The sequence below is a fragment of the Hydractinia symbiolongicarpus genome, chromosome 2, assembly GCF_029227915.1.
Source record: "Hydractinia symbiolongicarpus strain clone_291-10 chromosome 2, HSymV2.1, whole genome shotgun sequence".
NCBI lineage: Eukaryota > Metazoa > Cnidaria > Hydrozoa > Anthoathecata > Hydractiniidae > Hydractinia > Hydractinia symbiolongicarpus.
The window spans coordinates 20,821,599-20,946,114 of NC_079876.1; the positions used below are offsets into that span (position 1 = coordinate 20,821,599).

General features: G+C 34.5%; 4 protein-coding genes and 2 long non-coding RNA genes across 7 annotated transcripts; 1 reads left to right on the forward strand and 5 right to left on the reverse strand.

Moving 5' to 3' along the window:
* Positions 1-8,744: 8,744 nt before the first annotated feature.
* Positions 8,745-11,798, reverse strand: LOC130629931 (uncharacterized). The gene is made up of 2 exons (XM_057443309.1): positions 9,383-11,798; positions 8,745-9,340 (listed from the first exon to the last, which is right to left on the reverse strand). Exons 1-2 carry the CDS (start codon positions 11,796-11,798, stop codon positions 8,745-8,747), a joined length of 3,012 nt encoding a protein of 1,003 aa, XP_057299292.1.
* A 7,566-nt stretch (positions 11,799-19,364) lies between these two features.
* LOC130630121 (uncharacterized) lies at positions 19,365-26,846 on the reverse strand. The gene is made up of 4 exons (XM_057443518.1): positions 20,986-26,846; positions 20,424-20,595; positions 20,093-20,308; positions 19,365-19,945 (listed from the first exon to the last, which is right to left on the reverse strand). Exons 1-4 carry the CDS (start codon positions 21,578-21,580, stop codon positions 19,861-19,863), a joined length of 1,068 nt encoding a protein of 355 aa, XP_057299501.1. The 5' UTR covers positions 21,581-26,846; the 3' UTR covers positions 19,365-19,860.
* Positions 26,847-42,135: 15,289 nt separating this feature from the next.
* On the reverse strand, positions 42,136-48,949 carry LOC130630125 (uncharacterized). Its single transcript, XR_008982039.1, has 2 exons — positions 47,431-48,949; positions 42,136-43,399 (listed from the first exon to the last, which is right to left on the reverse strand). It is a non-coding gene; the product is annotated as an uncharacterized LOC130630125 (long non-coding RNA).
* A 4,894-nt stretch (positions 48,950-53,843) lies between these two features.
* LOC130630127 (lipoamide acyltransferase component of branched-chain alpha-keto acid dehydrogenase complex, mitochondrial-like) lies at positions 53,844-117,243 on the reverse strand. Of its 2 annotated transcripts, XM_057443521.1 has the most exons (13): positions 117,117-117,243; positions 115,080-115,139; positions 92,314-92,386; positions 92,064-92,139; positions 91,515-91,578; positions 88,267-88,387; positions 87,941-88,143; positions 87,616-87,712; positions 87,367-87,520; positions 87,067-87,217; positions 56,000-56,191; positions 55,662-55,733; positions 53,844-54,647 (listed from the first exon to the last, which is right to left on the reverse strand). In XM_057443521.1, the coding sequence occupies exons 1-13, from the start codon at positions 117,192-117,194 to the stop codon at positions 54,480-54,482; spliced, it is 1,509 nt and encodes a 502-aa protein (XP_057299504.1). In that variant the 5' UTR covers positions 117,195-117,243; the 3' UTR covers positions 53,844-54,479. The 2 variants fall into 2 exon arrangements, with proteins under 2 accessions (XP_057299504.1, XP_057299505.1); XM_057443522.1 differs by lacking the exon at positions 115,080-115,139 and having other exon boundaries at positions 117,117-117,210.
* LOC130630128 (uncharacterized) lies at positions 60,282-62,459 on the forward strand. The gene is made up of 2 exons (XM_057443523.1): positions 60,282-60,880; positions 62,109-62,459. Exon 1 carries the CDS (start codon positions 60,336-60,338, stop codon positions 60,813-60,815), a length of 480 nt encoding a protein of 159 aa, XP_057299506.1. The 5' UTR covers positions 60,282-60,335; the 3' UTR covers positions 60,816-60,880; positions 62,109-62,459.
* On the reverse strand, positions 62,294-81,284 carry LOC130630129 (uncharacterized). Its single transcript, XR_008982040.1, has 2 exons — positions 74,576-81,284; positions 62,294-74,381 (listed from the first exon to the last, which is right to left on the reverse strand). It is a non-coding gene; the product is annotated as an uncharacterized LOC130630129 (long non-coding RNA).
* Positions 117,244-124,516: the final 7,273 nt, after the last annotated feature.

Sequence of the window (124,516 nt, forward strand, 5' to 3'; positions counted from 1 at the left end):
ACTACCCTCGTCATCTAAAATAACAACAGCAAGTGATGTAGAATTAGAAGCTATATCTGAGGATGTGGTAAACAGTACGGAAGATTTAATTTTATTGGTAAAACAATCTGTAGACCATGAAGCAACCCAGACCGGTGATCTATTTGAAGATCCTATGCGTGAATTGCTAGGATTGGATAGATCATTGAGAAACATACGAGGAAGTCTTCAGGATGAAGTTGCAAAAAAGGTTCAGCTCGAACAGCATATTGACAGAAAAAAAAACAAGTTGGAAGAGATGGAAAACACACCAAGTATGACCGAGGAACAACAAAATGAAGCGAAAGAAAGGTTGAAAGGTTTGCAAAATGAGTTGAAAGGTCGGCAAGAGATTATCGATATTCTCAAAGGTAAACTTAACAGTCAAATAACAAGCATCAAGGAGACGATTACTAAACTCCTTGACAAAGATACCACACTGTCTGAAAAGATACGAACACTATTCCATGAGCAGGGTATCACTGTTGTCAGCGTACTAACGGCATTTGGTATGGTTATCGGCCTTCTCGTAGAAGCTTTGTCACCTGGGGGTGGGGGGTCATCCACCGGTAACGCACAAAATCATGAAAAGGGCGGTGCAAAGGACCTCCGGTCCTGGATAAAAAACAAGTTGAATGCGTTGGGATCTCTTTTAGGAAGGTTGGCTGGGACGGCCGCTGCAGCTCTACCGGGTATATTAGGATCCATAGTATCATGGATACTCAATCGAGCGAAAGAAGCCGTTGGTTGGTTGAGTCAAAACTTGTGGGCTTTGATAGTTGGAATCGGAGGTCTGATATACACCTATCTCGTGACAAAGCGTTAGATCCTTGTATAGATTATATGTTACACGCATCATGTAACATAGAGTAACGGTAGTACCGGTAGTACTGGGAGTACTATCTTTCGAAATACCACACAGCACCACCGACACCGATCATACTTAGCGCGATAAAGGCCAATTCCCTTTCATGTTGATCCTGACTCGGTGTATAAAAGTCGCTCAATACAGGTTCCCGCGGTAAAGGTCCAAGTTTATCTCCAAACACTTTTTTATATTCACGCATTGCATCGTTTAGCTCTATGAATTTTCCTTCAGCCTTCTTTTCAAGTCTGAGCTGCTTATTGATTAAGTCTACTTTCTCTTGTCTTTTACGTTGCCACAAAACCTGGGCTTTTTGTAATTGTTCTATGGCCAAATCATGACGCTTTCTTTCCTTATCAATTCTGTCTTTTGATAAGCTTGAAAAGAGATAGCTTAAGCCTGTAAAAGCCAAAGCATTGGCTAAGGCCCCTCCCAACATCATTGCAATTGAAGCCATGTTTAGATATTTATAGTTTCAGGTATAATCTTTTGCTTAATTAAGTATTCCCTTGACATTTCACTAGCGGCGACGATGGCGACTAGCTTTCCGGTATCTTCCAAGTCAAACTTTTGAATTGAGGGTGGTGACATTTTTAAAACCTTTTTTCCTAGCATCGAATAGCCGACAGCGAAAACGCAGACGACCGATGCGTGATGTAAATCGTTGACGATACTTTTCTTGTCCATGTTATTTCTATACTGTGAGATTATTATATCGCGATATTATTCCTTTATTCCATTTCAAGTTTACTTATTCTCACAGGTGTTTTGGATTTTTGTGGTGGGGTACCCTTCGGCCCAGTTATAGCAAATAGTACATTGTCTTTCTGTTTATACACAAAATAAGCACCAACCAAACCGATGGCTATTATTCCCCCTATAGCGTAGTTCATAGGCTTTTCATTTGGGACGATGGTAGGTTCTGCCTCTCCGGCATTGTCTTCTTGAGATGGCTGTGTCTGAGGCGTCGGCTGTGTCTGAGGCGTCTGCTGTGTCTGAGACGTCTGCTGTGCCATGACCGCTTTATATTCTTCCCTCTGTTTACGGTTGTATTCCGCCAACCTTTTACCCGCTTCAACCTTTTTAGGGTTCTTCGTTGTCACCTGAATGGGAGTCTGTTCCTCTGACATCTTTAATATTATCTGTTGTACTACTACTACTAGCAGTATTATTATTTGCGTTTATATTTCTTCCGGCGATATAATGCCTACCCGTAATGAGACCAACACTGAGTGGTGCTAACAATGAGCTGAATTTATAATATAATTTACATGTGAACCTTTGAAGGGCAGAGTTTAAAAAGGGGTCATTTTCCAGGTCATTGCTCAATGCATTTTGAGAATTTATTCCCAAGACTGTACAGGCCCCCATGGAATACATGTGAATGATTGATTGCCCTAAGGACTTCACCATTTGACCTGATAGTTTAGCTTCATATATACTAAATAGTTTCTTCACCTCATCATCTTTGAGCTTTTGAATTTGATCGTCCGTATACATTTTACCCAGGTATAGCTTGATATTTCCGGTTAACACACACTCCAGCAATTTTTGCCTCTTACCATCCTCGGATGGAGGACCTGGAAGAGCAATTAAGTTATCAATTGCCGTTTCAGCCATTTTCAATAGCGATAGGTATTTTTTAACACAAAAATAGCAAAAACTAAGTACTACTAGTAGTACTACTAGTATTATGAAATTGATATATTCTATCATTTTGTTGTGGTCCTATAGGAGTCTTATAGGAGTCTTATAGGAGAGTCTTATAGGAGAGTCTTATAGTAGTCTTATAGGAGATTTCAAGAAATCTATAGGAGTCTTATAGTAGTCTTATACTTTTGTTACAAGAGTCTTGTAACAAAAAAACGTCCAATCTAGCAAATCACGTAAGTTCTTGGATGTTCCATTCTCATGACTAAATGTGTGTATTTACCATCTTTTAGCCTTTCCTTAACCGTCTGGATCTCTGATCGTGATTCAATGACATCATTCTCTTCATGAATAGTTGCGAGATCTTGTCTGTCTTTTGGATACCACACATATAACATTTTAGCTTGCCTTCGTAAATTTTTTAGTATAGCGGTGTATGATTGTGTGAGTAGCCACATAGTGTGGTTTCGATGTCGTCCGCTAATGGCCAACTCTAGCAATGGCTGTCTCTTTTTGTCTAGTTTTTTATCTGCGATGATATCGTCGATCAGGAATAAGGTTTTGTATCCGGCACAGAAATCCGTCATCCTTCGAATATATTCATATAACATACCTCCGGGCTCAATTAGAATCACATATCTGTCGTTCCAAAACCATTTTCGGTCCCTATATGTCTTATTCCATTTTAATGTTGGACATAAAATCACGATGAAATCGAGGTGATCAAAGTATTCATTCTCTAATAATTTTACAACATGTTTGGATTTTCCGCAGCCTGTGGGGCCAACGAATAATGCTGTGTGGGGCTCTTTCATGTAACGTGTGTTTTTCGCCATTCTATCTTAATAAAGTACATCTATAATTTCACCGTTTTGAATGTTTAGTTGAGCGTCCATGATTAGATATATATAAGCGTTTAAGGATCCTGCGGTTTCTGCTGTCTTTTCAATTTGTAGGGTGATCCCCTCACTTGCATTTTCAATCCGTCGGCCGGTCCCATGCAGGGAGTTTTCATCTATGGTTCTGAAATCTAACCATAGAGCATATTTGTTAGTTAAGTAATCGGAGACTTTTACATCATGTAATTGCAGATGTTTTTTGATTTCGCTGGCATTGCCATCCTTTGGTTAACCCTCGGCAAAATACTTACAAATTTCATTGTAATGTTCAAACGGCTGCATACCTTGAGCGAAAAGTTGGTTGGGCTTACCCTCAACTATAGCGGATACCTTTTTAATTTTCGGATTGTAGAACTTACCGGTATCTTGTTTGTAGGCTTGTTCGTCTTCAAACAAAACCAATATACCCTTCAAAGATTTACAAGGTGTATTAAATGACCAATTCCACGTTGTGTCCGACTTATCCACTTTAATTTGTCTATGTCTCAAAAACCTGTCGTATAGTAAAGCCATGTTTTCATATTCATTTGAAATGAATCTGGCTAAGGTTAGTTGTGTCACAATCTCATATTCGAGAGATGTTAGGTATTTTGTATTTAGCATCCGGTGCTGGTGCCGTGGCAGAACCCGAAGGTTTGGCTGGAGTTGATAATACAACCCTGTCGTAATTATTGAATGTGATCTCATAACATAACCTATTCCCTAATCCGGCTTGATAATATGGAATCGTGCTATCTTACATTTCAAAATCTAGTGGTATGGTGAAGTTGTTTTTGTATGCATCGGCAATGGCTTTGTCTGATACATCGGATGCGTCTTTATCCGAAGCGCTTACCCTCAATTTCATACAGTTTTCCGTACACCCATCATTGGATATGATGCCTTGTCTGATTGCATTTCTCTTTTCATACTTGGTTAGCCATAAATCTCTGTAGCATGCTAAAAGATCAAAGTCATCAATGCTCAAAATCTCGGTACCCTCAAACTTGATGGCCAACTTTTTAACAATAGCTCTTTTAATATTAGAGACCAATGTTCTTTTCGTGTCGGCTTTTGACTCGAGTTCAACGTCGAAACTTAGTTTTGAAGTCCCTGGAACAATAACATCATCGCTACCTAAATTAGGAAACCTAATCAAAAGTAACTGGTTTTGATCAATCTCACTTGGATTATGTGTCACAATTACTTTTTGGTGTGAGCCTTTTACACCATGAGCAGTTCTAAGAGAACGTTCAAGATTTAACCTTTTTCCGTATTTCATGTTTGTTATTACTTTTATTTTATTTTTACTTTTATCTCAGTTAGCGTATACTTCATTAGACCTATGGCCTTTTATTCAAACCTATTGTCTGCCGTCTCTTATGTGAAGGACAACTGTTGTTCCCGGACTATCTTTTACCAGATCTCCATTTTGATCAGTTATTTTCAAAGTAAGTGATTGAAGGTAACCACCCTTTAGTTTCTTATATTGTGGGTTTTTTGGCTCAATATGTGTAACATCACCATACTCAGATATATGATATGTTAGCAGGTTAGCGCTATATTTTCCATTTTTAAGATTTAATGTATTATCCAATTCATTCAGATTGAAATGTAATTCTGTTATGTTGGTTAGCTTATTTGTTTTGATTACCCGAGGGTCTTTGATTAATGGTGTGGATGTGACATCACCCGCTAAAGATGCGTTCAGCTCCCTGCCGGTGTATTTTCCTTTCGGTAGCAACTTTTCGTCTTTTCCAATGGTCACTTTTAGTGGAGCTGTGATTTCATATGTAACATTGTCCGAAAACGTCTCTATGATCGCAACTTCTTTTTTGCCAGTCTCGTTGTATATGGTGTGATACAAATAGATTGTCTTTTCACTATTTACGTCATTTATTGTGATATACATTCTTATATTAGAGAGTGGAATTATTTAAATCAAAAAGAATGGATAGCATTTTCAAATACAACCCAAATGCGGCCTATAAGCCAAATGGAGGACGGGACCTTCAGATATTGGATGGGAAGGATCTATACAAACAGACCATTATTGTCTCCGAAAATGGCTCTTTTCCTGCTGTCTTTCCTAATATTTTTACCAATTACGAACTGAATCAAAACGAACAACGTATGAAAATTTGGAATGAACAACCGTTTAAATTATGGCAAACCCAACTCAATTTTGCCACTTGGTGTGCTTCAAGTGCTTGTGGGGTCAGTTCCGAACACCTGAAAGAAGGTAGATCTATGATCAGATCGGTATATTGTTTTCATGTCTATTATCACATTAGACGAATCATTAAGCGCTTGCAGACACCTCTACCTTTTGAAGATAGTTTTAATCAATATGACAATCCTTATTGAAACGAAGAATTTCTAAAAATATGTGGTGAATATGACGTCGATTCTAATCCTATGAAATACAGAGGTCAATACTTTTTCAGCTCATATCAAAAAAGACGTAAAAACTATCCAACTCCGGGTTTGAGTTATTTCACAGACGACTCCATGACACGATGGATTGTGGAAAAATCTAATGGCTTTACAAAAACAGGCCTTGTAAAGATTTCAAGCAGTGTTAGGGCGTATGCTTATCTTGTTCTTAGTTCGCAAGCCTCAGCCCGTTCTTCTATCTTGGGTAATGATTCAAACGCTTTGACGGCTCAAAGAGTTTTTATGAACAACCTTGAAGACATTGTTAACCGTAGAGTTGATATTCAAGAGGACATTAAACGTTATCAGGATACATTAAACTACGCTTCCAGTAAGGTTGATTATTCGGTTGGACAAGGCATTTATATGTTGCCTAGTGACATGAATCTCAAAATTAAAACAGGGGTGGTAGGTTACAACAACAAGATTTTGATATCGGGTGAAGATCTGACGATTGGGATTAATCGAAAGGTTAATGTTATTGAAAAAACAGCTGAATCACATAAAAAGATTCCTGATAGGACATCCGGTCCTATTACTGATAAAAAGACCCTCGATAGACATATTCCTATCCATAGTACTATTACTACTAGTACTACTGATAAACACATTACTGATAAACATATTACCGATAAACACATTACTGCACCTTACCACAAAGATACTCCTACACACGAAGATGAGAAGATCGCTCTTGTGATAGCTATGACAACAGGTTATTTCATATGGTATTTGTTTAGATAAAGAATGACGTCAATTAAATGTCAATCAAACCAGAATAACAATAGAGAACAATGCATTCCTTACATACCAAATATCCTTAGCAACGGCTACTTTCGTTTTGACTTTTTCTTATGTAAACAACTTTCTGGTATGTAAAATCCTATTGTTATAAGCGTTTGATTGACAGATAGTTTTACAAGAGTCTTGTAACAAAAACTGCTTGCGTGTTGTTATTTATTTTTTATTATCATTGATGGTATTACTACGTACGCTAGAGGCCTTTATCGACACAGTTGAATCCTATCACTGTAATGGGGGGGACACGGCAGGGTTGGGGGGTGGGGAACTCTTCTATCGTTGATTTAACGGATATGATCTATTCTTCTGACGTAAAATGGTAAAGTGCTAAGGGATTTTGTCCTAACATCCGCATTTTCCTATCTCTGCAACTCCTGTGGTTGAGACACATCAGGGGTCAAAAACGTATATACTACCCCCATTTTACCATTACAACACCCAACGAAATGCATCAGTTCGATCTGCTCTATATGCCACATGACAAACTATATGGCAACACGTACAAATATATTCTCACAGGCATTGACGTGGCCTCGCGTTACAAAGTAGCGAGACCCTTGTGCACAAAGAAAGCCGGTAAAGTCGCTGACATGCTCAAAGATATTTACAAAGCGGGACCTTTACGATACCCCAAGATTTTTCAGTGTGACAATGGTTCCGAGTTTAAATCGGATGTAACTAAGCTACTAGAAGGCAAGGGTGTTGAAATTAAGTGGGCCACCGCTAAGTACCACCATACATTCACAGCCTTTGTAGAGTCGTACAACAAGGTACTCGCTGAAAGGCTATTCAAACCACAAGATGCGCAGGAGTTGGTCTCTAGGGAGCCTAGTACCATTTGAGTCAAGCACCTGTATACCATAGTCAAAAGCCTTAATAATACCAAGACTGCCATGATCGGCATGAAGCCTAACAAGGCCATCGAGTTCGAAGATGTCCCACTTACCCAAAGTCAGCAATATCCCGAAGAGAACCCCCTACCCGAGGATGGGCTGTACTTGTAGCTCCTACAACCAGGAGAGAAGCATAGTGACTCTAAAAGACGCGCAACCGACACCTTTTAAAGCAAATATACTTACAGGTTGGATCGTATTGTGATGGGTAGTCGTCTTTTATACTACCTAAAGGACGGTCCTGATCGCAGCTTTGTTTCGGAAGAGTTGATGCTTATTCCGGAAGATGTTCAGATGCCTACGGAGGGTGGAAGGATTGGTAAAGAGTATTTTCAGAAGTACGTCCAAGGGTTCATCCTCCAACTCCCTACCCGGATCTCTTATATACAGCAAAGGAAGTAGGGTATAGAATGGGTATCCATAAACAATACCTTTGATGACATCAGGGTCAATATCCAAATCAATATCAAATAGACATCTATCCGGTATAGTAAAATTGAGTATTCTGCTTATTGTTTCTATATCAGCCAAATCCGATAACTTCAACGCCCTGTCCTTAATAACCTCGTAACAGAGTGCCCCATACTTATTCTCCTTGGGACAATAACCAGTTACTGATCCTGCCTTTATGCAGCAATGCAGCACAGGTACCCGAGTATCATAATCCCTTACTTGCTTTTTTTGTACTTAGGCTTCAATCTTTTGATATTTCACTACTTTTTAACATACAGCTGAAAGGGTCAAAAATGATAATTTTAATACCGCAAGGGTATTAAAATTAGCATCTGTCTAGTCGTCTAGTGCCGGAACACCCAAATCATATAGGTCATCCGGAGTAAGAATGATAAGCCTGAAATGGTTTCTGAAACGTTCCACATGTCCCCCCTCTCCAAATCGATTAAAGGCTTGTATACCATTGGGGTTGTGGATGACGACAATCTCCTCCGCGCCCGGGTAATTGTCACTGAACCACAATCTCTTCCTGCTAATATCACGCCTCTGAACACGCGTGCAGTAATAGGGAAGATGATGGTATTCGTCGTCATCCTGTGCGCTGTAATATCACGTAAAAAGGAACTCATGAAAACGTGTCTTATATCAACAAAAAATTTTCTGTACTGCCGAAGCATCTAAAAAGTATACATCTACATCACATTCGTCACACGTGGCTTTAAGAGTCACGTGTTAAAAATACATAAATAATTAACACTCCCCACCAAAAACGATGATGTCATCTTCGTTTATAAAGTCAATTTTAATTTCGTCGTTATCTTCCTTGTCATTCTCGTAGTCGCGATCAGACTGTTCAACAGGATAAAGTTTGTTCAAAGCGCGTGTAATTATCGTTTTACGATTGTTGTTAGTTGCGACTAATACCTTTGCTGCACGTATACGAGCGTCCTTGCTTTTCAACAATTCCGTTACTCGACCTATCTTCCATTTTGCTCTAGTTTTACCATCATCGTGTATAAGAACAACATCGTTTACTTCAATTTCGTAAGAGGACTGTAGCTTTTTCTTCTTCTGTTTGTGAAATTCGCGTAAATCGACAACGTATTCATTTAACCAACGTTTCCAAAAATGATCGAGCACAGTTTTTATGTACTTCGCGCGAACTGTCAACTCGTCACTTTTTTCGCCATCGTATTCTTCATAATCGATACTAACGTTTTTTCCGTATATTAATTGATTCGGAGTTAATGGACTTTCGTTAACATCGTCGTAAATAAACGTCAAAGGACGGTTATTAAGTATGCGTTCAATTGCTGACAAAATAGTCAACATCTCTTCATAATCAACTAATCATAATCAAGTTTTAAAAAGTACTTTTTTCAAACAACGTTTAAGAGACTGAATTAGCCTTTCGAAATATCCACCCTGCCAGGGGGCAGCTTCAATATTAAAACACCACTTAATGCCATGTGATGATGCAAAATGTTGAACTTCTTTACTAATAAAGTTAGAACCATTGTCTAAGTTGATAACTTTCGGAGTTCCATTTTTATTTACAAAACGTTTTAAAACATTAACACAAGCTGAAGCAGACAAATCAGTACTAATATCCAAATAAACAGCTCTACTGCTAGCACAAGTAATCAAACAAATCCACGCTTTATGTACATCAGAACGTGAATAAATATCTCGTATATACAACGGACCTGCATAATCGATTCCAATATTTGTGAAGGCAAAGTTCAACGACAAACGAAAATCAGGTAACGCAGAAGTACTTGGGTAAGTAAACGCTTTACTTTCAAATCTTTTACACAATGTACAGTTACGTAATAAATTTCTAACAACTTGTCTGAGACGCGGTATCCAAAATTGTTTACGCACGTGACAAAGAGTGTCACGTGGTCCATTATGACCAACAGCACGATGTGAATCCGAAACAATAAAAGGCAAAAGCTCACATTGTGTAGGTAAAAACACTGGATGCCAAGTGTCGTATGGTAAAAGTGAATTTTGTACACGACCTTTACATCGCAGAACTCCATCGTCATCCTTAAAAAGACCAAGTTTCACTTTTTCTACTTCAAAATTCTTGCTATTCTGGACCTTCCACTGAAACAGTTTTAACCACTTGAATTTCGCAAACTTAATCTCTTCCACCGACAAATCTTCGGGCCACTCCCTTGTTGTTAGTAATAATGTGTTAGTAGTCTTCTGTTCATTTCTCTTCTTTTCTTCTTTACATCTTTGTATAAATCGTAATACATACGCCGTAACGCGCACCAATTTTTTAAAACTATTATAATTATCAACTTTAATGATCGTAGATAAACAAGGATCATTAACTACATCAGAGTCACTTTTTAAACACGTGAACTCTGTATTAACATTCAATGAAAGTTTCTCTTCACAGGAAGACTCCGGCAGGAACTTGTCTCCAACTTGCAGACGCGGCCACTCGTTTTCTGGTAAAGTTAGAAAACCTGGACCCTCAAACCAGAGACTCCTAGTGGAGAGCTTTAATGGCGAAGAACCTCTGGAACTAATATCGGCAGGATTATCATTAGTGCCAACTAATTTCAAGCATTTTACATCAAATAATCTTCTTATCTCAGTCAATCTATTTTGTACGAAAGGTTTATAAATTTTATCACTGTTTTTAATCCAAGAATACACAACACTAGAATCAATCCACGCAAATATACGTTCGATTGGATAAACATTGTTTAAAGCACGGGAGACTGTATCCAACAGTCTTGCTAACATTAAAGCTCCCAATAATTCTAAGCGAGGTATGGTTTGTGACTTAATTGGAGCAACACGCGATTTACTCGATACCAAAGCAGTTTTAATCTTACCGGATTCTGTTTCAAATCGAATATAAACACAACATCCGTATGCTGCTTTAGACGCGTCACTAAAACCATGTAATTGGACAGACTTATACGGATCGTTCTCATCATTATAACAATAATTTCTATCAATTTGAATAGAGGGGACTTCGTGTAACTCTTGCACAATACCTGACCATGTCTCTAAGTGTTCTTCCGATAAAGGAGAATCCCACTTTACATTCTTAATACATAAATCTTGAAAAAAGGTTTTCATTTTAACTATAATAGGATTTATCAAGCCAAGTGGATCAAAAACTGACGCTATTGCTTGTAATACGTTGCGTTTCGTTGTATCGGGCTTCGCATGAAATTTCTGCTTTATCTCCTCAAAATTAAACCCAATTTTATCACTATCTTTAAGCCACTGTAATCCCAAAACTTTTGTTGTGTTGCCTTCATGGTTTACCTCAAGAGGCCCTTTGTAACGTTCGTTAACGAGAGCTTCAAGTTTTGGAGCATTGGACTGAAATTTACGCATATTAAAACTTGCTTCTGTTAAACGATCTTTAACTTTACAATAAAACGTAAACCCTTCGTCAACATTTTTAGAGCCGCCATTTAAATCATCGACATGTAAAGAATTTAAAAATCGTTCGGTAAATTTAGGATCAATGTCATCATAATTTTTAATATGTTTCGAAAGCGTTGCGTTCAGCAAAAATGGCGAGGCTGTTAAACCAAATAAAACTCTACAAATTCGCCATTCCTCTAAAACGTTATTATCAAAATTGTCAAAATCTATAGTATCAATGTTCTTAAACCACAAAAATCTTACATAGTCTCGATGGCCTGGAAACAAGGATATTTGTAGAAAAGCTTTTTCTATATCAGCAATAAAAGCTATGTTGTTGGCTCGAAATCTAGCTAAAACATCGAACAAAGGCGTGGCTATGGAGGGGCCAGGTTCCATACAATCGTTTAAAGAAGGACCATTTTTTTTGCACTCCCATCAAAAACCATGCGCACCTTCGTAGTTGTTTTTTCTTCCCGTATCACTGGCTTATGCGGCAAAAAATGGGTGTGTCCTACAACGTGTTCATCTGGTGCCTTTTCAATTATTTGACAACTTTCTTGTTCTCGAATAATGTTATCGTATTGTTTCAACAATTCGCTTTTGTTTTTGAAAATTTTAATCATGTTTTTTAATCTTTGTTTTGAAAGATCATAGTTATCTTCAAGCAGATCGTGATCTTTTATGGGTAGCTTGACCTCATAACGATCTTTTTTAAATGTCACATCTGCTTCAATACCATGATCCGAAATCTCGTTTTCTTCTGATTTTTTAATTCCCATAGTCTGGATGTTCCAAAATCCCTGAACCAAGTCTTCAAGTGTTTTATTTTCACTCAACTCATTTTGCACTTTTAAAACATGAGTATTAACAATGTTCACTGAAGTATCCAATTTAGTACCCATGACTCCGCCACTTAAAATATATCCCAGTTTTGATGAAATTGCTGTGGGCCCACCTTTGGTGCTACGTTTCATGTCGTTTTTCATAAAGGACCAATAATAATCCCCGCCAATCAAAATATCCACACTTAATGGTTGATTTTTTGGATTACTGTCTGCTAAATCGAGACGACACAGAAAAGGGTAGTTAGATTTTGCACCCTCGATGTTTGGGTTTGTCAAAGGATAGCATATTTCGGATACGAACGCGTTTACCGTAATATTTTCTTCGTCATTTTTCGTTTTAACGGTAAATCTAACCATGTCCAAAGTTTTTTTTTGTTTAGCTCCTCCAAACGTTTTAAGACACATTTGTTTTTTGCGGAGGAAGCGGAGGGCGCGTCAGCGCCCGGAGCGTAGCGGAGCCCATTTCCTCATTGCGGAGCGTAGCGGAGCCCATTTCCTCATTAAATAAGCCAAATATAAATGAAAATTAAGCACGGTGGAGAGTATATAGGATTTCTATACGATTTCCGCGCCCCGTCCCCCTATACATCAAAAATATCAAAAATCCGTCGTTTTGGGGCCCAGTCTCCCAGCGATTTCGTATGGTCATTCTTAAGTACATTTTTCTAGTGAGCGAGACAACATGTTTTTAGCACGGCGATGGAGTTTTTGTTGTTTTTTAAATATGGTACCAAGCGTAAATGGTGCCGTTTCCAGTTTAGGTTAAATCTGCCTACACTTTTTAGCCACGTGATACATAAATCACTTTTACTAACATCACATGACATTTTCTCGGACACATAGCGCCTCAAACTCAATCTAAGCCATATCGCAACTGACGGAAGGGCTTGTTATGTTCAAGAACGCGAAGAAAGAAAGGGTATGCAATGAACCCTTTCTTATTCTCACTCACACCTAAGGCTAGCTAGCATAAAACTACTGACTGAGCTGGAATAATAATAGAACTTAAATAGCTAGCTAGAGCTACTTGAATTGAAGAGCTAGCTAGCTAATAGCATAAAAAAGATCAAGCAATATCATAATGGCTAGTATAAAACTAGCTAGCTACAAAGAAATAGATTTTCTGGCTATAGCTAGCTATAGCTCTACATATACTACACAGTGAGTGAGATAATACACTCAATCATAGTGCCGTGTTTAATTTTTAATCTTTAACAGAAACTTTTTCCATTAAATATTGCGGGGGTTTTTTGCTTAGAGAAGGTAAAAACAGGTTATAAACTGTATTTTTATTTTTAAATGTTACAAAATTTTCCACAAAGTATATAAAATTGTTTTAGCTGCGTAGGATAAGAACAGGTTGTTAACTGTCTGTTTGTTTGAACTGAAGTTAGGATAGTTTTTTAGAAATGGGTATTGTGCTGAAACGTATGTGCGAAACAGTATAGCTACCTGTACAAATCACTCAGCCCTGTGTTAACAACAAGCTGTTACCTGTGTTTCTATTTAACAGAAGTTTAAACTAATCTGGTTTAGTCACAAGTAACTATAACACCTGGCGCGATTTATACGTTTTGTAAACTGTGCCACATTGAATGTTGATTATGTCTGGTTTGAAATGGTATTAAACCTATATGGATGTGCAACATACCTATTTTATTATTTAATTTTTCAACATCTGCATTTGTTATTACCCAGGCGTTTTAAATTCTAACTTTAACATCAACGTCTACGTTTTCTGTTAAGAGGCTTTTTAAATTCTGACAAGCTGTTCTCGTGCAATCATCAACATGTATTGAAACATGTATTTCTTATTTAATTTCTCAATAGTCTAATTAATTGCTATTATTTTAAAGTTTCTGCTCAGTTGGAAATAAGAATTTTTTATTGTCATGCAGGGTAACTGAAGTTGCAGTAAAGTTTTTTGGAAAAATGTATTACGGCTATCCGATTTTACGATTAATGTTTGATCTTGCACAAGAACTTTTCCCATAAACTATTGCAGGATTCTTTTTGCTTTAGGAGTGTAATAACAGGTTTTAAACTATGTTTTTATTTTTAAATGTTACAAAAACTTTTCCGCAAAATAAAATTGCTGAATGACTGTTTTAGCTGTGTAGGATAACAACAGGGTGTTTACTGTCTGTTTATTTGAACCAAAGTTAGGATATTTTTCGGAAAGGGATATTATGTCGAAACGTATATGTGCGCCACAGTATATCTGTACTAATCACTCAGCCTAGTGTTAACGACAAGCTATTACCTGTGTTTCTATTTAACAGAAGTTGTGCTAAAGTTTTTTTGAAAGGGTTTTTTTACCTATACTAATGGCGCACCACAGATTAAAGTACATATATTTTAAGTTTTACCGGGAACATTTTGTGAAAAATAAAAAAGGTTTGCTGACTGTTTTCGCTATGACATGGCACAATATGTAAATTGTGTTTTTATTCAAGCTAAAGGATAAATATAATTACACCCGAAACACCTTAAATGTTGTGTGTTTCACTCGATTTACGATATACTGCACATTTGTACTAAGGCGCTCCACCTGAATGTGTGGTACAGTTTTCAATTTGTATTAACTGTTCCACCAAGCGTTTTACGCCAGGTAACACAGTTACTTGTGGCTTAACCAGCATTTCTCAAAAGGTTAATTAACTAGGCTGTGTGCTGTAAGTTCCTAAGTGTATATAATGTTCAACTGTAAAGTTTTGTATATATATATATTTATGCCCTGCTGGTCTAATGGCTGTGACACTCATGCAAATGAGAAATCCAGGTTCGAATCCTGGACAGGGCTAGGAAAAACATAATTATCTTGCACCTACAACAACCAGGCTTTCATATAATAGGTAATCTTTGAGTTGTAGAGGGGGGGGGGAGTTGCATACATTTATCACTTTCATTTATAGAGCCCAAAAGTGCTTTGTTTTTTGTAATAGATCTATCACTTTATAGTAAAAAGTTTTGTGTTGACATACCTGGTAGGCACAAGAAACTAAAAAAGGCGTTTTTTAATTTTTTTTTGCCTTTCTCGTGGACTTCTCTGATTATTTCCATATCTTGACTTTTTAATGTTGTTGTCATTGGAATCAAGTTAATCTCAGATTTATCAAAAAATCATATGGCGTTATGACCGATTGTTTAAATACTTGTAATGGCACATAATTCTGCTAACATGATTCACTGTATATTGACCTGAGATAAATTTGAGACTTTTTTTTGAGATATTGAATTTGAAATATTTGCACCTCAATACTTTCTATACTCCTGGACTAATATGATACTTATCTTAGATATATTGAGTATACACAATCTTTGAGTTGTAAGGTGGATATTTTCTATTAAAGTCATGCACCCCTGCCTTGCCGTTCCATTTCCTTGCCAGCACTGACCGTGCCTTTCTTTGCCTACCCTTCCTATGCCTTTTCTGGTGCCTGCCTACTATGTCCTTGCCTGTGCCTCCCATGCCTGTGCCTACCTTGCCTTACCCACCCCTGCCTTCCTGATTCCTCTTCCTGTTTCCTTGCCTGCCTTTGCCCTTTCCTTGCCGTGCTTAATGCCTTTGCCTTGGCAACCTCTCCGCAACTCTTTCTATATTGATTAAATAAGCCAAATATAAAGGAAAATGAAAGTACGGTGGAGAGTATATAGGATTTCTATACGATTTCCGCGCCTCGTCCCCCTATACATCAAAAATATCCAAAATTCGGCCGTTTTTGAGTCAGTTTCCCAGCGATTTAATATGGTCATTCTTAATTATATTTTTTAGTAAGCGAGACAATATGATTTTAGCACGGCGATGGAGTTTTTGTTGTTTTTTAACCAAGCGTAAATGGTGCTGTTTCCAGTTGAGATTAAGTTTGCCTACAATTTTTAGGCACGTGATACACATATTAATTTCACTAATATCACATGACTTTTTTCTCGGACACATAGCGCCTCAAACTCAAACTTTCGTTAATCTAAGCTATATCGCAACTGACGGAAGGGCTTGTTCAAGAAAACGAAGAAAGGGTATGTTTTTAGCTAGCTAGTATATCACTATTCCTTTACATGTAATGAACTCTTTCTTATTCTCACTCACACTTAAGGCTAGCTAGCTTAAAACTGCAGATTTAGATAGAATAATAATAGAACTTAGATAGCATTTAGCTACCTAGCTACTGTAAGAGTTAGCTAGCATAAAAACAAACAAACAATGCAATATAGCTAGCATAAAACTAGCTACAAAGCTTGCAGAAAATTAACTACTTAGCTGGGATAGAACTACCCATGTAGCTAGCAATAAATTGCTATTTTTGCTGGCATAAAATCAGCAACATAGCTAGCATAGAAAAATTGTTTGAGACTGATTTTCTACCTATCCTCTATCTAGCTAGCTATTATACATATATACTACACAGTGAGTGAGATAATTCTACTCTGTAGGAATGTCCCATCATACAGCTTGTTCTAGCTACAATCGTCCACAAAATGGCCAAACATAGCCAGCTAGATATTTTGCAGATAGTAAATGTTTATATACAGGTATGTCACGTGTAATTGTTTACGTTGCTTAGCCACAAATGGGCAGTTCTTAACATTAAGGGGGAATAGAGAGCTATATTTTCGTGGACCGTTGTAGCTAGCTATATATATTGTACACACGTCAGGAAATAAACTTTTTTAACCCTGCCGCTGAGCATACATCAGTGCGTCTTAAGTTGCAGAAGCGAAAATTATTTCAATATATATATATATATATAGATAGATAGATGTAGATGTAGATAGATATCTCGTTCAATCGTCAACATGTATTGAAAATCTTCAAGTGTATTCATTATTTTTTACCGGAGCGGTTTTAGAATTTCCCCTTTACAGCAGAAGACAGCAATACAAATAACCAACGACCAACTATCATATTATTTAAAATTATCTATCTAAGTATTTGTTATCATCCAACGACCAACGACGACAATCAAGAAAAAGTATTTGTTATCATCCAATGGCCAACGACCAACGACCAACAATGACAATCAGGAAAAAGTATTTGTTATCATCCAACGGCCAACGACCAACGATGACAATTAGGAAAAAGTATTTGTTATGGTCCAACGACCAACTACCAACGAAACGGTTACGAGCAACAAATGGTTACGAGCCAACGGCCAACGACCAACGATAATTATATAAATCTATAAATCCTAGTAGGTGGATAAAACATTTTAAAATTTTAAAATTTCATATTTACTGCAAATTAAATACACAAAAATAATAGCCTGGTGATAAATTGTTTAAAAGGATTCCCGCATAGAATTTATAGTTAATATTTTTTGTTCTTGTCAAATTCAAGATTAAAATATATCTGCAAGGACAGTCGAATTGATTTCAAATATCAGTTTGTACAGAACGAAAAATTTCAATTCTTCTATCCGTCTGTTCTTGAGTGGAAATGTATCTAAACTCAAATGGAAATCTTTAAAGTTAAATAATAAGAACGAAGAAAAAGGCTTTTTTTAAAATTGCAACAAAATTTTTGAAAAACTTTTTATCTTGTAATTGAAATTAGGAATCCATTGAAAAAATCCGAAAATAAATTATGAAAATGCGAAAATTTCATCCGACAAATACACAGAAGATAAGTCGCAAATGAAATTCGAAAATAAATCTTGATCCTTGTTAGCATATCTCCACATAAATTCCGCCATGTAAGATGAAAAGTGGGATTTTTTTACTCCAAATGATGGTAATGTTGATTTAACTTGCCTCCAGTGTCCTTCAATTTTATTTGTATGATCTCCGTTACAGTTAACAAATTCAACTGAGTGGTTAACTTTTAAATGTTCAAAATCTAATTCACTTAAAATATCATATGGTTTCCAAAAATCTGAAACTATAGTTGTACCAGGCAGGATCCAATTTTTTATTATAGGTATCAGTGTCTCTCTGTCTCTCTATTCTACCGCTACAAGAAAGTTCTTTCGCGATTATTCTTCTATACCACCAAAAACCCACTGTCCATCTACACGATGGCCCCTGTGGTATTTACGCTTTCCAAACTTACTCTCGTCAATTTGAACTCGTACACCTTTACCGCCAATCTTTGATGAATTTTGGAAGAGTAATACTTCACACGTTTCTCGGCAAAACATATCCCAGTCAACAGCAGTAGAACTTGATATGCACATTTGTTTGGCTATTTGATTTTGATCGATACCAGTGGTCCACCAATACGTCATTTCAATCACCTCTTCTATCGTCAAATTAGACTTTTCAAACCAGCTACCTTTGCGAATTGACGTTTCAATAAAATGACCATTCTTTTGGCAACGCCATCTAATTCCATCTGAACTTTTGCACTTAGACAAGATCATGTCATTGTTACATTTATCGCATTTTCTTTGTTTGATTAACAAATTGTTATCAAAACACCACGATAAGGCATTCTCTTTGGTATTCGTGATGTTTGTGATTAAGTATTTGTGTGTTGTAAATGCTGTTTTATCGGATGAGCGGATAAAACTATCATAACTGTTATGAGAAGGTCCAAATTGCGTAGACTTGTCATGACTAACACTATTGACACCACATTGTGTTCCCCGGCTTTTTAATCTTTTTAACGGTGGGTAATCCATGCTATGATTTAATCAGAAATTAATCAACTTCTTTGCAAGTTATTGAAATTATTGTATCAAAGAATATTTGTAGATTTGAAAAACGAATAATGAATCGTTAAATTGTAATATAATTATAAAATAATAGAAAATGTACTTACTATGGTCCCTTACTGTAATTTCTCAGGCAGAGTATTTGTCATTCGTGATACACAGAAAAGCTTATATCAGATAACGGGACGTTAATGAATTCCCTACATTGCATAATTTTAGCTACTCTTGCAGTGTTAAAAGATTCATCAAAAACACATGACTTGTCTTCAGAAACTTTTTTTACAATTACTCATATTAATCATACAGAAAATAAGAAAACGTGACTAAATTTAAGCAATACAAATAATAGTAAAAACATGCTGAACACAACTCAAATGTTACGCAACTTTCCGAACAGTGTTTATACTTTTTCATGTACAAGCAATTTTTTATAAGAAACTTTTTCGAGCATTTTTTGCCTCGGCATATCTGTATACAATTTGTCAATCTAGTAAAATAAGTTTTATTAAAATTTACAATTTTAAACCCGATTAACTTTGTTATAGCTAACCTATATATTTTGGTGTTGATAAATTTGTAAACTTTTTTATAAGTAAGAACGACTTATTCTATGGATATAGAAAAAGGATTATTTGAAAAATTTTTGCTAATGAATTTCAAGATTAATAGACTCGATAATCCTATCCGTAATACAAACAGGATGTTTGGCGAGCCTTTTTGTTTCATATTCACTTTCTTGTAACCAATTTTTTATTTCGGATGGCAAGTCCCTAAATTCTTTTTTAACGAATACTTTTGATGATTTTGACGACCCAACTGCTCTTACACTAACCAAACGACCAATGTCTTAGTTAACAAAGTTTTCTATAAACTTAACAAATTCTTGGGATAGTAAACCGCGAAATCTTTTTGATGTACTTTGTTTGAAGGATCTGTATGTGACGAAGGCACCCGGTGTCATTAAAACAGCTTTTTTATATTCATCAGAAGTTGGGGCACGTTTAACTGATGGTGTTTTGCTGGTACTAACCAATTCTGTGATATACTAAAACGAAAAATATTGTCATAAATGAGATGAATAAATGTCTATGAAAAGATAATAAATGCAAATTTGCTGTAACTTAATTATAAAATATTTAAAAGACTAAGTGTGTAAAATAATTCTTTCTGTTCATCAATTGATTCAACATACATTATGGCACGTTCCAATGTTTGCAAGGAAATAGCTTCTGGTAGACATGTAAATTCAACTTCATTAAAAAGGGCATTATAAAAGTATTCCACTGTGTGTAGAGCGACAGCAACTTTTGGAATTAACTCTGGTTTTTTAGACTTGCTGGTTGGTCTGCCGTGCAAAAGATCGTTGTTTAGATCGGTCAAAAACTGTGTCTCCATGTTGTCGTACAATCTATACAAATTGGTAAAAAAAAAAAAAAAGAGGGGGAAATAGAATTGAAGAAAAGGAAGAAGAGATTATTTATCATGTCATGTATAAAGTTTAAAATTATTAAAAATCTTCTTACTTTAACGCATTTTCGTCAAAATAGAATATTGTATTATCTATGTGTACATAGTTGGCATAAATATCCTTGATATCGATGGTTGTTGAGGATTGTTGGGCGATTTGTTGTTCCTTGGGCATCGGACGGTATGAACGAGGTGTTATAATTAAAAATCGGTCCAAAAATCCATTACCTTTATCCATTAAAGACAAAATAAAAGCCATGCTTTTTATTTGTGTAGCAACTTAAAAAATAAAGAATTTAATACGTGTGCATATTTTTAAAAACCTTTTTGTAATCACAAGAATTGATTTTGTTTAAACGTATATTCATCAGCCTTTATGGTGTATATTTTTGCTTCACTTTTTGGAAGGAGCTAAAAAGTTAGATTACGAACCAACTAACCGCATCTGCGTATACCGTAAATAACGGATTAAGGTTCCGGGGCGCTTACTTACAAATATTTCCCTAACCCCGGGACACTTTTTCGACAGGGGGCGTATTGAGCACGGGGCGCTTAATCCGTCATTTACGGTATGCGTTGCATAAGGAGAAAGAAAAAGAATAAATAAAAAATAATTACCTAATATGCACAATGCGCAATTTTCAGGTATATATCTGTTATTTTCAGTACTGAATTGAATAGACACATTTTCTCCACTAAAAATCTTCGATAGAATCTCCATATCCCCAGTGTAATTCTCATCGTTTTTTTTCAATATTTTGTACAAGTACTCCTGTATTTCGGCATTAACAATGTATGTACATTTTCTTGAACAGAGGCACTTTGTCAAGCCAGATGTGGTGGTGTTAGATATAATGTCTGTATCTTCTTGAATAGCCTTTAATGGTTGATTAACTGCCATCTTAATAGCGGGCGACTTTCCTGTAGACGGCTGTCCAACAAACAAGAAAAATGTGTTAAGGTTAATGCTATAACCATTTCTTATTTCAATCGAACCGTGATTTTTAGAGGTCAAGTAATTAGCTGTAGTTATTACGGAAGCAAGAACATATCCAATGTTTGTACCTGCAGCTGTTGCTTTATTGTTAAGATATGTAAACAATTGTTCGGATAGAACGTTTTCATACTTGACGTCATGATTAATAAATCTTGAGTTTAATTCGGCCCAAACTTCTTCAGGTTGTGAATTAATAATTGATTTTGAAGAATACATTATAAAAGATATGGGCGATAGATACGCGAAGCCGTTTGTTACAAGAATGACTGTTTTAATAAACGGTCGTTATTTTTAACGTCGGATACGATGTCGTGACATTGCGCGAAGCAACGAATTAAAAGACGCGTAGGCGCTAACGTGATAGTGTTGAAGACGTTGCATATAGCGTTATTTTGGTTAATGATTTTACAAAAGTTGGTCGTTGGTTGTATTAAATTTAATTTACTATTTGAAGGGGATATTCTAAAGTTTAGCCTTTTTACCTAATTTCACGATATGTATACAAATAATGTCGCAATAATTTCTGTTTTTGTAACTTGACCCGATCCTTACACATGTGGCTCTAATGATGTTTTTGTTCAGTCTGGAATAAGAGATTTTTATCCTACTGTCATAAAAACTTGTTTGCAAACAAAACATATACTGCTATTTGATTTTTAGCTGCACAGGCTAATAACAGGCTGTTTCCGCTGTGTTTTTTTAAACCGAAGTTGCAGTAAAGGTTTTTTTAAAAATGTATTACGGCTGTCCGATTTTATGATTAATTTTTTATCTAGCACAAACTTTTCCCATAAAATATTGCAGGATTCTTTAGGAGCATAAAAACAGGTTTTGAGCAGTGTTTTTATTTTTAAATGTTACAAAAACTTTTCCGCAAAATAAAAGTGCTGCATGATTGTTTTAGCTGTGTAGGATAACAACAGGGTGTTTACTGTCTGTTTATTTGAACCAAAGTTTTTCAGATGTGCGCCACAGTATATTTGTACTAATCACTCAGCCTAGTGTTAACAACAAGCTATTACCTGTGTTTCTATTTAACAGAAGTTGTGCTAAAGTTTTTTTGAAAGGGTTTGTTTACCTATACTAATGGCGCACCACAGATTAAAGTACATATATATTTTAAGTTTTTATGGGAACATTTTGTGAAACAGTTTTCGCTATGACATGGCACAATATGTAAATTGTGTTTCTATTCAAGCTAAAGTTGAAGGAAATATATATGTTGTGAATCTGAAAAATATAATTACACACCCGACACACCTTAAATGTTGTGTGTTTCACTCGATTTATGATTGTGTGGTACAGTTTAAAATTTGTATTAATTGTTCCATCAAGCGTTTAACGCCAGGTAACACAGTTACTTGTGGCTTAACCAGCGTAAATTCCTAAGTGTATATAATACTCACCTGTAAAGTTTTGTATATATATTTATGTTTATGCCCTGCTGGTCTAATGGCTATGACACTCATGCAAATGAGAGATCCAGGTTCAAATCCTGGACAGGGCTAGGAAAAACATAATTATCTTGCACCTACAACAACCAGGTTTTCATATAATAGGTTATCTTTAAGTAAGACTTCTCTGATTATTTCTATATCTTGACTTTTTAATGTTGTTGTCATTGGAACCAAGGTAATCTCAGATTTATCAAAAAATGATATGTCGTTATGACCGATTGTTTAAATACTTGTAATGGCTATGATTCACTGTATATTGACCTGAGATAAATTTGATAATATTGAGTATACGCAATCTTTGAGTTGTAAGGTGGAGATTTTCTATTAAAGTCATGCACCCCTGCCTTGCCGTTCCATTGCCTTGCCAGCACTGACCGTGACTTTCTTTGCCTACCCTTCATATGCCTTTTCTGGTGCCTGCCTACTATGTCCTTGCCTGTGGCTCCCATGCCTTGCCTACCCCTGCCTTCCTGATTCCTCTTCCTATTTCCTTGCCTGCCTTTGCCCTTTCCTTGCCGTGCTTAATGCCTTTGCCTTGGCAACCTCTCCGCAACACTTTCTATATTGATTTCTTTTGCGGGAATTAAGTTTGGTGAAAAGTTATTAAACTTGCGAATCCCAAAATTTAGTATTTGCCGCGAAATTTCGTTTCATTTGAGAGCAACAACAACTTTGCCACCAGGGCTATTCGCTTTCAGAAGTGATGACGAATGATATAAAAGCGGTCGGCCCCGATTATATTTGTTCTATAAGTCTGGAATAATATTTGACTGTCATACATAAGCCGGCCTTCCCCGATTATGTTCGTTCTATAATAAATCAGAAATAATATTACACTGTCGTATATAAACTGGCCTGCCCTGATTATATGTCCCTTTTATAAGTGCCAAATAATATTTTTTGAGTAATAAGCCGGCCTGTCCTGATTATGTTGCCCTGATTATGTATTTTCTGCCCTGTTCTTAACCAGTGCAAGCTGCCGTACTTAATCAGGCCAATGTTCATTATCCGGGCAGAACAATGCTGCCTTGAAATCTATGTTAGCTAGCTAAAATCTTGAAATTGGTTTGTTCGAATAGAAATTTTACAAAACCATGCTATCCGTATCATCTCTTTTAGTACTTTCAATGCTTCTCCTACCCCACTATACGGGAACCTTAACTTAATTAAATTCTCTGACATGATCTGTATACATAATATAATTTTCCTACTGAACCTTTATTATAAAACTCTTCCTATTAGCCTCATCAATACTTTCGCAATCGACTTCGCCCATTCCCACCACACCCGTGCTGCTGACAAAGGCTTTTTGAATCTACCTCTTGTTCATTCAACTGCGTTTGGTAAAAAGTCTGTTAAGTTCTTTGCAATAAACTCATGGAACCGTCTTCAAAATTCCTTACCCTTTAAAATCTTGAGTAAAAATACCTCTGAGCTAAAAATTTTTTTACATAGTCACTTTATTAACACATATAAAATCTAATTACAATTTTATTTTATTTCACCCAGTCCAAATTCCTTTTTCCTGCTTGAAGGTTTGTTTTAAGCAGCTTCCAGACATTTCATGCTATTTTTGACTTTGACTCTGTGATATCCTCGTCTGAATGTTCGTCTTGTCCCTGTGTTGTCCTGTGGCTTCGTCCTACCTGTTGTTCTCCCAGGTAGCTAGCACGTTATTTAAGCACATAAAGTGCTTTGTGCTAGTTATCCTTTTATTAGGTAAATGTTCAATATATTTTTCATATTATATATTTTCATTGTAAACTCCTAATAAAAAAATAAATCTCTCTCTCTTTGTTTCAGATTTACACATGGCTAGAAAACGTGATATTTTCATCTTAATAGGCGAAAACATAGACACAATGAAGAGAATATCTTAAACGTTGATAGAACTGAAATTTAGAAAGTTAAGTAAGTATACCAACCCAACGATTCGCAGCTTGGTAAACAAGCCGACCATAACAAATATGGCGTCCTTGAACTCGGCCCCTCGAAAGAAACGACTCGTACCTTAACCCCTAGAGCTCGTTTTAGTTGAACAAAATCCGCTTCGTTAAAAACAAGGAGTATCTAGCATAGCTTATCAAATAATATTAAAATAACAGTCTATAACGATATTTTTGATCAAATGCATAACACAGTCTTTATTCTTTTTGCCAATTTAAGGAATATCAAAATACGCCATAGTCAGATGACTATGGATACGCACACAGCTGTAGCGCTGGGTTGCGGGGTCAGGTGGGACTTAAAAACTTGGATTTGCGCAAAAACATGATGGAAAGCAATGCAGGCGTGGAAAAACATGCAAAAATGTCGACACGACCATTGCTTGCTATACCAAACAACTCGCGTATACGCGATTTGAATAATGTATATGGCTGTGTAAAGGTCTTTTAACACGAGCGTCAATTGTCTGGTATTGAACAAAATAAAAAAGGCAAAATCGTCTATCGATTAGCTCAATAAACATACAGCACTAAAATATTGCAAGTTTTTATATAAACTTGGATAACCAGCTAAATCATGAATTTCTCTAAGTTTGGCAATAATTGCAGTGCCATCAGGTCTAGATAATCCTTGGTTATCTCGACTATGGGAATCGACCAGAAAAAACAAAACATCATTTAAAAAAAAATAGAAATTGTAAATCCTTTGACTATGAATAGAACGTCATCATTGTTGTGCTGACACAAGTAAAGTTTTGCAACCAAGTTTGGTTTACAATCAGAGCCGCTGTCCAAAAATCCAAAATCGTTTAAAAGAAATGTTATGGTGATGTTTTGTGACTCTACTTGTATTGACAAAGGAAGCTCAGAGCACGATAAAATGATGTACCATTCTCACTATTGTACAATAAATCACCTTTCTTAAAAACATATTTTGATCATCTTATTTCCAACTAACGGTTTTGAAAACCAAAAACATACATTAAAAAAAAATATGCAAGAACATTAAATACCCCTTGTTGGACCAAATTGAAGGTCTCTTTGGTCATTCTCGTCCCCAGAGCTCTTTGAGATTAAAACCGCGAAAGTAGCTCTGGACCTGTCTGGTCACGCGATGAAAATATGTCACATATAGTGGCATATTTTCATCACTTAGCTTAGATGCTAGTTCTAGCTATATAAAGCTAGCTAGCTAATGAAAGTCTAACTATACGTACAAGTTAGCTAATTAAGTGTGCTAAATGCACAAAATTAGCTAACTATTTGTCCAGTATATTGCAGTGTTCAATTATGAGCTTATATTTTTAATCATAAGTTTAACCAGGGTGGCTTCACTTACTGAAAGACTCCCAAAAAGTAGATATAAATATGTCAGTATTCTCTGTATTAAGTGATTTCATTGTAACAAAAGACAAAAAAAAGGAAACCTTGGATTTAATTTAGTAAACCATTAGTAAAGTAAATACTCATGGACCATTTTACATTTATTTTTCTGGTTTGTTTACACCTGTGATCTGCTATTTCTTGGCGGCGTTTCAGTATGGGCGAGTGAATGTTAATATAGCCCCAGATTAGCCCAAGCCATGTGAGGGAAATTGTGGAGATGGCACAATGTGTGCGCCATTGGATGTTGCAGGAAGTTGTGTGGTAGAGAGCGGACCGTAATTGGGTCTGTGTAGCTCAAAATGAGCATTAAATACTTTAGGACTCCCCATCTAAGCCATTGCCCCTCCTCGAAATAATAGACAGGGTATATCCCTCGGTATTTGTGAGGGTAGCCATGTATAATATGCACATCTACCTATCTTCAAGAAATAGGTACATATTCTTAACTCAAGAACAGATGTCATGGTTTTACTCTTCCCATAAAATATAATTTTTTTTAAAACGGGTTGCCTGCCAACTGAGCTAACCTGCCTCATATAATCAGGGTTTTAGTACTCATTCAAAAAGGTCATAAAAATTCTGGATTTTGATTTTTTTGTTTGTGATACACAATAAGCAAAATGTGAGAATATCTGATGTGAGAAATTTTTGCAAAACTTATTTCTAGAAATAAGAGGAACGAACAAAATTTTTTTATGAAACATTTTTGCGATTGGCATACAATTAAAAAAATAATGTTTGCAATCAAACGGCATTTTTATAAAAAAAAAATCATTTTGAATATTTTTCAAAAGAAAAATGTTTTAATTTTTATTTATTTTTCACAGTATATATAAAGTCTATATCAGACAAACAAGTCTTGGGGGAAAATACATTCTCATCATCTTGATTTGTACAATTTAACCTTTAGAATTATGCATATTAGGTATGTTAATTATTTATGTATTTTTAACACGTGACTCTTAAAGCCACGTGTGATGTAGATGAGTGATGTAGATGTATACTTTTTAGATGCTTCGGCAGTACAAAAAATATTTTGTTGATATAAGACACGTTTTCATGAGTTCCTTTTTACGAGATATTACATGGTCAAACCGAGCCGGATAGTTTTGATATCATTTATGCGTTATTTATTAAATTATTTATTATATTAAAAAAGGAAAGAAGACGTGGTTGTGTGTGTTAGAAGAAACAGAGTATTATTTATTTTGAACGTATTATAAACAAACATGTTGCCTTTGGAAAAGAAGTTAAGAATAAGAAACACGTTAGTAAAAGTTATCGAAAACTACTTACGAGAAGAAATAAAACCTTGTTATGAACATTATCAAGAAGAAAAACTTACGTTATTGCAAACGTTGAACACTACCATAGAGAGCAAACTTGGAAAATTTTTAAGTATTACGGAAGAGATTTCCGAAATTATTGAAGAGGAAGATCAATTAATAAAAGATGCTCAAGAAAGTAGTGACTTTGAAGTACGGGTAAGAAATGAACTGCTAATACTTGATCGTTTCCTAAAATCAAAACAAGATAGAAGTGACACAGTCAGTACGAGGTCAGTTAGTGCTTCAAGCTCTATTAAACTGCCAAAAATTGAAATAAAAAAATTTGATGGCGATCCAACTAATTGGTTTTCATTTATTGATTCTTTTGAAGCAGCAGTTGACAAAAACGATCACTTGTCTAATGTTGAAAAAATGAATTACAGGTGCGGATCCAGGGTTAGTCAGATAAGTCGCGTGACTAAGTGTAAATTTGACGAAAAATGTTAGCCAAGCGAAGATGTCGACGATCCAGGCGTTGCAAACGGAGGGCGTTAAAAATTGTAATTTTTTTACGGCGAAAAGCCATGGTTCACAGCCCTCTCCAATTCGCCTATAGCGATGTTGACGTCAAAGTTGTGACGTCGCTACCATATAGACTGAGAGGGTTGCAAATTATAGCTTACAGATTTTGACTGATTCATTTTGACTAATCAGTCACTCAGTCAGTCAAAAATCAAATAGCTATGGCCCGCAACCCTCCCCATCTCACCTAAGGGGCCTGTGACGTCAAAATCGTGACGTAATTTTCACACTCTATGCGTAGTCCAACAATATGTGGCCCGCAGCCGGCGAAGGAAATTTAGGTTCCGTACTGCGTGGTTACTGATAACCTGTTAGGCTATAGTTTTAACTCCCATCCGTCAGGATTAGTCAAAGACTCACGCCTTTTGGCTTGGATTCTTTCCGTACTATTATTGATTATGGCTGCAGCAGATATGTTGGCGCAGGTGCTTACTGATTTAAAGTGTGATAATTTTGAATCTGTTCGTAAAATGCAAAAAGAACTTTTAGAAAGTGTTTATTCTCGAGCATTTTTGTTGTCTGGGGATATTTATCCCTTGGTTGGTAAAAGTCTTCATCGGAATTCAGGTCCAGATATATACCTTCCATCTGAGGTGAGGTGTGAGGATAAAGGAATTATTGTTTTAAGGTGAGAAGTATGTTTTTTACTCTCCAACACACCTTGCATTTATCTAAAGGTTTTCACTATATCTGCTACGAAAAGCTAGTTGGGGAGAGCTTTATACAACAGACTATTAAAACCAAATACAAAAAGATTTAATTAGCTAATAGCTAGGGCTAATACAGGTGAGTATTATATACACTTAGGAATTTACGCTGGTTAAGCCACAAGTAACTGTGTTACCTGGCGTTAAACGCTTGATGGAACAATTAATACAAATTTTAAACTGTACCACACAATCATAAATCGAGTGAAACACACAACATTTAAGGTGTGTCGGGTGTGTAATTATATTTTTCAGATTCACAACATATATATTTCCTTCAACTTTAGCTTGAATAGAAACACAATTTACATATTGTGCCATGTCATAGCGAAAACTGTTTCACAAAATGTTCCCATAAAAACTTAAAATATATATGTACTTTAATCTGTGGTGCGCCATTAGTATAGGTAAACAAACCCTTTCAAAAAAACTTTAGCACAACTTCTGTTAAATAGAAACACAGGTAATAGCTTGTTGTTAACACTAGGCTGAGTGATTAGTACAAATATACTGTGGCGCACATCTGAAAAACTTTGGTGCAAATAAACAGACAGTAAACACCCTGTTGTTATCCTACACAGCTAAAACAATCATGCAGCACTTTTATTTTGCGGAAAAGTTTTTGTAACATTTAAAAATAAAAACACTGCTCAAAACCTGTTTTTATGCTCCTAAAGAATCCTGCAATATTTTATGGGAAAAGTTTGTGCTAGATAAAAAATTAATCATAAAATCGGACAGCCGTAATACATTTTTAAAAAAACCTTTACTGCAACTTCGGTTTAAAAAAACACAGCGGAAACAGCCTGTTATTAGCCTGTGCAGCTAAAAATCAAATAGCAGTATATGTTTTGTTTGCAAACAAGTTTTTATGACAGTAGGATAAAAATCTCTTATTCCAGACTGAACAAAAACATCATTAGAGCCACATGTGTAAGGATCGGGTCAAGTTACAAAAACAGAAATTATTGCGACATTATTTGTATACATATCGTGAAATTAGGTAAAAAATAATGAATACACTTGAAGATTTTCAATACATGTTGACGATTGAACGAGATATCTATCTACATCTACATCTATCTATATATATATATATTGAAATAATTTTCGCTTCTGCAACTTAAGACGCACTGATGTATGCTCAGCGGCAGGGTTAAAAAAGTTTATTTCCTGACGTGTGTACAATATATATAGCTAGCTACAACGGTCCACGAAAATATAGCTCTCTATTCCCCCTTAATGTTAAGAACTGCCCATTTGTGGCTAAGCAACGTAAACAATTACACGTGACATACCTGTATATAAACATTTACTATCTGCAAAATATCTAGCTGGCTATGTTTGGCCATTTTGTGGACGATTGTAGCTAGAACAAGCTGTATGATGGGACATTCCTACAGAGTAGAATTATCTCACTCACTGTGTAGTATATATGTATAATAGCTAGCTAGATAGAGGATAGGTAGAAAATCAGTCTCAAACAATTTTTCTATGCTAGCTATGTTGCTGATTTTATGCCAGCAAAAATAGCAATTTATTGCTAGCTACATGGGTAGTTCTATCCCAGCTAAGTAGTTAATTTTCTGCAAGCTTTGTAGCTAGTTTTATGCTAGCTATATTGCATTGTTTGTTTGTTTTTATGCTAGCTAACTCTTACAGTAGCTAGGTAGCTAAATGCTATCTAAGTTCTATTATTATTCTATCTAAATCTGCAGTTTTAAGCTAGCTAGCCTTAAGTGTGAGTGAGAATAAGAAAGAGTTCATTACATGTAAAGGAATAGTGATATACTAGCTAGCTAAAAACATACCCTTTCTTCGTTTTCTTGAACAAGCCCTTCCGTCAGTTGCGATATAGCTTAGATTAACGAAAGTTTGAGTTTGAGGCGCTATGTGTCCGAGAAAAAAGTCATGTGATATTAGTGAAATTAATATGTGTATCACGTGCCTAAAAATTGTAGGCAAACTTAATCTCAACTGGAAACAGCACCATTTACGCTTGGTTAAAAAACAACAAAAACTCCATCGCCGTGCTAAAATCATATTGTCTCGCTTACTAAAAAATATAATTAAGAATGACCATATTAAATCGCTGGGAAACTGACTCAAAAACGGCCGAATTTTGGATATTTTTGATGTATAGGGGGACGAGGCGCGGAAATCGTATAGAAATCCTATATACTCTCCACCGTACTTTCTTTTTCCTTTATATTTGGCTTATTTAATGAGGAAATGGGCTCCGCTACGCTCCGGGCGCTGACGCGCCCTCCGCTTCTCTCCGCAATAATTTAGGTTCCGTGAAATTTAGTTACTTCAAAGTATATTATGCTGAAATGTATTTACTACAAGATTAGTTTTAAACTAAGAATTACGTCGAGACTTTTTTCTTCCGCCATCTCTAGTTTTTAGGGGTGTTCTATCTTCCAGAGAATGTTTAATTCACAAAAGATAGATAGATAGATAGACCAGTGCAAAAAAAACATAATCGGATCATGTGTACATAATCCGGCTGTCCCGGTTGTAAACAGGCCGTTTTCGCAATCTGGGCAGAACAGCATCCTCTCGAAGCCAGCTAGCTGGCTAGCCTTATTTATTCTTATTATTTTAAAGTTTGGTATATTATTATTTATTTTTATGTTGGGCTTGTGGCTCTCTTCTGGCTAGCTCTTTAGCTACTTCTGGGCTAAAAGTAGCCAAATGCAGTTTGGGCTAGCTACGACAAAATGTTTAATCAATATTCCTCTTGACGGCGATTCAACATGGGCGAGTGAATGTTACCATAGCCCCGGGTTAACCCAAGCCATGTGAGGGAAATTGGGAAGATGGCACACTGTGTGGGCCGTTGGATGTTGCCGGGAGTTGTCTAGTAGAGCGCGGGCTCTAATTGGGTCTGCGTAGCTCAAAATGAGCATTAAATACTCTAGGACTCTCCATCTACGCCATGGCCCCTCCTTGAAATAATAGACAGGGTATATCCCTCGATATTTGTGAGGCTAGCCATGTAAAATATGCACATCTATCTATCTATCTATTTGTTATGATAAATGCAGTTAAGTAGGTAGCAACACCTTTTATTAGTGTCATGAAAACTTACTCCACAAAATAAAATTTCTGAGTGACTTTTTTAGCTGGACAGGGTAACACAGGCTGTTTTTTCCCGCGTTCTTATTTAAACCGAAGTTGCAATAAAGTTTTTTTGAAAAGGGTATTTTACGCCTAAACGCATTGACAACACAGATTACCTGTACTAAGCGCTCAGTCCAATGTTAATAATGGCTGTTTCCTGAGTTTCTGTTTATCCGGAGTTACGGTAATGTTTTTTTTTTCACTTCGGAAGTAAAGAGTGAAGCTAGAGAGTAGTAAAGTAAAGTTAGAAGTAGAAAATGCATGCTAGAGTTTCAAGTGGATTGGAATTCAGAAAAAGTAAGAACTTTGATATACTTAGACGTTCCGTTTTTATGTCGTTGAAGCTGCATGTTACTTTTTTATGTAGTACACTTAAAATTGTCAAGCAAAATCACATTCTCAAAAAAAATCCATTAAAGCTGCAAATTCTTAAAGTTTTTACCGCGTTTTTTTAAAAATAAAAAAGCTAGCCATATTTGTTTACAATTTTTTGCATAATTAATGTGTCCCCTGGTGCGTAACTAATGTATTTGAACTAAAATTCAAAATGCTAGATAAAGCTGTTAGCTGGCTAACAAACTAATTTGCTGGACAAACAGAAAACTTTGTTTTGTTTTACATTACTCTTTATAATGTCTTTTACTAAGCATGAATAGCTAGCTATAGACCCAGTTAAGTCTCCCCAGTTTAAGTATATTTACCTGGGTGTCTTAGCTACTGTTATCTGATAGCTAATGTTAGCTATAAGGCTCCCATCCCAAGCTTAGCTAGCTCTAACCTATCTCTTCTTTTTTGAACACGAATTATGATGAAACAAGCTAGCTACAAAATCTTTCTTGAACTTTTAGGATGGTGTGACTCATTGTTATGCCCATAGAGTATAATTTTTTCACATTACCTGTGAACTTTACAAAGGGGACCATAATATGACAAGTGGAACAAATTTTATAGAATTTAAAGTGTGTGTGTTAAGTTATTCTTATTGTTTTGTTTCTGACATTCCGTTAAACTTTTGTCAGCCTACATGTAATATGCCAGGTTTTTTTACAGGGTTTTTTTACATTTGATTGGAAATTTATGTGCGTTTATGATGACTTTAGGTTAAAAAAAATTATGAGAGGATGGTATGATTAAGTCAGTTTATAATTGTTTGTGTTGCAAAATGCTGTTTTTTAAAATTTTGTGGAAATTTTTGTGGAAATAAACCACATGCAATACTGAAAGAACAAATTTTTGTAGAATCAGACTTCACTGTAAGCTGTTGTATAAGCTGATGTCTTTATATTTCGTAATATAAACTATTGTTAACTGTATGTAATGTCATTTTTGCTGGAAGAAAATTCCATGGTTTCACGTTTTTGTTTTTCTTGAAAATTTTACAAAATTTTGTAGGGATAAATGTTTGCTGATGATTACTTAATGTTCTGACTGCAACTGTTTTTGTTTTTTATATTTTGTAATCTAAACGGGTGGACTGTATGCACTGAAATCACTGATTTTTTTAAATTTTGATGTGGTTCATAACCTTTTTGTGAAAGATTAATGGGTAATGGCAATATACGACATGCAGAATGAACTTATTTTTGTTAATTTAGATGTGTTTCTCAAAAACCGATCTGTTTTACATTTTGTGTAAACTTTTGTTTATGAACCGTATATATACAATGTTTGTTGATTCAAGTTTATTCTTTGCTTATTGATTTTTTGACATTTAGGTTTAAAATTGTTGGTAAAGGGCAGTATGGATCATCATACTAAAAAAGAAATTTTTTGTGTTCTTAACTGGTTGATTTTTACATTTTGTGTAACTTTGCGGGAGAGGATGGTATGCAACCGAAGTGACTGATTTTTCTAGATTTAAATTTGATGTTTTCCAAACTATGGCTTTTTCATATTTTTGTATAAGCTTTTAAGGGAAAGACAATATTTATAATGTGTAAAGAACTTATTTTTGTTGATTTATGCTAACTCTTTGCAAGCCTCCTTTTTGACATTTCAGAATAAAATACTGAGGGTTTTCAACATAATCACTTATAAGATGTACATATTTGAGAAGCGTTATTTCTAACATTGTTATTATTCGTGTTGTGACTGTCGGTGTTGTAACTGTCGGTATTCTTAGTGTCGGTTTAGATGGTGTTGTGAGTGTTGATGTTGTGAGTGTCTATGTTGTAACCTTTTATCAACTAGATTTTGCACCTTGCATGCTGTTCTTTTTTATTTTGTGTAAGATTTGTGTGGAGGATTAAATGCTATTTGACATTTGATATTTGGTGTCAGATTTTAAGAACATTTTTGACGTCAGCAAAACATTTAAAGCAACTTATTTTTTCATTGGGCTTTTGCCTAAGTGGATTTTTCCACGGGCCTTATCGACTAGTACTATGCTAAAGCGCTTCATCTGAATGTGTTACACCTCTTTAATCGGTCTTCCAGTCGTTCAACGTCAGGTAACACAGTTACTTGTGGCTTAAAGGGGAACTCCAGTAAAAATCACTTTTTTCTTTTTTGTTTTATACGTACTCAGAAAAGCATAAGAAATAAAAAAAAAAACTTACTTTACTTGTTTTTCTTATTTAAAATTGTTGCGCAAGCCTTCGCATATTCAATTTTTTTCTCATAAAAAAACAGACAGGCGCGATTTCATTTAGGACTGGACACGATTATAAATAATGACATCACATCGTGCAGAAAGTTTAAGTGAGCGCAGAGAACGTTCATGTTAAGACCTATAGCTTACATTTAAATCGCTTTTGGTACGTAATTTACGTTTAAATCTTTAAAAAATGGTTAGTTGCTTTGCGTTTCGATGTTCCAATCGATTAGAGAAATGCAAAGAAGTAAGTTTTCACAGAATCCCGTCTGTTGTGAAAAAGAAAGAACTCAAAAATAGCTAAACAAAATACGTAGTGCAAGTGATCTACCAAGGGATCAAAGCTTTTATATTTGGTTAGCACACTTCACAGATAGTTCTTTAAAAGAGATCTCCAGGAAATAAACCTCCATATTAAAATATTGCCACTTTGTAAAAATGCCATTTTAGCTTGTGAACGCGATCAAAGTTTCTCATTTCTTCTCATTTCATTATTTGTACTTATATCAACAGAACACAACCAAATAACATTTTGTACATTTTTTATAATAAATAAAACAACATTTTACCAATTTCCAATACAAACACAGACAAAAAAGTTTTCTAGTTACACATGTATCTTTCGTAGCGCTCAAGTTTCTATTCTTTGTTTTTCAAAAAAGAAGCTTTTTTGATGGAAGAACATGCCGGGGGTAAATGTACCCACTTTCTTCAATCTTTGTAACTGTTTAAGGCTACATGTAATGCTGATAATGCAGTTTCTAAAACAGCTTTGTCAAAACAACTACTTATAAGTCAGTAGCATCTGCAACACATTTATGACCTATCATAATCATAAGAATGATTTTTATTTATACAATATTAATGCCCCCGTTTTACCAACTTATCACGACCCGAACATTATTCGATCTTTCGATCACGCATTTGAATGGTCCTCCATCATGGCGAATTTTCAACGTTACATAAAATTTGTTTGCATTTGTGAGCAAAAAAGCACGTGCGGAGGAAAAATATTGCTGAATTGTGAAATACAAATAAATTGGCTTGTGAAAGTTTTCTTACTGAAGCAAATGATAAAGTTTTTTGACGAAAAGAATGTTAAAAAAAGAGATTAAATATATTTTCTATTCCTTTAAAAATATTTTGCTAAGAACGTTACTTTGAGTCAGTAAAAGACACCTCGTCACTTTGCATCATTATTAATTTCTCCCTTGTGAGACACAAGAGGTTCGAAGTCGTGTGGCTGTAGCTTTGTAAAGTCTTTTTCATGAAGAGAATTATCCTATTCTATGTTTTCTAAGTTATAATCTTCGTCATTATTACAAGACGTCTTATCAACGAACAATGTAAACAGTAAGTAAACAAACTTTTAGAAGGTGTGCTGCTGAGCTTACGGACTTTCTGCACGATGTGACGTATGGTTATTTATTCGGACCTAGTCCTCTCGACTTTATTTTGCAAATTTTGCAAATTTATTTAAAATTGAAGATGTTCACAGACGCGATTAAGGTATAAATAAAGATTTTTAACGATTGTAAAAGGTTTATTCTGACATATTTATGTATTGTCTTCTTAAAATAACATTTTTTTCAAATATTTTTTTTCACTGGAGTGCCCCTTTAACCTGGCATTTTGACTCCGGGTTCCCTGACTAGTCTAAATAATAATACCACGGAATCGCATTTTGGATTTAGTCTCTATTGTTAATTCTAAACCAATGAACCTTTTTGTTTCTTTCTTCTTCTTCCATTTCTTTTTTGGTTTTTAAACTTGTAGGATCTAACTTTATGGTGAAATCTTAGATATCTTAAACTTGATAAAGATTTTAGTCATGTCACAGGTATAATAAAACATTTCCGAAATATCGCTACACCACAAGCAATAATATTTAATAAATTGATATGCTAAAACGTCTTTGTTTCTTTCTTATGAACGTTAATTGCAATGCGGCATTGTTAAAGTATTAATTTTCACTTTTTGTATATTTGTACTACATGAAACATTTTGCAAGTTCAAGATAATACCACGGGATAATACCTATTTATTTTAAATAACGGAACAACATTGTAGAAGTTCTGTACAAAGCAGGCTACTGGCGACCTAGGTATAGGGAACAAAATTACACACGAACAGGAATCCGAAATCTTTTAGCCTGCAAGGGCTTTTCATTATTTTTTAAGCCTATCAGGGCGCTTTTAGAAAACTATTTTATATAAACTGAAGAATTCATTGTTTGTCCTACGAGCAGCATCAACTGTAATACCCGTAGGCTTCTGTAAACCAACCTGTCAGTCATGCTTAACCCTATTTGGTATGGGGGGGGGGGCATAAAGTGCCCGCGGCATTTTCAAAGTCTCATAACTTTTTAAATACTGGATGAAATTCCTTAAAATTTTGTGACTTTTCCTAAATTTTAATGCACTTTCAGAAAATAAAAAAAACATATTTCCAAAAATTGTCCTGTCTATGTCACTTTGTCCTTTATTGACAAGTTGTCATATCAAATTTTGCTGTAGTGCTGTAGTGTAAAAATAAATGTTTTCCAAACTAACCAGTTGCATAAATAGTGTGATTATGTCTGTGATAGTGACAAAAAGTCATTATACAATATTGACATGCATACTGTGTAATTTGCAGACCGTAATGTTGGTAATTTACAGACCGGAATATTTCTATTTTCCTATTCTATATTTCCATATCTATGTCATATGATGATGTCATAGGTCATTTTAGCACATGTCAATCCAAATTGTCTTAATTAAATAGTTACTGACATAAGTACTAATAGATATACCAAGTTTTCATCCAATCTCAAAATCGAATTTTTAAAAAAATTTATTGAAGATTTGAATTCTGATCGATTTCCATTTTCTCCTTAGAGAAATCCTTTGTCTTCATAACACCTGTAAATGTTCCTAATAATATGTTACATTCTTATATTACTTTTTTAATGACTAGTACTGTAAATAGTTTTAAAAAGGATAAAATAACGAGAATTTTCAAGAAAGACATTTTCTTTGACCATTGTCTCATTATGACGCCATCACTTCTTGTCATGACATGTCAACCCAAATATTTTGTCACTAATTAAGTCACACCATATTGAAGCTTCCTTGTGCCAAGTTTCGTCACTTAAAACTAAACTGAACAAAAGTAACAGCCCGCGGGCACTTTCTGCCCCCCCCCCCCCCCCCATACTTACAAGGGTAAAAAAAGCCCATATCAAATAGGGTTAATGAACGATTACAAGTCTGCCCTATTGTAAATGTTTAAGCGTCCTTCCGTTATACCCACCTAGATAAAAACAAATTTAGTGTCTTTTCATGTGGAAAATGTTTCAGTGCCAAGTAGAGACACATGTCGGTGTTAGTTAAAGGGGAACTCCAGTAAAAATCACTTTTTTGATTTCCGCCAGCGCCACGCGGGGCGGGATTTTTAAAATCGCCGGATGGAAGATAGATATATCTATATAGATAGAGACAGCACAGAGTCTGAACGCTGCACAGCTGATTTCAGGTAGAAAAGCAACTAGAATTTGTTTGTCTAACTATTAACTTCTCTTTTTAAAGCTTACCTCCCACTTCAAAACAACTAAATATCACTCTTATACCATTAGCATTTTTTGTCAAGATCAGGTTAAATTTAAAATATTTTTAAGTGATTAACCATTTAAATATGGCAGGGGGAAATTGACGCAAGTGGAGAAAAATACAATCTTTAAGTTTACATTGCGTTTTTTACAATATGCCATTTTTTTTTGTTCAATACTAAGGCTGTCCTTACATGTTCGTTTGCCGTTTTCCCACTCGTAATTTTATTGCAGCTTTGAGGCATGCATAATGTAAACGTTGCACCGGCTGACATTAAAATATCAAAATAAACTTATATTTAGCTGGATGTTTTCATTATGTGTTAAAAAATTAACTCCAATTCGAGCACATGCTTATCGCAAATTAGCACCCGATGGAAACCAAGCTTTAGTGGCAAATATTTCTAGACCAATGAGAAAGCAATAAACTGGGGCGAGGGATAAGCTAGAGCTTAATATATTTAGTTATGGACTGATGCTATCATCAGAAGATGTTGTCAGTTAAATTGTTACTTTATCTTTTATAAAACTTTAACTGTTTTTAAAATAGACTAATGTTTTTGCAGCTGACCGCTACACAACAATCACACCAAACATTGGCACCATCTTTACTAAGTTGAAGCACGTGAGAATAAATACAATCAATTAATACCGATCATTATAAACAAATATGGCAGCTGCTTAAAGTGTGTTATTGCGGGGTGCTCTGTTGTTTTTGTTATTCATTTGTTGAAAGATTTGCTTGCAACATTTTTATTTATACTTCTAACTTTAGAGAAAATTATTTTGAGTAAGTACAGTTTAACTCTTTGGGTTATAAATCAGTGAAATACTGGAAATATAAACAGAATGTTGAAAAATATTGCATCAAAAATTTTGTAGTCTGCAAAAAAATTGTAGGTTTTTCAGAAAATGGTAAACGAATAAGTTTTTAGGGAAAACCTAATCTATATAACTAGTCGGTAGCCCGTGAATACATCCACGGGTTCGTCGTTGTTTATTAATGCATTTTGTGTGTCTCGCTACCGCTGTTACCATTTTGCGTGACAGACAGACACAGACGGGTATTATAATATAAATAATAGATAATACAAAAGTTGTGTCCGTCTGTGCCCAGCAAAGTAAATATTGTTTTTGAAACCCTTAAAAAACTGAACCGTGGTCCCTCAACCCATTTCGGAATGAAAACGTTGATGACGTCATCACAAGTCTATTCATTTTCTTGATCAGTGTTTTCAAATTTTTACGATGAAAGCAACGAGTATACAATTTTTTTTGTTCTTTGGAGAAGAACTTTGCTGACGTCAGCAAAATTTTAAAACCTGTATCTATATCTCATTAACCGTTTGTCAAAAGCGCGTGATCCGAGACATTTTCTTGAACAGAGCTTCACGCTATACATAGATGCAATAGGTTAACAAATTCTGGATAAAGTTTTGTGTACATTGGCTGTTTTTTACTGATGTCAGGAAAAGTTTTAAACCCTTGTATCTTCTTAAGAGTTTGCAGAAAGCACATGATCATATAGTTTCTAATTTTTTTTCCTATATGGACGGGCCATTCAGGCCTTTTACGTAGAGGCGTGCAATAGCACGCTACACCTCCACACACACAAAATGGGTTAGGCGTGCTATTGATAGCACCTGCAAAATGACAAATTTTATAAGAATTTAACCAGTGCACACACCCAAAAGCACACCTAAAATACTTGAGGGTTTTTTTTTGGCACACACTTTTGCTAACACGTATAGATACTTATACAACAGCCTAACCTGAAGACCAGAATATGTAGGACCGGCGAATTCGTAGATTTCAACAGGCTAACTAGTATTTTGTAAACGTTTTCGAAGGTATAACTTATTTGGGAGTGGGAGGTAAGCTTTAAGTGCAAGTTTCAACAAATTTCTTCTTTTTAACTCGATTTTTTCTTATGTTGTTTATATATTTTGCCTATGTGATGCGTGAGGATGGCAAAACTGAAAATCACAACATGTACATCACCCCACAACTCATCTCATGTCCGCCAGATTAGATAGAATACCGTGAGGACTTAATATTCTATCTAATCTGACAAACATGTGAATTTAAACATACCTTGCCAATGAAATAAAAATTACAATGAATTTAAATTTGTGTGTGCAGCGATTTTCAAGAATATAAAATCACCGCATAAATATTTAGCCGTGAAGAAATTATGCACGCAATGAATCAGTTTTTCTTATTTTTAGGTTCGACATTCACAACCAACACTCGACAGAGTACAAAAAAGAAGAAACCCGACAGAGTATAAAAGCTAGATATTTAGACACAGATATTCAGAAAATCAGATATTCAGATTTATTTGGTAAACCTATTGATGAACTTACTGGTGAACTTACTGAAATTATTAAGCCCGCTAAAACTATTTGTTTTTTTTAATAATATGACAGAGGTTTCTCTAGTTTTTAAAGGTTGTTTTTCTTGGTCACACGCCACCATTGCTATTGTGAAACCCGCGTATAGAAACTGTTGCCGTATGTTTCTTTTACTTTCCGGTAATGTTGAAACTAATCCTGGGCCTTACTCTGTTTTAAAGTCGGTACAGGGATCTTTTATTGGCACACAATATTTGTGTAATTCCCTGTTTGCGATCGTTTGGTTGGTTATTGAAAAGGTTTCTTTTTGGGACTCAGGTGATCTTGATCATATCCTCTGCGAAGGAACAAAGTTGTACACGAGCCTAGGTTACACAAACCAGTACTTAAGTGCAAGTGACCTCCCAAAAAGTTTGACTGTTGAAAACGAGGTCATACAAACACAAGTTTAGAAAATATTTCTCATATTATTTTAAATAATAGCACTACTTTACGTACATTTCATAATTCATCACATTCCGATAAAGGGCAAGGAATATTGACCATTATAAGCGGCGTTAGTTTTGCTATAATTTGGAGGCACCCACAAATTTAATTATTTGATCCTCATAGCTGAAATAGTTTTGGAAAAATAACAGAATGTGGTATCAGTCCTTTTAAATTTTGATTCATTACAAGAAGTTGAAAACTACATACGCGAAATATGCGTGTCCCCTGGTCAAGGAAGGTGTCTTGAAACTCAATATTTTAAAATACTGACAACTGAACAGATAACTGATAACATTATGCTTTCCGTTCGTAGAAAGAGAATACTAGATCAAAACAAAAAGTACCGTAAATCCGAAAGAGCTTTCACGCAGGACAGATCTATGCTGCATTAAGTCGAGTCACAAGGTTGAGGGTTTATACTTAACGGGGACATTTTCCAGATCAGCTATTAAATCAGACACACGAGCAACCGAGCAATACAATTGTATGCGAGAACACTCAAAATTGACATCAAAGGATACTGGCGTAATTAGTGAAATTTCTATCATAGTAACTTTGCTTAACACAAGATCCTACAACAAACATAAAATTGATATTAAGTCCGATCGCGTTCTCATGGAAAGTGATTTATTATGCCTAACAGAAACTCAGATACCATTGAACTCATACTGCGACACAAAACTAGATTACTTTACTTTAATTCCAAACAACAATGTGGATAGGTTTTCTAGTCTTTTGGTTGGTCATTATGAAACTATAAAGTTGTTTAATATTGTGAAAATTTCAGGTGCAATATTTTTTAAAATGACGAAGAAAACGTTTCATAAGAATGCTGTTAGTTTTCTACTTCTCTATCGTAAAAATTCATTTAATGGAGATGAGTCATTATACGTTATTTAAAATTTTTTGGGAAACGAAATCGTTGATGTTATAGTCGGAGATTTTAATTTAAATGCATTTAGTGAGAAAAACTATTTCCTTGATTTTCTCAACGAATATGAACAGGTTGTAACCTCCCCAACTCATATATCCGGTTCACTTATTGACCACATCTATATCCATAAGAATGTTCTAAACACCTTTGAAGTTGATACGCTCGTCAAAAATGTATATTTCAGTAATCATGACGTAGTCAGGCTTAAACTAGGCACTTTCGGGAGTTTTAAAGCTTTGTGTAGGAGTCTATAATGTTCTTGTTTTCAGAATGGCTGGGCCATTTGAAATTCAACGAGGGGTCAAACTTCCTTCTACGATAAATAGTTCAAAAGTTATGGCTATTTTAGTATGCGTAATTGGTAGCAAAAATTAGAAAAAATAAGTGCATTCCAAGTAGAACATTTTTGGCACCAAAACGACTGTTTTTAAACTCATTTTGAGACCTTTGCTACGTGTACAATAACTTTGGTATAACTAAACATTATAGAATGAAAATTTTAGGGTTGGTAAAATTTATGCTAAGAAAGACATTTGCAATTTTTTTTTTCATATCTGACGTCATTATGCCACCATTTTTACTTTTTCCATATATGGTAAAATATACATAACATTGGTAAAATAACGGTAAAAACTAACATGAAAATGAAAAGTAATCCTATCACGTAACTAGAAATAAGTAACTATAAACGTCACTAGAACTTAAAAGAAGAAAACCTATAAAATTATCACGTGATATGATGTGTATTTTACAGGCCAGACTGTTAACAGAGAAAGACGGGGGTAAAACTAAAAAGAAACCAGTAATAAATAAGCCATTGGCGAAGTTGCATTAAATTAATAAAAAAAAGAACTGTGATAAAACAGTATATAATTCAAATTACAAAAAATATCATGTGATAATATGTGTATTTTACAGACCAGACAGTTAAATAGAGAAAGACGGGGGTAAAACTAAACAGAAACCAGTTATAAATAAGGCATTGGCGAAGTTGCATTAAATTGCTGTGATAAAACAGTAATTAAAACTACAAAAAATATCACGTGATAAGGTGTGTATTTTACAGACCAGACAGTTAAATAGAGAAAGACGGGGGTAAAACTAAAAAGAAACCAGTTTTAAATAAGCCATTGTTGGCGAAGTTGCATTAAATTGAAAAAAACAGAACCATGGTAAAACAGTAATTAAAACTACAAAAAATATCATGTGATAAATATGTGTAATTTACAGACCAGACTGTTAAATTTAAAAAAGACGGGGGTAAGAACTAAAAAGGAAACCAGGTATATAAGCCATCTGCGAAGTTTGTATAGGTTAATTAACAGAATTGTGATAAAAACAGTAAATTAAACTATAAAAAATTATTGATGTTTTGCAGACCAGGCTGTTAAATACTGTAGAGAGATGGGCAAAAATCCAGAAAGAAACAAATATCAAAATCATAAAATTAAGCCAAATAAAAACTTTAATATAAAGTCATTGACATAATATAAGCATTTTATAGTCATGCCAGAAATACCATTTTTTTTACAAAGTATATAAACACGTTTAACTGTACAACCACTGCATTCAGATGTTTGGCCAAGATATCTTGAAGTCAAATTCTAGTTAGTAATAAAAAATAGGATAGGCAGAGCGGCATATTTCAAAGAACAAAACCTCAGAACAAAATCTCATACAGTCTACAAATGCCAATACAAAACTTGTATATACTAAAATTAAATGGACTAAAATAGACTGACTTTTTCCAATTAAAATATTATATATCAACAAAACTAATGTATACCATGTGAACATAAACTATTATTATATACCGCATTAACGACATAAGCAAGCTACAGCAATATCAAATCTCCCTTTTCAAAATCCAAAAGCAATGGAAATTTCCAAACATTATCGGGTTCAGAAGCGTACAGCACACAATACTCGGATCTTTTAACATTCTTAGCAATCTTACTTAAGCTCATAACTTTTCCCTGTTCCCAATTTACCTCATCACTTCCCTCCTCTCTAACTCGATGACGAATATCCTTTCCAACAAGTAGGTTTGGATCTGCTAGAAATTCTTTCAGAAAATTACGTTTTTGTTGCATAGTTATTTGCGACATTCTCGCTTCTCTAATTTTGAACATAAGTTCACTTTTCTGAACAGCAACAACATTGTCACGAACATCACGAGATTTTAGCTGAGACTTTTCCACTAAAGTAGCAGGAATTTTACTAGCTCCGATGACAACTTTCAAATTTTCCAACAACTCCTCCCACGTTAAATTAATACGTTTTCCATTTTCAACTTTTGTACGGTTGTAAAATTTACCTTTACAATTCACCCCCATGACATAGCGGAAAAAATCTAACTGTGCTAATAAAACATTTCTTCGTCACTTCTCCTCAACGCCAAAAATTCCACTTTCAGCTTGATCCACAGTAATCCATGCCTGGACATTCAAAACTAAAAGATTATTAAATGTCTCAGCTTTCTTTGATGCACTTTTTTCTTCAGCTTCTCTTTTTGCTTGTTGTTTTTTTTTTAACTTTTCATGCCTTAATGATAATAAAACTTTTTTACGGTTTTCGTACTTCGATTTCATCGCATTAACTTTCGTTCTTGCATTTTCCAATAAACTTGCACGCTCTTCAACAGATTTTTCAGAAAGCCAATCTAAGGTATGATTTCTGGACCACATTGTCAAAGCTTGGAGGGTTTGAATGGAAGCATTAGGTTTTGTTCTTATAAGTAGATCCAATATTGCAAAATCACTTTCTGATGCTTTATTGGTGGTTGGGACAATATTTGCTGACTTTTTTATACTATCTGATGGACACCAATACTTTCCACCAGGCAATTGATCCACACATTGGCGTTCCAGAATAAGAAGGATTGCATGGCAAATTACCTCAAGTGCTTGTTGTGTCAGCACATCAAACTCATCATCATCAGTTTCAGTGAACAATTCGTGAAAGACTGCATCATCGTGTAGGTCAACATTATCAAAAATTGGAGTAGCGTTCAACAATGAGGAACTGTCCTGACAAAGATCAGCAAGCTTTAACTTCAGTCGTAACAAGGAAGGATTAAGGTCTAAAATACTTCTGTTTTCTTCTATCAGACGCCACAATGGTCCAGTCAAAAGTTTATCGATTATACCTAAGGCACGGACCTCGGCTAAAAACACCTTGTTTGAAATGTCCTCTTGTACAGCTTTTAAGAGATTGTTGGGAGCTGGCCATGCACTAAGGAATGAGGCAACATGGTCCTTGTGATAATACAATGCTGCAGCATTATAAAAAAGAATGTTGAATCGATTACCAACAAATGGAGCAAACTCAGATTGAAGGTTTTGATTTTCAAGGAACGAATTGAAATATGATGCCACACCAGCTTCATCACTCCCACGAACATGTAAAGCTTTGCAGGCAGTACGCACTAGTCGAACAGCCCCACTCTCCTTAGTTTGAAATGCGAATACTGACTCGAAATTCTCCGACAAAAGTAGTTTCTCAAATGAATTCAAAACTTTATCAGTTTCAGAGGCAAAATTAGCCAGCAAGTGAAGTTTACAAAAAAAATTTGCCATTTCTGTCATATCAGATTTTTCAGTTTCTGCTAGGGTATCCCAGTTTTCTATAGCAGCTGGCAGTAACTGTTCTCTTAACGTTTTTAGTTGGGCATTAAATACAGGATTAATAGGACCAAGATCCGACATGGTTGTTTTAATAGAAGTCACCAACTTCGCAAAATTATCCTCTTTTTTTCCACTAATCATAATGTCACATAAATCATCGATGGTATCAGTAAATGATTTTAACACTGTTGCAGCATCCCCTCCTGCAATCTCAGATAACCCAAATGTCAGTGTTTTTCCACTTGCTGTTGTTACTTGAAAATTTTGATAATGACGATGGTATTTAGAAGTTCCATCGCCATGTAAGCAATTACCAACATCAATGTTATTGGAAAGCATAGCTTCAGCCACTTGAATTTGTGACACAATTAATGCCTCTTGCATTAAGCGCGATTTAACTGCATCAGAGGGTAACTTAGAAATATCCTTCTTCGCTAGTTTTGTAAGAACAACTTTTATAACATCGTTTACTTTATTCATGCTAACATTTAATGATAGCAGCTGCATGATAGTCTCCCGAATGTCATCAGAATAACGGCCACCTTCAAAGCTAACTATTTGTCCATCCTGCATCAAAGCAACTAACTTTTCTAACTCATCATTTTCTTTTTTTAAAATTTCTAATTGTTCGGTAGCTTCTCGAAGCTCACAATGATAACTTTCTATGTCTTTGACGTTAAACTGTCTAACATATGTATTTTTTGTGTCCACACATTTCCTGAGGTAACTTACTTTCTTCTGTAACTTGATTTTCTCGTCATTCATATCACTTACACAAAAATCTAGCTGCGAAACACGTTCTTCAAGTAACTTCATACTACACTGCAATTCTTTTACAACCGTAACATGTTTTTCCCTCTCTTTATAAACAATATCTTTTTTCTTTTCCAGTTGTTGATCTCTATACTTTACCTTTTTATTTAAATTTCTGATGACATGGGTCTGATCTTTTTTAACAAGAAGAGCAGCAAATTTCTTTTCAATATTAGCCAGGTCATTCTCTTTCGTTTCGTACATTTTCTTGGTTTTGGCTAAGTTTTCTTCAATACCACTTTTTTGTAATATGGCCGTTTTTAAATCAACACATGTCTCGTTCATTGCTTGGAGAAGAGTATGGTACTCATTTTCTAACTCCTCCAAGGATTCCAGTTTCCTTTTCATGGTTTTGTTCTCACTTTTTAACATTTTAACCGTCTCTTTTAGATCATTTTCTCTTCCTGATAAAGGGATACTGGGTGAAGGGATGTTAGTATGCAACGGTGGATCAAATTGTCTGTCAAACAACTCTCTTAATTTCTCATTATTTCTCTTTTTCCTCAATGTTTTAACATTAATGGCTAATCTTTTAATTTTTGTCAATAAACTACAGGAATCGCACTCTACTAGAACATTAAACTCTGTCTGGAAATCTTGAGAAAGCTGTAAATGATTGAGCCCTGATCCCACAGAAACATACCAGTTAAACACTTGTTCATTCTTCATTTTTAATAAAAAATTTTAATCTATAAAAAACACTAAACAAGCTGTGAAACTAGCTAGACATACCTTAGCATCCATACTAGAGGTAATTATAGTGATAAAATAACAAACACAAAGCTTAACTAGCTAGCTAGCTAGAATATAACCCCAAATACCACCTAGCTATATAGCTAGTCGCTTAAATCTTTGTTTTACTATCTATCACTATCTAGCTAAACTATAAACATATGTAACTATAAACATTGAACATCTCTTATTGTGAACAGTCTCTTATTAATATACAAAAGAGAACTAGTAGCTATAACCCCATAAACTTATTTTTGAGATTTAGTCCGCCATGTTTGTAGCTGTTGTTAGCTCTGTCTGCCAGGGGGGATCCAAAAGTGTCAACAAAAAAATGTGAAATCCGACAGCTTTTCCTTTTTCTAACTAACTATTAATTTGATAAGAAAAATTCTACATACTTTAAACTTTACTACTTGATATGATAGAAGTTTAAATAACACATACAATACAAAAATAATCGCAACCTTAAAATTCAAAATCCTGTAACTCTTCAACGTTAACAGCTACAAACTTCTATCATCAATCAAAACAAACCTCGGCCTATTCTGTGCAAAGAGGTGCCTATCGAAAAATGCCTAATAAGGAAAAACATAGTCGGAAAATAGCTTTGGATAGGCACATACGTATAAAATCTCGGGAAAATCTGTCTACGGTATGCGAGTTCGCTACGGCAAAAAAAATTCTACGGCTTTTGATCACGTGACTAAACAGCCTACTTAAACTTTCTCTAACATAATGTTTACGAAATCTTCTAGAAGGGCTACTTCAAATCAATTTCGTCCTCAGAACGACAGATATTTACGTTGGGTTTACTTTATGATTTTCTTTTTGTTTTAAACTTTGGTTGCATTGCAGATAACAGGCATGGCGTTTTTGTTCTCTGAGGAGTCTCGCACTATATACTTATTATCTATGCTGATGGCGGAAATCTTCAAGCCATCGGGCTTCTTTTTTTTTTGTTATATACGTACTCAGAAAAGCTTAAGAAATCAAAAAAAAACTTCCTTTACTTGTTTTTCTTATTTAAAATTGTTGTACAAGCCTTCGCATATTCAATTTTTCTCTCATAAAAAAAACACAGAGGCGCGATTTCATTTAGGACTGGGCCCGATTAAAAATAATGACATCACATCGTGCAGAAAGTTTAAGCGAGCGCAGAGAACGTTCATGTTAAGACCTATAGCTTACATTAAATCGCTTTTTGTATGTAATTTACGTTTAAATCTTTAAAAAATGGTTAGTTGCTTTGCGTTTCGATGTACCAATCGATCAGAGAAGTATAAAGAAGTAAGTTTTCACAGAATCCCGTCTGTGAAAAAGAAAGAACTCAAAAATGTGCAGGTGATCTACCAAGCGATCAAAGTTTTTATATTTGGTTAGCGCACTTCATAGATAGTTCTTTTAAAAGAGATCTCCAGAAAATAAACTTCCATATTAAAATATTGCCGCTTCGTAAAAATGCCATTTTAGCTTGTGAACGCGATCAAAGTTTCTCATTTCTTCTCATTTCATTATTTGTACTTATATCAACAGAACACAACCAAATAACATTTTGTACATTTTTATATTAAATAAAACAACATTATACCAATTTCCAAACACAGACAAAAAAGTTTTCTAGTTACACATGTATCTTTCGTAGCGCTCAAGTTTCTATTCTTTGTTTTTCAAAAAAGAAGCTTTTTTGATGGAAGAACATGCCGAATATTTCCAGGGGGTAAATGTACCCATTTTCTTTAATTTTTTGTAACTGTTTAAGGCTGCATGTAATGCTGATAATGCAGTTTCTTGTCAAAACAACTACTTATAAGTCAGTAGCATCTGCAACACATTTATGACCAATCATAATCATAAGAATGATTTTTATTTATACAATATTAATGCCCCCGTTTTACCAACTTATCACGACCCGAACATTATTCGATCTTTCGATCACGCATTTGAATGTCCTCCATCATGGCGATTTTCAACGTTACATAAAATTTGTTTGCATTTGTGAGCAAAAAAGCACATGCGGAGGAAAAACATTGCTGAATTGTGAAATAAAAATAAATTGGCTTATGAAAGTTTTTTTACTGAAGCTATGGAACGCCAAGGCTGCCTTATTCGATGATTTCATTCGGTCATAAAACACTATTTGTCGCTAATTGTATTCGATTTTGTTAAAATTCATTCGATTTTGTAAAAATTCATTCGATTATGCGCTAAATTCATTCGATTATGCGCTAAGTTCATTCGATTATGCGCTGAATTCATTCGATTATGCGATGAATTCATTCGATTATGCGATGAATTCATTCGATTATGCGATGAATTCATTCGATTATGCGCTGTTTGCATGTGATAAATTATTCGATGCGCTGAATTCATGCGCTAAATTATTCGATGCGCTGTTTGCATGCGCTAAATTATTCGATGCGCTGTTTGCATGCGCTAAATTATTCGATGCGCTGTTCGCATGCGCTAAATTATTCGATGCGCTGAATTCATGCGCTAAATTATTCGATGCGCTGTTTGCATGCGATAAATTATTCGATGCGCTGAATTCATGCGCTAAATTATTCGATGCGCTGTTTGCATGCGATAAATTATTCGATAGTTTTGGCGCCTCAATCAAAATTAAAATTAAAAAATGGTAACCTCTGAATTTCTTAGAAAATTAACAATTTCGCGGGAACACTTTACCATAGTGTTACGATTAAGCGTCAGTCTAATCTTGCAAAGTACATCGAAAATTTCTGAAGAAACTACGGAACATTTATTCTCCTATAATATAAGAAAATGAATACAAACGATAAGAGCTAAAATATAAAAAATATTCTCTCTGAATAAAACAAAAATTAAGTGTCCCTTTGGAAAGGGACACCGTAAACAAAACGAAGTTTACAAGTAAACAACTACCAATTATAAAATAAGTTTTGAATCAGTGAAAAGGTAACGAAAGAAAGCATAAATGTTTGCATTTAATCACAAGAGTTAAGTTCCTAATAGGCATAAATAATAAAACTGTCGACGACTTTTAAATTTGTCCAAAAAATCGACTAGAAAAGGCTAAGTCATATAAACCGAACAGAGCGTTTTCGTCTGGAAGGGAAATAGCATTACTTTCCATTGGTAATTGCAATTGATTAATGCAAGTGTTACTTGTCGTGCTACTTAACTCTTGTGATTAAATGCAAACATTTATGCTTTCTTTCGTTACCTTTTCACTGATTCAAAACTTATTTTATAATTGGTAGTTGTTTACTTGTAAACTTCGTTTTGTTTACGGTGTCCCTTTCCAAAGGGACACTTAATTTTTGTTTTATTCAGAGAGAATATTTTTTATATTTTAGCTCTTATCGTTTGTATTCATTTTCTTATATTATAGGAGAATAAATGTTCCGTAGTTTCTTCAGAAATTTTCGATGTACTTTGCAAGATTAGACTGACGCTTAATCGTAACACTATGGTAAAGTGTTCCCGCGAAATTGTTAATTTTCTAAGAAATTCAGAGGTTACCATTTTTTAATTTTAATTTTGATTGAGGCGCCAAAACTATCGAATAATTTATCGCATGCAAACAGCGCATCGAATAATTTAGCGCATGAATTCAGCGCATCGAATAATTTATCGCATGCAAACAGCGCATCGAATAATTTAGCGCATGAATTCAGCGCATCGAATAATTTAGCGCATGCAAACAGCGCATCGAATAATTTAGCGCATGCAAACAGCGCATCGAATAATTTAGCGCATGCAAACAGCGCATCGAATAATTTAGCGCATGAATTCAGCGCATCGAATAATTTATCACATGCAAACAGCGCATAATCGAATGAATTCATCGCATAATCGAATGAATTCATCGCATAATCGAATGAATTCAGCGCATAATCGAATGAACTTAGCGCATAATCGAATGAATTTAGCGCATAATCGAATGAATTTTTACAAAATCGAATGAATTTTAACAAAATCGAATACAATTAGCGACAAATAGTGTTTTATGACCGAATGAAATCATCGAATAAGGCAGCCTTGGCGTTCCATAGAAGCAAATGATAAAGTTTTTTGACGAAAAGAATGTTAAAAAAAGCGATTAAATTTTCTATTTCTTTAAAAAATATTTTGCTAAGAACGTTACTTTGAGTCAGTAAAAGACACCTCGTCACTTTGCATCATTATTAATTTCTCCCTTGTGAGCACAAGAGGTTTGAAGTAGTGTGGCTGTAGCTTTGTAAAGTCTTTTTCATGAAGTGAATTATCCTATTCTATGTTTTCTAAGTTATAATCTTCGTCATTATTACAAGACGTCTTATCAACGAACAATGTAAACAGTAAGTAAACAAATTTTAGAAGGTGTGCTGCGGAGCTTACGGACTTTCTGCACGATGTGACGTATACTTATTTATTCGGACTTAGTCCTCTCGACTTTATTTTGCAAATTTTGCAAATTTATTTAAAATTGAAGGTGTTCACAGACCCGATTAAGGTATAAACAAGACGTATGATATACGCAAACAACCTCGCGAATAAATTTAACAAAAAGCTGTCTATCAAATTGGGATTTTTGTTACGAAGTTAGACACGACATATTTTACTATTCAGATACGCAATAATATTTGTTACACACTTATTTTTCAAAATTGATTTGTGAGACCTTCCTGAACGGAAAATTCCTCGAACTTTTAATTTTCGATGGGTCCGTCTTGGCTGAACCGACTGACAGGAAGAAGAAAGACCACAAACCCACAAACCCCAAAATTTGCGAAATTCATTAATTCAGTTAATTCTGCCTACATTCACTTTTAAAAAGTTTGGTGGAAACACCTTTATTTACTAGTTAGTTAAACAAGTGTTTTGAACACTTGTCTTATCTTTTTAAAAAAGAAAAAAGAAAAAAAAAGTAAAAATAGTTACCAAGATGAGATTCGAACACACGACGACTCCCGTGTCGGTGCTCAGAGAGGCAAAAATTTCCATTCTTGTAGGACACATTTGCGTTTTAATACAAGCTCACGAGCTTGTAATAAAGATTTTTAACGATTGTAAAAGGTTTATTCTGACATATTTATGTATTGTCTTATTAAAATAACATTTTTTTCAAATATTTTTTTTTCACTGGAGTGCCCCTTAAATAATTCTAATCTATTATGATAGTCAAATGAAGTGTGTACATGGTGCCAGTGACTTTGAAAACAAATGTTAGGAAAAACGCTCCCTTATCCAATTGTCAGGAAAACTGAGTTTGATTATGTTTCTAAACCTGATAATTTCAATGGTTGTAGGAAACAGTAAATAATGTCCAGGAAATTCAAGGCCAAATTTTGCCTCGAAACTCTGACTTGATATGAACTAACAGAATGTGTTTGCGTTCATACCGCCATCAACGAGATCTCCATGGGCGGGAAAACCTTTATGAACTGAACAAAATTATAGTAACAGTTTCCCTTCCCTAGAAACCTTTCTGCCGAGTTACGTCACGGACAAATTGACGGCTTCCAGACAAGTCCACACTGGTACTAGTCCGAGATATAACGTCATACTTTTCTCTTTGCTAATTTTAGCATTCACGCAGCCGGTCAAAGAATACTGTCACGCGATTTGTTTATATGCGCAGCATTTCTTCTTTTATTTCCATTTCCATTTGTTCAAAATATAGTTTCGATTATGTTCAAGATATAGTATTTTCTTTTACATTTCTATCGAATAAACTTTTGCGGGAGATAGTTTATCAGCAATTCTTTAACTCGAAGATTTTATAAATTTTCCCATCGCGTTAAAAATAACTTATTAAACACCTGGAATATAACTAATAGAAAAATTTACTTCCAAATCCAAGTCGCTGCTCCGCGCTTTTGTTATTTCTCGATGTTTCTTTGGCTACGAGGTCGTAGCCTACCCATAAAACGTTTATCTGCGTTCTCATGGTCTATCAACTTTCGTAGCAAAGCGCAGTGCGGACTGAGCTTGATACAAGACACTAGTAACGAAAACAAACAGCATATTATTAACGAAGGATTGCTACTGCGCATGCTCCGCAGTTTTGAGATTTGTAAGATGTTCTTTTTAATGCTGATCAGTAGTACCCGAGTTCTAAAGCTACCCAGCTTTCTTGTTATTATTAAAAATGCTGCGTTAAATCTTGTAAGAATATTTTTTGCAGGATTTTCAGCAAATTTATCAAATATTTGCAAAAAAAAAAAAAACTTTCTTTATTTCTCGGTGAAATTTCTCCTGAAACAAAAAATCACCAAATGTCTGTTTGAAATCATATTCACAAGAAAAATACAATTTTTTGGGTATAGGGTTTTATTAATATTAATATCTTGCCCGTAAAATCAACCCGCCTGCAGCCTAAAAAATGTTGAAAATTGGCTAGTTCGAACTGAAATTTGGTGACATACTAGGGTGGACAGACAGGTTTCCGGTTCCATTCCTTGTAAATTTCGAATAAAAATAACCTTTTACTTCGGACATAGACTTTTGAGAGTAAGGTCGATATCCTTAAAGTCAGTAATTGTCGTGCAACAGCTATAGTGCAACATCTCTTGTTTAGCTTTGTTGCGTAACATAATACTGGCGGTTCTCTGTTGGTTTGTGGTTATTTCGAAATACTAGTGGTTACTGCTGGTTTCTATTTTTAGTATCTACGTTAATAAAATTAGCTTTCAAAAGAACTTCAACAAAGTGTGTCAAAGTGGTACACAACAATATAGACAAACTCTTTCATGATTTATATAAACGTTGGGTCTGTGATATGGTGGAAAAATGCACATGCGTATCCTTCGGACAAAATTAGCGAAAAAAATAGTTAAGTCTGGTCTACTAGGACTATATTTTTACAAACTGGTTTTTTATAGGAACCGTAATTCTTTAGGCATAAGAAACAATATAATATTTTTAAACATTATCTTTTATTGTTATATAAAAACTTTATTTTAGTCCAATGCTACAACACAAAAAAATCCAAAACTTTCTTTCGAAAGGCAAGCAGTAAATTCTTTTGATTCAGCGCATACTTTAAATAGTATTTTAATCTGTCCTCGTGTGACATTAATGCATATTTTACTGCGCCGCAATCGCCCTCATTTCACTGAATTTGCAATATGGTCCACTTTCTCTATGCAATAGAATATATCAGCGCACATGCCATTTTTAATTTTATGAAAACATTAAAATTTAAATATTTTTGTTGTACATAAAAAAGAAATCTAACGTTAGAAATAATATTGACTTGATAATTCAAAACTCTCCTGAGACAGTCTAAAATACGCTAGGTAATAAAGTAATGTCTAATTCGTACATTTGTTCGGCACAATTTTTTTTATTGATTTTTGATTGACTGTTGTTTCCTTTTTGATTGCCTATGCAAGAAGTATCAAGCTATAAAATTTTCAAACTTTACAAATGGGTGCAGGAATGAATGTGAATAAAAAGCGTATTGAAATGTCCATACAAAACGAGTACATCGTTCAAGCTATGATATATCTGTCTTACAGAATGACGCATTGAAACAGTGGACAACAAATTATCTCAAATCGAGCAGCATTATTAACGGGCATTCTAGGTAGGACTTCCACAGATTTGAAAATCGGGCCATTGTGGCGCCGTCTATGATTCGATGATCTGCCGACCAACTGATGTTAAACACACTAGCTTTAATCAACTTACTATTTTTGTCAAAACGAGGCAGAGTCTACAAAGAGAGTAAAAAACAACAGAATAATTACTAGTCAAACGTACTAAAAAGGCTGTTGCAAAATATCATTACAATTAGAATGCCGTTTTAAGGTGGCAGTAACCCTTTTTAAAATCGAATTATTTTTTTTAAATGATTAGTTACAAAAGATTATTTTTAGACTATATATCCATATTTTTTCTGTTATAACTCACTTGTCACGATTTTATAGCTAAAATACTATTATCTTTCACCAAAAATATTTAGCCTCAACAATTACTCTAAAATTCATGAATAATTGATTGGTTCTGCCAAATATAGTTTAAGTCTACGCGCTTGCGAAATTGTACATAAAAAATTGACGTAATTATTAAAGAGAAATGTTAATAACAACAAAAATGGCGCATTATGTGGAAATTTAAGACGATTTTCATTATGCTACACTGCACGAGCTTTAACTTTCGATAGCATTTTCGTTTTACTTTAAAATTTTCAGACAGGCTTTGTGAACCATGTAGCCATGATACGGTGTGCGGAAATCTTTTTATTCGGAATATTTTTCTTTTAACAGCGTTCGATGCAACAGAGGATGTTTACAAAGAATCTTTTGAAAAAAACAAAAGGCTATTGTTCAAAAAATATGAATGAACAAAAAAACTCCGCACACCGTTTTAACAGGGTTAACCCAAGGTTCATTTAAAAACAGAAGCTGATGAAAAATAACGAGATTGTAAAATGTTGGAGCTCGTAGAAGCCGAATTTTTTCTTGTTTATGAAAAATTTTTAAATAGAAATTTCTGCTGGCTCAGCAAATTTGGTGTTAAAGTAAAATAATGTCATTATGTAGTAGGGCCTATATTTTTCGGAAATAGTAAAAAAAAAATGGTATAAATAAAACACTGAGTAAATAATTCAGCTATTTGGACAGCTAAAAAAGGGTTACTGCCACCTTAAACACTTTTTTAATAACCTAAAATTAGAGGTATGGTTCACTAAGGCGTTTATTTGTTACCCAAGATGAGAAACCCGTACCTGTATTTTACCAAGAGCACCAATGGCGACAGTGGGTGGTGGGATGACAGGCTTAGCGTAAGTACCGCCGATCTAAAAGAAAGAGGTACAAACTGCTTGATATTTTCCTCTACATTGCGTTCTCCATCATATGCATGTTAAGTTAAGTCAATGGCTTTCTTTTGAGTAGGCTTTCTATTTCATTATTGTACTGCAAACAATAAATTCGAATTGTGAATATCATTATCGCAAAAAAAAACAAAAAAACAACAACATTTAGAAATGGAGAACTTTTGTTAGCCTTCCAAAATCATTATTTCCATGACCATTTATCATTCCAAATAACTAAGGATGCTTACCGTTCCGATATTCGATAACGTAAATGTTCCGTCACTTAAATCATCCATACCAAGTTTGCCCTGCATTCCTAGTTCCTGTAAGCGAATGAGATCTTCAGCCACCTCAAATACACTTTTTGATTGAATATTCTTTATGTTCGGCACAAGTAAGCCTTCTTTAGTATCCATCGCAACTCCAATGTTATGAGATGCCTACGGATAGAAAAGTTTGTCGATTAAATAAAAGGAAATCTCATAAAAGAGGAAATTTTATTTTAGCTTAATCTGTTTATGCCCTTACTTGATACTGTATAAGTTATAGTCAGAATAAAAAGTGGCATTTCGGTTGAAAAAACACACATATCTACAGTCAAACTATTACAAATACAGTTTAAAACAAACACTATAAGTACAAATATCTATAAGTTTCCTCTTCAATGCATTAGTTCAATTTTTTTGCTCAGTTTTGTAGACAATTTGTTGTAAGGCAAAATGATACATCGATGAGCATAAGTCAACCATTATATTTTTCTGTGTTTACACAAGTCATACAGCAATGGTTGAGCCATAACCATAATTATAGTACAATCTCCCCGATTAGCGATCGTTTCCAACCATTATCAAGCGAACTAAAATAGCAGGAGACTTAACTTTGACAACTTCCACTAGCAAATCTGGAAAACAGAAACCCCTGCTTCATAAACACAACCTCCCACCCCGCTTAGTAAACCATTATTGTCGCATTTTCACGGAGTGTATTTTTTTCGTAAAGTTGATTTTATATTCGCTCGCCATTAAATGGTTTGGAAATGTGCCCGAAAACGTAGATATTTCGTGCTTGAACCAGTTACAGAACGCAGATATTTCGTTCTCTGACATTGCTGTTACTTCCGCAGCTATTTTGGGCCACTAAGAGTGCACGTTTTTTATTTCTTTTTTAAGAATATCAAAGTCGTAAACGGACGTATAAGACGCATTTCTTTAAAAACAGATCTACAATTCAATATTTTAAAAAACGAAAATAGTTTTTTGAACCGTTTGAACCTACAGTTCTTCCTCAAATTTATGCCTTTTCGACATTCTTCAATGTTTTTTATGACATTTATAAACAAAATCAACTTATTAAAAGGGATGTCTATATTAACCTTACTGACACCTTTCGCAAGGTCACCCATCTGTTCGTGGAATGTTTTAGGGCATACTTAACAACATCAGTGAGATGAAACATACTCTTCTAATCAGTCATGTGACTTGTTCACAATTTGAAAAAGATATGTATGAGTAGCCCAAACTGGTCGACTTTAAAAAACAATGCAGAAACACCTCTTCGGAATGCATTGGTGGACTGATGAACAACAAAAACAAATTTTGCACGTTCTGTAAATTAACGTTAATTGAAAGATCACCTCCAAAAAACCATGTGAAACAGCATACATCCAAAAAACAGAACCAACTCTACTTTTAACTTAATATTTCGACATTTATGACATTTAAGCAACACTTATGGCATATGACAAAAATCCTAATTGGGCTATTTTTTCATGACATTTTATGATTTAATGACAAAGTGGGATACCTGTCTGCACTATGAAATAAATATAAAAATATAGAAAAAAATATGATACGCTTGACATTCAAACAAGTACACACAGGTAATTACTTTGAAATCCATTCTGATAAATAATTAGATCTTTCAGTGTCATTTAATGATGCGTTGACTTGCTATTCAAATAAAGGATGCTGACATCTTCTACTTTCAGTTAAAGGGAAACTCCAGTGAAAATCAATTTTTTTTTCTGTTTATACCTACTGAGAAAAGCATAAAAAACTAAACCAAATTATTTTACTTGTTTTTCTTATTAAAATTGTTGCACTAACCTCCGAAATTTCAGTTTTTTCTCATGAAAACACTGACAGGCGCGTTATTATCCAGGACTGAACCCAATATAAATATGGACGTCACATCGTGCAGAAACTTTGAGTTTATCTAACGTTAATGTTAAGACCTATATTTTACATTTTCATTGCTTATTGCTTTTTGTATATAATTTAAAATGGTTAGTTGTTCTGCGTTTGGATGTACCAACCGACCAGAGAAGTGTAAAGAAGTTAGTTTTCACAGAATCCCGTCTTTGAGCGGAGACAAAATGGCTCAACAAAATACGCCGTCCAGATGATCTACCAGGAGATCAAAGTTGTTTTATTTGTTTGTCGCACTTTACAGTTGTTTTAAAAGAGATATCGAGGTAATAAAGATCCATAAAATACTGGCACTTTGTGAAAAGACTTTACCTAGAGGAACATTATACCAATTTCTAATACAAACACCAATAAATAAAAATAAATGAAAAGCCCTTGCAGGCTAAAAGATTTCGGATTTTTGTTCGCGTGTAATTTTGTTCCCTATACCTTTCGAGCTCGCCAATAGTCTGTTTTGTACAGAACTTCTACAATGTTGTTCCGTCATTTCAAATAAATAAGTATTATCCTATGGTATTATCTTGAACTTGCAAAATGTTTCATGTAGTGCGTGAGATGCAGGCTAGAACAAACTAACGCGTTACTGTTAGCATGCAAAGCAAGGGTCATAAGTTTAAGTAGCCCAAAGCAGTAAAAAAACGCAAGCTGATCAGACTTTAGAATCAGATGCTCGTGGAAACATACCGTCTGGTCGCAGCGACCAGGCGAAAGAGTGGGATCCAATCCTATTCCCGCGCCGTTTGCCAGGCGCCAACCAAACAAATTGCTTGAACTTTTTGCGCTTTCAATTTTTGATTTATTTCGACCTGTTTTTAAAATTATTTTTATGTTATTAGTATATCTTTAAACATTTATATTTGTTTTATATTTTTTTAGAAATACTAGCTCGGTCCCGGCGTCGGACGCCGAATGTAGCCCTACAGAATAACGGCATTAGCACCTTTTTTGTTGGCCCACTTCTTCATGAAATATGTTTTCTCAACAATACATCACCGTAACGCAACTTAACGTGAATTTTTAAAGTTTTAAAATTATATTAAAATTAAGGTCTCCCCAGATGTACAAAAAGTAATCTATAAAAATTAATACTTTAACAATACTGCGCTACACTTAACATTGGTAAGAAAGAAACGAAGACGTTTTAGCATATCAATTTACTAAATATTATTGCTTGTGGTGTTATGAAATTTAATATATCTACGATTTGACCATAAAGTTGGATCCTACTAAGTTTAAAAACATAAGACAAAATAGAAGTAGGCGAAAGAAACAAAAAGGTAGCGCCTACGTTCATCGGTTTAGAATTAACCAAAGAGACTAAATCCAAAATGTGATTCCGTGGTATTAATATTTAGACTAGCCAGGGGATCGGCGTCGAAATGCTGTGTTAAAGCCACAAGTAACAGTTTTACTTGGCGTTGAACGACCGGAGGAGCGATTAATAAGAACCGTAAATGGGGCCACACATTTAGGTGGAGCGCTTTAGTACAGTATGTCGTAGTGTTTCAGGTGCAAAATATTTTTTAAAAAATAGGCGCACAACATTATGGTGTTTCCAGTGTAATATATTTTACAAAAAATAACTTTCCATAACTTTAGCTTAAATAAAAACACAGTTTAGAACTTCTTGCTACCCTGTCACAGCAAAAACAGTCGGCCAACCTTTTTTTATTTTTCGAAGAATGTTCCCGCTGAAAGTTCAAAAATAAATGTTACTCCGGGCTAAGTGCTTAGTACAGACAAACAATGCCGCACATCCATATAGGTATAATACCCTTTTTCGAAAAAAACTTTATCGCAACTTAAGTTAAAACAGAAACACAGGAAACAACCCGTCGTTAACATTGGGTTGAGCGCTTAGTACAGGTAAACCGTGTCACCAATGCGTTTAGGTGTAATACCCTTTTCAAAAAATCTGTGACGCAACTTCGGTTTACATAACAACACAGGATACACTCTGTTTTGTTGTAGCTAGCTATCCAAACTGCATTTGGCTACTTTTACTCTTCGCCACAATCCCAACTTAAAATAAATAATAATAAACAAAACTTTAAAAGAATAAGAATAAATAAGGCTAGGTACAGCTAGCTAGCTGGCTTCAGCAGGATGCTTCCATGAAATCTACGTTTGTAGCTAAAATCTTGAAATTGGTTTGTTTCAGATTTACACATGGCTAGAAAACGGGATGATATTTTCATCTTAACATGTGAAAAAATAGACACAATGAAGAGAATATCTTAAACGCAAGCTCGGCCCCAGCACCTTTTACCGTGGCGTCGAAAAGGCGCTGGCACAGGCTGGTCACGTGGGCATCAAATGAACCAGATTCTGGTTCATTTTTAATTTATGCAAATTCTGCATATTTACGATTTTGGCGATGGGCTGGGAAGATGTGGTACGTGTTTTCAAGCGGCTGAATAATGTTTTCGAAAAGTATGAAAAGTTGCCCTCGTTTATTTTGAAACCAAAACAAGTTCAATGTTTCGAGTATTTAGGAGAAGGACACCACGTTATAGCTGTTTTGCCTACTGGGTTTGGTAAATCGTTAATTTATCAACTTTTACCCGACTTTGTTCCAGAACGAAAGGCAGGCAATATTGTACTTGTTGTCTCTCCTTTAACATCAATTATTCAAGATCAGTTAGTAAATTTAAGTAAAGTAGGCATTGAATGTGGTTTCTTACAACTCGAAGACCAAGCTAATAGCCAGAGATACGAACCCTTGTTTGAGGAAGATTTGAATGATGCATCAAATTCTGTTTTTAAAATTTCAAAAAGCATTGTTGCAGGCAAATGTAAAATTTTATTTGCACATCCAGAGTCACTGTTATCAGATCAGGGAAGGAAGATATTATGATCAAAAATTAATGAGGAAAATGTTGTGGCTTGTGTGATAGACGAGGCGCATTGTGTGGAATTATGGTGAGTATAGCTAGCTAGCTAGTTTTCTTTGTATAACATAACATAACAAAAATCTACATACATAGTTATTATAAAAATAATATGCCTTAAATATAGCAACTAAATATATATAAACAAACTAATATATATTATATATCCATTTGAAAAAGTTTCACAAACAAAATATATGTATATGTATAGCTATAATAATTGAATAATATAAATTTATCACCATAATACAGTTAAGCTAAAAAATTGATGAATTACTGTATGTTATATCTAGGGGTGAAGAATTTCGTACAGAATTTCAAAACTTATCAGTTTTACAAGCATTCTTCCCTCACAGTATCATGTTAGCCTTGACTGCAACTGCTTTACCAACGAAATTACGTAATTTAAAAAAAGCTTTGAAAATAGAAAATTGCAAATCCAAATCGACTTTTTAATCAGTATCACTCACCACAAACAAAGTTGATGAAAACAACTATTTTAGAAGAAATAAAACGTGAAAACTCTAGAATAAGAATAATTTTTGTATTGTTTGTCACATTTTTTAACTGATTTTTAAGATTTGTACGACTTATGTTATTTAATCAATAAACATGTATTTTTTACCTGTTTGCTGCAGCCACCTTCAATAACAAGTACTGTATTTATTCTTTGCATTAAGGACAATTCATGCCATCTGTGCTGCATTAAAATTGAGTAAATAAAACACAATTTTATCTGTAGATCATGCTTTTCTTTTCTTGATCTTCAGTAATGAAGTCGTTTTGAGGTTGTTTTGTTTTGCCAAGTTCTTTAGGAAGTATTTTTGTGTTTGACTTTATGTCTGTTTCATTTGTTATGTTTAGTAAAGGCGTAAATTGTAGAGATTTTTTTGACTGGAAACAGTTTTTTTGGACAGGATAATTTTCATTTTTAATGTTGATTTTTTTTGGTTTTGACTGCTGGTTTGGTGAAAAAGCTGCACATCTTTTTACTGTTGTTTGCTGTTGTAAATGGATTTGTTGTTGTTGTACATTATTCTGGAAGTCAAACATTTTATTGATAAACCTGTCACACTTTGAACAAATTGTTGTAGGCAATAGTTCAAACTCGGAAACGTTTAATCCACATGTTCTGAATATTTTGTGATGTAAGGATTTTTCCTTTCCATTTTTTGAAAAAATTCTGGTCAAGTGATGTGCTGATGTTTCTTCAGCACAAATTCGACACACTCCTTTGCCACCTTTATAAACTTTTTTAGGCGTAGATGGCAACATCTTCTGCAACGAGAGATTAACAAGAAGAGCACCTGCAACACTTCACTTCTCCCTCGAGCCATATTTATGAATGCATTACCTAGCTGGCTAGCAACAACACCGACTACTTTTTAACAAAAAATATCGTATATTTGAAAGAAATTCTTACTTTAGCTAAGACATCTTTAAAAAAAGGTGGAGGAAATGAGATTAAAAAGGAAAAATAATGCTTTTTAAGGATTTAAAACCACCAACAACAACGACGCCACATCTTCCGGTGCCATATTTGTTTATGTATCACTTTTAGGATTTTTGCTGACGCCAGCTAAAAGCGTTGCATAATTAGGGTAACGCCGTGGGCCAATCAGATGCGATACGGTGACCAGCCTGTTCCAGGGCTATTTCGCTAGAACTATCAGAAAGCGCAGCGCCGTTGAGAAGCAAATAGTCCTGGGGACGAGGTTGTCTTAAACGTTGATAGAACTGAAATTTAGAAAGTTAAATAATTATACTAACCCAACCTTTCTCTTCGCTTTAAAAAACTTAGCTTCGCAGCTTGGTGAACAAGCTTGAGTATAATCAATATGGAGTGCTTAAACTCGGTCCCTCGAAAGAAACGACTCGTACCTTAACCCCTAGAGTTCGGTTTAGTTGAACAAAATCCGCCTTGTTAAAAACATAACTTGAAACGAGAATTTGAATGAGTATCTAGCATAGCTCATCAAATAATATTAAAATAACAGTCTATAACAATATTTGTGATCAAATTCGTAACGCAGTCTTCATGCTTACCCAATTTTACGAATATTAAGATACGCACACAGCCGGCGTAGAGCTAGGACGCGGGGCCAGGTCGGACTTTAAAAAGTCGTGACGGTTACGGCAATCGGATAAAAAATAGGTCGAAAGAGAAGAAGAAAAGGAGGAGAAGAAAAAGACCGCCCGTTTTCATAAGATCTCGCATTTAATCCGAAATCTTAATAAGTTATCTAGCTGGCTTTAATGCCGGATTCTACTTAAAAATTAGCAGCTTCTGTAACGCATTTGTGACCTATAATAATAAAAAGGGTGATTTATAATTATACAACATTTATACCCACAGTTTTTTCTAACTTATCATTTGGAACGAACATTCGATCTTTCAAACATGCAATTGATATTGTTGAATAAAATAAATATAAATTGGCTTGTGAAGTCAGAGAGAAGCGATGAAGGATTATTTTATTGAAGCAAAACATAAAGTTTTTGACGAAAAGAATGCAGCTAACAAGGAAAGCGATAAAATATTTATTAATAAAGAAAGATGCAGAAGATAAAGAAAAATTGTATATCTGTTCTTCTACTTTGAAAAAACTCATCAGGAATTCCGTTGTTTCCATACAGCACACACTTTAAGTTTGTGTTTTCGTGATCTACAATTTCCACACTCACACCAATTTGTATTAACAGTGTTGAGTTCTGCGTCAGTAAAAGAAGCCTCGTCACTTTCTACATCGCTGTTAATTTCTTACTTGTCAGACACAAGAGTTGCGAAATCGTATGTCTGTAATCTTATCAACGAACGATACAAGCAGTAATAGTCCAGGAGATCATAACAGAACTTTAGGTTCCATTTTCTACAAAAGATTTGACCCTCCAAATAGGTTGGTAGTATCATGGACAATAAAAATCACATGGTCAGCTGACCCAATTTGGGGGCGTTTGGGTCCCAGGCCCCTAAAATTACCCTAATTCGAGACTCCTATTTGGTCCCATAATTCTTAAAGCTTAAACGTTGGTAACGTGTGTCATTATATGAGAGAATCTGAAAGATGATAAAGCTCACTAAAAAATTGTGTCTAAGACTAGGCCAGATCCCCCTCATAGATCATATTTAGGACCTTAATTTGTCCCCATAAGCTACAAACTCCAAACTCCAAACTTTGCACAAACATTCTCTAACATAGTGGAATGTTATTGGTCATAAAGCTGACCAAAAATTTTTTGGCCTAGTCAGACCACGTGTCCCACCATATCCCTATTTTAAACAGCTTTTGGAGAGTAAAAAAAAAACAGTGACTACAAAGCTCAAACTCAACATTTGTGTTCTATACTAAATATGTAATACCAGACAGTGGAAGAAAAAGTTAGAGACGCAGTTATTTTGAAGTAAGTGAAGTAAAAACGTGAACAAATTACCGGGATATTTGCATATTTATAGACTATAAAAAATAGAAAATTTGAAACTGTAGATACGATTTGATAGATAGAAGATATGACATCAGGTAAAAATATATGTAATTATTTCAAGTTTTTAGTTACTTCAAGTTGTAGTCAGTTTTGGATGATAAGTCAGAAAATTTTTTAACAGTCTGTTGTTGAACTAAATTTTTTAAACACATACTTGGTCAATTTTTACTTCATTGATTTAATTTCTCATTTCGTAGAATTTTCCAACAAAGAAATATTCAATAAGATCAATGAAAGCGATGGTAGGAGGAAAACATAATTAATTAGAATATATCAATTTAAGATAACCAATAACAAGTTATTATTGTGATATTTTGCAAATGTTGTAGCTACTGTAGATGAAGATTTAAATGCAAATGGAAATACTGACAGTGATGGTAAGTTGAAGATGCTTTATTGTAAATGAGACCTTCTTTGATTTACACACTTGTTAGATTATGTTGAAGTCTTGTAAATATTAATTCCTTTGTACATTTTTACGTTCTAATAATATTAACTGTATTTTTACGTTATTTACAGAAGAGTTACAATATATCTTCATATTAACGTTTTGTTGTTTTGCATATTATATTATTTGCAGTTTGGCAGTGAAAAGCATTACAGGATGCACAAAAGTGATCGAAATGTTAAATAGACTTGGACACTATTAGCTATAGCATGATCGAAGAACTAGAAATAGTATTAACTTTTACATCAACAAAGGCCGGGAATGCCACACCACATGGTATGAAACTAATGTCAAGTCTTGGAATAGGCGTTGCATTCGACAACTTTGACATTTTTGTTGAAACTTCAACCGACCTTTCAAACTTCTAGAAAAAATGAAAGTGTGCAAGATGTATTTAAACAGCTAGGAACAAATCTTCATGTCACAGATGACGCTTTTGCAACGTTGGGAAAATTTGTATGCAGCACGTATTGAAAAAGGAATATATCATCTGTAGATGAAGCTAGGTTGGTATTGTTTTTGGAAAAGTAGAAACCAAAAAAAGAAAATAAAGCTCCTGTGTTAAAAAGTTTGATGGAAGTTCTCCACCACCTTGTTTACGAGTGTAGCGTCAAAAGATTTATCGCACAAAGTATGTTGCACAGTTATGGATGTCATCAATAACGTCCGAGCCTTCAAAGACATGGGTTGGCTGCTGAAAAATGAAAACTATCTCATTAAGTGGTACAAAGGCAAAATGTCTCCAAAAGCGGTAGATGTCATCAGCGATGAAAATCATAATAGATTCTTTAGAGAACTAGAAGGTAAATTTTGGATATCAAATTTTACAAGTCATTTAGTTTCTTAATTATTACTCGGAGGCAATGCTTTATTTCCGCTACTTCCGCCGCTACTTTAAATATTAAAAGTATTTCATTCTCCTTAAGATTTTGAAGGGTTTGATGAACTGTCAAGTGATGACGATTCAGACAATGATGACGAAACTAGCGACGAAGGTGTAATGATAATTTAAGGTTAGAATTCTTTTTGTGTGATCTAACGAAACTATTACAGAATAGGATTCAATGTCATATATTCTAGAATTGAGTAACTTTTTAAAAAATTTTAATATTGTATTTCATTTAAACTAGATCTTATGACTGAATGACATTTCTCATCTTTAGATACTGATGCAGAACAATACCAATCATGCTGCTATAACCTGTTGTACATATTTATATTTTATTAGATGCTTTAAGAACATTTCTTTTTTTATTTGATATCGCTAACTATTGTCTGACCTGATCAAGAGACCGTAATTTTTGGTTTTCTATTTGCCAAATCCAATTCGTGTGAACAAAGGAATAGTCTTACAAAATTTTGAGTTTGTACCTTATGAGGTCTAATTTGAGGTCTAATCAGATCTTTGTCTGACCTGCTGATAGGACCGCATTTTTTAGTAAGCTCGACCATTTATACACAGTTAGTATAGAACACAAATATTGAGTTTGGCCTTTGTAGTCACTGGGTTTTTTTCACCCTCTAAAAGCTCTTTAAAATAGGGATATGAGGCGAAACGCGGTCTGACCAGGCCAAGAGACCCAAATTTTTGGTCAGCTTTATGACCAATGGCATTCCACTATGTTGGAGAATGTTTGTGCAAAATTTGGAGTTTGTAGCAAATGGGGACAAATTAAGGTCTAAATATGAGGGGGGTCGAACCCAGTCTTGAGACCCAATTTTTCGGTAAGCTTTATCATTTTTCAGATTCTATCATATAATGAGACATGTTACCAACTTTTAAGCTTTGAGAATTAGGGGACCGAATAGGAGTCTCGAATTAGGGTAATTTTAGGGGTCTGGAACCGAAAAAACCCCAAATTGGGTGAGCTGACCATGTGATTTTTATTGTCCATGATACTACCAACCTATTTGGAGGGTCAAATCTTTTGTAGAAAATGAGTCCTAAAGTTCTTTTCTCCTGGACTATAAACAAGTATTTTAGACCGCGAGCTGTGGAGAGCTCTCAGACTTCCTGCACGATGTGACGTGTGACCATTCATTGGTGTCCAGTATTCTCGGCTTTACGCAAGAGTCCTGGGCCTAATAATTTAAGCAGTTCCCCATGGCATTACATTACATTACATTACCTAATATAATGGCCTCAAATTTTGGTATTGTTATGAATCGTAGAAGTGGTACTCCATCTGATTCGTTTTTAAATCGGTTGTTAAACTGTATTTTAAAAGCCTGTAAATTGAGAAAGGCGAGCGAAAGCATTGCTTTAAAAAATATAAAAACAATGAAATAAAAAAGTGTGGTCTTATTAATAATTTAAGATGGCCTTGGTTGGGTTTTAGTACAGATGGTATTATTTCTGAAGCTAAAGTTGACAACATTTTATTTTGATTTTCTGGCTCCTAGATTTTTTTCGAGTGAAGAGAGAGCGTAGCGTATCCCGTTTTAATTTCAGCTGCGACTCCTCCTCCTCCTCCTACGCGAAATTCGGCAGGCGGTCGGGCGGAAGTAAGGGCGTATGAATTTTTGGTACAGATTTTGCCGGCTGACGAAGAATTGAAGCCTCAGAATTTCTTCAATTTTTCACTAGAATAGAAGTCAAGATTGTATTGTCAAATCTTTCTGAATCTTTGAAATCAAAACCAATTTCTCATATTTTTATTTTTTTAATTTGTTCTCTCTTTCCACTGGGAATTGAGAAAATTTTATTTTGCTTGAAATTTGCTCAGATAAAGACTATCTGGGAACAACATTTGTCAAAGGACGGTCAAGTGTTTCCTAGCTCAGATAAAGACTATCTGGGAACAACATTTGTCACAAGACGGTCAAATGTTTCTTTTAGCCCAGATAAAGACTATCTAGGAACAACATTGGCTAAAGACTAGCTGGTGTTTATAGCTCAGATAAAGACTATCTGGGAACAACATTTGTCACAAGACGGTCAAGTGTTTCTTTTAGCCCAGATAAAGACTATCTGGGAACAACAAGTCACAAAAAGTAATTTACAATAATCACAAGTTAAATTTATAAAGTAACAAAGTTAATTCTAACATTTATATAACATGTCGTTGCAAGGAAACATTTTAAAGTCAGCTCAAGGTTCTTACAATCAAGGAAACGAGAGATTTGGAATAACAGCTGGTAGGCAATGTACTTGTAATGCATTATCTTTAGCTGCGTTTACTTTGATTAAAATCCAAGGTACTTGGAATAGTAAAGATATGGATTTTATTCTAGAAAATGGTGATGCGATTTACAAAAGTTTAAAAATTGGTTATGTTGTTATGGATGAATTACCTACACAGTTTATGTTCAAAAACTCTACAAATTTTAAGGCTGTTTTCCAAGAGTATCGTGTTCACCCTGTTTACATAACCAATTTGCATTTGTCTTTTTCATTCCAGGACATTCCAATAGATACTTCAGGTTTTTTATTTACTTTAAGGGGCTTAACAATGTCAGTCACTTGGAATTCTAGACATTACTTTTTGTTTGACTCACATAGTCGTAACATTAATGGAGAAATTATTCCTGATGGTTTTTCAGTTTTATTAAAATTTTCCTCTAGAAAATCTTTAGAACAACACATTTCAGAAACGTATTTTATAGATGTTAATGAAGAATATGTATGTTTTGCTGTTCAATATATAAAGATTCAGTTCGATAATGCACCTAATTTTGATGCTAAATTAACTTACAGATTAGAACTAAGAAAAAAATCTGAAACTGTAAAAGAAAAATGTAGAAAACGCAATCAATCCGAAATTCAAAAAGAAAAAAGTAGAAAACGCAATCAATCCGAAATTCAAAAAGAAAAAAGTAGAAAACGTAAACAAACCGAAACTGAAAAAGAAAAATGTAGAAAACGTAAACAAACCGAAACTGAAAAAGAAAAATGTAGAAAACGTAAACAAACGGAAACTGAAAAAGCAAAATGTAGAGAACGAAAACAAACAGAAACTGAAAAAGCAAAATGTAGAGAACGAAAACGAACAGAAACTGAAAAAGCAAAATGTAGAAAACGTAAAGCAAAAAAAATCTTAATGTTTCGATAGTATCTGTTTTCAAAAATGCTATTCAGGAAGGATCATATTATATATGTGTTGTTTGTCATAGATGTCTTTATAAAAAGTCTGTGAAGAAATTTGTCTCCACACAATATCAAGCATCTTACACTTATTCCATGAAATTGAAAGCTTTGACCAATGTAAATATGTCTGCATTACTTGTGATAAACATCTTAAATAAACAATACTCCTCCACAAGCTGTAGTCAATAAATTAATGCTAGATCCCATTCCAGACATTTTGGAACGTTTGAATCGTCTAGAAAAAACCTTAATCTCAAAAAGAATTCAAAAATTAGAGGTGCTGTATGCAATATTCCAATTCAAGCTGATGCAGTTTCAAATGTTTTACCTAGATCTGCTGCCAATGATGGAGTTGTACTAGTTAAGTTGAAAAGAAAAATCGAATTTAAAGGGCATGTTTATTTTGAAAGTGTTCGTCCGTGTTTTGTTGAAATAGCTTTGAACTATCTGAAGGAACATAATCGTTTTTATTCTAACGTTTTTATCAATTTAGATAATATTAATCGAGATCTTCTTTGCTTATCTGATATAGAAAGTATTGTAGAAAAAGGTGAATTTGAAATTGTTGTTGAGAATGAAAACGATGAGCATTTAGAAGGTAACAATTCTTTAGATTTAGAACGAACAAATAGTAATGAAATGTGTGTTATTCCGAATATTTATGACAATTCACAAAATGTGTTAGATATAGCTCCAGGTCAAAACAAAACCCCTGAATCATTTTTCAATGACCAATTTTGTGAAGAACAGGCATTTCCATTTCTCTTACCTAAAGGTAGATTTGGTTATAAAGTAACAAGAGAAGTCTCGTTGTCTCCTTTCCAATTTATTCAATCAGCGACTACTTAATTATACTTAAAGGTTATCTTCCAATGGTGACTACATTTTTTTTGCCCACTATATATTGCAACAGGTCAATTTATTTAACCAGATAAATATTGCTACGACAAAGGTAAAGGGAAGCATAAATGCTGGTCAATTAAATAATAATTTAAATGAAACAGTTCGTTCAATTGTTTATGAAGATAAGGGTTATTCTTTCATGAAAGCTATTAAAGGTCCTCCTGCATACTGGAAAAACTTTTTACATGATGTTCTTGCAATGGTTAAACAATTGGGACTACCAATAATTTTTCCTACGTTATCTTGTGCTGACTTGCGCTGGAAAGGAGTTGATTCTAATTATTTCTAGATTAAACGGCTTAAACTTAGATGAAAACAGTGAAATCGACTACTTTCAAAAATGTGAAATTTTGAATAGTAACCCTGTGTTAGTGGCTAGATACTTTCAATATAGAGTTGAAACATTTTTTAAGGAAATCATTATCCACAAAAACAGTCCTTTAGGAAATGTAGAAAACTATGCAATAAAAGTTAAATTTCAGTTTCGAGGTTCACCTCATGTACATTGCTTTATATGGGTAAAAGATGCTCCTTTGTTAACAAGAGAAACCAAACAAGAATATATTGATTTTATTGATTCTATTGTTAGAGTAGATTTGCCTGATAAAGACACTGAGCCTGAGCTTAATCAATTAGTTAGCAAATATCAATCACATTGCCATTCACGATCTTGTAGAAAATATAAGAATATTCCTTGTCGCTTCCGTTATGGCAGGTATTTTACTAATAGAACAATTTGTGCTGAACCTCTCAATGATGAACTTCCAGAAAATGAAAAATTAGAGATACTTAACAAACGGCAATCAATATTAAAGGAAGTTAAGTTGTATATTGATGAATACCTTGATCCACACAGGCCATCTTATAAAGAAAGTTTTATATCTGATATTTTGGATGCATTAGGAATTACAGAAAATGATTACTATTGGGCTTTGTCTATTTCCCCCGATACTGACTTTGAAATTCATATTTTTAGACCGCCAAATTCGTGTTTCGTAAATAATTATTTTACAACCGGTTTACAAGCTTGGGAGGCGAATATTGATATACAGCCTGTTTTTAACAATTACAAAGCTGTAACCTATATGTGTTCGTATTTTTCTTAATGTGAAACTGAATCTTCTGTAGCAATGAAAAATGCAGCAAATGAATCTGAAAACCTTTCTTATAAAGATGAATGAAAAAATTGGCAATAGCTTTTTTGACACACCCGCAATGTTCTCTACAAGAAGCAGTTTATCAGCTAATGCCAGAACTTTGGTTGAGAAAAACGCTTCCTGTTGTAACATTTGCTAATTCTAACTTGCCTGAAAAGAGATACAAAGTTTGTAAATCTAAAAATGAGTTGTCTCAACTTCCAGAGCATAGTACTGATGTTTTCAAACAAAAAACAATTTAGATAGATACATGGAGCGCCCAGATAAAAATTTAAAAGGAGGAAAATTTAGTGTTTTAGATGAAATTTGTTATGCAGAATTTCTAGCATTTTTTGTCATTGAAACTAAACCTCGGGAAGACAATGATAGTCAACCTGAAGTACTTGTTGATGATAATATTGAAGGTCCTCTATCATACCCTAAAATTATCCCATTGATGAAATCAAAAGATAAGATGAGATGTCGTTCGGTTAAAAAAATTCTATGTTATTACACTCCAAGTGCTACTTTGAAACCCGAAGAACATGCACATCACTTACTAATGCTATTTTACCCATTTAGACACGAACAAGAACTTTTGTCAAGCGAAGAAAAGAGTTTTTCGATAAAATTAAACCAACCAGATGTATTAGCTATTGTAAATCAGAACAGGAAAAAATTTGAACCATTTGGCAATCTAGTTGAGGATTCATTAGTTCACTTTACGTCTCACTCTAGAACAACTGATAGTTTTGCTGAGCAAGAAAATGATGATTTGCAAGAAAATTTAGTTGAAGAAGCTTGTGATTCTGAAGATGAAAAAAATATTGTTGATTTTCAAGTCAGTGAAAATTTTCCTACTTAGTTTCTGAAAATTTATCTTTTTCTAACGAAGAAATAAAATTAATGATTTCTCAATTAAACCCAAAACAAAGAGCGATATGTTGTTATTAGATGGGCAAGGCAAAGTGTACAAAACAGACCTGCTGACAGTACCTTGAAAATTCCACCATTAAGACTCTTTGTTACAGGAAATGCAGGTACTGGAAAAGGTTTTTTGATTAAAACATTATATTCATCCGTTTCTAAAACATTAAATTTCAGAACTTCATCTGTTGAGAAACCCAAAGTTTTGTTATTAGCCCCAACTGGTGTAGCTGCTATTAATATTTCAGGAACAACAATTCATTCAAGATTAGGATTCCCAGTTGAATGTAGAGGAATGCATGTGCCCAAATTGTCTGATAAAAAAAGATGTGCTTTGAGAATCAAATATGAGGAACTGAAGATGATAATAATTGATGAGATTTCAATGGTATCTAATAAACTAATGCTATATGTTCATCCGAGTATTTTTGGCTATGCTGAAAACAGTTCGGTTCCATTTGCTGGGATTACAATGACTTTTGTTGGTGATCTTTATCAACTTTCTCCAGTTCTCCAAAAACCAATATATGCTGACTACTATGATGAAATATTGAATATACATCATCTGTGGAGAACTTTCAAATTTTGTGAATTGACTGAGGTCATGAGACAAAGAGAAGATTCTTCATTTATTGATTTACTGAATAATGTTCGTATTGGTGAATTAAGTGAGAGTGATATCAATGTTTTAGGCTCAAGGGTTATTGATAAAACAGATGACAATTACCCTGTAGATGCCTTACATATTTTTGCAGAAAATGAACCAGCACGGGTACATAATCAGACAATGTTGGAAATGATCGATCAAACTGTTCTAACAATTGAAGCTATAGACCAAGTACCAAATTCTGTTCCAAATCATATATACGATAGAATTTTGAACATGTCTTTGAGTCAAACTAAAGGTTTAATTTTTCATCTAAAAGTAAAAATAGGGGCCAGAACTATGCTTACAAGCAACGTTGATTTATCTGACAATCTAAATAACGGGCAAATTGGAACTATTATGCACATTCATTACAAGAATGAGAAAGTTGAAGCTATTATCATTAAGTTTGATGATCCTAAAGCTGGACTTAAAAAAAAGCAGAGTCAATTAGGAAGACATTTTGGTGCTGTTCCTATTGAAAGAGTAACACTTCATATTAGAACAAATGCAAAGCGTCATAGTGCACCAGCTATTAAAAGAACTTAATTTCCTTTGACATTATCGTGGGGATGTACAGTACACAAAGTTCAAGGTCTTAGTTTGGATCAAATCGTTTAAGTTGTGATTTATTAAAACAAAGGTCATTTAATCCAGGTCAATTTTATGTAGGATTAAGTCGTGTAACTTCATTAGAGGGATTGTTTTTAACAGGCAAATTTGATAAAAAAGTTATAGTAGTAGATGAAAGGGTAAAAACAGAATATGATTATCTTAGAGAAGAACAAATATTAGAAAGTCTAAATGATAAAGATCAATTAGAAAATAATATGTTTTTAGAATTCAAAATTTGTAATGTACAATCTTTAAGTAGACATATCGTTGATATAAGATCTGATTCATCATTTACAAATACTGACATCATTCCTTTGTACTGAAACCCAATTAACAAGCGAAGATGTTCATATAGACAATTTTAATTATATTTTAAATAACAATGAGGATAGATTTCTAGGTCTGGCTGTTTATTATAAAGATAAAATAGATTTGGTTCGTGAATTTGATGGAAATGGTTTTTCAATTTTCAAAACAAATGTTGGAACATTTGAATTGACAGTAATGCTTCTTTATAGGAAAAACAACACTTTGATTCCTGAGTTTTACGACCTTTTGAGATATTTAACCAGCACACATGATATTGATTTAATTGTAGGTGACTTTAATATTCAACCAAATGAAAATTTGAGAAATGTCTTAAATTTGTATGACCAATTAATTGAAAGACCAACTCATGTTTACGTTAAACAATCACTTTTTTCAAAATATAGGGTGGAGGCTGAAGTTGAGAAAGTCTTTTTTTCACAACATAATTCTGTCAAAGTAACGATTTTTTGAATTTTATGATGCCATAAATTGTACAGTGTTTTAAGGGGAAAAGTTTTGGTTAAGTTCTAATTTTCGTAAATCCCGTCAAAATTTGCCACGTGATTTGATAGCTTTTGGAGGATTTGTCATAAGATATATATTTATATATTTCCAATGTTAGATTTAAAGTAAAAATGAATAAAAAAGAGAAACAATCACTTAAATATAAAGGGAAAAAATCGAGAACAAAAAATCCTTTGGAATTCGAGCAGCAACAGCCGACACATTCTCAATCTACATGTAAGTTTTACTTTCTTTTCTTTTCTTTCTTTCTTTTTCATTATTATTTTTATTTATTTTCGTTATTGCTCAATTCCATCCCGTCTTCATGTAAAATTTTAACTTTTCATATACGTAATACAATGTTTTAAAACTGTTTTAAATGTTTTGCTTGTTCTATTAAATGCAGCTCATCTCAAAAACAGCAATCTCTCTCCTGATACTAAAAGTTCATCCAAATCAGTCACTCCAATGAAGCTAAATGACAAAAATAACAAGAATCTTCAATCGCCAAGTAATTTGGACCCATCCAAATCACCACAAGTTACTCCAACCAAGCTCACCAGCAAAAATAACAAGAATATTCAGTCACCAAGTAACTTCGATCCATCCAAATCAACACAAGTCACTCCTATTAAGTTCACACGTAAAGATGCTGAGAATCTACAAACCTCAAATGACCTGAAATCACCACCCTTGACTCCAACAAAGCTCTTCACTGGATTCTCTCCACCAATGTCGCCATCTCCAAATAAACGATTTAAAAGTTCTCCTTCTCCAACTCTAATTGGTATGATTTATATTTAATAATTCAAAGTAATTATTATATTACTCATTGTCATTGTTTTAGCAATCAAATCAAAAACTGTTAATCTGTTTTAATACAAGTCCCTCTAAAACTTAAATATAATTTTACTGTTTTGCTTAGACATAACACAAATACATTTGTACGTATAATTAAGAAATCTACATTCTGCTATTTGATGACCAGAGCTTTATTTGCATTTCAATTTTTTTTGGTACATTATATTACAGATATTCATGGTTACATAGTAACGGTTAACTCAAATGTATCTAAATCTGGTAATGAATTCATTGATGTTTTGATGAAAACCACGGAAACGGAAAATGCAATTATTCGAATCATGAAAAACTCAAAATCCAATTTGATTGTTAACAGGTTACAAGTCTTCATCGCAACCAGTGCAGTTTTCAAACCTTTCACCTTCTTCCACCACAGGAACTTTTTTGTTCAATTCTTTCCGGGGAAGCAGGATTCAAACTTCGAATCAGATGACATTCTCGTATGATTCTAGTGCAGTTACACCAATAAAAGAAATCCTGTGTCAAAACGTTGGAACCTATGATGTTGTTGGATCGTTAAAATGGCTCAAAGAATCAATAATGGTAACAGCTTCAAATGGAGAATTGCCTCTACGTGAGGTGGTTCTTTATGACGAAACAGGAGACATAAAGTTGACAGTGTGGAATGATTTAATTGATTCTGTTATTGAGAAAAAGGAATACAGTATCACAATTCTTAGTCTAAGGAACTTTTATGGACAGAAACTGTCGACTACAAAAATGACCACATTTTCGGTTACAGATTCCAACGATACTTCACCGATTTTGAGCCCTGTTAGATATCAAACATATCTGTCAGATGAAATGACAACAAAAATCGTAAATGAATTTAGAGCTTGAACTCTACCCTGCGTGTACAAACTGCCAAAAGTCTGTGGTTCTTCAGCCTAGAGTCAAAATAGTTACATGCCCACATTGCAAACACACAATGCTTAGTGATAAAACTTCGTTTTTTTTATTGCAAATATGTTTTAACAAACATACACTGGTATTGCCACTTGCTGTTCTGGAATCTTTTTTTAAAATAGATATTATTCAAATAGGAAAAAACAATATGGACGAACTAAAGGAAAAAATCCTTTATTTGGAAAACATTGATTATGAATACAACGATAAGAATGTTATTACATCTATGTCAGAGCATTAGTTTTTTATTAAAGTTGTATTTTTTAAACACAGCATATTTTCTTTTGTTATTCTCTTCTCTTATGATTCTTATGTTTTAGACTTCTTATTGATTTACACTATTTACATCTATTTCCATTTAGTTTAGCACAAAATTTGAAATAGTTTCTTTTGTTAACACAAACATTTGATTTATTGTTTTGTTTTTTAAGACAACTTTTTGAAGTTTTATATGTTTTATAAACACAAACCATTAGCACTATTTTCGACCATAAATTTGAAAACATGTTAGTAAAATGAATCTTTTTTATATAATATACGTTTTGACTTGTGATTTTTAAAAGTAATTGTGTGATTTTATGGATAAAGTTAAAATATGGTTCAGGGAGTATAATATTTTGTTAGAAGATAGCACCATTTACGGATATAATCGCCTGACTAAGAACTATTAGATTCGTGAAATTTTTTCTATCTTATGATTTAAATGGAATGATACTATGCGTCTATTACTTGACAAAGACAGTTTCAGTTTTCTATTCCAAAATATTTCTTTTAAGCATAACAACAATACTTTCAAAGGCGTTGCTCTCCCGTCTCAAACTGTTCAGCTTCTAGTTTAATATTAAAAAATGTTGCACCGACAAAAAAATTTTTCTGCAATGGTAAATGGTAAACCAGAACTAAAACTGAAGCATCAGTATTTTTACCAATGTGACCTCACTGAACTTGATTTTATTATTTAAACTAAAAAACGTTTATTCGTACCAACCATTCAGTTCGACCAGAAACTATGGAAAGAGAAATGCTACCTAAATTGGCAACATTTTAATTTTAATTTTCTGGCTTCTAGATTTTTTCTGAGTAAAGACATTTAATTATTATTTTATACATGTATTACATATATCATATACAACTAAATAATATATAAAACTTTTATATTATACTAGTCGATAAGGCTAAACTCCACTTAGGCAGAAGGAAGGACAATGGGAAAGATCTGTCATATAATTTTATTGATATCAGCAAATTTAGTATATTGCACACTGCCCTTTACCAAAAAAATAAATATAAAATGTTAAAAAGTATGTGTCGAAGGTGTAATTCCTAATTTAGCAAAAATGTTCTTAAAATCTCACACAATGTCAAATCACATTAAATCACACACACAAAAACTTACACAAAATGCAAAGAAAAACAGCTTGTAAGGTGTAAAATATAGTTGATATAAATTTACAACAACAACACTCACAAAACCGACAGTAACAACACTTGCAGTTACAATACCGACAGTCACAGCATCTTATGTGATTATGTTGAAAACCTTCAATATTTTAATCTGAAGTGTCAAAAAGAAAGGCTTGCGAGAAAAGGCACATATCTATGAAAATAAGCTCTTTAAACATTTTAAACATTGTCTTTTTCCTAAATGCTTATACAACAATATCAAAAAGCCATAGTTTAGAAAACATCAAATTCAAATCTCGAAAAATCATTTATTTGATTGCATAACATCCTAACCTGGAAATTTTTGTCTGATGATCCGTACTGCCCTTTACTAAACATTTTAAACTGAAGTGTCAAAAAAACAATGAGCAAGGAGTTAATTTGAAATAAACAAAGATCATTATTTTGGAAAACATTGTATATGGTTAATTCTTACAAAAGTTTACACAAAATGTAAAATAAGATTGTCTTTAAAGAAACAAAAAAATCAACAAAAACCAGTTCATTCAGCATGTTATATATTGCCATTACCCATAAATTTTCCACAAAAAGGTTATGAAACACATCAAATTATAGATAAATCAGTCATTTCAGTGCATACAGTCCTTACAAAATATAAAAAAACAGAAACAGTTTTAGTGAGAACATTCAGTAATTTTTTTGTTATCACCAAACAATTATTAATACAAAATTTTGTAAAATTCTCAACAAAAACAAAAACGTGAAACCATGAAATTTTCATCCAGTAAAAATGACATCACATACTTTTACCTCACAAAAGTTTATAATACGAAATAAAAAAAGACATCAGCTTACACAACAGCTTAAAGTGTAATTCTACAAAAATTTGTTCTTTTAGTATATTGCATGTGGTCTATTTCCATAAAAGTTTACAAAAAATTTCAAATAACAGCACTTTGCTACACACACAATATAAACGGACAACAATACAATCCTCTCATAAATTTTTTTAACCCAGAGTCATAAACCCACGTAAATTTCCAATCTAATGTCAATAACCCCTGTAAAAATAACTTAGCATTTTACACGTAGGCTGACAAAAGTTTACTCTATGGGGACAACAATGAGTCACACTATCCTAAAAGTTCAAGAAAGATTTTGTAGCTAGCTTGTTACATCATAATTCGTGTTTAAAAAAGAAGAAAAGTTTGACTACTAAGGTAGCTATAAATACTTGAAAAGAGAGGAATAACAACATAACTCATAGGTTAGAGCTAACTATGGGATGGAGCCTTGAAGCTAACATTTAGCTAGCTAACAGTAGCTAGGACACCCAGTTAAATAAACTTAAGCTGGGGAGACTTAACTACGTCTATAGTTAGCTATTCATGCTTAGTAAAACACATATAAAGGAAAACAAAAGCAATGTAAAAATTATGACATTTGCAGTTAGTCCAACAAACCAAAATTTTCTATTTCGTTAGCACATTTGTTTGGTAGCTAGCTAACAACTTTATGTAGCATTTTGAATTTTAGGACAAATACATTAGCTACGCACCAGGGGACACATCAATTATGCAAAAGAATGTAAACAAATATAGCTAGCTTTTTTATTATTTAAAAAACGCGGTAAAATATAAATCTTTAAGAATTTAAAGCTCTAATGGATTTTTTTGAGAATACGATTCTCCTTAACAATTTTAAGTGTCCTACATACAAAAACGGAACGTTTAAAAATATCAAAGTTCTTACTTTTTCTGAATTCCAAGTTACTTGAACTTGAAACTCTAGCATTCATTTTCTACTTCTAACTTTACTCTACTACTTCTAGCTCTACTCTTCACTTCCGAAGTAACTTATTGTGGCTTCCAACTTCACTTTTCTACTTTTACTTCTATTTCTTCACTTGGACTTTTCTTTCTTTTTCATATATTCTTTTTTAAACACTTTACCTTTTCACTTTTGGCACTTTTTTCAAGACGAAAGCACCGTTCTTTTGTTGTTTTTTGTGTGTCGATGGTAACCCTGTTCCAAATTATATGCTTTTTTAATCCACTCTACTTCTACTAATCCACTCTACTTCTCTATTTTAACTTTTCTTTGCTTTTAATATCTGCACTTTTTTATGACTAAGGGGTCGTCAAAAATGAGACATTTTTTATCCGCTTTTTTAGTTCGCCTTTGTCGAGAACGTTGTCGAGAAACTTTTTTATTTGTTTTTACGCCACGAGAACTTTCTATTCGAATGCCTTCCCTTCGAAAGTATGTATTTGAGCAAATCATACTAACTATTTTCTATCATGTGGTTTCTAACGGTTGCGAGACAAATGTAAACAAAAAAAAAATCGACAAATTTGCGCATATGGGTGGTAAAAAATATCGTCTTTGTAAAAGTCACACACACCCAGACAGACAGAAGCTCCGTATTATTATATAGACTAGTCGATAAGACCCGTGAAGACATCCATTTAGGCAGAAAGAGAATGGAAAAATAGGTTGTTTTAGATGTTCGGATGACGTCAGGAGTGCAGATCCAAAAAAAATAGCGAAATTTAGTATATTTTTTGTAATGTGTAGAGGTTTAAACGCTGATCAAAATAATGTATAGGAACATATGTTTTCGACGAACGCCTAAGGATATATAAGTGTTTAAAATTTTGTCAAAACACAAAAAAATTGATTTTAGAGATCTCAAAACGCTGATAAAGAAAATGTATAGGATCATGTACCTTTGACAAACGGTTGCAGAGATATTGGGGTTTAAAGTTTTTTTGATGGCGTCATCAACCAGTTCAATCCGAAACGGATTCCGAGAGCCGGGTTTGGGAAACTTAGCCACGCGGTAAAAAATCATTGACGTCACCACCTCATTTCCAAGTTATTTGACCTCGAAGTTTTAAATGCATTGTAATGGCTTCATTAACTTAATATCCCTAGTTACCCTCGCGGTGAAAAATCATTGACGTCACCACCTCGTTTCCACGTTATTTGGCCTCAAAGTTTGCATTGTAATGTCTTTATTAATTGGATCTTATATATTAATTCCCTTGCGTGAGTAAAACTGTGAGTCCACGACACGGAAATCACGGGTCACTTTCTTATGACATGGCTGTACGTTAAAATTTAACTAAAAAAGTTAGGCATGTACTTCATAGAAATTGCACATAAGGTGTAAATATATAACCCGCTGCTAATAACGATATAAATATATATGCCCTTATGCCAAAAAATCTATATGAGCATATCGCTACATATGAAACGGTATTAGATATTCACAAAGCATACGGACTGTTAAATGAAGTTCCTAGCATAAAACGGAAATTGTGTTTACGAATAAAATTGTTCATTTTGAGTATTCTCTACTCTTTCATTCAAAATAAATATTTAAAAAAACATTTGAAGAAGAGCATGGTTTTATAAATTAATCATAGAGGGTTCTGTAAGTTTTTTTCATGTTTTGTTTCAGTTTTGATGATATTATTGATGCCAGACATGTTTTACAGCTAGCATCATAAAAAGCCAACCACCACCAACAACTAGCTAGCTAGCTAGGAATGTATATATATGTAGCCGTGTTCTTTATACCTAGCTAAGTTTCTAGTTTATATTTAAGTGACCAGCTATTGGCCGCTGTAGCCAGCTAATGTTAGCTTTAAACTAAAGATTCCCAGTATACCTAGCTAACCTGTCAGTTTTATGTTGCTTATACATGTAGCTAGGTACTGTAGTTTATCTGAGTGGTCTTTGCTAGGAATATGGCTGCAACTTATTTGACCTTTTAAGCCTAAATAAGAAAGTAAAAAAAGCTACAACACCTTAAGAACGTATTTATAATATTCAAGGATAGATTTAGGACTGGGGGAAGGATTTGCATGGTGTTTTACAATTAGATATGGTAAAAATATGTACAGGGAAGGCTGGAGTGACTTTCCATTTATATAAATGATATATATAATATATACAAACTGTTTTGCTTTTCTTTTGAAATTTTGTGTTAACTTTTGTGACACAAGGATCATGCAATATATATACCGAATGAACTAATTTTTGTAGAATTTGACTTTACACCTTGCAAGCCTTTCATGTTTTTATATTAAAACAAGAAATTCAACTCTGACATTATATAATGGCTATATATATACAAAATGAAAAATTCCCACAAAAACGTTATTAACCTTGAAAATTTAAACATTTTCCTGATTTTTTTTGTTTTGCGAAGTTCTTTTCTTGCAAAAATAAAGTTCAGAAATTACTTATTTTTAAAATGTAAATTTGTCAAAAGCACAATTTGTTTCAAATTGTGCTTTTGACATTTTCATGTAAGAGTTTGTGGGCAAATACATATATCAGCATGCTAAAAGAACTGACTTTTCTTAATTTAGAATTACTAAACACAACCATTTTTTTACATTTAGTGTAAACTTTTGTGCTTATGGCCATGTTTAATACACCAAAAAAGCTAGGGGGGGGGGGGGGGGCATTTTGTGGAAGACAATGGCATGACATATACTGATAGATCTGATTTTTGTTGTGTTAGATGTTACATCTGAACCTTTTTGACATTTTATGTTAATTTTGCGAGGAAGGACCATATATACACAGAAGAAGAATTTACACCATGCAAGCTGTGTTTTTCTATAATTTTGTATAAATTCTTACCGGGGAGGACTCTGTGCAATATACCGAAATGACTGATCCTTCTCGATTTACAGATTTAATGGGTAAGGACAACATGCAAAATGTCAAAAAACTTTTTTTACAGTTTGTGAAGCTTTTGTGGGGAAAGAGTGTATGCAGTATCATCGAAATAACTGATTTTTGTTGCAAACTGCTTTTCTTTGGCATTTTGGACCAAAATATTGTTTTAGAGGGCTTATGCAGTAGATATATGTAACAAAATAATTAAATTTTGCAAACTCTGATTATGTCGTTACCTCTCATCTTTTACATTTTGATTAAATTTTTGTGGGAGATCGTGGGTATACAAAGGACCAAAATAAAAGATTTTAGTATTATTTTGAATTTGTATTTTGTGTTGCAAATTTGGTGCAAAAGTGACATAAAATAAACGAATAGATTGATTGATGTTGTTTAACAGCAGTCATTATGACTTTTATATATATTTTATGAAAACATTTGTGACAGAATAATGTGAGATTTGAAATTTTGTTTACTTTATTGATGATAAAACAGCATGCAAGTTGCTAAAAGGACTGATTTTTATTAATTTCGGGTGTAAATACTGTTTTTTTTGTTGACATTTTGTGTAAAGTTTAGTGCGGAAGGACCGTATACAATATATCAAAAAACGTTTTGTTGCATTATAATTTATCCTTGCAATCCCTTTTTTACACCTTAGATAAAAATTTCTACTATAGGCACAATTTATTGTTTATTTTTCACATTCTGTGTCAACCTTTGGCAGGGTTTGCAATAAACTAACTGATTTTAACATATACAATGAGAGAGGTTTGTGTTTCACATTAATCAGTTTTTTTGTATGTGACGTTTTGAGTGATTTAAATGTTATAGGTGAGATGTATTTTGAAATGCTTTTGTAAACTTCTTTCCGAATAATTTTCGCATTTGTCAGATGGTCAGAGCAAGTAATTTTAGTAGATTTAGATTTTAAATGTCAAATATATACTGCAGTTGTTGGACACCTTTAATTTTTTTGGTAATTTATATAATAATACAGATGTAAGATGCGCACTACTGTATTGTTTGTTCTTTTGATGGACGTATATCTGTTACATAAATTAAATGAGAATACAGTGGATTCTTCCATGGGAAACAGCAAGTATAAGATGTTGACGTTAAATTAGTGTTATTAACGTTGTGCCGTAACGTTAGAAAATTTAACATTTGAGACAATTTTTCGGTGACATCAAAGAAAAATGAACACATCCACTTTGCCTGTCACAGACACACATACTCTCTGTATTATTATATAGACTAGTCAATAAGCCTCGTGGAAAAAAACCACTTAGGCAAAAGGCCATTGAAAAAATAGGTTGCTTTAGATGTTTAGCTGACGTCAGCAGTGAATATACAAAAAAAATGTTCTTAAAATCTTACACAAATTGTCAAATGTCAAATCTTACACAAAATAAAAAAAAAAACTTTCAAGGTGCAAAATCTAGTTGATAAAAGGTTACGACAACGACACTTACAACATCGACACTCACAACACCAATACTCACAAAACCGACAGTAAGAACACCGACAGGTACAACACTGACAGTCACAACACGGATAATCACAATTTCAGAAATAACGCATCTCAAATATGTACATCTTATAAGTGATTATGTTGAAAACCCTTAGTATTTTATTCTGAAATGTCAAAAAGTTGGCCTGCAAGAGTTACCATAAATAAACAAAAATAAGTTATTTACACATTTTAAATATTGTCTTTCCCTTAAAAGCTTATACAAAGTTATGAAAAAGCCATAGTTTGGAAAACATCAAATTTAAATCTACAAAAATCAGTCATTTCAGTTGAATACCATCCTCTTCCACGAAAATTTACACCAAATGTAAATATCAACCAGTTAAGAACACAAATTTTTTTCTTTTTTAGTATGATGATCCGTACTGCCCTTTACAAACAATTTTGAACCTAAATGTCAAAAAATCAATAAGCAAAGAATAAACTTGAATCAAAAAAGATCATTATTTTGATCATTATCTAAATCTACAAAAATTTGTTCTTTCAGTATATATTTTATATGGTCTATTTCCACAAAAGTTTCCACAAAATTTCAAAAAACAGCATTTTGCAACATAAACAATATAAACTGAGTTAACCATACCATCCTCTCATAATTTTTTTTAACCCAAAGTCATAAACCCAAGTAAATTTCCAATCAAATGTAAAAAAACCCTGTAAAAAAACCTGGCATTTTACATGTAGGCTGCCAAAAGTTTAACAGGATGTCGAAACAAAACAATAAAAAATAACTTAACACACACACTTTAAATTCTATAAAATTAGTTCAACTTGTCATATTGCATGTGGTCTCCTTGTAAAGTTCACAGGTAATGTGAAAAAAATTATACTCTAGGGGCATAACACTCAGTCACACCATCCTAAAAGTTCAAGAAAGATTTCGTAGCTAGTTTGTTACATCATAATTCGTGTTCAAAAAAGTATAGATAGGTTAGAGCTAGCTAAAGCTTGGGATGGAGCCTTAAAAGCTAACATTAGCTATCAGCTGACAGTAGCTAAGACACCCAGTTAAATATACTTAAACTGGGAAGACTTAGCTGGGTCTACAGCTAGCTATCAATGCTTAGTAAAAGACATTATAAAGAGAAACAATAGTAATGTAAAAATAACAGTGAGTTCAACAAACCTACGTTTTCCATTTGTTCAGCAAATTAGTTAGTTAGCCACCTAACAGCTTTATGTAGCATTGTGAATTTTAGGACAAATACATTAGTTACCCACCAGGGGATACATTAATTATACAAAAAAAATTGGAAACAAATGTGGCTAGCTTTTTTATTTTTTAAAAAACGCAATAAAATATAAAACTTTAAGAATTTGGAGCTTTAATGGTTTTTTTTTGAGAATGCGATTCTCCTTGACAATTTTAAGTGTACTATATAAAAACGGAACGTCTAAATATATCAAAGTTCTTACTTTCTCTGAATTCCAATCCACCTGAAACTCTAGCATGCATTTTCTACTTCTAACTTTACTTTACTACTTCTAGCTCCACTCTTCACTTCCGAAGTAACTGCTCGTGGCTTTCAACTTTATTCTTCTACTTCTACTTCATTATTGGGACTTTTCTTTCTCTGAATCACTTTTTGCACTTTTTTCAAGACGAAAGGACCGTTCTTTTGTTGTTGTTGTTTTGTCGAGGGTAACCATTTTTCGGGAGTTAGCCGTTAAAATGATTTCAGTAAATCAAGTTGCTTCATTTTGATCACGTGATGTAAACAAAGTAAACCCGCCGGCAAAATGGACATACTTTTTTCGGCGAGTTTAAAGAGAATTTCGGCGACATTAAAGAAAAATGAAAACATCCACTTTGCCTGTTACGGACACACAGACACACACACAGACACACTCTCCGTATTATTATTACAGATAATGTAAAATCATAGATGTTTTTGTCTTCTGAGCGTATTAGTGGTGGCAAAAAGTTACTAAGTAGCAAAATATTACCCATTTTATTCTGGTGACTTTGACAATTAAAAAATTAATTGTAATATTCGATAGTTCTTTATTCGTTTAATCGCCTGTTCTACATGTATTCTTACCGAAGCACGTCTCCTTCCAGCTCTTCAGTCTGGACTGTGCTTTCTCATTCATAAATGGTGTGGTATATTGAGTGATACATATTCTGGGAAGCCTCGGTATGCCATAAGGGAATCACCCGGTTCTAGTAGTTTAAAAATCCTACTATGTTGTGTTATCACTTGATTTTACAGCATACAAGTCTGAAACAAACGTGCTATCCCAACTAATCCTTTAGCAGTGCTGTGATGCTTGTAATTAAAAAAGGTGGCAAACTGGCTTCTATAAGATGTTGTCATCTCAGTACATATTTCTGTACAGTCAATTATATATCGTGTGGTGGGACTCAAGTACATGAAACATTTCGGCATACTATCTATTACAATTTGTTTAAAGGCCTATATTGGCACAGCTCTTAAACTAAAAGAATATGGCTAATATTACTTGATGACACATTGAATCACGTCTTCTACAGGACAAGCACATCGCAAACGTACCAAAAAACATAAAAACTTTTCCTTGGGTGTTAGTGTTAGAACCCCAATAATTCAGAGAGCTAGCAGCAGATTTTAAGTATTCAACACAGCACAAAGTAGCTCATATGATTTAAATTCTGTGTAGAATTTAAAATGTGCTTTATTGTGTTTAAAACGATCTAATGTAAACTTTGTTTTATTTAAAGTGTCTGATAATTCAGTTATTTGACTTTGTAGTTCTTTTTGTCAAATTTGTTGACTCCAAAGGTGACACTTATGTATCTTTTGCATTAGTAGTTCTTCAGTAGTAAGCTCTGGCACTTTTTTATTTTTTGTGGTTCAGGTAGCTTTTTTTTAATTGTAAGAATGTTATCAGAAGTCGTAGATTTATATATTTTTTGTTTTACTATCTTTGGGACAACTGTTGGAATATTATTCCTGAAGTTTTCTTCCATCCTCAAAGTGTTCAGAACATACTATGTGTCTATCCGTTGGTACAAAATTTTGTCCATCAATCTCGCCTAGCCATATCTTTCGTAACTCAGGGTTTTTTGAATACACAAAACGACAAGTCCTTCTTGAGTTGTTGCAACATAATGGAACACAACAAGTAAAGCCACCAACAGCACTCTTTAACCCTGGATTTTTCTTGTCTTCTGGTTATGTTTATCCGACTTCTTAAGACAAAATCAATAGTAATATCTTCTGAAGGTACAGATGTATTAGAATGTTGTGTAAAGTTTCGAGAAAAACTGTTTTCAGGTTCATTGAGGAGATAAATCATTGTTTTCCATTTTTTTGCCTGTTACGCTAGCTATGCTTATTTTGTTTTCACTACAACTACCATAGTGCATTGCTACTTATACTTATGACTGTTTAAGGGAACGGGGTATTACACGAAATCATGTGATTCTCCACTAGACCATTTCATTGGGGGCCTTCTATACAGCATATTAAATGACGGCTTGTTGTTTACTTAATGTACCACTGATGATTTGTTTCAATTCCTCATCGATTTGATTCTTATTGGTATCGCGTAGTATATCATCCATATACCTGGGGTACAAAGTAGCAACATCTTCATTTGTATTTATAATTTCTTTTTTCTTCTCTACTTTAAGTAAAAATTTTAATGTACTTAATAAGCGCGCCACCTGAAAGTCCCCAAATTAAATGAGCGTCCTGGAAACTAATTTAAGCAAATAAGGTAATCGAATACAGGCGATATGCACGCCAAACAAAATCAAACTGGAAAACGAACCTTGTACACAATGTTCATATTTTCCACATCCAAGCTGCTGTTTAGTATCGGATATTTAGATAACGCCATTGATGCAGCTTTCAAGAAGAAAGGCATGTAGGATAGTTTCACACAGCGGTCTGCGCACAATTCTTTTAACTCTTCACGAAGTCTAGAAACAAAATAATAATTTTTAAGAATTTTATTCCCTTTTTCGTGTCCAAGTTGCTTGGGTAATAACATTTGAGGCATTTGAAGTTGTTTTTTATAAACGTCCTGACAAATGTCTGCTGTAATTCACTTTATAAGGTAAAGAATGACCTCATAAGATCAGTGGCTTCAACTTCATCACAATAGCCAAAATGGGGAACGAGTAACGCAGCATCCATCGATTTCACCATTGCTTTCGCTAATCCTTTTATGGCTACCACTTCATCTTCTGCACATATGGCAGGCTGAACTATGGTTCCAACAGCTTATAGAAAAAAACAACAAGGTATAGCTTACACGAACTAGTTGAATTTTCATAATTGGTATAAAAAATACATCACAGGTCACACAAAATTTTACCTTTTGCGGGTGTTATCAGTTGTTCCAAATATAACAGGATGTCTTCTTTTAACACACGACCATCTCTTCCAGTTCCAGGCACATTAGAAAGGTCGATCTAAATAAATACAAAATAATAGAGGCTTTGCCTTAAATTAGCACAAAGAAATTAGCTTTAAAAAGTGTCAGATATAATGCTTTAAAACAACACTATACTAACCTTTTCCCACACACATTGTAAATGTGTTATAATTGTTTTGCCTCATTCCACACACATTGCAGGGTTTATACATTATACATGTTACTATTATATAACAAGACATGTATTCTTAAGAGGAAATCTTACATTGTTTTCTTTTGCAATCTTTCGAACAGATGGTGTAGCTAGCACAATGTTTTTCAACCGTGTGTCAGCTGGCGTGACTGCCTTCGGCAACATTACTTGCTGTGCTACTGGCGCTGTTGATTTGGGTGGTGGTGGTGGAGGAGGCAACGTTTCGGCTGCTGATGCGGCTTTAAGAATTGGTTCTGGATTCTTGGCAACAGGATCTTGAGAAAAGGAATTTACCAAAAAAATTAAATTCATTTAAAACTACAAAAAACACTTATATCGCCATCACATTTTTTCAGTATTTGATATAAAATAAATACAAAAGTAGGAATATTTTCAACCTGTTGAACTTCCCTCAACTTCTATATCAACAAGTGGAGAGCCTACAGTAGCTTCTTCGTCAACTTCATAATACAGCTTTTTAACAACGCCATTGTAACGACTTGTAATGGTGACAGAAGCCTAAAATGTGCAAGCAAAAAGTTAATTAATAGTTTAGATTACATCTGAGACCTTATTTAATCCTTCTCCTCCTCCTACGAGCAATTTTAAAGCAATTGTTGCAACATCATGACCTGGCCTCAGGGCCTAACACTAGGTGCATAAAATTTGAGAAAATGAAGGCTCCATTCGAGAAAATTTAATCACATATATTTTGATAGCCTTTTATTTGTATACTAAAACAAGCTAGGTTGGAAATCTGCTAAAAAATTTCATTTTTTTAACATTTGATGATGTTGACCTGGATCCAAGTTTTATTTCAATTAGACCAAACCTCACGGACCGTAGTTGAGGGACAGACGCTTGGAGAAGCGGCAAAATGGCAAATGACATATAAAGTTGTGTTTTTGTCTTCGTCTGTTGGAAAATTGTGGATATCTTATCTTATTTTATCTTTTATATTGTTTCATTTAGCAATTTTTGGTTAGCATGGTTTTGTTGATTAAAATGGAAGCTAACCGACAAACAGTCACGCATCCACGCAATTTTGCTGATGTAAAATATCTTAATCCAGCAAGACTTTATATGTAATTATCGCATGCAAAGTTTTAAATCTTGCACAATGCTAAACAGCCTAAAGTTATTTAGGTTAAAAAATTGAAAAAAATTAAACTAAATTGAGAAGTTTTGTTTTTGACCCTAAACAAACGATTCAATATGGGGATGTCGCAAAATGTGTTAAAACGGAACCAGTGCAAAATTGCTTAGGCGTCTCCAACTTAATTAGTTGTTCTACGGGCGAAGTTGATAGTAGCTTACGGTCGGCGAAATAAAAATAATTTCATCGAGAATGCATGGTCGGAACGACAACAAAAAAATTTAAAAAACACAACAGAGGAGGGTGTTACGACAATCGTTTTTTTTCTATGTATTTTTGCATAACGCACACAGTTTATATTTTTTAGTTGCGAAGGAAAAATAATAATAATTTGTCTTGCTAAAAAATACGTAACTAGTTTTCAAGGTGAAAAGATAAAAATACTTGCGTGCTCAAAAACTTGTTTTGAAAGTTATACATCAAGAATTATTCTTGTGCTGTTTCGAAATTTATAAAGTTATTCTTCTCCTACTTAAAATAATAAAACAAACAATTTTAGTGTTCTTTTAATGTTTTTGCGCAGTTTTATAGGAAAATCTAATTTCTTTTCCGACTATGGTTGTTTAGTTGAGAATACTTAGTCTTTCGCAGCGTTAAAATAATTTTTAAATTCATAACGGAGGAGGGTGTTACGGCAAGCGTATTCTATCTTGTTTATCGACTAAAGCCTTGCTGTATTACAGTTTAGCTAGCGTAATTTTAAACATATATTAATCATAATGAATGATGGTGTACGACAATAATCTGTCTTGTTTTTCACTTGTATTGTAACTATTTTAGCGAAAGTAGCTAATTTTTGTTATAAATCACATAAAAATTTAAACTTCTGTTTAACCACGTAACTATTTTTGTGATTACAAAATTATTCCATTGCACATTTTAGTTTTATCGGAACAAATTACCATGAACAAAGAATCAACTTCCAGTGGCCTTGCCAATGGTGGTCCTAAAATAACGTTATTGATTCACCTTGTTTAGTATAATTGTAGATTGACATTCAACCAACAAAAAATAACATCATTGATTATCTTCTATGCTCATTATATTTTCACGAGATTGGATGAGAAATATGTTTGTTTTTTTTCTTTGTTTTTTCTTTAAAAATTTTTTGCCTGATATTATTATTTTTTTTGTTTTCGGAAAAATTAGGGTCGGTCGGGTCGGTTGGGCAGGTCGGGTAGAAAAACTAATTAAATTGGAGTCACCTTATAAAACAATTTTCTCTTGTTTAAAATACCTGTGAGTACATCTACTAAAAGGGAAAGGCTAAAAGTCCTTAGCAAAGTCCAAGCTATGAAAACAAACTTCTCGTTCAAAACTGTACTTTCTGCTAAAAATAAAACATATAACATCAGGGAAAATTGAAATAATGACTTGAAACTTGGTATAGCATGTATTTAGACCAGTTTGATAAAACTGTGTCAAATATTTCACTGTCATCATAGTTCCTAAATTCATGATTTTAACTATTCTCACTGGTGCGAATAACTGATTTTTGAAAGTATATTAATTTTGTGCAGATACATATGCAGAAAATATTAGGATCAATTTATATAATTAAATAAGTCAGGTAAGGTCTCAATAAAATGTCATGTGTATTTGCTAATATTTGGAACGCGTGAAACCAGAATTTCATGAAATAACGATCGCTAAAAGTCACTCTCGCTATAAAGAAATTCTGGCATGATTTTTTATTGGCATGAATTTTTACTATAAGATTCTTTTTTAATCTTTAAGATAAAAATCATGTTATTTATAGGGCTATTTTCCACATACAGCAGCTTTTTAAACAGCCGTTTTTGATTTAACTTCCAAGAAAAGACATTATTGTAAAATCAAATTCAACCAAAAAGCTGTCTCCTTAATTCCTCTAGAGACTAACAAGTATGTACAATAAAGAATGTATATTGTTATAAACAAGTCCTTTTTTGCATAAACATTGTCTTCCTTAGTTAATTTCTGCGTGCCTTATTCCAGGAAAAACAAAATCAGTGCAATTTTAAAAATTCTAGTTAGTTAAATACCCCTTATTAAAGTTTAACGTAAATATCCAGAGGAAAAAAAAAAGTTACTAGTTAATTTAAAATCTGCAATTAAATTTTAAAACACACTATACTTCGATGTTCTTCTGTTTAATTGACAAAAAAATTAGAATCGTCCTGATACGCATTTTTACTGTTTTTGAGCACGATTGATAAGGCGTTTCACTTGTTGTTTTTATTTTGACTTTCATTCCATATTGGACTATGCACAGGAAACTGAAAATTTCAAATATTTTAGCCTGCAAGGGCTTTTCATTTTAAATTTAAACAATTGAAAATAATTAATAAAGAACTTGCTTGTGTTTGATACTTTTTATCTCATGCTTGTTCATACAACCAATGACTTTTATATGTCAAAGGGTGAAGGAAAATAAAGAGCAATAGTAGTAACCACAAATACTAACCAATATGTATCTCTTGGCTGCCAAATTATTGCTAAAAGAGGTACCTTATCACTTTTGACTTCACATATCTGATCAAACTGCTTGACTTCATCACCAACGCTCACATACCTGAAATTTTGTACGCATCATACATACACCTTCTTTTTTAAATCACTTTATTGTTTATGCAATTGTAGATTGGTCACAATCTTCATGAAATTATTGAGTTGCCAACAAAATATAACTTTCTTTATCATAAGTACGAATGACCCTATCTAGCCAAGTCCATTGTAATCCAATAATAAAAAATCACTCTTAGAACTTATTTGTAATCAAGCAACAATAATTTCACAGAAAACAACAAAACTGTAGATTTAAGCATGCAATAAATTGGTTTAGATTTCACAAACTACAGTAGCATTAAAAAAATATTTAGCAGTATTCAAAAACATATGGAAGTTTTTTTTCACTTTTAATCAATTATATAGACAAGGCAATGCATTGTTACAAAAATGTGATAACAAAAAATGCACTAAAGACTTTGTAAAAGCCAGGTTTTGTGAATATCTATTTTTTATTACAATTAAAGCCCTACATATACTTAAAACTATTACCATTCAGTGACCTGTACTTCTGCAATGCCTTCGCCAATATCAGCAAGTTTGAAGGGTAAAATTTCGCCATTGACAGCTTTATTATTAATGAAAATAAAAACAACTGGTTAGAGGAGATTATTAGTGATTAAAAAATTATTAAATTATTACTTCTAAGATATGAAATTACTTCGAATTAATTAAAGGAAAATTAAAAAAATGTATCTACAAACAACAAAATGTACGGATAAATAAGCAAGCGAATGCTTACCTGCAGAAAGGTGAATGCACCTTTTAACCAAATAACGTTCACAACCATGGCAAATACTCCCCTGGAGATTTAACTAAAATGGTAAGAAAAAATCCCAAAACAATAAAGTGACGTCACTTTGGTGGATATTTGTAGATTTACATTCAGTTTCAATATATTTGCATAAGTTGCTTTCAACAATTTGCTTTCTAAAAAAGATATTTTTCAAAATGCTAGAAACGTTTTTGATTACAGCAAATGCAAAGGGATGAAAAACTAGAGGAAGAAGTAACAAGAAAAAATATGGCGAAAAAAATTTTAACAAAATGAAATGAAAATCCATGTGTTAAAAAAACATCATCCTAATCCTTAAAAAATACAGTGTCTGTTTGTTTGTGTGCAATATGGCTACACATATTCAACTTTCCGCAATTTTAGGAAACCAGGGGGTTGTTTAATCGAAAACCTCATTATTGATTAAAATAAATTCAATACTTTAATTTATTCCTCTAATTAATTATTTTAATCTATCAACTTAGTCAAATATATAAATTAAAACATTAAAATAAATGCATTATGATTTGAACATACCATTTTTAATATGAACCTACGTGACCTAAATTGCCGATTCCGCTCAGGGGCCACAGAAATCAAATGCAACATTTTCATCGATTTTTTACTGACTTTGTATTGACCGCTCGCGTGTAGTATACCTTTTTAAAAAAACAATTTAAGATTTTCGCGCCCCGGACATGACGAGGGAAAATGATAACAAAGGTTGATTTTTAAAATGGTTGTGTGGTCGGTGTCAGGTTTGTAGGTCTCTTTGGCCTTTTTGTCAAATGAAAGCTTTATATTTTTTATATTAGTTTTCACATGTTCAGATGAATATTGTTATGTTTTTTAGCCATGTATAGATCTTAAATGCACCAATTTTAGGATTTTTGGCTAGGAACGAGGAACTTAATTATTACTATTCTGTTTAGTATAAGAGCTTTTTATTCTTGCTTTTTTGGGGGCTGTGGCTATCAAGCTAGCTTTATATTTGGCTGAAAAATACAACAAAATTCTTGATAATCTTATGCTGAATACTGTTAGGTAGCTACCGAGCTACACCTTTTATTACTGTCATGAAGACTTAATTCTGCACAGTAAAATAACTGAGTGATTTTACAGCTGGACAAGTTAGACAGGCTGTTTCCGGTGTTTTTACTTAAATCGAAGTTGAAATAAAGTTTTTTTTGGAAAAGGGTATTACACCTATACAGATATGCAAGATAGTTTACCTGTGCTAAGCGCTCAGCCTGGTGTCACAGTTAATTTTCACGGGAAAATAAAACATCGTTGTACCATTGTTTTCGCTTTAAAAGGGTAAAAACAGGTTGTAAAACTGTGTTTTTATTTTTTAAATTTACGCAAAATAAAATTGCTAAGTAATTGTTTTAACTGCACACTGTGTTTTTATTTAAACTGAAGTTAGGATAGTTTTTTGTGCGAAATGGTATACCTGTACCTGCGCTTACTTGAGTGTTAAGAAAGGGTGTTTCCTGTGTTTTTATTTAACCACAGTTGTGATATAGTTTTTTTGGACACGGTTTACCTGTATACCACTCAGCGTGCTGTTAACAACAGCTGTTTGCTAGGTTTATATTTAAGCTTTGAAAAAGGTTTTTTGCAAGGGGTATCACGTCTAAACGCATGTTGGGCACAGTGTTATCGATGAGCTGTTTCCTGTGTTTGTGTCTAACCAAAGTTGCAATAAAGTTTCCTTTGGAAAAGGGTATTACACCAGATGTGCAACATTGTTTACCTGGATTAGGGGTTAGCCTGGAGAAACATTCATTTTTAAACTTTTACTAGGAATATTCTCGAAAAATAAAAAAGCCATTAAACCATCAGCCATTTTCTCAAAATTAGATAAATTTTAAGCAAAGAAAGAACAACAGCAATTGGGTATACCTAGGTAATCATTATTTTTCTGATATAACTTATCATACAGTAAAGGGGCTTAAACTACTCAAATTTTGGTTTCATTGACGAGCCTTCTTTAAAGTGTCTGTGTTACCAGCTGCCGTCCATCCCGCCTTGATGATGCTTTTCCCCTTTTCTGATTGGAAATGTTCATAGATCTCCTTCATAACTTTTGCATGGCGCGGCTTCAAATTTGACAAACGAAGGTCAATTTGAATGGTAGTGACATCTCGATCAGGGTAGCTTTGGAGAGCTTCCATGATGGAAGAAGTGAAATAATCACTAAACGAGTGTTTCTCCAACTGTTTAAAAAATGCATTTGTGGTAAAATCTAAGGGCTGGAGCAAATGAGTCATTTTAGGACCATGGCAGACTTAATACCGTAGCTACATAGTGTTTCCATTACCTTTGGAGTTGATTGGGCCTTAAAAGCATTCCACACTAGAAGGCTCTTTTGTGATTGTGGTAGAGCCTTTTCTTCTTTCACTTTTTCGATGTAAGGAATCAAAACTTCTTCAATTAAACGGATAGTTTCAGTCTCGTTGCTCCAATGATTCTGATTAAAAGCCAAGGAAAATCCATCCGGAAAACTGAAGTTGGGCAAAGACCTTTGAGGTTTCCCGGTATAAATCAGTTGGAAAGGTAGCATTGAACCATCAAGGGATTGACAAGTGTCGCAGTGATTACTCTTTTGTCATTTGCACCAGCATGTGAAATGTGCTTTGTACCTTTAGCAGCCACAGTGATGTTATCGGTAGTAGCAAATTTTGACAGCGTTTGATCAGTGTTAATGATAAGTTTGTCTGGAATGCTGTGCTGAAGTACCTTCTCCATAATTTCATACAGAAATTGTGATCTCACTTTGTCCCAAAGAGACTTTGCAATTACTGGCCTTGATGTAGTGACTGATAGACGTTAAAAATGCACCTGTTGGTACAATGATCGAGTCCATGATCTTCTCACCTTAAAATCCATGTACTTGCCAAAACTTTTCGGGTTTGCATGAATCAAGCCATTTAATACACTGGTCGTCCTCTCACCTTTCCAATTTTTGGTTCCTCGATTACTTCTCCGTTCTTCTTCTTCTGCTACTATATGGATCGTTTAACGAATGGTACTCTCTGTCAGGTTTGGAAACTTTTGGTGAAATTTTCTAATACCTGCTGAAGCTCCACGGGTTGCTGCATACTTTGTGATTTCTAGTTTGTCCCTTTCTACATAAGTAGTCCGTTTTTTGCTTCCTGCTTGTGCAACTTTCAAACTTTCTTGAACCCTCTTCAGTTCGTTTGGCATAATGTTATTTGGCAAGTTATTTTTAATAGACCTGCATAGAGTAGAGGGTTCCAAAGTGGAATCTTTACTTCCGGATATTTTGAAGTACTTCAGTAGCGACATCTTCTTTATGTTATAACAGTAGAAGAGAAGAAAGGACGACAAACAAAGAGTACAACTTGTTTTGTTTTGCCGAACATTCTATTATTCGATTCAAATAGAATTTTTTTGTTATTCGAATTCGAATATTTTTAGTCAGGAAGTTGGAAATTTATAGTGTAAATGATTCGAATCCGTTATTATGGTGTAGAATTTCAGGAGTAAACACATTTACTATGTAACCTAAAACATGAGAAAGCATTTCTTAAATAAGTCTTATTATGAGATAAATATGGCCAATAACTTTCAGTTCTACACTGGATTGAGAGAGTACCATGTTTATACCAATACTGCTGGCTGGAAACCTCATGCAGGACAGCAGATAAAGTTTAAAAGAGAGCATAATAATCTCTACGATAAATTCGCAGTTGTTGGAAAGGTTAAAATGAAAGAGAAAATTGGGTTAATTGTTGTTGGACACATACCAAAAGAGCTATCTTGATACATCTGGTATGCTATACAAGAAGGAGCTAAGTTTGAAGCAGAGGTTCATCGAACTAGAGCCATGCCATCTCAATTGGTTCAAGGTGGATTACAAATCCCGATAAGGCTTACAGTAACCTGGAGTTACCCTGAAAAACTGTCAATTTTAGTGACGAAAGTGAAAGATGTTGAGTACCCGCTGATTGGGGAATATGTAGATTACTCTAAAAAAATCTTGGAAATGTTAGGGATCGAAAAAGACGAGGATGTTGTCATCCTCGATGATGACAATGAAGAAGATGAAATTGAAGATGTGGAATTTTTAGCTTGATATATTAAAAATATCGCTTGTAAGGACTTTTATTGATTTGTTAGAAAAAAGAAAAATACACTCCATCTCTCCGTTTTATTTTTAGTTGACCACTTTCTAGATTAAAAAGAAGATCTCAAAATAATATATTTTTGAAAGGCATTTTGCAAAGGGTACATATAAAAAATAAGATGCGTTTAAATATACAGATGTTTTTTTTTAATGCGATCCATTAATTAACGGAGGAGAAATCTATGTAGGTATGAAATTAACATGGTTTTAATTCACGCGAAATTTTCAAATTCATGATTATTAGTTGACTAGTTATTTTCGTGTAATAAGGTATACCCTGCGACACGGTTTACCTGTAGTAAGTGCTTAGCCCAGTATTAACAAAAAACTGTTTCCAGTGTTTTTAGTTAAACCGAAGTTGCGATGAAGTTCTTTTTCAAAAGGGTAATCACGCCCATACGCATGTACAACACTGTTTACCAGTACTAAGGGCTCAGTCCTGTCTCACAAATAATTTTCGCTATGACGGGTAACACTGGGTTGTAAACTGTGTTTTTATTTCCCCTTAAGTTGCAGGAAAGTTATTTTTTGAAAAATATATTACACAAGAAACACTAATATTGTGGCGTTTTACTCGAGTTACGACATACTGCATATCTGTAAAGCGCTCCACCTGGATGTGTGGCACAGATTACGGCTCTTATTGAGCGCTCCACCGAGCGTTCAACACCGGGTCACACATTTACTTGTGGCTTAACTCTGAAAAATATTTACCCACTTCATAAGTTCAAGATTTGTTAGAAATGTTATCTTCCTGCTAATAATATTAACCTTGTGCTTACAATGCTAACAATAGCTGACAGAAATCATTACATAAAGAATATTTCATTACTGTCAAGGATTTTTTTATATCTTTATAATTTTTAATTTTTAACATGTTTCAGTCATGTCATTAGCCATCTCTAGAATATTGAAACACATATTTATAAAAAGACACTAATTCAAATTCCTGTTAAATTTTCATTTTAACAAGTCATGTTTCTCAGCTTATAATGGTAATTGTTTTAGAATAATAGATAATGCTAAAAACTGAAAACAAACGTACTTTTAAAAATAAAACACATTTTTTGTCATGTTTTCTTTCTTTTTTCCTTTTCAACTCTAATTGTCAACATCAGGCTACAAGGTTTTGAAGTTTAGATAAATATATATTAAAATATAAGTATTTTTAATATATTTAATTTTACACTATTTACCTTAGCTTTTACATTGTAATTTTATGCATGCATGTTGCATTTTATTTCTTCTAAAGTTGGCTAAGGACATGGTGGAAACATTTTAAAAATTAAAAAGTTGTTTTTAATTATAAGCAACTGTTTAACTTTTCATAATTTAATTTGACTATTTGTGTCCCAAAAGTTTAATTAAGACTTTGTTTATGACTTCAGATTTAAGGTCCAGGTTCTGGGCACTGGGAGGGAATGCTAAACCAATAAACTATATGTTGTCTAAGATTAATTTTATTTATCACTTCTTTGGATAAATATCTTATATATAGATTTTTTTTCTTATTTTCTCTGTTATAGTTTTAGGCAGAAGTTTACAAAAATACACTATTATATAGGTGTTTCGAATTTATTATGAATTTTTTTCTTGTGCATCAAAACATCTTTCAACACAACAGGTGTTGAGAGTTCAAATGATAATCCAAAAAAACACTGGACGTAGTTTTGTGCACACAAGCAAATAAAAAATAGTCTCAAAGTTTGTGTATTTTAGAAGTTCTATTGTTCCTTTTACCTATTTCTGCATAATATTAAGTATTAACATTATTATTAAGTGCTTGGGCCATGGTGCAATTTTGTCTAAAAAATATACTGTCATTGTGCTGCCTATACAGACAAATACATGCAACAACATTTAAAATCTATGTAGAAAGTTATTATATGGCTAATAATATGCCTGTCACAACAAGTGTCTAATGAAGTTAATAAAATATATTGTAGTGTATGAGGAGACTCATTTTAGATTTCTGTTAAAATATAATTAAAATTTATCAGTGTAGCAATTTACAATTTTTACTATATAGTGCACAAATATAGTGCACAAAAATAGTGTTGCGTGAAATCAATTTAATTTGATCAAGTACAATAATTTATTTCAGCTATTTTGCTGCATTGTATGAGAAAATATATGAAGACACAGTGAAGTTTTCTTGTGCATGCGATGAACAAAATTGCATTGCATGCGCATAAAAAATGCACCTTGGCTCAAAAGCTTTTTCATGTAGGGTTCAGCAACAAGTACAAGTAAGCCTACTGACAATATAATAATAATAATAATAATAATAATAATAATAATAATAATAATAATAATAATAATAATAATAATAATAATAATAATAATAATAATAAATATTCAAAGGGGCTAGCCCAGAAAATCACAAAAACCTATAGTTAGTGGATTGTTTTCACTGGCCACTGAAAGAAAAAAGAAACAAAAAATGATAAATCTTAGATTGCCTCAGCTTAAAGGGGCACTCCAGTGAAAAAAATTTTTTTGAAAAAAATGTTATTTTGATAAGACAATGCATAAATGTCAGAATAAACCTTTTACAATAGTTAAAAATCTTTATTTATACCTTAGTCGGGCCTGTAAACATCTTCAATTTTAAACGAATTTGCAAGGTCACGTAAAGTCGAGGGGACTAGGTTCGAATAAATAAGCATACATCACATCGTGCAGAAAGTCCGTGAGCTCAGCAGCACACCTTCTAAAAGTTTTGTTTACTTACTGTTTACATTGTTTGTTGATAAAACGTCTTGTAATAATGACAAAGATTATAACTTAGAAAAAATAGGATCGGATTATTCTCTTCATGAAAAAGACTTTACAAAGCTACAGCCACACGACTTCAAACCTCTTGAGTCTCACAAGGGAGAAATTAATAATAATGCAAAGTGACTAGCTGTCTTTTACTGACTCAAAGCAACATTCTTAGCAAAATATTTTTTAAAGAAATAGAAAATATAATCGCTTAATCACTTTTTTTAACATTCTTTTCTTCAAAAAAACTTTATCATTCGCTGCAGTAAAAAATCTTTCCTACTTTACAAGCCAATTTATTTTTATTTCACAGTTCAGCAATATTTTTCCTCTGCACGCGCTTTTTTGCTCACAAATGCAAACAAATTTTATGTAACGTTGGAATTTTCTCAGTGATGGAGGACCATTAAGTTGGTAAAACGGGGGTATTACTATTGTATAAATAAAAATCAATCTTATGATTATGGTAGGTCATAAATGCGTTGCAGAAGCAACTGATTTATAAGTGGTTGTTTTGACAAAGCTTTTTTAGAAACTGCATTATCAGCATTACATGGAGCCTTAAACAGTAACAAAGATTGAAGAAAATGGGTACATTTACCCCCTGGAAATATCCAGCATAAATAATATATAATACAAAAACTTTGATCGCTTGGTAGATCACCTGCACGACTTATTTTGTTTAGCCATTTTTGTCTGAGTTCTTTCTTTTTCACAGACGGGATTCTGTGAAAACTTACTTCTTTACACTTCTCTGGTCGATTGATACATCGAAACGCAAAGCAACTAACCATTTTTTAAAGATTTAAACGTAAATTACATACAAAAAGCGATTTAATGTAAGCTATAGGTCTCAACATGAACGTTCTCTGCGCTCGCCTAAACTTTCTACACGATGTGATGTCATTATTTATAAACGCGTCCAGTCCTAAATGAAATCGCGCCTGTCTGTTTTTTTATGAGAAAAAAATTGAATATGCGAAGGCTAGTACAACAATTTTAAATAAGGAAAAAAAGGGAAGTAAGTTTTTTTTGATTTCTTATGCTTTTCTAAGTACGTATAAAACAAAAAAGAATAATGTGATTTTTACTGGAGTTTCCCTTTAATTAAACATATTAGTAACGTCTAATAATAATACCCTTGTGTCAGTGACTATGTGAGTCCACGACACGCAAATCAAGGGTCACTTTCTTATGACGTGGCGTTACAATAAAATTTACTGAAAAGAGAGAAAGCCGCCTAACGAGAAACAAGCGGGTTCGTATTTTATTTATGCTACAGCGCCGTACGCTGGCGTAATGACTTACAGGGGAACTACACGCATATATAAGCATGATATATTGTCAAAAATGGGTGATATATTTCAAAAAATAAAAAGTACAACTTAATTCTGTTTTTACCTCAATAAGAGCAATTTCTTTGACAGCAATATGCCTTTTTTCAACGGACTGCTTAAAAACAAGAAGCCTGGAAATAGTAACAAAAATGATGTTGCAAAGTGCAACACGTAGCAAATTGCAGCGAGAGGTCTCCAAGAAAAGAAAATAAAAAGAAGAGAAGACATTACGATTTGTTGTAACTTATTTGTTAATAAACATGAACCAAAATAACTACGATTCATAGTGTTCATTCAAGCAGTAGCGAATATTTGGCAGAGTTTTCTACACTGCTAAGACCCAGAAGAAATATTTGAAAGAAAATTTATGAACACATTAATAAAACCAAATGTACAAGGTAAATCGTAAAAGTATATAATACCAAAAATAAATCTTTCTTATTCCTCAAAAAACAACGGCAACCAACAATATTTCTCAAATGAACAAACAGTCTTCATAAAAAAACTTTGATGTTTTCAAACACTTTTGATGCATTGTCCCTCTCCTGTTGATAACAAGGTGTAATTTTGAAAAAGGTTAAAAAATGAAATTGTATCAACGAAGGAGAACAGCAGCCCATCCTTTTTTTTAATTCTTTTGTGTGATGGACCTCACCTTGGAAGGTTTGCATATTAAATGAGAAACAATTCAGGGGGTAAAAGGGACAAGTTAGTCTCCGAAGTAAATACAAAAATCGTTGGGACAGATAAAATAAATATTATTATAAATATTAAATATTATTTTAAATATTATTTTAAATATTATTTTAAATATTAAATTTAAAAATGGAAAAGGGGAACAAACGAGTGAAATAATATTAGTAAAATAAAAGTAAACGTAAATTATACAATGGCATGGATTTGATAACCAGTGAATATATGCAAATACAAAGAAAACTTTATTTTTTGCATTCAAGAAATCCAAATGAACTTTGTCCTACCATCATATCCCTCTGGAAAAAATCGCCAGTGAAGTGTTTTGAGCAGATGTCAAAACCAGAATCTTTTGGTAAAGACCCTTCTCTTTTAATCGCTTGCAACCATTTTTTACGAAGTTTGTTGTTCGATTTTTCTGAAAGTATCTTATGAGCTCTTTGTTAAACGTGGAGCGACTTGTACAACCAAAAGCTGAGCAACTTGGCATATTTAGCATAAAAGAAAAAGGAATTGCTAGTAGCTATATAAGATATATTTTATCAAAACTATAAAAGATTTAAAAATCTGTTGCTTTAATAAACCAGCCACTGCATAGAATTGCGCTTTCTGCACTTTGCAACATCACATATCACGTTCGTCCCAGTCTTTTTTTACAGAATTGTGGGTTGGGATTTCTAGCCGTATTGGGGGGGTGATAAGCTTCGTACTCTCGGCACTTGGAAGTCATATGAAACAGTAAAAACTAGTTGAATTCGTTTTCTTATTGTAGTAGTAACAACATGTCAAAAAATAATTTTTGCGTGTAGTTCCCCTTTAAATAATTTAATTTTACACCCGATTTACCATATGCATGCTCTATCTCACAGAAACAAGTTGTTTATTAACTGAAAAAAAGAAAACCAAAGCGAAGACGGTTGTCTCCTTTTTATATATTTAGTACTCATTTCCTCAAAATTAAACCTAACAAAAGTTATTTCAAACAAAGCATTCCAATGTTTACTTCTTCTATATTTTCCAATTTTTTATTATGAGACCGTGGTTGCTTACTTTTATAGAAAATCTATCGAATTTGAATATGAATGTAATTCGAATCTAAAATGTAAAGAAACAAACTGTTGTTGTTGAACAAAGTTAATGTTGTTAGTTAGAAATATATTTAGAAAAAGGAAAAACGTACAATGATATAACATCACATTATCCAGACATCACATTATCCATACATTATCCAGAGAATGCTAGCTACCTACTGAGAATGCGAAAGAAAAGCAGGTGTGTTCTTTAGATAAGAGAAATGAATTTAGGTGTATAACGATTTTTTAGCCGTTTTAAATTTTCCCTTAAATATTAAGTTTCTTGTTGTGCCTGTTATGTCGCTATATTAGATATTGGTTCTGCAAAATACACTCTATATTTCTTTGGATAAAGCACACTTGTTTTTTTTTTGAAAAGATCATTCTTGTTATGTTGAACTACTGTGTGCTCTTCTTCTCTTCGTTTGTGATTATTAAATACATAACAATTGGCAACAAGTTTTATAACAAAAAAAAGGGAGGAAGAAAGAGAGAGAATATAATGGCAAAAATTAATGCAAAATATACCATTCGTGGAACCATTCGTAATTGAAAAATCAACATCAACAAATTTAGACAAGAAATGGAAGTCGTATATAGAAGAATTTGAATTACTTATTACAGCTTCCAGAGTTAGTTAACAAAAACAGAAAAGCGCCTTACTTTTACACCTTGGTGGTAAAGACTTGAAAGAAATTCATAAGACACTCAAGGCTGATACCGACACATACAGCGAACCCAGGCAAATATCATTAACATCGCCTGTCAAATTAACAACGTCAACAAAATAAATTATGTTATAAATGTGGAGAAGCTTATAAGCCAGGACATCAACAGTTATGTAGTGCTAATGGGCGACTTTGTTACAATTGTGGTAAAATGAATCACTTGTCTAAACTATGCAAAGGAAAACCTCAATCTAGTAAACACCGTCACATACGACATAATCGACGAAAAACAATCCGAAAACTCAGAAAGCAATGATTCATCAGATGACCTACAGCACGCATTTACAATTTTGTTTTCATCAGAACACAGCTGTTATCACAATAGAGTTAGTCAACCGATCAAATCAACAAAAACTTTTCTAAAGAAGATCAATGACGTTAACACTCAAGTTATTATCGATTCTGGCTCCACAGTTAACTTGATCGACAAAAATAGCTTCAACCAAATTCAAAAGAACACCAAAGCTATTAAATTACAGAAATCTTGAAAGAAAATCTTCCCATATGATATTTTGAGATCTCTCGATATCATTGGCTGTTTCACAGCAACAATAGAAAGTACAGAAAGTATTGTTACCGCTGAAATATACATTATCAACCAACAATCGGCAACCGAATTCAAAAGTACACCAAAGCTATTAAATTACAGAAATCTTGAAAGAAAATCTTCCCATTTGATATTTCGAAATCTCTCGATATCATTGGTTGTTTCACAGCAACAATAGAAAGTACAGAACGTATTGTTACCGCTGAAATATACGTTATCAACCAACAATAGGCAGGCAATTTGATTGGTGCTTCAACTGCTAGTAACTTGAAATTATACTTCTAATCAACAATGATGGTAACAATCACGTGAATAAAATACACCAAGTGATCATAGCAACGACAACGCCTTCGTTAATGTGCCGAAAGACTATCAAAACTTATGTGAGAAATTTAAATGTTTATGTCATGTAAAGGAAAATTTTAAAATTTCAAATGTATATTAAAAGTCAATAAAAATGCTTGACCAATTCAATAAGAACTTAGACATAACCATACCAACTTCGTGATGCTATTAAAGCAAAACTTCGTTCTATGGAGAAAAAAGGTCTTATTAGTAAAGTCGATTCACCTCAAGAATGGCTTAGTAATATAGTTGTTACTTCAAAACTCAACGGTGATGTTAGAATATGTCTTGATTCTTGTGAAATAAATAAAGCAATCATTCTTACAAAATTTCCCATACCGACGATTGACACGTTATTTGACAAAGTGAGTGATTCTAAGGTGTTCAGCAAAATCACCCTTACCATAGGAAGCATACACTCAAATAGAATTGAACGAAGAGTCAAGAAAATTAACCAGTTTTATCACTGAAGGTGTTTATCATTTTAACCGCTTGATGTATGGCATCAACGATGCAGGTGACATTTTCCAACAATGTCTACAATCTAAAATCTGTGACATATACGTGGCGTAACATGTATCAGTGATGACATAGTAGTGTATTCTAAAGAGGTAGAGGGACATAAGAAAATTTTGGAGAAATTATTTAATTGTTTAAAAGAAAATAGTTTTAAAGTTAATGGCGAAAAGTGTTTAATTGGGCAAAACAGTATTTCATTTTTTGGTAATGTCTTATCAGTTAACGGTATCCAGCTTGATCCCAAGAAAGTCGAATGTTTATCAAATGCTAACCCACCGCAGAATGCAAGCGAATAAAAATCCTTTACTGTGCACGCATATGAGTCGATTTATTGAAAATTATTCACAGAAAACTACACCTCTTCAAAAACTTTTAAAAAAAAGGCTTTAAATATATTTGGAACGATGAACATCAAAAATCCCTTGATATATTAAAGTCGGAATTAACCTCAAACACTGTCATATCCTTTTTTAGTCATCATAAACCGAGTAACGTTTGGGTAGACGCTAGTAACTATGGCATTGGTGGTATTTCATTACAACCAGACGATTTTGGTAACCCCAGACAGGTTTGTTACACATCAAGGGCCTTATCGACTACCGAGCAAAAATATTCCGTAATAGAGAAGGAAGCCCTGGCTCTAGTTCACTGTATTAGTAAATGGCATGTATACTTATACCATGCCGAATTTAACGTCAATCACAATCCTTTGAAATTCATCTTCACATCTCGTACCAGGGCTACGCCTAGAATAGAAAGTTGGGAAATGTAACTGCAGTTTTATCGTTTCGCTATTAATTACAAACAAGGCTCAGAAAACATTGCTGATTATATAAGTAGAATTCATAACAATCCTCTGTCAAAAGATAATAGTATAAGACTGAATATGCAAATTTTGTTGTATCCAACTCAGTACCTCATTCGATGTCATTAAGCGAAATCCAAGAAGCCTCCAAAACCCACGATAAAATTAAGGAGGTATCAAAAGCAATAAAAGCAAACAATTGGTCGTTCCTTGGAAAATATAAAAGTTACAAACACAAGTTTTGTGAAATCAATGGTGTCATTTTACGTAATAATCGTATTTTAATACCAAAATCGTTAACACAGAAAATTATGAATATTATACACTGTTCATGTCTTGGTATTGTTAAGATGAAAAACATTTTACGCAGCAAAGTTTATTGGTATAAAATGGACAAGGACATCGAAGATCTCATGTCAGAAATTAAGCAATACCTGACAAACACCTCCTGTGCACATGACAGTATTACCAAAGTCACTCTGGTCACACAAAGCAATGGATTTTTTGGCACCTTGCCAATTGGTAAGAAAATCCTAGTACTCACAGATTTATATTCGAAATTTCCTATCGTCGAAATTATAAAAAATACAACATATCAAACTGTACCGAGCCGTCTTGACGATATATTTTCGTTATTTGGTTATCCTCACAAGATAACAACAGAAATTGGACCCCCATGGGACAGTCGCGAAATGGAGATATTTTTTAAATCACATGGTATACAACATAAACCGTCTATACCGTATTGGCCCAGAAGTAATGGACAAACAGTACGTTTTATGCCAAACCTAAGTAAATTAATACCTCACTCCTGTGACACTGGTAAAGATTGGAAAGACGCGTTACGTTCAATGTTACTGAATTACAGAAACTGTATTCATCCTGCAACTAATGTAGAACCATCCATATTATTCTTCAATCGAACAACCAACACTGGAATACCGTCATTGCAGACATATACATCAAAACAACACGATGCCATTAAATAATATCGCAATAAATACATCAAAAAGGCTAAGGAATCTTCTGACAAGTACAGTCATCCTGTTAAACACCGATTTAACACTGGTAATATTGTTTTGGTTAAAAGGGAGAAAAGAGACCACAAATTCCAAACACATTATTTACCAAACAAATTCACTGTTATCGATGTCAATAATTCACAAATAGTACAAAATAATGAAACACGTCAAAAACTGAAACGTCGCATTTTAAATATGAGGCCAGTACCTAAAAAAAAAGTGAACATCAACATTTAACCAAACCAATATTGTTTCACAAAAAAGTATTCATTGCGATCCCAGAGTAAAATTTAGACAATGGGGAGATGTTATGTCTCTATATTAAATATTGGTTCTGTAAAACTCACACTCTATATTTCTTGGTATAAAGCAGACTTGTTTTTTTTTAAAAGATCATACTCGTTATGTTGCACTACTGTGTGCTCTTTTTCTCTCCATTTGTGATATTAAATACATAACAGTGCCTTGGCCATAAAATATTTTCTTTAAAGGTACTGTCCAGTAAAATATATAATAATAAAAAAGTAGCCTGAACTGAATTCCACTTTTCTTATTTGTTGCGAACATATAAGTGATTATATTTCAAAGTTTTACAACTGGAATAACATTTCCTTTATGTTTACAAATTTTTCATATCGCACATTGTCGAAAGCAAATTTATACCGAAGCCATTCTACATGAAAGGGAGGCTAAAATAATATTTTTGTTGTGACGTAAACGTTGGGTTCTCGGCGAATCAAAACATTGTAAAATAGAAAATGATTGTTTTACTCTGAACAACTATTAAATTTAATTTTTTTTAATATTTTACCCCCTTTTTAAAAAAATGCAGCAATGAATATTTAATTTCAAAGCATGCAACTCACTTTCAGAGATTGAACTTTATGTCCCTGTCCACACAAACAGAATGTCTGTCTCTACACAAATTAAAGCAGATTATTTTAAAGCTCCTTCATTTTTTGTGCCGGAACTGAGACCAGACGCGGGTAAGATTATTTACATAAAAGTTTATCTACGCAGACATCCGTTGGAGTGGCCGATACTCAAACAACTTGGTTCAAGGTTATTCATATTTACACTTTTTATACTGTAATGCTTCGAATAAATGTCCATTATACACCCCTAGAAAAAAAATTATACCGCACATGGATTAAAATTGTTTAAATAACACTTGGGGCATAAAGAAAAAAATCCAGTAAACTCGGGCTTGCTATGGTTTCCAATTGTTTTGTCAAATGAAGAAATTATATTATATACAACTAGTCGATAAGGCCCGTGGAAAAATCCACTTATTCAAAGGGCCAATTACAAAAATAAATTTCTTTACATGTGTTGCTGACATAAGCAATGCATATACAAAAAAATGTTCTTAACATCTTAAACAAAATGTCAAATGTCAAATCTTACACAAAATAAAAAAAGAACAGCTTGCAAGGTGCAAAATCTAGTCGATAAAAAGTTACAACAACGACACTCACAACATCGACACACACAACACCAATACTCACAAAACCGACAGTAAGAACACCAACAGTCACAACACGAATAATAACAATGTCAGAAATAACGCGTCTCAAATATGTACATCTTATAAGTGATTATGTTGAAAACCCTTAGTATTTTATTCTGAAATGTCAAAAAGTTAGCCTGCATGAGTTAGCACAAATCAACAAAAATAGGTTCTTTGCGCATTTTAAATATTGTCTTTCCCTTAAAAGCTTATACAAAAATATAGAAAAAGCCATAGTTTAGAAAACATTAAATGTAAATCTACAAAAAACAGTCATTTCAGTTGCATACCATTCTCTCCCACAAAAATGTACACAAAATGTAAAAATCAACCAGTTAAGAACACAAAACATTTTCTTTTTTAGTATGATGATCCGTACTGCCCTTTACCAACAATTCTGAACCTAGATGTCAAAAAATCAATCAGCAAAGAATAAACTTGAATTAAAAAATATCATTATTTTGGGAACATTATATACGGTTCGTAAACAAAAGTTTACACAAAATGTAAAACAGATTGGTTTTTGAAAAACACATCTAAATCAACAAAAATGATTTCATTCAGCATGTCGTATATATTGCCATTGCCTATCAATCTTCCACAGGTTATGAAACACATAAAAAAAACAGTAATTTCAGTGCATACAGTCATTGCCCATTAGATTACAAAATCAGAAACAAAACAATAATAAATAACTTAACACACACACTTTAAATTCTATAAAATTTGTTCCACTTGTCATATTGCATGTGGTGCCCCTTGTAAAGTGCACAGGTAATGTGAAAAAAATTATAGATGAATTACAGCGTGACGTCATTTGTTTACTTTTTTGTGGTAAGCTCCTTGGCTCTGGCTTTTGCATGACAGGAAAAAAGATGGTAGGATTTGGTGAAGAAAGGTCTTTTACTGTGGATTTCTTCTAACAGGGACATCGTTGGGGTTATAAACTATTATCGAGTGTAGGTTGATGCCTTCTGATTTATTTGAATTCATTAAGAATGCCTTCATTTGAAGAAATGAACTGATAATTACTTTGCTTCACCTAGCACCCCAATCTTTTTCCCTGCCACACAAATGCCCAAGCCGAAAGAGCTTACCACTGAAAATGTAAACAATGGAATTCATCTATATACTCTATGGGCATAAAAATACATCCTACTGTCCTGCAAAAGTTTAAGTCTTTGAAAGAAAGTAGATAATGTTGATATTGCGATTTGTGTTAATTCTGTTGTTATCTTTCAGTAACCAATACAATAGTATTAGAGACTGGTGAAGCCTACCTCATCAAGGTAAGAATCATTTAACAATGGTAGCAGAGTTAAAAGGTACAGATCAACTGGCCTGGTATTTATGATCATTGTGCGAGTGACATTTGAGTTGAAAGAAAGCAATTGAGGGCACACACCCGGATGTGTTCCCTGAGGTAAGAGAGATAACTTTCCCTTTTGTTGGCTATTTGTTGACATGTATGTGTGCAAACCAATTGGTGAAGTGGTTTGTGAACAATGGCAACAACAACATTGAAGGCTCCACCAGCGTTTAAAGAGGATGATGACTATAGCAGTTGGAAGAACGATTTGGAGATCTGGCAGATGTTTACAGAACTACCAAAGAAAAAGCAAGGTCCAGCTGTATACCTGTCACTGACTGGCGGTACTCGACCTGGCATCTGCAGAAGTTGGATCAGATGATGGTTTGGGCAAGATTATATCTAAGCTAGATTCAATATATTTGAAAGATGAAAGCACAAGAGCATTTATTGCTTTTAAAGAGTTTTATGACTATAAGAGGAATAGTGGAGAACGATAGTGTCAATGATTGTGATAATGATGGTGATTGTGATGGTGATGGTTATGATAATGATGATGATGATGATGACACGGCTGATAAGAATGTGATAGATGTTTCTGAAGATGTAGAGCAATATCATCAAGAACAAGCTAGAAATGTAGACGAAAATGACCAAGAAGATTCTGGCACAAGTGAAAATGAAGTTGAGGAAAACAGGGATACTCATAACAATAATAAAACTGAAGAAGACAAAGGTAGTGGTTGCACAAGTGACATTTTCAGAAGACCATCTAGAGAATCCAAGAAAGTTGAATCGAAATCAAAAGCAAAATCATACATCAAATACAATCTAAATGGAAGATGGTATCGTGCAAGAGTTCTCTCAGCACAACCCAAAAGAAGTGACACTTTGGGTTAATGTGTCTAATGATGGTGATAGAAAGCCAAAAAGCATCAATTGGAATGATGTGTCCAAATGGGTCAAGCTGGAAAATCCGGAATTCCCCGTCTATATGTGTGATGTCGATATGTTTTCACAGGAAGTAGTTGATGCGAAGGAGAGAGAATTGCAGAATTTAAAAGAAAATGATGTCTTCGAAGAAGTTCCAGACACTGGTCAAAAAACTGTATCAAGCAAATGGGTCATAACTGAGAAATTTAAAGGTGAAAAAAGGTTGTGAAAGCTAGATTGGTGGCTAGAGGCTTTGAGGAAAATTCACATTCGTTGAGAACAGATTCTCCAACTTGTGGCAAACAAAGTCTTCGACTTGCTATGGCTATCATAGTTAGCAATGATTGGCAGATCAATTCACTTGATATCACTGCAGCTTTTCTTCAGGGAGATGCTATTGAAAGAGAACTGTTTCTACAACCACCAAAAGACACATTGTCATTGGGAACAGTGTAGAAACTAAAGAGATGTTTGTATGGGTTAAACGATGCATCTAGAGCAAGGTACAAACGAGTGAGAAGTGAAATGTTAAAACTTGGTGGTGAAATGTGTACCTACGACCCTGCTGTGTTTTACTGGTATAGAGGCAAGCAAATCACTGGAATTCTTGTTTGCCATGTTGATGACTTTGTGTATGGTGGTTGTCCAGCTTTCCACAAAGATGTTATTGCTAAACTTTTCGAAACGTTCAAAATCAGTACGCAATCGAGCTCAACCTTCAAGTATCTAGGTTTAGATGTGGATCAATTTAAAAGCAAAATTAAGATTAATCAAGTGAGCTATATAGAGTCTTTGATAACTGCTAATATTGAAAATGATGTTAACAATGAACGAAAATTGACTAGCAAGGAAAAGACAAGGAAATTGCTTGGGTGGCTGGACAAACCCGCCCTGATGTGGCTTATGATAGTTGCCAAACGTCTAATTATGGCAAGGAACCTACAGTTCAAAATTTGAAAGATGCCAACAAGATTATTCGAAAAATTAAGAGCAAGCATGTCGCAATAACCATTGCCAAAATTGCAAATATGAAAAATTGTGAAATTATTTGCTACACAGACGCAACTCATGCCAGTTTGAAGTGTGGATCATCACAAGGTGCATTCATCATATTTGTGAAACACCTAAGCGAAGTTATACCAATCTGCTGGCAATCGAAGAAACTACAAAGGGTAACCAAAAGCCCAATTGCTTCAGAAACACTTGCTCTGAGTGAAGGAGCTGATGCTAGTTTTTATTTGGCCAATGTCATAATGGTTATAATCTGCAAGTTGACGACAAGTTGTTCCAAAGATCACTTGTATTATCAACACCACCTTGAAAACGACAAATGTCACAAAGGATTTGAGACTGCAAGTTGATATAGCCAGATTGAGACAGATGGTGGAACAAGATGAGATTACTGTCAAGTGGGTTGAAGGAAAACACCAATTAGCTGACTGCTTGACAAAACATGGAGTGTCTCCAAACAAGTTGCTTGAGGTTTTGGAGACATCCAAAATATCCATACAATAATTAATTGTAGTGATTACCGTTGTGTTTTTTTTTTGATGATTTTAATTTGTTTGTCATGTTGATTGTGACAAACAGTTGTAGCATGCAATTTGATATTCTATTTGTGTTGGCTTTAAAATTGTGTTAATGTTGATATTGCAATTTGTGTTAATTCTGTTGTTATCTTTCAGTAACCAATACAATAGTATTAGAGACTGGTGAAGCCTTCAAGTTACCTAATCAAGGTAAGAATCATTTAACAGATAAGACCTCCAGTTAAATATATATAAACTGGGAACACTTAGCTAAAACTAAAGCTAGCTATTTATGCTTAGTAAAACACATATAAAGAGAAGCAATAGTAATGTAAAATAAATAACATTACAGTGAGCAGTAAGTTCATCAACATACCAAAGTTTTCTGTTTGTTAGTCAGTTTACAGCTTTATGTAGCATTTTTAATTTTAGGACAAACACATTAGTTACGCGCCAGGGGAGACATTAATTATGCAACAAAATTTAAACAAATATGGTGCATAACGCTGCATTGTATCATGGACGCCACATTTGTTTGCTGTTTTCTTGATACATAAAATCAAAATTGATTTTCTTGATTATGAGTTTGGGTGTGTTAGGCAAAGTTCCTTTAATGTATTAGATTAAAATATTACGGTAGATATACCAAAATGATTCAGTTTTTTTTATTTTATGTGTTAATAACGGTTGATTTCTTATTTTTTGTGTAAAATTTTGGAAGGGTTGCTGTATGCAATAGACTGAATAGCTGATTTTGGTATGACGTGTTACAAACTGTACAGTGTGGAAATTTTGTAATAACCTCTTGTATAACTTAGTGTTGGATTTTTGTTAATGTCTGATATACTTTTTTCTGGTGTACTTCTGGCATGGCAAAGCAAGTACATAGTTTAGATTTTGTTGAACATTTTGCGGTTTTATTTCATTTTTTTTTATTTATTTTTTTATGAACCTGCTTATATTTTGTTTCAACAGGGTATAAATATAGAATAATGTAGATTGGGAGTTTTACAAATTCTTCCACGGGAATATGGCTAGTATCTCCATTAGAACAGCATTTACCAAATACATTAGAGATGGAAGTCTCAAAAGAAAGCAGACTTCCATTACAGGTCACTTGGTCTGGAAGATTATTTCAGACTTTTCCAGCTCTAAACGGGAAGGCTTTTTTGTCACATTCTGTGTTGGCCAAGGGAATTGTGAACCTGTTTTTAGAAGCTCCTCCTGTTTGGTGATTATGGAAATTTTTTACCAAAAGGAATTTTGAACCATGTAATCAGAAGCAATGTGATTCATGGCATTGAAAATTACTATGGCATCGTTTTTGATGAGTAAATTATTCAAGGAATATTCCCTCTTTCCCAAAAAAGGTATGGACAAATTTTAATCGTTTTTATAGTTTTCTCAATCTACCTTGGGCGGCACAAGCCCATGCCGAGGATCAGTAGTTGAAATATGACATGACAAGTGCATTAATTAAAAGGTTTTGGTGTGAGGTGTTAAACAAGATGCAATGGTTTTAATTTTAGAATATTTAATTAATTTTCTATTTATGTCAATAATGTGCTCTTCCCATTGCATTTTTTGATCAAATATTACCCCAAGAAATTTAACTTTTTTGCTCCTCTTAAAAGGAATACCCATATAGTTGATAGTTTTGTTCTCACTTTTCAACTGTCTGTATATATAGTCCTTTTGTTATTATTCAGCCAGAGGTCAACCTGCAAAATTCTAACTCAACCTGCGAGACAAGTGTATCCAAGTTTTAATGAAATAAAATAATTATTGTATATATGCATATATAAGATGGTGGTAATTTATATTCATGACAGATTTTAAATTATCAATATACAAAAGGAAAAGCAGAGGTTCCAACACAAATCCCTGCAGCACCCTGAAAGCGTCTTCCTGAAGGAGATCTGATCTTGTGTCGTTTACAAGAGTCAGCTGCATTTGGCTTGTTAAGGAGGACTTGAACCAGTCAAAGGCAACATCTCTGACGCCAAAAAACCATTGCTTTTTTAACAAAATTTTACAAGCCTTGCCATGAGCCGCGAGCAATTGCTCGCGCCCGCGTAGTGCTCGCGTAAATGCTCGTTACCCGAGTATTCTATTTCTCGCGTAAATATTAACATATTGAGATAAGTGTAAACGTCTTTCTCAAGAATTGATTGGTCTTTTAAGTGAAACTGTAAAGATATTTAGTGTGATTATTTTTCACCCATCGTGCAACAGTTCATTCGCCATTTTATAAAACGTGTGTGATACGGGCATTAAGGTTAATCTTTGTTGTGCATTCATTTTGCAGTTGAAAAGTGGGGGACGTTTTTAATCGTTAACCCCAAACACGATGATCGAGCTTCTACTGGTATAGCGACTCTCTCAATCTTAACTTCATTTTCTACATGTCCGAAATAGTATGCACAACTATACTGTTGTTTTCATAAATTTAATGTTTATTTTTCAGGTCATCACAAGCAAATAGGAAAAAATATGCTTCGTTTTTAAAATAAAAAAAATCTTTCTCCGCGTGGTTTAAATAAAACTAATAAATAAAATCTGAAACACGTCAGGTACACAAATTTATACAGAAAAAAATTATACCGCATGTGTGTTTCGTTTTTAAAATTGTTTGAATAACAGTTGCGGCATAAAGAAAATAATCCATCGAATTTGGACCTGCTATGGTTTCCAATTGTTTCGTCAAATGAAGAAATTATTTACAATTAAATCCATGATAAATTGTCTGTTCCGCCTGTAAGTGCAGTTTTGCAGACTTGTGTCATCCGTGCTCCGTCAGCGTTAACCTCCGCATTAGTTAAGGATCGCATGGCTGGATTTCTTGTGCAAGACCTGGTTACCAACGACGAAGGGGCTGGGCAAAAGAAATTTATGTCTACGTAGTTTTTGAACTAAGTCAGGAGTTGGTGAATTAGCTAGGATGGTCAGGTTGGCTATGAATAGGCTTGCTCGTAGATTTAAAGGACTAAGGCTATTCAATAATTCTGAGATCTAAAAGTGTCCAACCAAGACGGAAATCTATCGGACGTTTTAATCACACGCCTGAAACGATTTAGGTGTGTGCCAAGGCGCACGCCTCTCCTGAAAAAGATGCCCTTAGAGACTAAATGTAAAGTTTTTTTAGCGAAACAAATGGCGAGCAAAATTGCTCAAGAGGACACTCTGACGCGAGCAATTAATTGCTCGGGAGGTTATTTGATCATGGCAAGGCCTGATTTTATGATCAACAGTATCAAAAGCTTTTTTAATGTCAATGAGCACAGCACAAACAAAGTTTTGTTGGTCAAGCTCGGTAAGAATAAAATCAGAGACATCAAGTGACCTGTGTTTGTGGTTTCATTAATAAAACGTCCAACTTCATAATCTCGAAATAGGCAGATTAATGTACTCTGCACAATATGGCAACTCAATTTTGAAATATAGCAGATATTTTGATGTTTTACCTTGCATCCACTGACAATTTCCTTTTCCATGTATGGTGCTGTGGTGACATTTTTAAAGGCCTATAAAAATAGACGTCAAACACATTAAAGTTAGAAAAATATTTATGTCAATAATACCTGTATTCTGTCTGTTTGATGTCCACAAGCAGGTCATGCTAAAACATGTTCAAAATATTGAAGCTAGAGATAGCAAGTGCAACATTTTTTTTTCAACTTTGTTGTGACCATTAGCATTTCCCACATTTTAAAATGCTTATTAAAATTATATATGCAATCAAATAATGTAATGTACAGAGCGTGAGAAGCACTTAACTTTGGGAAGACACTTAAAACAAGACATACTCAAAGTGGGAGCTATATCTTTCAAATTAAAACAATCACAATGAAGGTTTATATTCTGAAAAAAAGTTTTTTTCACAAATTCTTAGTTATTTTTAGATGGGCGCGATATAGATTATTATTATTACCAAATTTAATTTTGGTGTCAGTTTTTTTTTACACTTTTCATATTACATATTACATATTTTCAATCGTTGCGGTCTGTTGTTTATTATTTTTTGCCTGTGCACATGAGTGCAGATGTCCATTGTTCTCGATGCAAAATTAAAACATTACGTCACGCCAAAGACTGACATGGTGATATAAGGGCAACCCAAAACAGAAGAAAATTCCTATACTTCCCTGCTATAAATAGTTATACTTTTTAAGACAGCTTAGCTAGCTATTAGCTAGCTATAGCTTATACCACAAATATTACGTTTTAACTGTGATTTCGCTTTTCTCTGTAAACTTCTCTTTTTAACGGCAACGGCAACAAAGGATATTACCACTTTAACTGGAACTGAAACTTGTGCACTTACAAGGGTGCGGATAAGCCGCATACGCCGTAAAAAGTGCGGCCGTTTTCGGGCGAGTTCGGCGTTTTGAAAAAAAATCAAGTATTTGCCCGAAAACCCCAGAATAGACCCGAACAATGCCCGAAGAAGAAAAGAAAAACAGACACTAATGATTCAAAAAACTATAAAAATTAAAATAAACTTACTATGTGGTAGCGAAGTTCTTAAAAGAACTGTTTTTGATAGTTTAAAATAAGATTTATATACTTGATGAATAACTTATATATAAACTTTATAACTCCTTTATCTTCAGGCGCCTTCTTCCAACTATCGTCCGCATGGTATGTTTACCAGGAATTGCATTTCGGGAATGTTCGGGAAGGTGCAGGCGGTTTCCGGGCGACAACCGCCAATTTAATTCGAAAAGTCGCCCGAACTCGCCCTTATATATGCGGGCGTTTGCGGCTTATCGGCACCCTCTTGTGCACTTTGCAGAACAGACAGCTTAAACATCGCTGGAGTAGATCAGGGATGAGAAAATTTTTGCACGGTAGGAGTATGACATTTTAATCTGTTATCTTTTGTTATCATTCATTTAATATATACCAAAAAAACGTACTATGAAACTACCTAAACATGCTGGAAAATATTTTTAAGAAAAGATTTTTATTGCCATTTGTGCTCTTCTCCATAAATCGTGTCTTACAGAAAAAGGTAGCTACATGGCAATGTTTTGAAGCAGCTACACTAGCTCCACCTACACAAGTTGTCAAGCATTGCAACCATTATAATCATAAATTGACTTTAGAAATATTTCCAGTGGATTTCACATTAAAAAAAGAAAACATCATTAAAGTAAGACGTAAATCACAGAACAAGGACGTTCAGCCTATATCTTTCTTGCTCGACTCTGCACAAACACCTTCCTTGTTTAACAGCATCATAGCAAATTTGTTTAAAAGACGGCTTATAGTCAAAACCAAAAAGTAAGTGGCGATCTCAGTTACCAGATCGTTGCTAGAGCCGTTTGTTTAGATTATCACGTAATTAGGACGGTATACATACGTTAGCTATATTATCTAGCTGGTAACCAGCTAGCTAGCTAGATTTATTGTTACCGGAAAGAGGCTTTTAAAGTAGTGACTATAGCACATTGGATGAATACAATCCATACAACTGGCAGAATTTAAAATAATCTTACCAACAAAAATCCACCTCTGTTTTTTCGAAAAATGTTATTGCAGACTTGCAGACGAATGCGCAGCAGCGAAGTCGCCATCTTAATTTTTCGAAGAAATGTGATTCATTATTTTGCCGAACAGTAAAATGAAACTTGTTTGGGATAGCCAATCACACCAAAATATATCTTAGGTGCAGGATTAAAGTTTCAAAACAGACGTATGACAGCATGCCATAACGCTAAACTTCATATATCGCATCGTTATGTAAGGTTTTGAGGGCGATGAAAAAAACATGGAATAAAATAAGGTTTAAATTTTCCATAATTAACAACCCGCGACGCTACCGATCGACTACAGAGTGTGCGGGATACCGTTGCATTCTATTACAACAAGGCAAGAAAACAAATTTCGGGAGGGACAACGCTTTACGACGAGATTGAACAGGAGGCAAGGGAGGACTACGTGGGGGATATTGAATATCAAGGCCCCAAGGACGATATCCAGATATTGGAGGATGGAAATAGGATCAAAACATGGCGTTTCAACAAACATCTAAACCAACCTCTAAAGGACGCGATTAAATAAAAAATTACACCACACATGGACATGCGCGTTAAGGTTGTGTACAGCTTTGGCTGTCATATTTACAAGGGTGAGGGCGATGTGTCTGATTACCACAAAACTTAAAGCTCCAGGTCGTTGTCAAGTATAGCGGAAATCGAAGCGTTCGTAGAAGACTGCGAAATGAAGCGCCTCAATCTGGAGGATCACGAGTTCTGGACTAAGGCTTATTTACCACTTGTTAGGACCACTGTTACCCCGGGAGCGTATGAGGGAAAAATTGTCTTCGATCACGTACAGATTAAGGTGATAAGCACGCGCGAACCCGTCTTGGGATGCGACCCTCTCCCGGATTGGTTGCGAAAAAAAGGTGCATTTACGCCATTGATGGCGAAGATGCCAGAACGGACAACCTATGCTTCTGCAGATGTCTTGCGGTAAAGGAGAGGGCGGATGTAGTACGGGAAACGGAACGTTTAACAAAAACAGTCCTCGCCCTAGCCCGAGAGTACTACGAGAACCCCAAGCTCAAGCATAAGGACGTGCGCCCCACAAGACTGGTGGATTTGGAGGGTGTTGCCAAACAATTCAAGGTCAACATCAGGGTCTTTGAACCCAAGACAAACTCTGATAAAGCACCATGGCGACTCGTCTATGGGCAAAGCCAGCACAAAGAGGGGTTAGACACTATCAATCTAGGTATGCTGGATGGGCACTGTTTATACATCAAGGATTTAGACGTGCTGACCCAACAGAAATGGGAATGTGAGGTATGCAAACAACTGTTTACCAAAAGCAACCACCTCACGCGGCATAAAAGGAACGAATGCGGGGGGCTCAAGACGACGATTATCTGCAAAGTGGAGTAGGTCAAACGTATGCTGAGCAGGGCTGAGAAGGTTTTTTACCATAAGAGGTATAGCTATGATGCATCAAAATGGATAGAATACATGTCAAAGCAAACCGAAGGGCATATCCATCATGCCTTATGCGGTCATGGTGGTGAACGTGTTATCCGTGATGGCAAAAAGGAGTGGAAAGTGGATTGCTATGAGCCTGCAAAAACCGTTTACAAGTACAATGGTTGTAAGTGGCACGGATGCCCTTGTCTGTCCGGGAGAACCAAAGCAGACAAGGTTCATTGCACTGCAACCCTGTCAGCTAGAGTAGTACACCCCGATAATCAGGTTTTAGGTTTTCCACGGTCAAACCCCTATTAAAAAACGCTGCTTTTAGACCCCCTAAAAAATCTGTGACGTCACAGATTTTATCATGCCTCAAATGAGTAAATTTGCTGACATCATCAAAAATGACGGCACTCGACAAAACTGCTGACATCAACAAATCTGTTTGAATAGGGAAATTCCCTACTCAAATTGCGACCGATGTTGGTTGGAACCTATCTATAATAAATAAAAGAAATGAGTTGGTTTAAGAATGCAATCAGTAAATTATATAGCGCTGTCTCAGCGCCAGTAGCAGCAACACGTGATGCTCTTGCAGAGAGACTGCAGAGTGTACGAGATACTGTTACTTCTTATTATAACAGGGCGAGGGGGAGGCTTGGTTACGGTCAAGCCCTGAAAGCCACCGTTGAAGATGTAGATTTGGCTCTAGAAAATACAGCTAAAAATGGTCACATCGAGATTGTTAAGCTGTGCAAAGAGTGGGGTGCAACGAACTTTAATTGGGCCATGGGACTTGCAGCTAAAAATGGTCACATCGAGATTGTTAAGCTGTGCAAAGAGTGGGGTGCGACAGATTTTGATTTGTCCATGGGACTTGCAGCTGTCAATGGACACATCGAGATGGTTAAGTTGTGCAAAGAGTGGGGTGCGACAGACTTTAATGGGGCTCTACGAAATGCAGCTGAAAATGGTCACATCGGGATTGTTAAGCTGTGCAAAGAGTGGGGTGCGACAGAATTTGATTTGCCGATGGCACTTGCAGCTCTCAATGGTCACATCGAGATTGTTAAACTGTGCAAAGAATGGGGTGCGACAGACTTTGATTGGGCTCTAGAAAGTGCAGCTGAAAATGGTCACATCGAGATTGTTGTATTGCTGCGTGGTTTTGATGTCATTCATGCTGAATTGCTGCGGCATCATCACAAGCGTAATTTTTTTGCAAAACTATGGAATGAGGTACTGCCAGTGGCGTGGCATCCGGATCGATTTTGGAATTGGTGTGTAGATGAGGAAGAAAAGCGCGAGATATCTAAATTATGGAAGTAATGTCCAGTATTTTGATCCTGGTTGAGGTTTAAAAAAATCTATAATAAAGAGATGCCTTTCCTATCTGCAGAACAATTTGATGCCTTGAAATCAGAACACGAGAGTATTATGAAGTGGCGTGATGTTCCCACTGGAATCATATTCAAAATTGAGTATGTTGAAGAGATCAAGACCAAAAAAGGTGATGCAACTGTCATCGCCTTGATCGATTGCAATGGTGAACGATTTCAAGCATGGGCAACGAGTGTACTGAGAGAAGCTTTGATAGGTCGAACAGGTCAGATGTTCATCAAATCACTGGGAAAGAAACAATCTACGAAGAATCCTGGTCAATTTTACTATGATTACGACCTTGTGGAAGTGGAAGACTAAAGAGACAAAAAAAGTAATCTTTTGTGACTGGAGACAGTCACAAAAATAACGAAAGCCTGGCGCTGTTCACATAAACAAATGGACAAACTGCGACAAGAAGCTAAAACCTTAGGTCTCAAAGGGTACTCTACGTTAAAGCGAATAGACCTTGTCGAAGCCATACGCAAAGTCAAGTATAAGGATGCGTCGACACAAACGGACGGACCGTACTGCAAGGCTTGTGCTAAAATTGCATGGGAGAAAAATCTTGAACAATATTTGAGGGATCTCGCTTAAAAACAGCGACGTGTCGTACATGATGGCAACTTGCTCATAGATCAAGATACGGGAGAAGTGATCGAAATTGTCTAGTATGTTGACCAACATATTAGACTCTGTAAGCAGGTGGGGACTCTAAGTAGCGCTGGCATACTGCGCAGATTGAAGTTTTTCAAAATTTCATCTTTGGCTTCTTGCCTACCTTGTGCCACCAACTCTGCGCGTTCATTCTCGTTGATGGATTTCACAGCTTTTTCGTTCGTTGTCGGATCTGCTCCTTGAGTATCATGTAGCGCTGTTTTTCCTGCATGATCCATGTAAACTCGTAGTCTGAAATTGTACCATCTTGGATCGCTCTGGAAATCTTATCGTATACAGTGTCTAGCTTCGACTCTGCCAGGAGTTTGATGAACTCATGTTTGTGCACCTTATACTGTATCCGTTTGGAAGCATTCTTCAAACCTACTTGGCCTATGCCCACTGCAAGAGCCGCGGCTTCAAGACCAATTGCTATAGGGGCTCCGAATCCGGTTGGAAGCGTGGCAATACCTGCTGCGGAGGTGATGACAGTAACAGCAATCATGCCATGATCAGCATAGCGAAGCCCCATCCCTCAAAGCTTGAACTTTTTGTAGAGTTTTTCTCTCTCTTTGATCTCAGACCGCAGGTACTGCTCAATTTCTTCGATCTTTTTTAGTCTGTAGACCTGACTTTCTTGCTCCTGCGGAGCCGCCAGGCGATCAGGCTCATGCTCAGGCGCACTTGGCGGCAAAGTTGGGTAAAGCATCATATCTGCCATTTATTCTATGAGTACATGCATCGTAATTCCGACGAACGAAACATTTTTTTCATGATGATACTCGTCCGTCAGCATGAACTCCAGTCTGTCTGTTGAGCCTTTCAAAGGAAGGTAGATTGGAGTGTCAAAACTCCATGTAAGCATATCTCCCCATGCGTTTAACTCTTTCGTGGGAAGCAAAGCAAGAATTTTTGATTTCTTCCCATCCAGTAGGCAATCGTCTTCATCCAGCTGGGGGCAAACGAGTCTCAATCTTTGGTACACGTCAGTTTTGTAGTAGCTGTCATAGTCGCCTTTGGTAAAGTACTTTCTTGCATGGTCGTAGGTAGCCCCATAAGCTCCTGTAGTTTTCGATGGATTACCACAGTATACCCGTCACTAACCCTAAGCCTGCATAGTCCATTTTTCAGGACAAACAGCTTAATCTTGTCCCCTGCCTGGCTATTGACGATGGTTGCCAAATCCTCTATCCTGTATAGACCGTTCATAATTTCGATTCTAGTCTCTGTCTGATCAGGCCCTGTCCTACGAATGACAAAATCATTGTCGCTGTAAAGGTTCAGCCATACGGGCCTGATACTTATCGATTTCAGGGCAATTCTCGTGTCCTGCCCTAGGTAATCGTCAAAAATCGTAGGCTTCTCTATATCCGTGACATACAGCTATCTCATGTTTCTTTAAAGAAACATGAAAATTTATAGCTATAACCACAAAGCAAAATACAAGTCCAATAGAGGCGAATGGCCTCTCGGTGTAATTAATCTAGAACATCAAGACCTCTACGTTTCTACAGAATCGCACATTCCCGTGACCTTCTCGATGTTCACGAAATACCCAATAAAAGTCCCCACTAACCTATTGAACGACCCCGTAAGTGTAAATTGGACCGGTCAAGCCCTTGGCTACTGGAATATACAAGTTAATTTCGCTGGTCATTGCGCTAGCACCACCCTGGGTATATCCGCCAAACACTTGAATGGCTCGGTACCCCTCATCAATAGTATCTTTAAATTCCACGTCTATTACCACATGCGGCGTATCCTAGCGAGAATGAAGGTACCCATGCCATACGATGACGGCTTTTCTCAATACGAGAACCCCCACTCTACATCTGGATATGCCCAGATTTGTCGCAAATATGGTGCCGACCCCAATGCCCAATACAAGTTTAAGGCCCTCATGTCCTCGCTCACAAATGGTAGATGGTGGCCGCAAGTAGATGGTGATTGGGCCAAGTTTATCATGCCTACGAGCCAAGGCCTGACATCGGAAGGTCTGACGAAGCTTAGCGAGAGTATTCGTGTTTACGTGATTTTACTACTAGGGTCCCAAGCTGATGCCAAGGCATCCCTTATAGGTTCGGATGCTGACAATTTCACAGCGAGACAGATACTACTACAGAAATTCGAAGCCATGGTACAACGTGAGGAGAACGTAGGCCACGATACCACCGAGTTTCAAAAGGTGCTTCAATATGCCAGGACCCCAGTGAATTTTGCTGTGATGCACCACATGTACATGCTACCATCCGATATGAACCTGCGTATTGGTAAAATTGTGGGGTATAACAACAACATCTTGATTGCGCCGGCGAGTGCGATGATTGGCATAAGGCTAGACCTAAACAACAAGCCCATTACCACACAGCCTCGGGGTTTAAAACGAGTCAGGTCACCACCTGGGCAAGAAATATCGAGGGGTGGTGCCACCCTAACTTCGCCGGGGTCTGAAAAGATGTCGATGCCACCGATACCTCATTCAGGTCTAGGAGATGGAAACCCTCACGAGGACACCAAGGCCACCTTGGTTACTGCGGGAGTAGGTCTCATCTTAGCATATCTATGGCTTAAATAATAGGTGCTCATGCTGAGCCGCAAGGCGATCTAATATGTTTTTTTTGTCAACATACTACATCATCTACGACTTCTTGCCTCTCTTTTCAACGTAGGCCACAACAAAAGCAGCAGCAGCGGCAGCGATTGCCATGTAGAGGTGTTTGGCTGCGTATTCAACAACTTTTGCTGCCACTCTGAAAAAGAACGAGACAACCGTGCCAATAATCCCTGGTAGCGCCGCACCTGCCTTACCTGCCAGGTATTTCAAAAATTTTCCAAGCCTTTCCAGCTGTTTTTGTATAAAACCCTTCCCTGCGGCACTTCCTGCCGCTGCAGCACCTCCACCACCTGTAACTGCGAGTACGATGGTGGAAATCAGTAGACCAACAGCCGCCACGATGCTTGCTATAGTAATCCCTTGCTCCTTGAACAAGATTCTAAGCTTTTCAGCTAGAGATTTATCGCCTTCTGCGATTTTCATCAGCGTTTCCTTAATTGCTTTCAGTTGGCTCTGAGTGTCAGATGATAGTAAACCGTGTGCTTCTCGTACTGCTTCCTTTTGATCTTGGAGTCGTTCTAGATCTTCCCTAGCCTTTGCAATGTCTTCGTTCCAGATAGTTTTCTGTTCCTCTGATAGTCCAGGTGTAGCCTTCTTCGTCTCAAGCCTTTCCACCTTGGCTTCTGCTTTGGCGATCTCGCTGTCATAGAAGATCATCTTGTTTTTCAAGTGCTTTAGGTTACCCCTTAGCGTTTGAAGCTCGAGGTTGAGCCCTCTTCTTTCACGCTCTGTGAAGGCTTGCTCTTGCTGAGCCGCTAGGCGATCGCTGGCGCCAAAGGAAGTCTCTTCGATCAGGCTCTCCGTTTCATCAAGGATGTTCTCGAGCAGCGGCATCATTTCGATATCATTGGCCTTCTCTTGCTCCTGCTGAGCCGCTAGGCGATCAACGTGAACAATCTCGTTAAGGAGTTTCTGAGCCATTGCTTTACTACCTTTGTTTGGTGTAGTATAGTCGGTAAACACCATGGCTCGCAAGCGATTTGTACCTAACCTCCTCCGTATCTCGGCAACGCTCCTTAATTCACCATGCCTTTTCGTGATCTCTATACCATCGAAAAGAAGCTGGTTTCCTCGTGCCTCAAACTCGTTGTAATATCTCGCGATTGGCTGCCCCAGCTCCTCACCAAGGTGTTCGTAAAGATCGTCGACCTTTGATTTTAGTAGCTCTTCCCTCTGTCTTGTCGTGGTGTCTCGTGCTGAGACGGATTGAACCTGATCTGGCGCTAGCGTGGAGCTGGCATCAGGCTGGAGCGTACTGAAAGATCCATCCTCGTCTGGAATGTTTTCCTCTGACGTAAAGTCG

Bases quoted from the DNA above. Each gene is read 5' to 3' on its own strand.
- LOC130630121 (XM_057443518.1), bottom strand. From the start codon at position 21,580: ATGTATTCTTCAAAATCAATTATTAATTCACAACCTGAAGAAGTTTGG. The intron at 20,596-20,985 runs GTAATTATTTTT...TAATGGATAAAG, and splicing joins TTGCGCATTGTGCATATTAG to GTAATGGATTTTTGGACCGA. The intron at 19,946-20,092 runs GTATGTTGAATC...TTTTCGTTTTAG, and splicing joins ACATTGGAACGTGCCATAAT to TATATCACAGAATTGGTTAG.
- LOC130630127 (XM_057443521.1), bottom strand. From the start codon at position 117,194: ATGGCGACTTCGCTGCTGCGCATTCGTCTGCAAGTCTGCAATAACATT. The intron at 88,388-91,514 runs GTACCTCTTTTA...TGCACATTTTAG, and splicing joins GTGAAGTCAAAAGTGATAAG to GCTTCTGTCACCATTACAAG. The intron at 87,218-87,366 runs GTCATTCTTTAC...TTTTGTTTCTAG, and splicing joins GAAGCCACTGATCTTATGAG to ACTTCGTGAAGAGTTAAAAG.
- LOC130630128 (XM_057443523.1), top strand. From the start codon at position 60,336: ATGGGCTGGGAAGATGTGGTACGTGTTTTCAAGCGGCTGAATAATGTT.
- LOC130629931 (XM_057443309.1), bottom strand. From the start codon at position 11,798: ATGGAACCTGGCCCCTCCATAGCCACGCCTTTGTTCGATGTTTTAGCT. The intron at 9,341-9,382 runs GTTGTTTGAAAA...GATTATGATTAG, and splicing joins GCTAATTCAGTCTCTTAAAC to TTGATTATGAAGAGATGTTG.